Source organism: Oncorhynchus gorbuscha, linkage group LG22 (genome assembly GCF_021184085.1).
Source record: "Oncorhynchus gorbuscha isolate QuinsamMale2020 ecotype Even-year linkage group LG22, OgorEven_v1.0, whole genome shotgun sequence".
Lineage (NCBI taxonomy): Eukaryota > Metazoa > Chordata > Actinopteri > Salmoniformes > Salmonidae > Oncorhynchus > Oncorhynchus gorbuscha.
Window position 1 is genome coordinate 11,692,398 of NC_060194.1, and position 124,358 is coordinate 11,816,755.

Below are 124,358 nucleotides of genomic sequence, written 5' to 3' on the forward strand. Positions count from 1 at the left end.
TCTCAGAGCTAAAACTACAGTTCCTCCGATCTCATGGCTTGGTCTATGCTCTAAATGTTCCGCTACTGAACGCTAGTTGCCGCACCCATTTCCAGTAATTCCTGTCCTAGAGCGGAAATTCTTGTTTTAGGTTCCACTTTGACTGACACTGGCTGCTAATACATATTCGGTGTTTCGGGGTGGGAACGTTGTGGTGATTTCCACGTGCAGCATAGAAATAACAAATAGGGCACTCACTGACAGCTGTCACTGTAATTAGCTAGCATGCTAATCCTAGCCAGCTAATGAAAGTTATGTGAGCACCATTTAGGTACTGTAAGGTGAAAGTAATTACAATTATTATAAAATAATTAAATGATTTTTTTAAAGACTACCACCCTACACACCCTACTTAGACAAATAGTGCTGACATAACATTGACAGGTCAGTGCAGCATTTCTCCACCATTTCTGTACCAGTGACTGGCAAGACATGGTCCTTTTTTAAAAACTAGCTCATGTTTAAAACAATATGTAAAAACCCCACTGGAGATACAACTCACCGATATTACTGTTCCTCTGCTCCAGCCTTGTCATTTGCCTCCCTGTTGTGCCTTCAGGAGGTATTCACACCCCTTGACTTTGTCCACATTGTTGTTACAGCCTGAATTTAAAATGGATTCAATTGAGATTATGTCACTGGCCTACACACAATACCCCATAATGTCAAAGTGGAATTATGTTTTTAGAATTAACAACTTTAAACATTTTAAGCTGAGATGTCTTGAGTCAAGTACTCAAACCCTTTTTTTTGGCAAGCCTAAATAAATTCAGGAGTAAAATGCATGTTTTGGAATATTTTCTTCCCCTACAGGCTTCCTACTTTTCACTCTGTCAATTAGGTTAGTATTGTGGAGTAACTACAAGGTTGTTGATCCTTCCTCAGTTCTCCTGTCACGGCCATTGAACTCTATAACCGTTTCTAAGTCACCATTGGCCTCATAGTGAAATCCTTGAGTGGTTTACACTCCAGCAACTGAGTTAGGAAGGATGCTGTTATGTATACGCCGGAAAGCATGTGCAGGAGGTGAGTTTAATACAGAACAGATACAAACATGGGAAGCAAAGTAAATGTGTGAGATAATTAAAAATATCTATGGACTGATGAACACAGAGGGCTAAATAAAGGGGAAGTAATCAGGGAAGTGATGAAGTCCAGGTGTGCCTAATGATGAGGCGCAGGTGTGCGTAATTATGGGTTGTCAGAACTGGTGGTTAGTAAATCACCACCTTCTGGAGACACCTGAAACCCCACCTCTTTAAGGAATACCTAGGATAGGATAAGTAATCCCTCTCACCCCCTCCCCTTTAAGATTTAGATGCACTATTGTAAAGTGACTGTTCCACTGGATGTCATAAGGTGAATGCACCAATTTGTAAGTCGCTCTGGATAAGAGCGTCTGCTAAATGACTTAAATGTAAATGTAAATGTAAACTGGCGACGTTGAGCACCGACGCTGTAGTAGACGGCTAAACTCAGCAAAAAAAGTAATGTCCCCTTTTCAGGACCCTGTCTTTCAAAGATAATTCGTAAAAATCCAAATAACTTCACAGATCTTCATTATAAAGGGTTTAAACACTGTTTCCTATGCTTGTTCAATGACCTATGAACAATTAATGAACATGCACCTGTGCAACGGTCGTTAAGACACTAAAAGCTTACAGACGGTAGGCAATTAAGGTCACAGTTATGAAAACTTAGGACACTAAAGAGGCCTTTCTACTTACTCTGAAAAACACCAAAAGAAAGATGCCCAGGATCTCTGCTCATCTGCGTGAACGTGCCTTAGGCATGCTGCAAGGAGGCATGAGGACTACAGATGTGGCCAGGGCAATAAATTGCAATGTCCATACTGTGAGACGCCCAAGACAGCACTAAAGGGAGACCGGATGGACAGCTGATCGTTCTCGCAGTGGAAGACCATGTGTAACAACACCTGCGCAAGATCGGTACATCCAAACATCACACCTGCGGAACAGGTACAGGATGGCAACAACAACAACTGCCCGAGTTACACCAGGAACGCAAAATCCCAACATCAGTGCTCAGACTGTCCGCAATAGGCTGAGAGAGGCTGGACTGAGGGCTTGTAGGCTTGTTATTAAAGGCAGGTCCTCACCATACATCACCGGCAACAATGTCGCCTATGGCCACAAACCCACTGTCGCTGGACCAGACAGGACTGGCAAAAAGTGCTCTCCACTGACGAGTCATGGTTTTGTCTCACCAGAAGTGATGGTCCGATTCACGTTTATTGTTGAAGGAATGAGCGTTACACCGACGCCTGTACTCTGGAGCGGGATCAATTTGGAGGTGGAGGGTTCATTATGGTCTGGGGTGGTGTGTCACAGCATTATTTTTTTATTTAAATGTTATTTTTTTATTTCACCTTTATTTAACCAGATAGGCTATTTGAGAACAAGTTCTCATTTGCAACTGCGACCTGGCCAAGATAAAGCGTAGCAATTCGGCACATACAACAACACAGAGTTACACATGGAATAAACAAAACATACAGTCAATAATACAGTAGAACAAAAGAAAACAAAAAGTCTATATACAGTGTGTGCAAATGAGGTAAGTTAAGGAAATAAATAGGCCATGGTGGCGAAGTAATTACAATATAGCAATTAAACACTGGAATGGTAGATTGGCAGAAGATGAATGTGCAGGTAGAGATACTGGGGTGCAAAGGAGCAAAATAAATAAATAAATACCAGTATGGGAATGAGGTAGATGGGCTGTTTACAGATAGGCTAAGTACAGGTGCAGTGATCTGTAAACTGCTCTGACAGCTGGTGCTTAAAGCTAGTGAGGGTGAGAGTCTCCAGCTTCAGAGATTTTTGCAATTCGTTCCAGTCATGGGCAGCAGGGTAACATCGCACAGCAAATCTGGTGCCGTCCATGAGGAGGAGATCCACTGCAGTACTTAAAGCAGCTGGTGGCCAAACCAAATACTGACTGTTACTTTTGATTTGACCCCCCCCCCCCCTTGTTCAGGGAGACATTATTCCATGTCTGTTATTCACATGTCTGTGGAACTTGTTCAGCTTATGTTTATGTCTCAGTTGTTGAATCTTGTAATGTTCATACAAATATTTACACATGTTAAGTTTGCTGAAAATAAACACAGTTGACAGTGAGGACGTTTTTTTGTTGTTGTTGCTGAGTTTATATCTTTGTAGTGACTGGGTGTATTGATACACCATCCAAAGTGTAATTATTAACTTTTCTATTCTCAAAGCGATATTCAATGTCTATTTTTTTATTTTTCGACCAATAGGTGACCTTTGTGAGACATTGGAAAACCTCCCCGTTGAATCTGTTTGAAATGCGCTGCTCGACTGAGGGACCTTACAGATAATTGTATTTTTGGGATACAGAGAGGAGGTCGTTCAAATATCATGCTAAACTATTATTGCACACAAAGTCCATGCAACTTATTATGCAACTTGTTAAGCACATTTTTTACTACTGAACTTATTTAGGCTTGCCATAACAAAGGGGTTGACTACTTATTGACTTAAGTCATTTCCGCTTTTAATTTATTCATTAATTTGCAAAAGTTTTGAAAAACATGATTCCACTTTGACATTACGGGGTATTGTGTGTTGGCAAGTGACACAAAGTCTCAATTTAATCCATTTTAAATTCAGTCTGTAATACAACAAAATGTGGAAAAAGTCAATGGATGTGAATACTTTCTGAAGGAACTATAGAACCTAAAATGGTTCTTTGGAGAACCCTTTGAAGAAAACCCTTTTGGGATTTGAGCTAGAACCCTTTTGGGTTTCAGGTAGAACCCTTTTGGGTATCAGGTAGGACCCTTTCCACAGTGGGTTCTACATGGGACCCAAAAGGGTTCTACCCAAAACACAAAAGCTTTTTTACCTGGAACCAAAAAGGGTTATCCTATGGGGACAGCTGAAGAACCCATTTGGAACATTTCTTTCTAAGAGTGTACTACAGTACTCCAGACTAATGTTTTCCACTGGTGTCACTGGTGCAGGTAACTTTTAAGTTGGTCTGACCCAAATCATGAGGAATCATCTTATAAAGTAATTCATTCTTTATTAAGAAGTATAATAAATAGGCTACCAAGGTATTCAACAATTCAGTTGTTTCATTTAACACGTCCAAGCAGAAATGTGTGATTGAAGATATTTTAATGTGCGACCTAATTCAATGATTGTTGGGATGACAATTAGACTACAGATGCTATATTTTACTGTCCAAATAGGACTCCAGATGTTTTTGTTCAATGGAGATGAATTAAGTTAAACTTTATGTCCACCAACTATATTGGGGAAAGTGGAAACTCAAAACACAAACTAGATCACCAAATCTATAAATATAATATCCACTGCTAGTAGCCATGTATTCATACAATAGTAAATAGAATGTCCTAAGAAAAACATTGCAGTTGTAGCCAACTACATATGGGACCTACACTCTTAGAAAAAAGGTGCTATCTAGAACCTAAAAGGATTTTTCAGCTGTCCCCATAGGAGAACCCTTTGAAGAACCCTTTTTGGTCCCTTTTGAGTTCCATGTAGAAACCTTTGCACAGATGGTTTTACATGGAACTCAAGAGTTCTAAATGGAACCAAAAATGGTTCTACCTGGAACAAGAAAGGGTTCTCTTATGGAGACAGTCAAAGAACCCTTTTGGAACCCTTTATTCAAAGAGTGTATAGGCCTATGCCCTTGCAACATTTCAAGCGCACCCAGGGCTGGCTTAATGCAGGGGCCTACTGGGGCTGAAGCCACTCGACCCAGGCCTGTGGGGGGACCACAAGAAGAAAATGACAAAAAAAATGCGTAATAATAAAGGGAATGTATACTGTATATATTTTTACTGCAACCACCAACCACAGGAGGACTCAGAAGCCCACTCTCAATGAGTTTAGACAGGCTGCTGCTCTGCTCATGCTCAGATCGGGATAGAAGAGAAGGTAGAGGGCCCACGTGGGGGGAAGTGGTGGTGCATGATAAATAAATGTGACTGGTCAATTGTGTGTGTCAGGGGCTGGGCCCAAGGGAGAAAAAAAGGATAAAAAAGTAACTTAATATTTTTATTATACACATTTTTTATCCAACCACAGGAGCACGCTCTCAATGGTCAAAATACACCAGAGAGCATAATTTAACCACAGAAGATTTATACGTTTATTTAAAAAAAATGTATTACGTTTTTATCACAAGCACATACAGGTATCTGCCAAAATAAAGGAAACACCAACACACCCACTCCACTGAATAGCAGGCTAGTGATTGCTTTGCAAAGCTGTGTAATGTAGTTCTCCCCCTCAATGGCCGATGAGCACCGATACGTTTTTTTGCCAGTAGATTGTCGACTTGATTTATGACGACTGCTTGACTAGCTATAGTTTTTAAGAGATGATGTTAACATTCATATAAACAAATGTAAATTTACAAACAGAAAACCACATTTTCGTACCCTACAAAAATAAATTGAACTGTATTTTAAGACGGTTAAATGCTCTACTAACAAAAAAGCTGTTAGAATTGTAAGTATATGCATGTCCCTTAAGGTCCTTGTGTAATTGTAATGTGATATTGTACCCCCTAGCTCGATTGTCTATTGTTTGTAATCGATGTATGCTTGTGTTCCCTCATGTGCTTTATGTATTGATTTTATATAAAAATAATAATAATAATAAAATAAAAAGAGATGATGTTGACATGATCGGTCCAATCAAAACTACGGTAGATATAACGTGTTTGACGTAATTTATGTCATAAGGTGAATGCACCAATTTGTAAGTCGCTCTGGATAAGAGCGTCTGCTAAATGACTTAAATGTAAATGTAAATGTAAATCTCTGGCCAATGATCTTGAGCCTTGGATTGGCACTTCTAATGTAAATCTATGGCAGCACCCAAAAGGGGCTTGAACTTTCTAGCTCTCCCTGGAGATTTTGCAGTGATGTAGTGCCCCATGAGTGACGGAACACTGAGCCAATCATGGCGCAGCTGGAGATTACTTTACGCTCTGTATTTTCTGTCTGCTGCCCTTCCACCTGCATTTTGGAGCTGCCTTACTCAAGAAAGTAAAAAAGAGACAATGTTTGATTGTGGCGTTATTAACTCAATTATACAATTTTGTACATTGTTTCCAAACTGATATGTGACACATATTAATGCCAAAATAACATGCAAAACAGGCAACTACAAATGTTGTTTTATTTTACCTGCTAAACATGTTGGCCTCTGTCCTGAAATGGGTCGCCACTGCGTACAGTGCAATTTCAACAGTGTTTTTGGTCAAGTTAACTAATTATTGTATTTTGTAGAATTTATATAACATTACAAACTTGTTTAGCATTATCTAGTCAAATTATTGCATGATTCCGTTATTTTCCTCCGTTTGCATCAGTTTCAATTGGGGACATTTATTCTGAAGGCGAGCCGCCGATTACACTATTGTTGCTCACAACACACAGGTGGACAAATCGAAGGAGAAATGGCGAAGAGGTGGCTACCCTTTTCGCTCCTGTTTCTAGTTCTCTCCCTGTACTGTGCTGCGTCGGCTGATAACAGCGGCCTTAAGAAAATGAAGATGCAGTTTGCAACAGGGCCACTTCTTAAATTCCAAATCTGGTAAGTTAAGCGAGGACAACAATACACTTTGAGTAGACATCTTGTCTTGTTGTTCAGCAAGCATCAGCTACTTGCCCGTATGACGTTAGCTGTGCACATCCTGTTAGCTAATTCTGCTCAGGAAATTGGGTGGGTGCAGTCAAAGAATCCTTACAGTATCCATGTAACACCGTATTTTGGTTAGCTAGTAACATCCACATGTTTATGTAACTAAATTACAACCGTGTTTTGTCTGTTGTTAATGATTATGTAGTTGCGAGGTTGAAAAGAAACAACATACTATTCTAGCTACTTCCGCTGTCAAATGCTAATTTTGCGATTTGCGTCCCCATGTGGTCACTACCGGTTAGATTAATATCTACCTTGTCAAGAGAATGGGATTAACTCAGACCAAGGGATGTGTTTGGAATGTGAAATGCCCTTTTAAGTATTTTAATAATGCATTTGGACAGTAGATGAACCGTGTGCCATACAGCAATGGAAGGTCACCTCATGTTTTGCAGGCAGCATACAATGCATGGAAGTCACAACAAGGGATCAAAGATAACCATGGACTCGTTGATGTTTAGGGTTGTTTGGCTGTGGCCAAGTGTATATAGCCTTGCCTCTAAAGACTGTTTTTCCCAGCGTGTGTCACTGCCTGTTCTTCTCTGGCCCTGTTTGTCTATCTCTCTCTTCTTCTCTCACCCAGCATCTCCTGAGGGTACAAGCGGGTGTTTGAGGAGTACATGCAGGTCTTGTACCAGCGTTACCCAGACATCCGCATTGAGGGGGAGAACTACCTTCCTCTACCCCTCTACCGGTAAATTACACTGTGTGCCATCATACTGTGTAAACACTTGACACGTGTTGCAATGTATTCTCCCCTGTGGTTGTTACCAACAAGTTGCCCTCCTTTCGACTCAGAGGTTTTTACTTTTTTGGACACTTGTAACTGCCAATGCCTTGCAATCTAAAGCAAAACATGGTCTTGTATGATAACAGATAAAGTAAACAATAAATATGTACGTGTATCAAATAAATGATAGTGGTGCAGCCTGTCCACAAGGTGACGCAGCGCCCCTCATACATTCTTTGGGTAGAACCCTTGACATGCGTATGCTCTACAGTCTCTGGAAGTTGATGTTATTCTCTTGTTTGCTGTCCTCAGCCACGTTGCTTCCTTCCTGTCCATGTTCAAGCTGGCACTGATCGGACTGATCATTATCGGCAAGGACCCCTTCGCCCTCTGCGGTATGCAAGCCCCAGGCATCTGGGTCTGGGGTCAGGAGAATAAGGTGAAACTCTTATGTTTAAAATTTGACATAACACTTGGTGTTAGCGTCACAGCGTCACAATTTAATGGAAATTAAAGGGTAGATGTTGACAAGAATTGTCAGTATCTCAAGAGACACAGACCTTACCCATGGGATTTCATTAATAATGACTCATTTGGGAGAGTGAGGAGATGATGCAGTCTTTGTTTGTGTGTATTGTCAACCTGGATCTCCAAGGTAACATAAGTCCATGGTGCTGAAGTAGAGGGCACACAATATTCAAATTCCCTCCTTGTATATCCTGAACACACTGTGGGCCAATAAAAATTGACCTGTTATGTAAGCATTAATACGGCAGCATTCCTCTCTGTTCCTCTGCTATAACATGTTGGTGTGTTTCCCTGGGCTGGGTACACACACAGAAGGGCTATGGAATTTTGCAACCTTGTCCTTGGCAGAACTGATGTGCATATTGATCAATTAAATATTCTAACTTTAAGTTCAACTTTCACTCGTAATTGATTGATGATGATATTGAATTTCTCTTTCTGTCTCTTTCAGATTTATGCCTGCATGATGGTATTCTTTTTCAGCAACATGATTGAAAACCAGTGTATGTCAACAGGAGCTTTTGAAATCACATTAAACGGTAAGGCTCACTTTGCCTTTGCGTAAGTATGCACAAATCCTTTACGGACCCTGCACAGACGTCATTGTAAAATACCACACAGAGGAGTGTTGAGAGTTGATGTGTTTGTACCTCCCTGGGCAGATGTGCCAGTGTGGTCCAAGCTGGAGTCGGGTCACCTGCCCTCCATGCAGCAGCTGGTCCAGATCCTGGAGAACGAGATGAAGATGAATGTACCCATGGACCACCGCTCCTAACCCTGCCTTTACGCCCCTCTCAGATGGAGCCAAAGACCACTCCACGTACGTAACCCCCCCATCTTCTATCCACCACTTCTATTCACATGACCATAGTTGTCAAATTAGATTACTCAACCTACTCAACTCATTTTTTTGACAAAACTTCAAGGACTTTTTCATTTATTTATGCGCTTGATGCACTCACTTTCTTTTCCTCTGCAGGTTTGAGGTGGGTTTCTCAATGGACTGTGAGGTGATGTTTATGAAGGTCTGAGCTGAAGGCAGGAAGACTGCTAGCTCAGACTGGATGTCCCCATCGCTTCTCACCACGTCCCTATGAGATGCCCCTCCCCTAATGCTGGACTGGGATCTACGGCAACCGTGATGGCCATTTTCTCTACTATTACTACTGCAGATCATTCATCCTGGTGCAATAAACGTTCAGCTTTGGCTCTTGCGCTCACAAGGATCAATTCAAGCTCACCAATGTTGACTTTCATGTGGATGGTCAAATTAATATTGATGTCTTTAGTTAGCCACACATAATCAATGTTTTTTTTTGACCCATTATGTGTAGTTTAACCATTTGTTTGTCTTAATTTAACTTAGTTACATGTAGAACATCTTACATAGTCTGATCATGAGCATTTGAATAACGTTTAACATTGAAATTTCTGAATTCTGTTAATTTTTTTATCTTTGCATAGCTGGAAGTGGAGCTAAGATGATGAATAAATGTCTAATGGTGAAAGAGCTGTGCGAGCGCTGTCTGTTTGCTAGGACAAGATGAGCTGATTTGTTGTTGGTACGAGAACAAGTAAATACTTTTCTAAAGTGACTAGACGAATGAGGGCATAACAACCACACCAGCCACATTTCAAAGGTTAGGTACATGTAGAAATCCAGGACGGTACTATTTTAGTAAGAAACAGGCCTACAGTTTCATCATAAATTTAAAAGGCATGTGGTAGTATAATTTAATTATGCCGATGTGCTTTCATCAATTGAAAGCCCTTCATCTATTTTATGAGAATTTGCAAGATTTCTTGTTTGCATAAAATAGATGCAGACCAGGCTTTAAATAATAGGTAATAGAATTTATTCTCGGAGCGCACTACCACTCAAAACAAATGCATCAGTTTAAATGCAGATCATGACGGCATTTCACTGTCTTAAACGACCCCCCCCCCCTCTCGACAGGACAAAGTAAGGTGAAAAGTTCATTCTATCTTACTAACACACTCCCAGATAACTTTTGACCCTTCAACATTATCAATCACCACTGAACTGACAGGTTTAATTAACAGAAACCCTAGGAATGCACTCACTGCCTAATCTAAAAACCCCAGAGCTAAGTTTCAGGTTGGGTCAACCATAGGCTAACGACCTTATGTGTTTACACAGTCCACAACCCATTTGTTCCTGCCCAGTTGGAATGGTTTTATTACTCCTTTCTCCTGTCACACAATTTCTTCCTATGAACTCATATTGTCTATTAAACATACAGAGTATAAGTCTATCTAGACACAATTCTATTTAAAATGGGGATATTGTTTATTCATTTATCCATAATAAATCCATAATAAATTCAACAGCATGTAAATAAAGTTAAAGAAAACAGGAGACCAACTGCTAAGCAAATGTAAAAATGTATTGATACACTAAGTAGAGACCATCTGGCTACTCATTATCCACCCTGATAAGGTTTACATGGTTTTTGGAATCCGTGGTTAGGGTTAAGTAGATCACCAGGTTAAATCCTTATCTAGTCAAGCTTCTACGAACAGCCTTGTGTAAAGGGCCCTGCAAATTAGGCAGAGACGTCAAGTAAATTCCTAGAAACTCATGGAAAGCAAAACTTAACGGATCTCTTTAATAAGAGACTTCCGTTAGAGATAGCGTTTCACAACTGAAGCTACTGTGTAAATGGTCAAAAACAAATGAGTGACCAAATAACTAGGTGTGTTGCAGGGAATGATGTCCCCTACTGTAATTTTTAGCACCAGAAGCAATCTACCACTATTTCTTGCAATGACACTTAATGAGAGTAAATTGCTGCCCAAAGACCATTGCAATAATAACTGTCTAAAATGCTATCAAGAATTGTATAGAGAAGCAGCCTACAGGAGCATATCTCTCAACTAGGTTCAACGATTAAGGGATTTAGAGTTTAGTTGGACTGGAGCAGTGCAGGTTGAGTCTCTTAAAAATGTGATTTTCCTGTGTTTATATATATATTTCCACACTAAGGTCTGAATAATACTGAAATTGTGAAAATGATGATCATGCCCTTTTAGTGTGTAGGAGTTGTTTGAATAGACTGCCTGAAATGTCTTCCTGTTTTGGTGGGCAGGAGTTTTGGCCTGCCTGGTGATATCACCAGGTGGTAAAATAGTTTAGTCACGTGTGGCTCAGATGGGAGAGCATAGCACTTGCAACGCCAGGGTTGTGGGTTTGATTCCCACGGGGGACCAATAGCAATTAATATGAAAATGTATGTACTCACTACTGTAAGTTGCTCTGGATAAGAGAGTCTCCTGAATGACAAATGTAAATTAGTTAATATTTCATCAGCATCAAATTTTATTGGTCACATACACATGGTTAGCAGATGTTAATGCGAGTGTAGCGAAATGCTTGTGCTTCTAGTTCCGACCATGCAGTAATATTTAACAATCTAACAATTTCACAACAACTACCTTATACACACAAGTGAATATGTACAAATAAATATATGGATGAGCGAAGGCCGAACGGCATAGGCAAGATACAGTAGATGGTATAGAGTACAGTATATGCATATGAGATTAGTATTATAGGGTATGTAAACATTATATAAAGTGGCATTGTTTAAAGTGACTAGTGATACATTTATTACATCCAATTTTGAATTATTAAAGTGGCTAAAGATTTGAGTCAGTATGTTGGCAGCAGCCACTCAATGTTAGTGATGGCTGTTTAACAGCCTGATGGCCTTGAGATAGAAGCTGTTTTTCAGTCTCTCTGTCCCAGCTTTGATGCACCTGTACTGACCTCACCTTCTGGATGATAGTGGGGTGAACAGGCAGTGGCTAGGGTGGTTGTTGTCATTGATGATCTTTTTGGCCTTCCTGTGACATCGGGTGGTGTAGGTGTCCTGGAGGGCAGGTAGTTTGCCCCCGGTGATGCCATGTGCAGACCTCACTAACCTCTGGAGAGCCTTGCGGTTGTGGGCGGAGCAGTTGCCGTAACAGGTGGTGATACAGCCCGACAGGATGCTCTTGATTGTGCATCTGTAAAAGTTTGTGAGTGCTTTTGGTGACAAGCCAAATTTCTTCAGCCTCCTGAGGTTGAAGAGGCGCTGAGTACTTCTCAAGGTTTCCCTAATCTCGTGGGAATGGAACTGTCGGCTGGGCAGTGATACACAGTGGTGAGAACTATGGAGATAAAACTCACCTACTGTTTGTGTGGAAGTACTGTATGTGCTTAGGATCCCTGCTGTTTGTGTGGAAGTATGTGCGCAGCTATAAAATGGAATTCTTTGTATAATCGACTTTAGAACGTTCTCTGAATAAACTGTACTATCTTTTTGCATAAGCTGAGTCTGACTAATTATTATTAAACCCATGGTCTTACAGATCTTGGGGATTGGTCAGAGCTATTCATTGTCAGTTATTATAATTGGGATTGAAAATTCTTGTGCTCGTGCTCCCTCTGCTATGTCCTGAAGTCCACGATCATCTCATTTGTTTTGTTGACTTTGAGTGTGAGGTTATTTTCCTGACACCACACTCCAACAGCCCCCACCTCCTCCCTGTAGGCCGTCTCGTCGTTGTTGGTAATCAAGCCTACCACTGTAGTGTCGTCTGCAAACTTGATGATTGAGTTGGAGGCGTGCATGGCCACGCAGTCATGGGTGAACAGGGAGTACAGGAGAGGGCTGAGAATGCACCCTTGTGGGGCCTCAGTGTTGAGGATCAGTGGGGTGGAGATGTTGTTTCCTATCCTCACCACCTGGGGGCGGCCCGTCAGAAAGTCCAGGACCCAGTTGCACGGGGCAGGATTGAGACCCAGGGTCTTGAGCTTAATGACGAGTTTGGAGGGTACTATGGTGTTAAATGCTGAGCTGTAGTCGATGAACAGCATTCTTACATAGCTATTCCTCTTGTCCAGATGGGTTAGGGCAGTGTGCAGTGTGATTGCACTTACGTCTACTGTGGACCTATTGGGGCGGTAAATAAATTGGAGTGGGTCTAGGGTGTCAGGTAGGGTGAACACAGGTATGAATTAAACCTTGGAAACAGGAGACAAAGGGCTTTTAGACATGGGCTTGATTTTAGACACATGAAAATTGGGATGAATACAGAGGGTACGGAGCAACAGAAGACGAACAGCAGAGGGGCTAATGACCTTGGAGATGGGGAAAGGGCAGATAAACAGGGGGGAACATTTGCCGGACTCCACCCGGAGGGGCAGATCCCGGGTGGACAGCCATACCTTCTGTCAGAGACAATTACTGGGGAGCCGGGGTCTGGTGGCGGTCCGCTTGTTGTCGATACCTAGAGGTGGTCTTGAGAAGAGCCGACTGGGATCTTTTCCAGGTACGACGACAGTGGCGTACAAACATCTGGGCCGAAGGTATGCCGACCTCTTCCTCTTGCTCAGGGAAGAGCGGGGGCTGATAGCCCAGGGAACAATCAAAGGGAGAGAAACCTGTGCTAGAGCAAGAAAGGGTGTTGCGTGCATATTCAACCCACACTAGTTGCTGGCTCCAGGTGGTGAGGTTGGTGGAGACCAGGCAGCGAAGAGAAGTTTCAAAGTTTTGGTTGGCTCGCTCCGACTCGCCGTTGGACTGGGGGTGGAACCCGGAGGACAGGCTGGCCGACTACCTAATGACTGTGCAGAACACCTTCCAGAACCGGGACGAGAACTGAGGACCCTGGTCAGAGACTATGTCTATTGGGAGTCCATGGATCCAGAAGACGTGCTGCACCTTGAGCTGGGCCATCTCTTTGGCGAAGGGTTGCTTTGGGAGAGGAATGAACTGAGCGGCTTTGGAAAACCGATCCACTACTGTCAGGATGGCGGTGTTGCCTTCAGATGGGGGGAGACCCGTGACAAAGTCCAGGGCTATGAGAGACCAGGGACTGTGAGGGACAGGCAGAGTTTGTAGGAGACCAGCCAGAGCTTGCCAAGGAGTCTTGTTCTGCGCACAGACCGTGCATGCGGCGACGAATGCGGAGAAGTCAGGAATCATGGTAGGCCACCAAAAGTGTTGTCGCACAAAGGCCAGGGTCTGACGGGTGCCCGGGTGGCAGGCAAGCCTGGAGGAGTGGGCCTACTCCAGGACCGAGGGGCGGACCATGTCAGGAACAAACATCCGCTTCTCTGATGATAATGGTCCATTCTAAATCCAACAAATTTCACAAATATATATATTTTTTTAAGTTAAGACAAGATGAAATCAAAAATAGTCTTATGGGTGACAATATTATCCTATCACTTATGTATTATCACTTGGGAATGATGCTCAGCTTGTGTGCAGTAAGGAAGGAAAAGCACATGCCTTTTTCAAATTATAGTTGCACACCTCATGTAACCTAGCCCATAGGCCTATATGTTTGTATCACAACTAAAGTGGCCAAATAACCGTTAATATTAAACACATTAATCCACTTTACAACCGGTGTAGAGCCTAACTGGCATACATAGGCGGTACATGAGTTTCAAGTTTGGGGAAGACATTTTCACCATAAAAATGCCCCTTTATAATAAAGCCTTACATGCATAATCTCATTTACGGTCACTTTTGAGAGTGGTGTTTTCCCGCTAATGGATTAATGTCAGTGAGAAAGACCCAATCACATGACGGGAATTTGCTAATAAGAACTGAGATATCTGAGAGAGTCATGTGAGTTAGAGGTGCTTTGAAGCCGAGAGAAGGGAACTATAATTATTATATCCAGTCCAAGGGCACAACGGCATCTGGCCACAAAAAGGCATGGATGTTTTTAGGAGGCATTACGGTCACAATGGGGATGCCACCGTGAAATTCAAAGCATTATCAAGTGCTTGTCAAATTGTGAATGAGAAACTGATGAAGTGTGTATAGCCTGCGCAACAAACAAAGCAGAGTTCATACCTTTCACTTTTTTCATTAGAGTTGCATCATGCAGCCTTAGAATTTATAAAAAGTCTAAACATATAGCCCAACGTTTGTATCACAACTAAAGTTGAACAAATAACTCTAAATTAAACATATAGGAGGACCTGTTTCGTTGTTAACCGCTCAACACAGAATAGCCGCATGTGCGCGTTCCCTCAAATTGTTTAGAGAAAATAACCTTTTTATACTGAATAATAATATAAACGCAACATGCAAAAATGTAAAAGATTTTTACTGAGTTACAGTTCATATAATGAAATCGGTCAATTGATATAAATGAATTAGGCCCTAATCTATGGATTTCACTTGACTGGGAATACAGATATGGATCTGTTAGTCACAGATACTTTACCTTAAAAAAACGTAGGGGCGTGGATCAGAAAACCAGTCAGTATCTGGTATACCACCATTTGCCACATGCAGCGCGACACATCTCTTTCGCATAGAGTTGATCAGGCTGTGGATTGTGGCCTGTGGAATGTTGTCCCGCTCCTCTTCAATGGCTGTGCAAAGTTGCTGGATATTGGTGGAAACTGGAACATGCTGTCGTACACGTCGGTCCATAGAATCCCAAACATGCTCAGTCGGTAACATGTCTAGTGAGTATGCAGGCCATGGAAGAACTGAGACATTTTCAGCTTCCAGGAATTGTGTACAGATCCTTGTGACAATGGTCATGCTGAAACATGAGGTGATGGCAGCGGATGAATGGCATGACAATGGGCCTCAGGATCTCGTCATGGTATCTTTTTGCATTCAAATTGGCATCGATAAAATGCAATTGTGTTCGTAGTCCACAGCTTATGCCTGCCCATTCCATAACCCCACTGTCACTGCGGGGCACTCTGTTCACAACGTTGACATCAGCAAACCGCTCGCCGGTTGGACATACTGCCAAATTCTCTAAAATGATGTTGGAGGCAGTTTATTGTAGAAAAATTAACATTAAATTATCCTCCGACAGCTCTGGTGGACATTGCTGCAGACAGCGTGTCTATTGCACGCTCCCTCAAAACTTGAGATATCTGTGGCATTGTGCTGTGAGAAAAAACTGCACATTTTAGAGTGGCCTTTTATTGTCCCCCAGCACAAGGTGCACCTGTGTAATGATCATGCTGTTTAATCAGCTTCTTGATATGCCACACCTGTCAGGTGGATGGATTCTCTTGGCAAAGGAGACATGCTCACTAACAGAGATGTAAACAAATTTGTGCACACCATTTGAGAGAAATAAGCTTTTTGTGCATATGAAACACTTCTGGGATCTTTTATCTTTACATCCTTTTGTTTATATTTTTTGTTCGTGTATTTTATTAAGCTATGTTCAATTGTATTCTTCATATTATAAAATAATATAAAACAATGCCACGGAATTCTAAGACCATCTTGTCTGCTAAATGAGCAGTGTAGCCCACAGCCATATGGCATAGCCAAGATCAGGGCCTAACTATTCTGTTCTTCTGAAATAAACTACATTTTCTTTTGACCTGTCTAAAATAAATATTGGAATCATTGTGTTTGTGTAGGCTATATTAAACAAATGTATTATGTTTTTTTTAAATGATGATGTTGCAAAGGTCTGCATCAGTGACTTGTAGTCTATGCGTGGAAGCCAGGAGATGCTAAATGTGTTTATCTTAATTAACTTTCAATTATCATAAGACCGGCAATTTTTTGGCTTGACAGTCACCGGCTGACACACACACACACACACACACACACACACACACACACACACACACACACACACACACACACACACACACACACACACACACACACACACACACACACACACACACACACACACACACACACACACACACACACACACACACACACACACACACACACACACACACACACACACACACACACACACGGCTGGAGCGGGATTAGTGGAACGGTATCAAATTTGTTCTTAACTGACTTGCCTAGTTAAATAAAGGTTCAATAAAATGGAGTCAATCATTTTGGACCTCAATGTACTGTACGTGTCACTCTACTGACCTGGGTTAATACCCGGTTGGTCGTTACCCTCGTCCTTCACATAAATTCCAAATTTTTCCCCTCTATATACAAAGCGAGGTCTTCTTTGCTTTCAATGTCTCCTCCAGTTCTAACATTTCCTCCATGGAGGCCCATCCTCCTCCGTTCACCCCATTCTGTCCACCACTATATATTTTCAGATCCTACTCACGACAGAGCGCACGCTCATACACAGAGTTCCACATTGCTGTGTTTTCATCCCTGAAATTGAATCACAAGAACCATGAAACATGGTTCCTTGGGCGATCACTGCTGTACATCTCTCCCTGTCCACTAGTGGTCTTTTCCTCATGGTTGAATGGTTTGACTCTCGGCTCATCACTGTCCCCCGATGTGGGTTGGCATTTTGATCGCTAGTCTCTTGAGAAGCAACAGTGTCTCTGCAGTGACTGTAAGCATCATTTGTTCATGTTTTTGTGGCATGAGTGACAGTGGAGGCTGCTGATTGGAAGACGGCTCATAATAATGGCTGGAACGGAGCAAATGGAAAGGCATTGATGTATTTGATACTGTTCCACTGACTCCGCTCCAGCCATTACCATGAGCCTGTCCTCCCCAATTCAGGTGCCACCAACCTCCTGTGGTGTGTGATTAGATGACATGTCAGAATTACATTATGTGGTTCCATGATACTCACATGATAATTTGATGGTTTACTGACTGTTCTCTTTCAGTAACGCTGCTATAGTAGATCCTACATAGATATAGCTACTCCATATCTGTCCATCACTCTGAAAGGACGTTCACATAATGAGCCAACGAATATCGCTTTTGTTTCACGACATCACATTAGACGTATTCACGTATCAGGGCATATTCGTGAGTGGTGCAACGTAAACCTGTGCCCCTTGTTGCGAATGTGGCCATGCACGTGCACCCTAAAAACACTCCTTTATTCATCTTTATCCTCTTACTCCCCGGGAAAATAGAGGAAAGGATGGAGATAAGAACTGACCTCTTGTCCCCGCCTCTGGGCCCAAGCAATAATTCAGTCCCTCCCCCATCGTTGAACCAGGCTCTTTCCACAGGCCCGGTCATCTAACGCAGGAGGACTTTGACATGGATGTGGATGAGCAGGACGAGGAGGGGAAACGCTAGGAGAAGAAGGCCCAGTGGTGGGTGAGCAAGTGCAACAAAGGCGCATGTGACAAAGAAAAAGAAGGAAGAAGAAGAAATGTCGGAGGCGGGATGGTTAACAGCCTGAGTTGGGCTGAGGAGCTGCAGCACATTCTCATTCCTCTGGCTGACCGTCAACGGAGAGCAAGCAGGTCATTCGACATCACTGTAAGTGCTCTCTCTCTCTCTCTCTCTCTCTCTCTCTCTCTCTCTCTCTCTCTCTCTCTCTCTCTCTCTCTCTCTCTCTCTCTCTCTCTCTCTCTCTCTCTCTCTCTCTCTCTCTCTCTCTCTCTCTCTCTCTCTCTCTCTCTCTCTCTGTTTGTGTGTGTGTAATTGTAGATGTGTCTGCATGTTTGTAGAGATAGTCCACTGGATGGTGCATTTTTTTTACCCTTCTACTCCAACACCAAACATACCAGCCAATGACAGTGTAGAGTAAGCAATTAGCTCGAAACCAATCCACGATTTTACCAATCAGTGGACCATTACAGATAGTTGGGGCATTTCCAGCTACTGTCACTGGTTTTTAATGGTACCCCTGTGGACTAAGGATTTCCTCTCTATTCATTTTATAGTCACAGTATAATACATTAAGGGAAGTGATGGAGGATGACTCAAAAGGTTTTAGTTAGTTTAATCAGCCACAGTGAGCCACTGCTGCATGGTGACACAGTAGCACCCTGAGAGCCGAATGCGTCTGTATGTGTGAGTGCCTTCTCTGTGTCTCATGACTCACCACACTTGGACTGATGGTCAAAAGAGAGGAACAATCCTCCAGGAGGAAAACAAACAAAGTGTACACAAAAAAACCCACACATTTACAAACATGTACACAAACGTGGCATTAGGTGAATGTCAGTGGCGGTCAGTCATGTTCATGTTGAGGGAGGATTATATATATTTTTTTATGAGCATGGCCTTATTTCTATTACAGCATGTTGGATGACTGTCATTCTTATTCCGTTCACACAGTTCAATGTAAGGTTGATCGTTTTAGGTTTAGGCTATGAATTTTCCCTATACCCATCATGGGGTTGCTACAACCTAGCCTATGAATGAAAGTTCACGACGTAGGTGCACACGGGTCATGAGAAGAATTTGAGATGACAGACAGTGACACATGGACAAACAGTGACACATTCAATACCGCCGTGTACACTCTTGCCTGCATCTCGCTTACGTAGGGTGTAATTATTAGTCCAACAGTAGCAAACAAGTTTCTTTTGGACAAATTCAGGTATTTTTATCCCCATTTCATTTGCTTCCGTTTAAGAAATGTTGTTCAACAGAATGCGCTCTCCTCCTCTCACCTTTTCCCTTCGTTTGTGGACTTCAATGCTCAACACATCAGCTGTATGTGACCAGGCGAAAAAACCTTTCCAGGCCAAACCATATCATAACCACAACACACAGCCTACATAGTTGTCACCATATTAGCAGTAACGTCATAGTCAACATAGTTAATAGAACTGTGTAAGTAAACCTGATACATCATGCAGTAACGTTACAGTGTATAGGGGCGGCAGGGTAGCCTAGTGGTTAGTGCGTTGGACTAGTAACCGGAAGGTTGCAAGTTCAAATCCCTGAGCTGACAAGTTACAAATCTGTTGTTCTGCCCCTGAACAGGCAGTTAAACCCACTGTTCCTAGGCTGTCATTGAAAATAAGAATTTGTTCTTAACTGACTTGCCTAGTAAAATAAAGGTTAAAAATAAATAAAAAAAAGTCAGTAAACAGTTACACTGACGGGCCCAGGTGGCAATAAATTAATAAAACCAAAAGCTTAACTTGACTTTGAAGAGTTCCAGTGTTGTGTTGGATAGTCATAGCCAGCTAGCTAACATAGCATCCCTCTGTTTCAGCAGGGTGTTTGAGTAACTAAACTAGCTAGCTAAGTAAGTGAAACTGAAAGTGAATAAAAAAGGATTAATCTCACTCTCTCTCTTACACTCTTTTGCTTTCCTTCATGTTTGAAGAAATGAAGGAGCACTGCAGTGCTATCTAACTTTAGCTTATGCTTTCAGTACCAGATTAATTCTCTGATCCTTTGATTGGGTAGACAATATGTCAGTTCATAACGTAAGAGCTCTGATAGGTTGGAGGACGTCCTCCGGGAAGTTGTGATAATTACTGTGTAAGTCTATGGAAGGGGGTGAGAACCAAGAGCCTCCTATGTTTTGTATCGAAGTCAATGAACCAAGAGGAGGATGGAAGCTAGCTGTCCTCCAGCTACACCATGGTGCTACCCTACAGAGTGCTGTTGAGGCTACTGTAGACCTTCATTGCAAAACAGTGTGTTTTAATCAATTATTTGGTGACATTAATATATTTAGTAAAGTTTTATCTAAAAAGGATACATTTTTCAATGTTTCACTTTTTTTTCACTGAAGAGGATGGTCCTCCCCTTTCTCCTCTGAGGAGTCTCCACTGGTGAATGTTAGACTTGTCAACATCCTGGTCAGCTCTCCTTTCACTGTTTTGCCTCCAGTGGAACAGATGATACTCCACATTATATAATAGTCTTGCTCTTTGCATAATATCCTGAATATCATTTCAATCTGGTAAATGATGCAGGTTACATTCAGTCTCTCCACCTCTCATTCACTCCCATCCTAATTCTCTATCTATCTCAAAATCTTTCCTTGATTTCTTCCTTCACATTTCTTCATCATCCCGTCTCTCCCTGTCACGCTCCATCAATCATGTTGTTCCCACGGTGGAACGGAGAGACAAGAAGATGGAGATATGAAGAAAAATATAAAGAAACAGATATGGAAAAAAATGGAGGATACAGGGAAAGAGAGAGATGGAGGAGCAGATATATCTGGGAAGCTGCAGCCATGCTAACAGTCACCAGGAGGAGAGTAGTTGAGAGCGCCCTTGTCTTTCCATCAGCTGCGCAGACTCTTCCTCCCTCCCTCCCTCCCTCCCTCCCTCCCTCCCTCCCTCCCTCCCTCCCTCCCTCCCTCCATCCATCCATCCATCTATTCATCCATCCATTCATCCATCCCCCTCCCTCCTTCTCTCCTCCCTCCTCCTCTCCTCCCTCCTCCCTCCTTCTGCGTTTAGCTGTGGTATATGAGTGGTTCTCCTGGGTCTGGCTCACTGCAGTGTAGGGAAGGGTAGCGCTGCTGCCTGTACAATGCGCTGAAGGATGGTGCATCAGGAGAAACGTGTCTACCAGGTGTGTGTTTAGTTCTAGTATAATGTATACCATGTATTCAAATACCATATGTGTTAGGTTAATATAGGTATGTTAGGTCAATGTGTGGGTTATGTGTACGTGTGTGAATTTATCATGTGAGGGCGTGTCCGTGTCCGTGTGTATATTTGACCTGATTGTGTGTGTATTTGAGACTACATACTTTAGCCTGTAAGTTTTGCTGTGCCATCCTGTGTGTGTGTACATTTCTAGTCTGTATGTTTTTTGTTGTTGTGTGCATTTATGCATAGGTGCTGTTTCTCCTAGGTAGGTGTGAACACATTGCACATCGCATGAGAGTTTGTTTAAGAGTAGGTTTATGCCATGCTTTTTACAGTTCAGTAATACATAGCATATACCTAAAACATCATACAGGGTGTGCTGTTTGTTTCATATGTGCTATGTGGTCTAACTACCCAGTAGGACAGTACCTGGCTGTGAGTATAGATGGTCTAACTACCCAGTAGGACAGTACCTGGCTGTGAGTATAGATGGTCTAACTACCCAGTAGGACAGTACCTGGCTGTGAGTATAGATGGTCTAACTACCCAGTAGGACAGTACCTGGCTGTGAGTATAGATGGTCTAACTACCCAGTAGGACAGTACCTGGCTGTGAGTATAGATGGTCTAACTACCCAGTAGGACAGTACCTGGCTGGGAGGATAGATGTTCTAACTACCCAGTAGGACAGTACCTGGCTGTGAGTATAGATGGTCTAACTACCCAATAGTGCAGTACCTGGCTGTGAGTATAGATGGTCTAACTACCCAATAGTGCAGTACCTGGCTGTGAGGATAGATGTTCTAACTACCCAGTAGGACAGTACCTGGCTGTGAGTATAGATGGTCTAACTACCCAATAGTGCAGTACCTGGCTGTGAGTATAGATGGTCTAACTACCCAATAGTGCAGTACCTGGCTGTGAGGATAGATGGTCTAGCTACCCAGTAGGACAGTACCTGGCTGTGAGTATAGATGGTCTAACTACCCAATAGGACAGTACCTGGCTGTGAGTATAGATGGTCTAACTACCCAATAGGACAGTACCTGGCTGTGAGTATAGATTGTCTAACTACCCAGTAGGACAGTATCTGGCACGGTCTCCAGTGCGAAGAGACTAGAGTGGGTGGAATGTTGGTTGCTTCCTCTACAATGGGAGTGTCCGTCTGTGATTTATGACGTTACATCATAGCCCATCTGTGTTCTGTTTGTTTCTATGTTGGTGGATGTGCGTGTTCATGTACGTGTTTGTGCGTGTGTTGTTGTATTTCTGTGTTTGTGAGTGCTTATGTGTGGTATGGGCAATGTATAATACATTTGAGAGGAATATGTATTTGTTGTGATGTGTGTTGGTGTTTGTGTGTTGCGGTTATGTGGGAGTGCATGTGTTGGCACAGTCTACGAGTGGGCAGGAGAAAGTGTGGATAGAGTCTAAATTGGTTTGTGTTTAAATGTGTGTGAGTTAGAGAGAGAGAGAGAGAGAGAGAGAGAGAGAGAGAGAGAGAGAGAGAGAGAGAGAGAGAGAGAGAGAGAGAGAGAGAGAGAGAGAGAGAGAGAGAGAGAGAGAGATACAGCACACAAACCAGTAGGCCTGAGGGATGTGGGCCCAGTAATGGACTCTAAATATGACATTTGTGTGGAAAAACTGGAAAGGAAAATCACGTTTACTGTAACACGATGCATTTTCTTTGGTTCTCTTTCCCTATGGTTGCAGGAGCAGGTCTTTGAGAAGATAGGATATGTATGTCAGCCTAAAAGCTATATGACATAAACAACCTGCCAAGGACAAAATGCGCTTTGGATGTAGTGGGTAGACAGGGAAAAATAGAGAGAGGGGTGGATAATAGAATGAATAGTCAGGAAAGGAGAAGAAAGATGAGATGAAATCAATGCGAGGCGACTGGACGTTTACAGGCCCGTCAAAATCGTACGGATTTGTCGTCCTTTGACATGTCCAGTGGGTATGTGTTGATCCCAGAGATCTCAAATTCCTGATTCTCTGGTGTTGACGGCCATTATTGATGACCTCACAATAGGCAGCCTGTCTACTGAAGGCTATTGATGGCGACCTCGATGAGTGTTTCTTTGTCGCTCCGCCACTCACTGTTGACGACTAGGATACAATAGTGAATAGGAGGGACGTGTGTCTATTTATGTGGCGTGTTTATACAAACACATATGAGTGCACATCTCACCATCTAGAAATAGTCTTTGATCTGTGTGGGGTGAACGTTTGGGATGGATGGAGTATTTTTATACGTTTTATACGTTAAAGTGGGATCCTATTGGTTGTGTATGGTATATTGTGCAATATGTGATGTGTATGCGGTATGTGTATGATATGGTATTTGTGTGATAAGTGTATGTGTGATGCATTCACTTGTGTGTGTGTGTTCCTCCTGGCGTGTGTAGCTCTTTCCCTTCTCTTTGCGGCTCATTGAGTCAACAGTGATTCCACCTCGAGCATGAACTCAGATTCCATTGCCACGCTCTATCCATCCCTTCGTCTCCCATTTCTCCGCACATCTCTTCTCCTTGTGTGCCTGTGTGACCATACTCCAATTCCACATCCCCCTATTGCTTTGCTTTAAGTAGGAGCGTGCGTCATATATTTTCTTTTCCTCTCGTTCTATTTCACTTGGTCCGAATATTTGAATGTCGTCCGATCCTCTTAGTTTGCTGTGCCAATTAAAGAAGCCAATACATGGAAAATCCATCTTTATCATCAGGGTTTTTACTTCAGGTTTATTGTTGTACTGTTTGTGGTATTATATTGGAGTATTGATCTGTTCTACATGGCTCTACCTCCACCAGGCCCAGAGGAATGACAGAGAGTCCATCAGGCAGAAGCTGGCTCTTGGCAGTTTCTATGACGACGAGGAGCCAGTCATCTACAACAGCTGCAGCAAGAACGGCCTTCCCACCCGGTGGGTTATAACAGCATCATTATACAAATGTTGAGAGTCAGTAGTACAGCACCCTTTCCACCACTAGAGGATGTGGTGCTGTACAGCGCAATGAGTATTTAACATACTTTCTAATTGAAGAGAGCTAGGCACAGGTTACAGGTCACAGGTCACAGGATTAGCTTACCCTCTGCCAAACGCAGGCCGGCTTAGATCAGCGTTTCTAGGGAGCGACTCATCCTTGAATAGAGAGTACTCAAATATAAACCATGTGGGATTGGTGAATAGTATGTCTGTCCAACAGGCTGGGTGGAATTACTACCAAATTACACTAAGCAAAAATATAAACTAAGCAAAAATTCCTACATTTTACTGAGTTACAGTACATTTAAGAAAATCAGTCACTTCAAATGAATCCATTAGGCCCTAATCTATGGATTTCACATGACTGGGAATACAGATATGCATCTGTTGGTCACATACGCCCCCCCCCCCCCCCCGTGGAATATTGTCCCACCCCTCTTCAATGGCAGGATGAATATGCTGGATATTAGCGGGAACTGAAACACGCTGTCGTACATGTCAATCCAGAGAATCCTAAACATGCTCAATGGGTGACATTTTTGGTGAGTATGCAGGCAATGGAAGAACTGGGACATTTACAGCTTCCAGGAATTGTGTACAGATCCTTGTGACATCCTTGTGAATTATCATGCTGAAACATGAGGTGATGGCAGGGGATGAATGGCACAACACTGGACCTCAGGATCTCGTCCACGGTATCTCTGTGCATTAAAATTGCCATCGATAAAATGCAATTGTGTTCATTGTCCGTAGCTTATGTCTGCCCATATCATGTTCAGTGTATCTATACCTATCTTAACCACTTAACCACTTCAATTTCCACATGAGCCTAGAGGATAGGGGGAATTTTGGGATCGGGTCTGGGAGCAGTAGATGCTCTCACTTTTAGGAGCCCCATGAAATGAGTCATTTAGGTATTGAAGCAGAGGAAATCCCACAGGGGGAGATAAGAAAGTGCTGGGAGAGAAATGTATAGAGAGAGAGAGAAAGAGGGAAAGCTAGCTACATTGTTTTCTCAGTCTTTCAGCCAGTAACACAAGAGCTTCATTCATTCTTCAGTGCAAAACAAGAGTCACTTACTTAAAATGGCTGAATGGGGAAGCATGCCGTGCTTCTACACCTGCATTGCTTGCTGTTTGGGGTTTTAGGCTGGGTTTCTGTACAGCACTTTGAGATATCAGCTGATGTACGAAGGGCTATATAAATACATTTGATTTGATGCAGACGCAAACACATATACATCACGTGCACGGATTATGTACTTGCACACTGACTTGGAAATACTCATCAGCTCATAGCATAGTGAAATCACTAATGCACACACACACACACACACACACACACACACACACACACACACACACACACACACACACACACACACACACACACACACACACACACACACACACACACACACACACACACACACACACACACACACACACACACACACACACACACACACACACACACACACACACACACACACACACACACACACACATAATGAACTGTCACTTCAAATTACACAAATGTCACAGACTATTATACTGAGCATTCACACATAACCACTAAGCCCACGCACCCAAAAACCGTACAAGAACATATTACACCCACACATGGTAAGTTACCGAAATGCACGAGTATAGAGACAAGGTGAACCAAATCCCTCAGAAACGGTAAGTCTCTCTGACGAGTGAACGTGAGAGCCTACACCTCGCTCTTTTCCTATAAAACTGTTCGGATTTCATTCAAATTAAAGGGGACCGCCCCTTGTCAGTCCATTTCAGGGAAGTGCTTGTCTTTCTGTGGTCCAGCCACTGGAAATAAAGAAGTGTTGGCTTTTGACATCCGTTGCTCCTATTGGATGTTCTGTCACGTGACCCTTAGTGAAGGTCAAAGTACATTGTAAGCTGAAAATTCCAATGTGAACAGGCCTTTGAAGAGTTGGGTGTGGTTCCTCACTTCATGTTTTGTTAGAGCTTGAATGAATGAGGTTCAGTATGAGCTGTTAAGATTACACAAAAGTCTGGCTCACTGAAGGTGAAAGAGAGTAGTTAACTCGTGACTCGTTGTCATCACTGTGGCCAAGAGACTGTCATCACTGTGGCCACAGATGGCTGGTGACACCTTAATTGGGGACGACAGGCTCATAATAATGCCTGGAATAGAGTGACGTGTTTGATACCATTCCATTCAATCCATTCCAGCCATTATTATGAGCCCTCGTCCCCTCACCAGCCTCCTGTGCTGTCAATGTCTCCAATTATTATGTTATGTTGTGCGTTTGGTTGTTTCATTGAACCTTTTGTGGTTGCTTGTTTTATCTATTGAGGAGGGAGCCTTATTGAGCCGGGTTTTGTAACCCTTTACCTGATCTGTTACTTACAACAGTGATGGCATGATGTGAGCAATTGAAACAACACAATGCCCAAACACCCCACATGATCCCTTCTGCCCTCTTTCACTCTCCTGTGCGGATTTGAGATGACTGGGCTGATGTAAAAGCAATAGTTCACCTTTCATGATTTTTTGAAAGCAACTCTCTGGAATGAAATGAAGACCCAGTCTGGTGCCCCCAGATCTAAGATCCTCGAAGGACAGTGAAATGAAGGCATTTTTTCCCCCTCCCCCTTGCACATTTGCTCAATTCATTTCCAAATTGACCACTAGCCACTACCCTTAGGGGCTTTGTGTAGATCTAAAAGGATTGGAAAGTTGAAAGCAATATGGTGAACATTCGACCTAATGTATATATCAGTGGTCCACCTTGAGAATATGAATATACCTACTCATTCATTTCCTATCTCCAGGAAAGGCCTAAGGATATAGGGTTATATGGGTCAGTGTGGAATTTAGCCATTCTCTATCCCTTTTCCTCCTTCTCTCTGTCTGTCGCTCCCTCTTCTCTAAGGTTGTAATTTGATCATACTCTCTCTCTCCCCCCTCCCTCCCTCTCGCTCACCGTCAGTCCTCCAAGTGGTGTGAACCTGCAGGTGTGTTTTGTGAATGACAGCAGCAGTGACAAGGACAGCGATGCCGAGGACAGTAAGACAGAGACCAGCCTGGATACGCCGCTGTCACCCGTGGTACACGCTATAGATGTAAATGTGTGTGTGTGTGTGAGTTTGTGTGTGTTCTCCACATTTGTTCACACAAGCGATACATTTGAACCTAACTTTTTGGGTGAAAAATAAGCATATTGACTGTGGAATGTATGTGTGTGAGCATACTCTCACACCGATGAGTTTGTGTGGATGATGACTTCGAAGTATGTATGTATAGGTGACGTGCGTGATCATACATTACCATCTAGGATTCTGTATATTGACTCTGGTGTGCATGTGTGTTTGTCTAGAGTAAGCAGAGTTCGTCGCTGTCGGACCGGGACACGGGCGAGGAGGACTCGGACCCCCTAGAGGACTGTGGCTTCTGGCGGGTGCAGCGGCGGCTCCAGGAGGAGGCCAGGGTGGCGCTGGCGTTGGCTCGCCCCATGGCTCGCATGCAGGTAGAGGTGGAGAGACAGATCCAGCTCCACCGTCGCTCGCCCGTCGCCGACCTGGTCAGTGTGTGTGTGTGTGTGTGTGTGTGTGTGTGTGTGTGTGTGTGTGTGTGTGTGTGTGTGTGTGTGTGTGTGTGTGTTGTAGACCAGTCAGTTCTGCTAAGTTGACTTGGCTGGAGAGCGAGGAGACTTTGAGGCCATGGTGTGATTGAAGTAACACATTTTACACAGAATTATTCTGGGGACATGCATTACAGCTGCAAGATGGGAGCCAAGTTACATCTTAGATGCAAGGGAATTGTACAAAATGAATAGCATTACATTTCCGTTTACAGTTTGATGTCAAAAGCAGTGGCTGAAAAGCCCTAATGGCGAAGAAGAAAATTGTTCTTTTGAGTCTCAAGATTACATAGTCATTCTGAATTACGTATACATGCACCAAAACAAACGTGGGTTAATATGAAACTCCCACGTGAAAATAATCCCACAATTTTCTATAGAATATTATAGTACACTGTAAAACCCAATGTGCTGTCATTACTCACAACTTTTGAGGAAAACTGTTGCACTTAATAATATGAGTACAGTTACTTAAAGTGATTTTGTAGTCATCATTACTCAAACCAATAGTCACTCTGTATGAGGTCCAGATTTGAGTTGTATCGGCTTGAAAGAATGTAGTAACACCCCCACTAAGCCACGCCTCCTAAATCATTTCCCAGTGTGCCTTGCCTTTTCGAGTGAATTGTAAAGTTACCACCTATGGCTGTATTTGTTAGTGACAGAGACATGGTTTTTGGATTTGTTCATTTTCAGTACTGTGGCCTTCACCAAGTGAATTCCTAGGCGAATGTCATCAATTTAAGGAAACGCTTTATGACAACACATTTTGTATCTCATGAGGCCTTATTTTGAGGCTTAGCGTTACAAGATACAGGTGCCTATAACTCATGGTTCACAGGCCACATCAGGCCTGCAAGTAGGGTTACACAATTCCAGTAACTTTCCAAAAATTCCCAGATTTTCAAAAAAATTCTAGTTGAAAGATTTCCAGGAATCATCCAACTGGGATTTCTGGAAAACCTGGGAAATATACTTGAATTTTGCAACTCTATGTGCATGTCACATTATGCTGGCTTGCATATTGAGGGCGGCAGGGTAGCCTAGTGGTTAGAGCGTTGGACTAGTAACCGGAAGGTTGCAAGTTCAAACCCCTGAGCTGACAAGGTACAAATCTGTCGTTCTGCCCCTGAACAGGCAGTTAACCCACTGTTCCTAGGCCGTCATTGAAAATAAGAATTTGTTCTTAACTTAGTTAAATAAAGGTTAAAAAAAATATTCATGATGACTGCCAGGATTAGGAACAGTGTGAGGAGACTACCAGTATACTACAGTCATGACTGCTAAACACTATGGTGAATAATATAGTATAAAAATATATAATAATATTTTTTCATGTGGGCTGATACAACTTTCAGCTGAACAATGAGAACACTGAGACTTCTGCTACTATGTCATGTTTCCTGGTACAGAGAGTAAAATTCAGCCGCTTCTGCTAGTTCAAGGTTGGATTGTCGGAGTTCCTGAGGCCTTTGAGAACTTGATGACCTGTGTGATCTAAGGCCCTTTGTGTAGCATAAGATTAATCAATCACTCAATGTACATGCAAACACACCAATATTAAAAACAATTCCAAAAAATAAACCTGCAGTAGAGCATGCTGGGGGAAAAAGTGAATTTGTTACCATATTTTTCAAAGAGTTGGTGTGACTTATCAGTTGGTGTAACTTATCAAAAATAAGTTGGTGTAACTTATCTATACATAGTCACTTTATCTCTACCTACAAGCACATATTACATCAATTACCTCGACTAACCTGTACCCCCGCACACTTATCAAATTTTTTACTTAACACTTACTTTTCTTAAAACTGCATTGTTGGTTAAGGGCTTGCAAGTAAGCCTTTCACTGTAATGCTTACCTGTTGTATTCAGCACATTAGACAAATAACATTTGATTTGATTTTGATTTGAGTATTTGAGGAAAAAGTGTAAAAAGTGTATTCTGTAGTAAACTGTAGTATACTGTAGAATAATATACTCTGCACTGTAGTATCTCTTGATCATGTGTAGTACTTACTATAGAATTGTATAGTATACTGTAGAATACTATACTACATACTGCAGCTTCCCTCGATTATGTAGTATTGACTATATGATTTTGTAGTATACTGGAGAATACTATACTACACACTGTAGTATCCTTTGATAATTTGTAGTATATAATTTTTTTGTATACTGTAGAATACTACAGTATTAATGCGCAAAAAAATGTCCACAAAAACACTGCAGTGTCCACAAAAACACAACAGTTTAACTATAGTAATAATACAGAAATTTGAAAGTGCATGTACCCCACCCACAAACACGAGAGTAGATATTACAGTATACTCCAGTAATGTCTGCAAAAACACTACAGTAAATACTACAGTATACTACAGTCATGTCCACAAAAATCTTCTGCAAAACACTACAGCAAATACTATAGTATATAAATATAGTAATACTACAGTATTTATACCATAGTATATTACAGTATTTTTTGATGTGGGCTGATACAACATTCAGTTGAACAAGGAGAACACTGAGACTTCTGCTACTATGTCATGTTCCCTGGTACAGAGAGTGACATTCAGCCGCTTCTGCCATTTCAAGGTTGGATTGTCGGAGTTCCTGTGGCATTTGAGGACTTGGTGACCTGTGTAATCTGAGGCCCAGAGTGATGGAAAAAAAACGTGTACTTCAGAACATTTTCACTTACTGTATGTGTAGGCAATTAAGCAGGTTACTCATATTGTGATTGTAAGCAAAGATATGTAGGACATGGCATCCGGCTTGGGTTCTGCTCCATCCGCAATGTGTGCGTGACTGTGTGTATGTGCAAGAGGCCTGACAGGTAGCCAGGTTGGGACAATGCGTCCATTAGACACAGTTATTTACTGGAATTAAACCGTGCTTTTTTGGAACAAGCAAAAGTGCTTTAGTACCGCTGAGAAATTGGGAGCTACCTTTTGTCCATGTATTTTTTTTTAATTTTCCCCGCCCCAGATATTGTAGTGAATGAGTTGTAAATACAACTATATAGTCATTGTGATCAGGCCAAGGAATTACCCCCCTGACTGGAGTACTACTGCACTGTAGATGTGTGTGTCAGTACCTAAACAAACAATGGTGGGGATATGGGTATTTAACTCACCCAGGTCTAAATAAACTGATCTATGATCAGGATAAATGAAAGGATTGAGTAATTTCATACCTGGCACACACAGGTTGAATCGACTTTGTTTCAATGTGATTTGTCAATGTATTGTGACGTGGAATCAACGTGCAAAATATAAAAAGTAATAACCAGTACTGTTTTCATATCATTTCAACCAGCATTGTTAACATTGAAATTAGGGTAAAACTTCAACGTAAATACATTGACTTAACCTAACTAACATTTTGCTATATCAACTAAACAACTAAACCACACAAACTCACAGAACGGGACCGCCGAGTGCTGAAATAAGTCGCACACAAGCCTAAGATCATCATACGCAATGCCAAGCATCGGCTGGAGTGGTGTAAAGCTCGCCGCCATTGGACTCTGGAGCAGTGGAAACGCGTTCTCTGGATTGATGAATCACGCTTCACCATCTGGCAGTCCGACGGACTAATCTGAGTTTGGCGGATGCCAGGAGAACACTACCTGCCTAAAAGCATAGTGCCAACTGTAAAGTTTGGTGGAGGAGGAATAATGGTCTGGGGCCGTTTTTCATGGTTTTGGCTTGGCCCCTTAGTTGCAGTGAAGGGAAATCTTAACACTACAGCATACAATGACATTCTAGACGATTCTGTGCTTCCAACTTTGTGGCAACAGTTTGGGGAAGGCCCTTTCCTGTTTCCTCATGACAATGCCCCCGTGCACAAAGTGAGAAATGGATTGTTGAGATTGGTGTGGAAGAACTTGACTGGCATGCACTGAGCACTGACCTCAACGAACACCTTCGGGATGAATTGGAACGCCGACTGCGAGCCAGACCTAATTGCCCAACCTCAGTGCCCAACCTCACTAATGCTCTTGTGGCTGAATGGAAGCAAGCCCCTGCAGCAATGTTCCAACATCTAGTGGAAAGCCTTCCCAGAAGAGAGGAGGCTGTTATAGCAGCAAAGGGGGACCAACTCCAAATGAATACCCATGATTTTGGAATGAGATGTTTGACGAGTGTCCACATACTTTTGGTCATGTGTTGTATACTGGGTGGTTGAAATTATATCACAGTTTTTATTTATTTTATTTGACCTTATTTCAATGTTGATTGTAAAATGGTGTGTTTGAATCAACGCCATCAACCTAAAAAAAAGAGGTATATTGAACTAAAATGTGAAGCCACAGTCCAATGATTCCAGCCTGAACAGTAACTCCTACTGGTATAAGAGGGGTAATTCACTTCAGTGAGAACAAGTCTGACATCCAGATGGCTGCCTGTACAGTATGTACCCTGTTCTTTTCAGCTGAGCTATCATGTCAACACATTAAAATATTGATCCGCTTCCATACTGTGTGTAGACTTCCTAAATAACGCTTCTACTTTTCTTGCACAGGCTGTATGCGAAAGTAAATTCAGAGTGAGGTTGGGTTTATGTTGGCTACATTGACATCTGGGTTGCCCAACAAAGGACACCATCACTCCAATGTGTAGAGATGTATACTATCATTCTTCCACGGCTGATTGGAACTTTGGACAGTTAGAAGTAGTTACCATTAGCCCTATAAATAGGATTCCAAATTCATGATATTAATAATAAACTTTACCTTTGGATATTGTCTTTAATCTGCAAGTTATTAATCTGTTTATTCTCCAACTCAACCAAAAATGGAAGTCGGAGAATAGGACTCAATCAAACCAAACTTTATTTGAAGTGAATTTAGAGTTAGATTTGGTGTAGTGCTATTTTTTAACTTGAGGGTTGAGATGCAGATGGGAATCCAACATATCAATCATTCATTTGTGGACAAACTGGATATTGAATTGTGAATGCAACCAAATATCAACATTTGAAGGGGAAGTTATCCTCTGCTTGGATAGTATATATACTGTAGGCTATATTATGAATAACATATATACAACACAATATCCAAAGGTAAGGTTTATTATGAATCATTTGGCATCCAAATGATATAGGGATAATGGTAACTACGTCTAAACTTCCAAAGATCCAATCAACCATTGACGAATGACAGCACACATTAAATAATATAATAATAAATGGTGTCCTTTGGGCAAATCAGATGTCAATGTAGCCTACATAAACCCAATCTCACTCCGAATGTATTTTCACATACAGCTTGTGTAAGAAAAGCTATAGGGATTTCTTTTCAACTACTAAATGTTATTAGGTAGTCTACGCAAATTAGTATGTAATCTGATCAATGTCTGGATGTGTTGCAGTGATAACCCAGCTGACCCCAACACAGTTTGTTTCCAAAGCTAAGCAGCGTACATAGAGCTAGGTGTCTGGATGGTGGACTTGTTCTCTTTGGAGTGCATTACCAGTAGGAGTCACTGTTCAGGCGGGAAACATTGAACTGAGGCGTCTCATTTTATTGCACCTCTTTATTTAGGTTGATAGGACAAAGTTGAAACAATTGACGTTGAGTCAAGCATTCTGTTTTACTATCAAGGTAAAATAAAAACATGTCTAATTAAATATGAAATTCAACATAATTTCAACCACCCCAATATACAGTATATAGGGTAAATATTTTTTACATTTACACATGGAATTTTCAACGCAATTTCAGCACATACATAGTTCTGATGATTATTTGGAAATGACATTGATGTAACAACCTCTTAGTCAGGTTAAATCAAGTTGAAGTTTTACCCTAACAACGCTGGTTGAAATGAGAAGAAAACAGTGCTGGTTGATTACTTTTTTTCAATTCCAATGTATTTCCCAGATTGAGTCCACGTCACAATACGTTGACAAATTACGTTGAAACAAAGTTGATTCAACCAGTGTTGGCCCAGTGGGTTGCGTCTAATAACCCTTACCCCAAATACGCAATCTATAGTGTCCTTATTTCTCTCTTCAACATTAGATCAACATGACTCTGCTGACTGCGACCCCGGTTTCTATTTAACATTGTTCTCACGTTATCCCTGGGTCTCTCTGTGTGCAGCTGCCCCACCTGCCCCACATCAGTGAGGGTCTGATGAAGAGGAGTCTGAGGAGGGGCGACATGAGGGACATGAGCCTGGGCCAGCTCCAGGTCATCACCAACGATCTGCACTCACAAATACAGAGTGAGTACACACAAGCACACAAGCACACACACACACACACACACACACACACACACACACACACACACACACACACACACACACACACACACACACACACACACACACACACACACACACACACACACACACACACACACACACACACACACACACACACACACACACACACACACACTAAACACGTACAGACACAATCTGCCTTCATCACCACCGTCATAACTCTGCTGTTCTGGTGCTGTGAGGATGTTGAGATAAAACAACAACAAAAATGGGATGACGTTGCAGGCCTGAATGAGGAGCTGGTGCAGCTGTTGCTGATGAGAGATGAGCTTCATGTGGAGCAGGACGCCATGCTGGTGGACGTAGAGGACATGACCAGGTGGAGAGCCCCTTTCATACCCAGTACTATGACCACAGAAGCACACACACACATACATGTATTAATATATATATACACACACACACACACACACACACCTGAGCACCGACACCACTAACGCAAATAACAATAGGCCTCTGTTTGTTCTGGAGGTCAAATGGGGCGGCAGGGTAGCCTAGTAGTTAGAGGGTTGGACTAGTAACCGAAAGGTTGCAAGTTCAAATCCCCAAGTTGACAGGGTACAAATATGTTGTGTTCTGCCCCTGAACAGGCAGTTAAACTCACTGTTCCTAGGCTGTCATTGAAAAAAAGAATTTGTTCTTAACTGACTTGCCTAGTTAAAAAAAAATGTTTAAATGCCATGGAATGTCTCAGTTTAAAAATACATTCTGAAATGTCTCAGTTTAAAAAGGCATTCTTCTGAAAACAGGTCACCATTGCATCCTTTCTAAAATGTTTTATCTAAGGAGGACTTTTCCCATGCATTCTTTAACATAACTGTTATTTGTTGTTCTTTTTTTTGTCACAGGCATGCTCAGAGCCAGCAGAGACACATGGCAGAGAAAACCCTCTCCAAATAAAACCCCGGCCACCTGTCGCCATCATCAACCACGTCACATGACAACCACAACCACCACAGAGCAGTGGTCAACAACCCTGGTCCTGGAGACCAATAAGGCATGCAGGCTTTTGTTCCAGCCCAGCACTTTCACAGCTGATTCAACTCATCAATATCTTTTGATGCTTAGTTGATTAGGTGATTCAGGTATGTTAGTACTAGGCTGGACCAAGCCTGGACATGCTTTAGCTCGTTAGGGCTACCGTCCACTACTAGAGGACCCCACCCTCCCGGGAGTCACATAGGGCCCTGAGTTTCAATTGGTCAGGCAAAAGTCCAGTCCCCAATCATAAACCACGTCTCGTAATGACAGCTTGATCACAGAAGATGACTAGAGTTCTGTTTGTTGCCCTGGTCAGCTAGTCGTGTGCTTTGTAGAATACTCAACACACTGCATAGCTATATCTATTGACAACATATTGTAGTTGTTTGTGCCGTTGCTAAGGAATGAGCTCCTAGGCTTCCCAGGATATAAACTGTGCGGCAACTGCACAGCTCTTGTATGAATCATTTAGACACACGTGGATGTAGTACAGCTGTTGTTGCTTAATTCCACCTGCTTTAACATGCTGATGTTCTGAAGATTTACTGGTTGACCCTTGATTTTGCCAAATTTAAAGACAGATTGCATTGACCTTATTTTCTGTCTGCACTATAGGTGAAGTGAAAGCTAAGAGTCTTTTTAGTGTTCTTTGTGGCAGGGTTTAAATAACTAATCTTACTTAACATCCGTGTTCCAAATATTAACATTGGTTTAGTCCAATATTTTTAGGACGCCCCAAACGTCAATCATTCCCTGCTTTGTGACCCTAATGCTAGTCCACAGTAAAATATTATTGACAAAGTAATGATCCCAATGATTAAGAACTAAAGATGTCTGAGCTGACTGATCTTGACACTTGTAAAGCGATAGCTGGTCAGTCTCGGCTGACTAAATACAAATTCTGTGCTGGAGGGAGACTTGGATGCCTCATTGCCTGGTTGTAGATGATGGTCATCGGTGTTCACTATGATTAGTCAATCTTCAGCATTTGGAGAATGTCATTTTCTAGCAGGTCTTTTGCATTTTTTTCTCCATCAGATTATACTAAAACTCATTCAAACGTATTCTGCAGCATTCAGAAATCATACAACGTTTTGTGTACAGATATGAAAATGATAAATAAACGTTTAAGTGTTGTTATTGGTTCACTGGTCGTGGTCAGTCTTGGTAGCTATATGAACCAGATCTAACTCAACAGATGAGACAGGAACAGTTTAAATGAATTAATGAATGGTACAGAAGGTTGCTTGAGGGACCAAAGAAGGCTGCATTTTCCTACATGTACCTCTTAATAAATAAAACACATAAAACATGCAAATACAAACCTCAAAATAAGGTCAAACTTAGGGTAGCGGAAGCCTACTAGTTGTTTTCTTCTATGGATGTCAAAAATCACATAATAAAATGAGGCATTAATGCTATGACAAAGCTTCGCTGAATATAGGCCTGAAAATACAGCAGCAAGTTATTTCTGTGCTAAACAGGTTGCTTCTCCCCTCCTTCCACACCTTGCACCACAAGGCTCCAAACGCTTACTGTATGTAATTCAGTTTTGGCCATAGTGAAAGCCCATACTCAATCATGGATGTGAGAAACTACCTACTGTAGTAGGCCACAACCAAAACATCAGATACAATCAACTCAACTCCAGCCAATGTTAATTCAAGTTCCACTATATCAAAACAGACCCTTTTTTTATATCTCTGGCATCTAGGAAAATTACAGATAGTGAGATTATGTTACCTGAATTACTTTATGTATATTGGCAAGCATTGTTATAGTGCCCGGGAAATGCCTGCCCAAGAAGGTATAAAAACACAGAGGTGAAGCAAGACACACAAAATCATTTGGATAAACCAAGGATAAACATTGCTAATACCATGCTGCCAAACACCAAGCTTTATGCATAACCTACAGTCTTTCTTTTTCTTCTAGCGAAATTGTTATAAAATAGCTTATTTATTTGACTTAGAATAGGTTAGGATAACGGATTTCTAAAAAATCCTTCATGGGAATATTGCAAAAGCTTCTGGAAAAAAATATAGTGCGCATATTTTTGACAAATGTATTTGTATAGAAAGTGTTAGTTTTAAGACTGTTCTATCCTCTTCTTGCACCTGTCAGATTTTGCAGATTGGCTGCTCTTGGTCGCGCTCACTTGTTCTATCTGGCACGGAAACATGTCCAGTCCAGTTGTGACACGTAACGCCCCGATAACCGAGAATTGTGCCACTTCTGCAAAGGCACTTCTTTGGAACACCACCGAGGCGCTCACACAGGTGAGACACTTGACTCTTGAAACTAGCAATCCCGGATCCGGGATCGTAATTATAGCCTCAAGCTCATTACTATAACGCAACGTTAACTATTTCATGAAAATCGCAAATGAAATGAAATAAATATGCTGGCTCTCAAGCTTAGCCTTTTGTTAACAACACTGTCATCTCAGATTTTCAAAATATGCTTTTCAACCATAGCAAAACAAGCATTTGTGTAAGAGTATTGATAGCTAGCATAGCATTAAGCCTAGCATTCAGCGGGCAACATTTTCACAAAAACAAGAAAAGCATTCAAATAAAATAATTTACCTTTGAAGAACTTCGGATGTTTTCAATGAGGAGACTCTCAGTTAGGTAGCAAATGTTCAGTTTTTCCAAAAATATGATTTGTGTAGGAGAAATCACTCCGTTTTGTTCATCACGTTTGGCTAACAAAAAAACCTGAAAATTCAGTCATCAAAACGCCAAACTTTTTTCCAAATTAACTCCATTAACATGGCAAACGTTGTTTAGAATCAATCCTCAAGGTGTTTTTCACATATCTATTCGATGATATATCATTCGTGGAAGTTTGGTTTCTCCTCTGTATCACATGGAAGAATACTTGCAGCTGGAGATTACGCACCAATTTCGACGGAGGACACCAGGCGGACACCTGGTAAATGTAGTTTCTTATGGTCAATCTTCCAATGATATGCCTACAAATACGTCACAATGCTGCAGACACCTTGGGGAAACGACAGAAAGTGCAGGCTCATTCCTGGCGCATTCACAGCCATATAAGGAGACATTGGAAAACAGCGCCTCAAAAATCTGGCTCACTTCCTGTTTGAAGTTTCATCTTGGTTTCGCCTGTAACATCAGTTCTGTGGCACTCACAGATAATATCTTTGCAGTTTTGGAAACGTCAGAGTGTTTTCTTTCCAAAGCTGTCAATTATATGCATAGTCGTGCATCTTTTCGTGACAAAATATTTTGTTTAAAACGGGAACGTTTTTTCAGCCAAAAATGAAATACTGCCCCTAGAGTCTCAAGACACATTTTTCCAACACTGTTGGCTACGATATCGTCTCCATATTAAATTCATATCTGCGGCCTACTGTAACTCAGTAAAACCTTTGAAATTGTTGCATGTTGCCTTTATATTTTTGTTCAGTGTATTTTCACTATTTCGATGATATAATCTTAATCAATTAATCATAGCACGTATTTGGGCTCATTCAGTCGTTTTTACCCTATAAAGTAGAATCCTGTAAAATAATTATGTTAAGTACCATTTATAGTATATTACTAAAACATACATTTAAATGTTTACTGTTGGTGCTTCCTGTTTATTTATGGCTGAATGGGAAAACACTGGTTTAAGATGTCCAAATTCATCATGAATATGTTGAAATAGGCCTAAATTGTGATATTTTAAAGACCAATACATAAAAGTGAATCACTACACACACACACACACACACACACACACACACACACACACACACACACACACACACACACACACACACACACACACACACACACACACACACACACACACACACACACACACACACACACACACACACACACACACACACACACACGTGTTCAGATTACTTGTATTTTGCTAAATTAGTACCATCTACACTGCACAATATTGTATATTGTATTGAAATCATTGGACCTGGGACAATAACTGTGGCTACATGTACCGTTTCCGCTCTTCTAACAGACAAATCTCAATTAATTTGGGTATACCTTGGGTATACTATGTGTCTGCCGATAGATGACATAATAGATGACAACCCGGAGTAGCTATTTATCAAAGTATATCTCTGAGGGAGAATTATTTTGTTAGACGGCAAATATGGAAAAGAAAACACTTTTTGACTGGATAATGTCAATGAATCACCATCTCACATAGGTTTCATTTGAATGATAGCTTAACCCTCAAATCCATGAATTCACGTGAGGCCAGAGACTTGTGGTCTTAAAATGACAGCTATGTTCTAGCATGCTGACCTCACCGCTCAAGTCGTGTGTGCGAGCGTTGCGAATGCTGCCATCTATCCACGGTTTCTGGTTAGCGTAGGTTTTAGTAGTCACAGTGGGTACAACATCTCCTATACACTTCCTGATAAACTCAGTCACAGTCTCTTTGTATTCGTAAATATTATTATCGGAAGCTACCCGGAACATATCCCAGTCCGCATGATCAAAACATCTTGAAGTGTGGATTCTGATGGGTGAGACCAGTGTTGAATAGTCCTTGGCACGGGTACTTCCTGTTTGAGTTTCTGCCTATAGGAAGGGAGGAGCAAAATGGAGTCGTGGTCAGATTTTCCGAAACGAGGGCGGAGGAGGACCTTGTATGCGTCCCGGAAGTTGGTCAACAGTGGTCAAGTGTTTTAGCAGCGTGAGTACTACAGTTGATATGCTGATAGAATTTAGGCAGCCTTTTCCTCAAATTTGCTTTGCTAAAATCCCTAATTACAATAAATGCATGATATATGGTTTCCTTTCTGCATAAAGTCCACTGAAGTTCCTTAAGGGCCACTGAGGTATCGGCTTGAGAGGGGATATACATGGCCGTGACTATAACTAAAGAAAATTATCTTGGGAGATAATACAGCTGGCATTTGATTGTGAGCTATTCTAGGTCATGTGAACAAAAGGACTTGATTTCCTGTATGTTATCACAATTACACCATGAGTTGCTAATCATAAAACATACATCCCCGCCCTTCTTCTTCCCGGAGAAAAGTTTATTCCTGTCGGCGCGATGAACTAAGAATCCAGATGGCTGGACTGACGAAACACGAAACAGAGTATGTTTACAATCCCTGATGTCTCTCTGGAAAGAAACCCTTGCCCTGAGTTTGTCAACTTTATTATCCAGTGACTGAACATTAGCGAGTAATATACTCGGAAGCGGTGGGTGTTGTGCGCGCCTCCTAAGTCAGACAAGAAGATTGCTCCGAGTACCTGTCCATCACCAGCTTTGTTTTTGGTCGGCTGTATGTAACACACAACATTTTCTGGGCTAACAATGTAAGAAATAATACATAAAAAAACAAATATACTGTAAAGTTTCCCAAGAACTAGAAGTGAGGCAGCCCTGTCTGTCAGTGCCATCTTACTCACCATATATTAAATGTCAAAGTAATTCAATATTTTAGTTTGATGATAGTAAATGTAGCACACTCACACATTTTTACAGCAATGACATCTATTTCTTCCTACTTTAACCATTGAGAGAGTTAAAAAATGCTCCTAAGCACAATTAAATTAACCAGGCACTCTTGCGGCCTGGTCTCATAGACTAGATGTAACATAGTAAAAGTAAACCTGGGACACTCAAATTAGTATGATATGTTACATTTGGTATGGTTACATAAGACAGATGGTTACTTCAGGAAAAAATGAAAGGAGGGTGGTTTGTTGGGGTGGACGTAGAACGCAAACATCTAGTAGGTTGCATGTTTGAAACTCATCACGGGTAACTTTGCATCTCCTTACTACTTTTTAGCTACTTTGCAACTACTTAGCATGTTAGCTAACCATTCCCCTAACCTTAACCCTTTAGCACCATTCCCCTAACCCTAAACGTAACCCTTTAACCTAACTCCTAAACTTAACCCTAACCATAACCCACGTTAGCACTAGCCACCTAGCTAACATTAGCAACAACAAATTGGAATTCTAAAACTCTAAATCATACATTTAGCAAATTCCTAACATATTGTACATTTTTTCAACTCGTAACATATTGTACGAATTGCAATTCGTAATGTGATGGAACATTTTATGTTGGGGCTTTTCTATTCACCAATTTCTGTGTTCATGCAAGTGACTGACTGAGCAAATCATCACTATCAGTATCTGCAATTTGGCAGTACACCCAGACCCTTGTTTTGAGAATGAAAGATATCTCAGTTTCAAGGTCTCAGCTTAGAGAAAGGAAGCCTCGTGAGGTATTGGTCTGTCACATGCATGACCCAGTATTGGTCGGTCACATGAATGAAGCAGATGTTAATGATGAATTAATGATGAATAAGCTAAATCATGAAAATATGACTTGTCTGCATTATATAAGATGACTAATGGGACTGCCCCGTTAGAGCTCCTGACAGACATTCACTATGATGCATCAAGTTTGTTGGAACCTCTCCAGTGTGCTGACAATAAACAATGATTAATTTAAGGTTGACTTTGAGTGTCCCTGTGTAATAATTTCCACAACAGTAACATATCATACAAATTGTAATTCGTAACACTATCATACAAATGGTAATTTGTAACATATCATACGAAATGGATGATGGACATCCACAAATGAATACATACCATACGAAACATAAATGGTCATGCTAAACGGAGTGTCTTAGATTTACATACAGAATGATATGAAATGCTCTCCAAAGGGTCTGTGCAGAAGGCTCAACGTTTGACATCCCTACTGCTAGGCCTGCTATGCTATATTTTGGGGGTGGTATAGGTTTTGACTGAGCACAGCCAAGTTGCTGCACACACACCTCACACTGGACTTTGTTAAATCTCGAGAAGCGTGCGAATGCTATGCAGCTAACAACGCTGACACCTGTTTGCTGTAAACAATGGTAGATTTTTGCATTCGGCTTGAGTTCACAAATGGCCTAATGTTAGGCCCTAGGCCTATGTTGGTCCCGTTATTGGAATAGCCTACTAGCTACAAGGGGCCACAGAGGACAAGTGATAATGTGGCAATAAGTTATTCTTAGGGTAGCCTAATAAATGTCTTACGTCAATGAATTCAAACAGGTGTGAATTCATAATGATTATGTAGACGAGGAATGACATGTCCATTTAAGGGCATTGTTGGATGTCTTAGAAATAAGGACCTGGGTCCAGGTAGGGCAGATGATGGGTACGAGGACAACGCTGGCACTTTGGACTGCATCATAAGTGAAGGGGTGCGGTTGGTAATCTATTGAGTGGAGTTGAGAGTGTTGGCGAGTACAAAGCAGTGTATAGTTCCTGGAGGTTTTATTACAATTCCTAATGATTGGCCATGTACAGTTCAGAAGCCATCACAGAAACACAAGTCCTCCTCGTCATTCAATGGAATTGTAGGCCTATTACTGACACCTAGTGGCAGGTGCACAGTACTGTAAAAAGAGCAAAACTAGCCCAACAATTCTTTTTTTTGCATCTCCTCTCCAAGCTACTGCATTTCCACTGCTTGATACATCTTTTTACCCCCCTATTATTAATCAGCATAAACATGATACCACCATTTTTAAGTTGTCAGTGTTTATTATGATTTTAGTGGCAAAGCATAATTTTAAAAAGAAAATATGAGGTAAACTCCCAGCAGAGCTCCAAGTCCAATGGATATATCCTCTGGCGTGTTGATGTCCTCTGTAGGCTATATATTCATAGCCAGAAAAATTTAGCAGTGCAATTATTAGAGGTGTAGGGAGGCCTTACCTTAAATTGAGGAGCTCTAGCACATTTTTCAGTTAAGTGCCTGCACCTGCTGTCCTCTCAAATCTACATTTTTCATTGGGCAGTTAAGTTCCTGCAAGAACCCCCAAGAACTAAAGAGGATCCTCTGTAAACCCCACCTCCTATGGTGTTCTTGGAAGAACCTTTTGGGGGCATTTTCCAGTGCCAAGAACCTTAAGGTTCTTCATGAAACTTTAAGGATCTTAGAATAAGCCTTGGTGAACCTCAAATTTGTAGAGTGTAGGCTACAGACAGGAGTTTCTTCTAGTTCTAATTAGCTGATATCCCACCTGTGCTCAACGATTGGTCTATGCATGGATTTTGTATTTTAATTTCATGTTTGTAATTCCGTTTACTTATTTCAGTGGGTCTGCGAAGCCACCAAACTTGAAATTCAGATTGCAAGCTAAGGGCCTGGTTTTTCAAAGTGTTCTGTCTGGATTTCACCTATCGCAAATCATTGACTTGAATGGGAACTACCGTTCTATTCATTCTATTTCTATGCATTTAATTTCTATGCATTTAGTCCTATACGATAGGCTAAATCCAGATAGATAACTTGGATAACTCGGCCCCATTCAAGTCAGAAATGGAGCTTCAGCAAAAACCTCAGTGGTGGGTTATTACCCTGCTGACAATTACTATACTCTATGATTGTAATCAGTCTGTTCCCTGTGGTTATAGTTAGCAAGATGCCAGTCAGGCCAAATCTGTCAAATAGTGCTCACAGCCAACTAGCGCCAAGGTTGCCAAAATGCGCTGGAATTTAGATTTACGTCTTTCTGAAAACTTTTATTTGGTCCTCATTTTTTTTGTTGGTGTGTCCAGAATGGCCTTGATTTCAACATGCACAGACTTAGATTTTTGGTCTGGTACGGACCCGATCTGAACTAATAATATACATCTATGTTTCACACGTTTAGACAGCACAGTACATCACAGTACAGTGGAGCAGAGTACAGTACATTAAAGTACACAGTACAGTACAGAAAAGTAGAGTACAGTAGAGTAATATACAGTGCAATACAGTAGTTCATACTAGAGTACAGCAAAATAAAGAATAGTGTACTGTAATCTACCTTACTTTACTCTAATGTACACTACTGAACTAAACTGTACTGTACTGTACTCTACTGAATTAACCTATACTGCACTTTACTCTACTGTACTGTAATTTACTATACTCTACTGAATAAAACTTGACTGTTCTGTACCATAACATACTGTACCGTATTGTACTGTACTCCTCTGTGTTCTACTGTACTAAACTGTGCTATAAGGTACTGTGATGTTCAAACTTGTGAAACATAGCCTACATATCTATGATTCGTTCAGATTTGGATCTGGTCTGCACTGACCACATTTTTTAATTGTTTGGGGGTGGAGCTATTTAGAATAATACTCTGCATGCTTTGCAAGTGTTTTTATTATTAACATTTTGGCCATTCAGCAGACCCTCTTATCCTGTGTGACTTGCAGTCAGTGCATTCAACTAAGGTAGATAAACAACAACATACAGTGCCTTCAGAAAGTACTCATACCCCTTGACTTATTCCACATACGTATTCACACCTCTGAGTCAGTACATGTTAGAATCACGTTTGGCAGCGATAACAGCTGTGAGTCAAACTGGGTAAGTCTGTAAAAGCTTTGCACACCTGGATGGTACAATACTTGCCCATTATTATTTTCAAAATTCTTTCAAGCTCTGTTAAATTGGTGGTTGATCAGCTGGACAACTATTTTCAAGTCTTGCCATAGATTTTCAAGCAGACTGGAGTCCAAACTGTAACTCGGCCACTCAGGAACATTCACTGTCTACTTGTTAAGTAACTCCAGAGGAAATTTGGCCTTGGTTATTGACTTGCTGAAAGTGGAATTCATATCCCAGTGTCTGGTGGAAAGCAGACTGAACCATGTTTTCCTCTAGGATTTTGCCTATGCTTAGCTCAATTCCATTTATTTTTTATCCTGAAAAACTCCCAAACATACCCATAACATGATGCAGCCACCACTATGCTTTAAGAGTGGTACTCAATAATGTGTTGTATTGGATTTGCCTGAACATAACACTTCATATTCAGGACAAAAATGTAATTGCTTTGCCACATTTTCTTCCAGTATTACTTTAGCGTCTTGTTGCAAACTGAATGCATGTTTTGGAATATTTGTATTCTGTACAGGCTTCTTTCTTTTCACTCTGTCAATGAGGGTAGTATTGTGGAGTAACTACTAGTCCATCCTACATTTACATTTACAGTTTTATCCTATCAAAACCAGTAAACACTGTAACTGTTTTAAAGTGGAAGGATACCAAAACAATTCTGCAGCATTGAAGGTCCCCAAGAACACAGTGGCCTCAATCATTCTTAAATGGTAGCCACTAAGACTCTTCCTAGAGCTGGTCGCCCGGCCAAACGGAGCAATCGGGGGAGAAGGGTCTTCGTCAGGGAAGTGACAAAAACCCTATGTTCACCCTGACAGAGCTCCAGAGTTCCTCTGTGGAGATGGGAGAACCATCCAGAAGGACTACCATCACTGCAGCACTCCCCCAATTAGGCCTTTATGGTAGAGTGGCCAGACAGAAGCCACTCCTCAGTAAAAGACGAACAAGATTCTCTGGTCTGATGAAACCAAGGTTGAAATCTTTGGCCTGAATGCTAAGTGTCACATCTGGAGGAAACCTGACACCATCCCTACGGTAAAGCATGTTGGTGGCAGATGTGGGAATGTTTTTCAGCGACCGGGGCTGGGAGACTGGTCAGGATCGAGGGAAAGATGAACGGAGGAAAGTACAGAGAGATCCTTGAACGCTCAGGACCTCAGAATGGGGCAAAGGTTCACCTTCCAACAGGACAACAACCCTAAGCACACAGCCAAGACAACGCTGGAGTGGCTTTGAGATAAGTTTCTGAATGCCTTTCAGTGGCCCAGCCAGAGCCCGGATTTGAACCCGGTCAAACATCTCTGGAGAGACCTGAAAATAGCTGTGCTGTGACGTTCCCCATCCAACCTGACAGAGCTTGAGAGGATCTGCAGAGAAGAATGGGAGAAAATACAGGAGTGCCAAGTCATACTCAAGAAGACTCGAGGCCGTAGTTTGTGCCAAAGGTGCTTCAACAAAGTACAGAGTAAAGGGTCTGAATACTTATGTAAGTGTGATATTTTTTTTTTTTTAATAAAATCGAGCAAACATCCATGTAATCTCCATAGGCAAACATCGGCAGTAGAATGGCCTTACTGAATAGCTCAGTGATTTTCAACATGGCACCGTCATAGGATGCTACCTTTCCAACAAGTCAGTTTGTAAAATTTCTGCCCTGCTAGAGCTGCCCCGGTCAACTGTAAGTGCTGTTGTTGTGAAGTGGAAACATCTAGGCGCAACAACGGCTCACCCGAGTGCTGATGCGCATAACACGTAAAAATTGGTTGCATCACTCACTACCGAGTTCCAAATTGCCACTTGAAGCAAAGTCGGCACAATAACTGTTCTTCAGGAGCATCATGAAATGGGTTTCCATGGCCAAGCAGCCGCACGAACACAAGCCTAAGATCACCATGCGCAATGCCAAGCATCGGCTGGAGTGGTGTAAAGCTCGCCGTCATTGGACTCTGGAGCAGTGGAAACGCCTTCTCATGAGTGATAAACCACGCTTCACCATCTGGTAGTCCGACGGACGAAACTGGGTTTGGTGGATGCCAAGAGGACGCTACCTTTCCGAATGCATAGTGCCAACTATAGAGTTTGGTGGAGGAGGAATAATGGTCTGGGACTGTTTTTCATGGTTCGGGCTAGGCCTCTTAGTTCCAGTGAAGGGAAATCTTAACTCTATAGCATACAATGACATTCTAGACAATTCTGTGCTTCCAACATTGTGGCCACAGTTTGGGGAAGGCTCTTTCCTGTTTCAGCATGACAATGCCCCCGTGCACAAAGTGAGATCCATACAGAAATGGTTTGTCAAGATCAGTGTGGAAGAACTTGACTGGTTTGCACACAGCCCTGACCTCACTAATGCTCGAATGGAAGCAAGTCCCTGCAGCAATGTTCCAACATCAAGTGGAAAGCCTTCCCAGAAGATGGGAGGCTGTTATAGCAGCTAAGGGGGGACCAACTCCATATTAAATCCCATTATTTTGGAATAAGATGTTCGACAAGCAGGTGTCCAAATACATTTGGACATGTAGTGCATCTTGATTATATGTTTAACAGCGATCTTAAAAAATAAAGTGACGCGGTAGGGAAAACCCATCTGACAACGCACTTAACTGTTCTACGAGTGGTCAGTAGTTGTTTTCAAGTGCAACTTTAGTAACGATGGTTTTGGGAAACAGCTCAGAGATATAACTATGCTCGAAGGTTCTAACAATGATGTGACGACCCTCCCACTCTGTCTGCCGAATTCTTTCTCTTCACTCTTGTTGTTAGGATGTCGGTGGGAGGAGCCGGGAACTTTGTCCGCGAAATGGGACACACCTGGGCCCCTCTTCCCCATTCGTTGAGGAGACTCTCTCCATGTAGCCACACTGTTTGGTTTTGGTTGTGGCCGTTTTGTTTGTTTTGGAACCTTTCAACACCCCGCATTATCACATCTATACACACAACCACTCGCTTACACTACTGACTACATACACCATTGTTTATTGTATATAGGTTACTTCAGTTAAATATATTTTTGTTATTCATTATCTTCATGTTGTCTCCCTTTTTGTTACGGGCTTCGATCCGGTTCGTGACAATGAACTTAGCCTTAAGATGCTTTTGGTAAACCAGAACAGACTTCCTAGATCGAGAACCGTCCTCGCAAAGTGCCACGAAGACTAATTTATTTTCATTTTTATTTCACTTTTATTTAACCAGGTAGGTTAGTTGAGAACAAGTACTCATTTGCAACTACGACCTGGCCAAGATAAAGCGTAGCAATTCAACACATACAACAACACAGAGTTACACATGGAATAAACAAAACATACAGTCAATAATACATTTACATTACATTTAAGTCACTTAGCAGACGCTCTTATCCAGAGCGACTTACAAATTGGTGCATTCACCTTATGACATCCAGTGGGACAGTCACTTAACAATAGTGCATCTAAAACTTAGGGGGGGTGGGGTGAGAGGGATTACTTAACCTATCCTAGGTATTCCTTAAAGAGGTGGGGTTTCAGGTGTCTCCGGAAGGTGGTGATTGACTCCGCTGTCCTGGCGTCGTGAGGGAGTTTGTTCCACCATTGGGGGGCCAGGGCAGCGAACAGTTTTGACTGGGCTGAGCGGGAGCTGTACTTCCTCAGTGGTAGGGAGGCGAGCAGGCCAGAGGTGGATGAACGCAGTGCCCTTGTTTGGGTGTAGGGCCTGATCAGAGCCTGGAGGTACTGAGGTGCCGTTCCCCTCACAGCTCCGTAGGCAAGCACCATGGTCTTGTAGCGGATGCGAGCTTCAACTGGAAGCCAGTGGAGAGAACGGAGGAGCGGGGTGACGTGAGAGAACTTGGGAAGGTTGAACACCAGACGGGCTGCGGCGTTCTGGATGAGTTGAAGGGGTTTAATGGCACAGGCAGGGAGCCCAGCCAACAGCGAGTTGCAGTAATCCAGACGGGAGATGACAAGTGCCTGGATTAGGACCTGCGCCGCTTCCTGTGTGAGGCAGGGTCGTACTCTGCGGATGTTGTAGAGCATGAACCTACAGGAACGGGCCACCGCCTTGATGTTAGTTGAGAACGACAGGGTGTTGTCCAGGATCACGCCAAGGTTCTTGGCGCTCTGGGAGGAGGACACAATGGAGTTGTCGACCGTGATGGCGAGATCATGGAACGGGCAGTCCTTCCCCGGGAGGAAGTGCAGCTCCGTCTTGCCGAGGTTCAGCTTGAAGTGGTGATCCGTCATCCACACTGATATGTCTGCCAGACATGCAGAGATGCGATTCGCCACCTGGTCATCAGAAGGGGGAAAGGAGAAGATTAATTGTGTGTCGTCTGCATAGCAATGATAAGAGAGACCATGTGAGGTTATGACAGAGCCAAGTGACTTGGTGTATAGCGAGAATAGGAGAGGGCCAAGAACAGAGCCCTGGGGGACACCAGTGGTGAGAGCGCGTGGTGAGGAGACAGATTCTCGCCACGCCACCTGGTAGGAGCGACCTGTCAGGTAGGACGCAATCCAAGCGTGGGCCGCGCCGGAGATGCCCAACTCGGAGAGGGTGGAGAGGAGGATCTGATGGTTCACAGTATCGAAGGCAGCCGATAGATCTAGAAGGATGAGAGCAGAGGAGAGAGAGTTAGCTTTAGCAGTGCGGAGCGCCTCCGTGATACAGAGGAGAGCAGTCTCAGTTGAATGACTAGTCTTGAAACCTGACTGATTTGGATCAAGAAGGTCATTCAGAGAGAGATAGCGGGAGAGCTGGCCAAGGACGGCACGTTCAAGAGTTTTGGAGAGAAAAGAAAGAAGGGATACTGGTCTGTAATTGTTGACATCGGAGGGATCGAGTGTAGGTTTTTTCAGAAGGGGTGCAACTCTCGCTCTCTTGAAGACGGAAGGGACGTAGCCAATGGTCAGGGATGAGTTGATGAGCGAGGTGAGGTAAGGGAGAAGGTCTCCGGAAATGGTCTGGAGAAGAGAGGAGGGGATAGGGTCAAGCGGGCAGGTTGTTGGGCGGCCGGCCGTCACAAGACGCGAGATTTCATCTGGAGAGAGAGGGGAGAAAGAGGTCAGAGCACAGGGTAGGGCAGTGTGAGCAGAACCAGCGGTGTCGTTTGACTTAGCAAACGAGGATCGGATGTCGTCGACCTTCTTTTCAAAATGGTTGACGAAGTCATCTGCAGAGAGGGAGGAGGGGGGGGAGGGGGCGGAGGATTCAGGAGGGAGGAGAAGGTGGCAAAGAGCTTCCTAGGGTTAGAGGCAGATGCTTGGAATTTAGCGTGGTAGAAAGTGGCTTTAGCAGCAGAGACAGAGGAGGAAAATGTAGAGAGGAGGGAGTGAAAGGATGCCAGGTCCGCAGGGAGGCGAGTTTTCCTCCATTTCCGCTCGGCTGCCCGGAGCCCTGTTCTGTGAGCTCGCAATGAGTCATCGAGCCACGGAGCGGGAGGGGAGGACCGAGCCGGCCTGGAGGATAGGGGACATAGAGAGTCAAGGGATGCAGAGAGGGAGGAGAGGAGGGTTGAGGAGGCAGAATCAGGAGATAGGTGGGAGAAGGTTTGAGCGGAGGGAAGAGATGATAGGATGGAAGAGGAGAGAGTAGCGGGGGAGAGAGAGCGAAGGTTGGGACGGCGCGATACCATCCGAGTAGGGGCAGTGTGGGAGGTGTTGGATGAGAGCGAGAGGGAAAAGGATACAAGGCAGTGGTCGGAGACTTGGAGGGGAGTTGCAGTGAGGTTAGTGGAAGAACAGCATCTAGTAAAGATGAGGTCGAGCGTATTGCCTGCCTTGTGAGTAGGGGGAAGGTGAGAGGGTGAGGTCAAAAGAGGAGAGGAGTGGAAAGAAGGAGGCAGAGAGGAAAGAGTCAAAGGTAGACGTGGGGAGGTTAAAGTCGCCCAGAACTGTGAGAGGTGAGCCGTCCTCAGGAAAGGAGCTTATCAAGGCATCAAGCTCATTGATGAACTCTCCGAGGGAACCTGGAGGGCGATAAATGATAAGGATGTTAAGCTTGAAAGGGCTAGTAACTGTGACAGCATGGAATTCAAAGGAGGCGATAGACAGATGGGTAAGGGGAGAAAGAGAGAATGACCACTTGGGAGAGATGAGGATCCCGGTGCCACCACCCCGCTGACCAGACGCTCTCGGGGTGTGCGAGAACACGTGGGCGGACGAAGAGAGAGCAGTAGGAGTAGCAGTGTTGTCTGTGGTGATCCATGTTTCCGTCAGTGCCAAGAAGTCGAGGGACTGGAGGGAGGCATAGGCTGAGATGAACTCTGCCTTGTTGACCGCAGATTGGCAGTTCCAGAGGCTACCGGAGACCTGGAACTCCACGTGGGTCGTGGGCGCTGGGACCACCAGAGTAGGGTGGCCGCGGCCACGCGGTGAGGAGCGTTTGTATGGTCTGTGCAGAGAGGAGAGAACAGGGATAAACAGACACATAGTTGACAGGCTACAGAAGAGGCTACGCTAATGCAAAGGAGATTGGAATGACAAGTGGACTACACGTCTCGAATGTTCAGAAAGTTAAGCTACGTAGCAAGAATCTTATTGACTAAAATGATTAAAATGATACAGTACTGCTGAAGTAGGCCAACTGGCAGTGGGTGCGTTGTTGACACTACACTAATCAAGTCGTTCCGTTGAGTGTAATAGTTTCTGCAGTGTTGCTATTCGGGGGCTAGCAGGCTAGCTAGCAGTGTTGTTTACGTTACGTTGCGTTAAAAGAACGACAATAGATGGCTAGCGAACCTAGAAAAACGCTCTAGACTACACAATTATCTTTGATACAAAGACGGCTAAGTAGCTAGCTAAGTAGCTAGCTACGATCAAACAAATCAAACCGTTGTACTGTAATGAAATGAAGTGAAAATGTGATACAACCTGTGAATGCGACCGGGTAGTTGAGTTCTATACAGAAGACGTTGGCTAGCATTGGCTAGCTGTTGGCTAGCTAGCAGAGTTGGCTAGCTAGCAGAGTCACCTACGTTAAGGACGACAAATAGCTGGCTAGCTAACCTCGGTAAATTAAGATAATCACTCTAAGACTACACACTCTAAACCTAAACAACACAATTATCTTGGATACGATGATACGATGATACGAAGACAGCAAAGACAGCTATGTAGGTAGCTAACACTAAACTAATCAAGTCGTTCAGTTGAGTGTAATAGTTTCTCAGTGCAGCTAATCAGTGGACGTTAGCTAGCTGGCTAGTGAAGACTACGTTAGGACGGCGAAATACGATAATTACGCAATTATCTTTGATACAAAGACGGCTATGTAGCTAGCTGAGAAGAAATTGCTAAGATAAGACAAATCAAACCGTTGTGATATAATGAAATATAATGAAAAAGTTATACTACCCGTTGGAGCGACGTGCAGATGCGACCACTCGCTCCAACCGGAACCGGAAAACAGTCGTATTATTGCACGCTTAAAGTGGTGCTGAAAGCTGAGCTCTTTGACATGTGAATTCTCGTGGAAGGCAGCGATCAAATTCAATGGGCAGCAAGGCCGCTGAAGATTCTTGTGGTTTAAACACCCTGGAAGAGGCAGAGCTCACCATCTTGGCCTGTTTGACCGCATTTGGAACCAAACTCTCAGTAAGTTTTTTGATACATTTTCAAAAGCACTTGAGCTTAATTATCTCATCATGACGCAGCTCTAATTAGGTTCAAGCGTTTAACCTTGATGCCAATGTTTAACCTGGATGCCAATGTTTTGTTTTGACTTTGCGTGCACATGTTTCCTCTACTTTCCGTCTTGGCCAGCATGGTGCCCATATTGCAAGGCTGATTAGCTAGACAAACAGGTGTGAAACAGACCGGTGTGCACGCAAAATGAGAACACAACATGTTCAACAACATGTAGCTAGCTAGCCAACGTTAGCCAGTTAGTTTGGGTGCTTGACTGTCGTTGTGAGGTCAGAAAGCTTGGACCAACCCTACTCTTCGGGCCAGAGTGTCTAGTGTGTGCTACAAACTGACAATCTGATCTCTTGGATGGTCAGCCTTACATCCATAGCCATCAATCAATCAACCATTTTTTTTATAAAGCCCTTCTTACATCAGCTGATGTCACAAAGTGCTGTACAGAAACCCAGCCTAAAACCCCAAAGAGCAAGCAATGCAAGTGTAGGAGCACAGTGTCTAGGAAAAACTCCCTAGAAAGGCCAGAACCTAGGAAGAAACCTAGAGAGGAACCAGGCTATGAGGGGTGGCCAGTCCTCTTCTGGCTGTGCCGGGTGGAGATTATAACAGAACATGGCCAAGATGTTCAAATGTTCATAGATGACCAGCAGGGTCAAATAATAATAATCACAGTGGTTGTCAAGGTTGCAACAGTTCAGCACCTCAGGAGTAAATGTCAGTTGGCTTTTCATAGCAGATCATTCAGAGTAACTCTACCGCTCCTGCTGTCTCTAGAGAGTTGAAAACAGCAGGTCTGGGACAGTTAGCACGTCCGTTGAACAGGTCAGGGTTCCATAGCCTCAGGCAGAACAGTTGAAACTGGTGCAGCAGCACAACCAGGTGGGCTGGTCCTAGGACTCAGGTCCTAAGAAAGAAAGAAAGAAAGAAAGAAAGAAAGACAGAAAGACAGAAAGAAAGAATTAGAGAATTAGAGAGAGCATACAGGACACCGGATAAGACAGGAGAAATACTCCAGATATAACAGACTACCCCTAGCCAGCCGACACATACTGCAGCATAAATACTGGAGGCTGAGACAGGAGGGGTCGGGAGACACTGTGGCCCTGTCCGACAATACCCCTGGACAGGGCCAAACAGGCACGATATAACCCCACCCACTTTGCCAAAGCACAGCCCACACACCAACAGATGGATATCTTCAACCACCAACTTACCATCCTGAGACAAGGCCGAGTGTAGTCCACGAAGATCTCCACCACGGCACAACCCAAGGAGGGGCTCCAACCCGGACAGGAAGATCACGTCAGTGACTCAACCCACTCAAGTGACGCACCCCTCCTAGGGACGGAATGGAAGAGCACCAGTAAGCCAGTGACTCACCCCTGTAATAGGGTTAGAGGCAGAGATTCCCAGTGGAGAGAGGGGAACCGGCCAGGCAGAGACAGCAAGGGCAGTTCGTTGATCCAGTGCCTTTCCGTTCAGCTTCACACTCCTAGGCCAGACTACACTCAATCATAGGACCTACTGAAGTGATGAGTCTTCAATAAAGACTTAAAGGTTGAGACAGAGTCTGCGTCTCTCACATGGATAGGCAGCCCATTCCATAAAATAGCCACGTCTATGATTTTGAGAGTGGTTACATTTCTCCAGCCCCATCCCTAAGCTGTTTATCTAAAAATGTGGTAGGGTGTCCGCTTTGTTTGAACTGCAAAATTCCCCCTAACCTGTTAACGGGATGATATGACATCAGCCAGTGAAAGTGCAGGGCGCCAAATTCAAAACAACAGAAATCTCATAATTAAAATTCCTCAAACATGTATTTTATACCGTTTTTATGGTAATCTTGTTTTTAATCCCGCCACAGTGTCCGATTTCAAATAGGCTTTACAGTGAAAGCACCACAAACAATTATGTTAGGTCAAGCCACAGAAAAACACAGCCATTTTTTTCCAGCCAAAGAGAGGAGTTTTAAAAAGCACAAAGAGATAAAATTAATCACTAACCTTTGATGATCTTCAACAGATGACACTCATAGGACTTCATGTTACACAATACATGTATGTTTTTTTTATAAAGTTCATATTTATCAAAATGTGAGTTTACATTGGCGTGTTACATTCACTAGTTCCAAAAACATCCAGTGATTTTGCATAGCCACATCATTCAAAAGAAAAACTCATCATAAATGTAGATGATAATACAAGTTATACATGAGGAATTATAGATATACCTCTCCTTAATGCAACCGCTGTATCTGATTTCAAAAAAACCTTACGGAATAAGCAAACCATGCAATAATCTGGGATGGCGCTCAGAAGAATAAGTCACAATAGCCGAAATGTTGGCGTCAACATAAACAAGAAATTACATGATAAATATTCCCTTACCTTTGATGATCTACATCAGAAAGCACTCCAGGAATCCCAGGTCCACAATAAATCTTTGTTTTGTTAGATTATGTCCGTTATTTATGTCCAAATACCTTCTTTTGTTGGCGCGTTTGGTATACATATCCAAACGCTCATTTTGGTCAGCATTACGTCGGACAAAAACTTCTAAAAGTTATATTACAGGTGGAAGAAACATTTCAAACTCAGTACAGAGTCAATCGTTAGGATGTTTTTTACATATAGCTTCAATAAAGTATTCCTTTGTGTCTTGATGAGCAATGGAACACAAGTGGATACCATGAGGAATGTGCGTGATCAGAAAATGGCTGACTGCCAGTCACCTGATAGATTATGCTCTCATTCAGTCCCACAACACAGTAGAAGTCTCATTCAAATTTCTATAGATGGTCGACATCTAGTGCAAACCCTAGGAAGTGCAACATCATTAATATCTCAATGCGCTAAGAACCTTGGTGTGATCCTGGACAACACCCTGTCGTTCTCAACCAACATCAAGGCGGTGGCCCGTTCCTGTAGGTTCATGCTCTACAACATCCGCAGAGTACGACCCTGCCTCACACAGGAAGCAGCGCAGGTCCTAATCCAGGCACTTGTCATCTCCCGTCTGGATTACTGCAACTCGCTGTTGGCTGGGCTCCCTGCCTGTGCCATTAAACCCCTTCAACTCATCCAGAACGCCGCAGCCCGTCTGGTGTTCAACCTTCCCAAGTTCTCTCACGTCACCCCGCTCCTCCGTTCTCTCCACTGGCTTCCAGTTGAAGCTCGCATCCGCTACAAGACCATGGTGCTTGCCTACGGAGCTGTGAGGGGAACGGCACCTCAGTACCTCCAGGCTCTGATCAGGCCCTACACCCAAACAAGGGCACTGCGTTCATCCACCTCTGGCCTGCTCGCCTCCCTACCACTGAGGAAGTACAGCTCCCGCTCAGCCCAGTCAAAACTGTTCGCTGCTCTGGCCCCCCCAATGGTGGAACAAACTCCCTCACGACGCCAGGACAGCGGAGTCAATCACCACCTTCCGGAGACACCTGAAACCCCACCTCTTTAAGGAATACCTAGGATAGGATAAGTATTCCCTCTCACCCCCCCCCCCCCTTTAAGATTTAGATGCACTATTGTAAAGTGACTGTTCCACTGGATGTCATAAGGTGAATGCACCAATTTGTAAGTCGCTCTGGATAAGAGCGTCTGCTAAATGACTTAAATGTAAAATGTAATGTAAATGTGATTTCATTGGAAACTGTGGTGAATACATACCAAGCTTAGATTTCTCACTTACTGTTTTGATTTCTCCTCAGGATTTTGCCTGCCATATGAGTTCTGTTATACTCACAGACATCATTCAAACAGTTTTGGAAACTTTAGAGTGTTTTCTATCAAATACTAATAATAATAGGCATATATTAGCAACTGAGACTGAGGAGCAGGCCGTTTACTTTGGGCAACTTATTCATCCAAGCTACTCAATAATGCCCCCCCAGCCATAAGAAGTTTTTAAACAATGTATTCCCTTGTCATGCAAATGGAGATGCAGCATTGCTTCCCATTTTGTGTTCTGGTTCTATTCACCATGGAACATTGGATGCCAGTGATTAACCTGGAAATGTTTGTGCTAAACAAGTATAGGTTATTGTCAAGAATGAGAAAGTAAAAACAACACAGCTTTTCTGTGTGACTGGTTCAGGACCATGGAAAGGTCTCCGTACGCCCAAATCGGGTTTCGGGATCATGGAGAGCTCCTCACGCTCCCAGGTCGTACTTGGGATAGGCCGATAGAACCTCGCACCAGAGATATTACTCAAGTTGAAGGTTTCTGCTTTGTTACAAGACCCAGTGCCAACTGTAGCCTATCGATTTCTGGGTTTACTTTAACATGACTGATGTTGAGTTTAGACGACATGTATCAAATGACAACCCTCAAACAATTGGCCATTGTGTGCTCTCTAATGATTTCATAGCAGGCAGATAATTGCTAATTTAATAACAATAACAATAATAATAATAATCCATAGCACTTTAGCACTTTTCAATACAGAAAAAATATCAAAGCGCTTGAAAAAGCTAAACAAACAGGAATAAAAAAAAACTACTATGATAGAGGTCTGGACTGCGATTTTCAGGCAGAGTTGAACGTGTTCGGTTTCCAACAAATGGGGCAACAGTCAAGAGGGAACCACATGGCTTGAGCAAAGGGACGATGTGGTAAACGGAGGGAGATGAGCAGGTTACTTAATTAAAGGCAGGCGGCATAGTTCGCTCTCCGTTGAAGGCGTCTTACTGGCGCCACGCCCTCTCCGCAGTCTGACCGCGACTTCTATATAGCCGTTGACTCTCTGGTTAAGTTTGTTTTTGAGCTCTCCGTTCACTCAGGATAGACTAATAATGACAGCCCGCTCATAACTGCCAACTCGCCATGCTTTTTAGCTACTTTGCAACTACTTAACATGTTAGCTAACCCTTGTCGAAGTATTCCGGCACCGACAGAGATGACCGCCTCGCTTCGCGTTCCTAGGAAACTATGCAGTTTTTTGTTTTTTTACGTGTTATTTCTTACATTAGTACCCCAGGTCATCTTAGGTTTCATTACATACAGTCGAGAAGAACTACTGAATATAAGATCAGCGTCAACTCACCATCAGTACGACCAAGAATATGTTTTCCGCGACGCGGATCCTGTGTTCTGCCTTACAAACAGGACAACGGAATGGATCGCATGCAGCGACCCAAAAAAAACGACTCCGAAAAAGAGGGAAACGTAGCGGTCTTCTGGTCAGACTCCGGACAAGGGCACATCGTGCACCACTCCCCAGCATTCTTCTTGCCAATGTCCAGTCTCTTGACAACAAGGTTGATGAAATCCGAGCAAGGGTAGCATTCCAGAGGGACATCAGAGACTGCAACGTTCTCTGCTTCACGGAAACATGGCTTACTGGGAAGATGCTATCCGATGCGGTGCAGTCAACGGGTTTCTCCACGCATCGCGCCGACAGAAACAAACATCTTTCTGGTAAGAAGAGTGGCGGGGGCGTATGCCTCATGACTAACGAGACATGGTGTGATGAAAGAAACATACAGGAACTCAAATCCTTCTGTTCACCTGATTTAGAATTCCTCACAATCAAATGTAGACCGCATTATCTTCCAAGAGAATTCTCTTCGATTATAATCACAACCGTATATATCCCCCCCCAAGCAGACACATCGATGGCTCTGAACAAACTTTATTTAACTTTTCAAACTGGAAACCATTTATCCGGAGGCTGCATTCATTGTAGCTGGGGATTTTAACAAAGCTAATCTGAAGACAAGACTCCCTAAATTTTATCAGCATATCGATTGCGCAACCAGGGGTGGTAAAACCTTGGATCATTGTTACTCTAACTTCCGCGACGCATATAAGGCCCTGCCCCGCCCCCCTTTCGGAAAAGCTGACCACGACTCCATTTTGTTGATCCCTGCCTACAGGCAGAAACTTAATCAAGAGGCTCCCACGCTGAGGTCCGTCCAACGCTGGTCCGACCAAGCGGACTCCACACTCCAAGACTGCTTCCATCACGTGGACTGGGACATGTTTTGTATTGCGTCAGATAAAAATATTGACAAATACGCTGATTCGGTGTGTGAGTTCATTAGAACGTGCGTTGAAGATGTCGTTCCCATAGCAACGATAAAAACATTCCCTAACCAGAAACCGTGGATTGATGGCAGCATTCGCGTGAAACTGAAAGCGCGAACCACTGCTTTTAATCAGGGCAAGGTGTCTGGCAACATGACCGAATACAAACAGTGCAGCTATTCCCTCCGCAAGGCTATTAAACAAGCTAAGCGTCAGTACAGAGACAAAGTAGAATCTCAATTCAACGGCTCAGACACAAGAGGCATGTGGCAGGGTCTACAGTCAATCACGGACTACAAGAAGAAACCCAGCCCAGTCACGGACCAGGATGTCTTGCTCCCAGGCAGACTAAATAACTTTTTTGCCCGCTTTGAGGACAATACAGTGCCACTGACACGGCCTGCAACGAAAACATGCGGTCTCTCCTTCACTGCAGCCGAGGTGAGTAAGCCATTTAAACGTGTTAACCCTCGCAAGGCTGCAGGCCCAGACGGCATCCCCAGCCGCGCCCTCAGAGCATGCGCAGACCAGCTGGCCGGTGTGTTTACGGACATATTCAATCAATCCCTATACCAGTCTGCTGTTCCCACATGCTTCAAGAGGGCCACCATTGTTCCTGTTCCCAAGAAAGCTAAGGTAACTGAGCTAAACGACTACCGCCCCGTAGCACTCACTTCCGTCATCATGAAGTGCTTTGAGAGACTAGTCAAGGACCATATCACCTCCACCCTACCTGACACCCTAGACCCACTCCAATTCGCTTATCGCCCAAATAGGTCCACAGACGATGCAATCTCAACCACACTGCACACTGCCCTAACCCACCTGGACAAGAGGAATACCTATGTGAGAATGCTGTTCATCGACTACAGCTCGGCATTCAACACCATAGTACCCTCCAAGCTCGTCATCAAGCTCGAGACCCTGGGTCTCGACCCCGCCCTGTGCAACTGGGTACTGGACTTCCTGACGGGCCGCCCCCAGGTGGTGAGGGTAGGCAACAACATCTCCTCCCCGCTGATCCTCAACACCGGGGCCCACAAGGGTGCGTTCTGAGCCCTCTCCTGTACTCCCTGTTCACCCACGACTGCGTGGCCACGCACGCCTCCAACTCAATCATCAAGTTTGCGGACGACACAACAGTGGTAGGCTTGATTACCAACAACGACGAGACGGCCTACAGGGAGGAGGTGAGGGCCCTCGGAGTGTGGTGTCAGGAAAATAACCTCACACTCAACGTCAACAAAACTAAGGAGATGATTGTGGACTTCAGGAAACAGCAGAGGGAACACCCCCCTATCCACATCGATGGAACAGTAGTGGAGAGGGTAGCAAGTTTTAAGTTCCTCGGCATACACATCACAGACAAACTGAATTGGTCCACTCACACTGACAGCGTCGTGAAGAAGGCACAGCAGCGCCTCTTCAACCTCAGGAGGCTGAAGAAATTCGGCTTGTCACCAAAAGCACTCACAAACTTCTACAGATGCACAATCGAGAGCATCCTGGCGGGCTGTATCACCGCCTGGTACGACAACTGCTCCGCCCTCAACCGTAAGGCTCTCCAGAGGGTAGTGAGGTCTGCACAACGCATCACCGGGGGCAAACTACCTGCCCTCCAGGACACCTACACCACCCGATGTTACAGGAAGGCCATAAAGATCATCAAGGACATCAACCACCCGAGCCACTGCCTGTTCACCCCGCTATCATCCAGAAGGCGAGGTCAGTACAGGTGCATCAAAGCTGGGACCGAGAGACTGAAAAACAGCTTCTATCTCAAGGCCATCAGACTGTTAAACAGCCACCACTAACATTGAGTGGCTGCTGCCAACACACTGTCATTGACACTGACCCAACTCCAGCCACTCTAATAACGGGAATTGATGGGAAATGATGTAAATATATCACTAGCCACTTTAAACAATGCTACCTTATATAATGTTACTTACCCTACATTATTCATCTCATATGCATACGTATATACTGTACTCTACATCATCGACTGCATCCTTATGTAATACATGTATCACTAGCCACTTTAATTATGCCACTTTGTTTACTTTGTCTACATACTCATCTCATATGTATATGTAACAGTCCAACTTTACGTCCGTCCCCTCGCCCATACCCGGGCGCGAACCAGGGACCCTCTGCACACATCGACAACAGTCACCCTCGAAGCATCGTTACCCATCGCTCCACAAAAGTCACGGCCCTTGCAGAGCAAGGGGAACTACTACTTCAAGGTCTCAGAGCAAGTGACGTAACCGATTGAAACGCTATTTAGCGCACACCGCTAACTAAGCTAGCCGTTTCACATCCGTTACATATATAATGTACTCGATACCATCTACAGTATGCTGCTCTGTACCATCACTCATTCATATATCCTTATGTACATATTCTTTATCCCCTTACACTGTGTATAAGACAGTAGTTTTGGAATTGTTAGTAAGATTACTTGTTGGTTATCACTGCATTGTCGGAACTAGAAGCACAAGCATTTCGCTACACTCGCATTAAAATCTGCTAACCATGTGTATGTGACAAATCAAATTTGATTTGATTTGTCCTAATCCTAACCTTAACCCTTTTAGCTCCCTTCTCCTAAACTTAACCCTTTAACCTAACTACTAAACTTAACCCTTACCCAAGTTAAAGTTTACCAGCAAGCTTACATTCGCCCCCTAGCTAGAATTCGTAACATATTACGTTTTGCAAATTCACAACATATGGGAAGTTTGCAAATTCGTATCATATCATACGAATTGTCATTTATAACATTTGGTATTTACGTACAGAGTAATATGAATAGGAAATGCTCTGAGACCAGGTTGTGCATTGTAGTCCTCATTGTGTCAGGAGACCATAGAAAAAGACAAAAAAATAGGCTGGTGTTTTCAAATCAAAATAGACTGTTAGCTAGCTATAGCTATATCTATCTATCTTGAAAAACCTGATTTGCCATGAATCAAGGGCAGTAAACAAATAGATATATGCGCGTATATCTGATAATCTCTGCAAAGGGTCTCTGCACAGTTTTGAAGTACCTGTCTAATAGTTACTTTAGTGATGGAGGTCATACATGTTTTATTAGACAGACATGCAATTGGGTGACAGCAGGCTCACCGAGCTGATTTGGCTATGAAATCACGTCCAGAGAGCCAATATGGAGGAAAATACCACACTACAGATTTCTCAACACCGCATAATGTTCAGATGCTATGGCTCACCAAGTGACATCATTCCATGGCTCTGACCTAATTTCACTAATAGTGCCTCAGCCAAACGCGCGTCAAGAGCCCCGGGCTAGCCTACGTCATTACCAACCAACTTGGAATGTTGACAATCAAAATAGCTGACATCCAGCATTTTCTTTAAGGAATGTGTCTTTACTTCAGATGTCAGACGCCGAGCTTGACCTTTTTCTACATCTATGTTGTAACTATTGGACAAGCGCTTCGAAACTGTGGAGAGACCCTTTGCAGAGATGATCAGATATGTTGCGCGCACGGTAACGCCAGTGTAGCCGGCGGCTGTTGCAGGCACACGGTTCACACCACCTACTACAACATCGCCATGGTTACGCGGAATCTCACTGGGGTCCTTATTTTGCTCCTTCTCTTTGTCCTGGGCTACTTCATCCAGCGGACTGTCTGCCCGAGACCCAGGCAACTGCTTGACAGCCAAGTGCCGCACCCGCTCGTCAACGGACTCATAACGGTATCTCAGGACTCTCTCCTGGAGAGCTACACATCGCATAGCCTTGCTACTGACCTAGCTCCCCCTGTCTCTCTGCCCGCCTATGATGAAGTGAAGTATCTGCCAAGATATGAGGACATCGTGCGGGAGGGGGGTAGAGGTCGGTTGGAGATCACGGCTCATGCGAGACAAGAACAGGGACCGGTCACGTTCACCTGCGCATCTCAAACCGTAATTCATCGCTGAGTGAACAAGGTTCACTAAGCTCGTTTGATAACTCTCACAACGATTGTTTATGAAAATCCTATTGTGTTAACACAAATAAACAAAATAGCTGACTTTTGAGTTTTAGTGCCCAAGAAGTGACATCATATAGCCTTAAGCACAAATTAAATAGGCCTGAGTGTGAAAGAGGCCTCACATGTTTAGGGGGATATAGAATGTAACAGTTGAGAAGACATTTTATTAGATCAAATATTTATATTGGGCTAAAAGGCTACATACACGGTGAAAATTGAATTTGAGCATTTGGAGTGCGTTTGTAGGCATTGCTCCCCAAAGTCCACAAGACATGATCAGTTGTTGCAGACTGGTCTCATAGACTCGACTTAACATAGTAAACTCAAATCCAGGACACTCAAATTAGTATGATATGTTTGGTATGATTAAGATAGAAGGTTACTTAAGGTAAAAACGAAAGGAGGGCGGTTTGTTGGGGTGAATGGGTGGGCATATAATGCAAGTGCTTTGCAACCCAAAGAAGGTTGCATGTTCGAATCTCAACATGGACAACTTTAGCATTTTAGCTAATTAGCAACTTTGCAACTACTTACAAATTTTTACCTACTTGGCAACTTAGCATGTTAGCTAACCCATCCCCTAACCTTAAAAAAAAACATTTAACCCAACTCCTAACCTTAACCCTAACCTTAACCCCTAGTGCTAGCTAACATTAGCCACAACATATTGGAATTGGTAACATACTGTATGAATTGCAATTTGTAACATATCATACAAAATGGATGATAGATATCCAAAAATGAATTACATACCATACAAAATGTAACATATGGAGTGTCTCGGATTTACATACAGAGTCATTTAAAATGCTCACATTGGTTATTATAGGCTATTTAACATTATTTATGACCATATTTCTGAGATGAAATAATCTGATACAAAGGTATCAAATTTGGTTAGATAAAATCTCATAGGCTGATGTAGCCAATTCATGTCCAGAACATACATTTTACATTTACTTTGGTACACTTTTTCTCTGAGCGTACTGGTGCACTGTAAAAAATATTTGTAGTTGTTTCAAATAAATATTATACAGTCCTAGGCACAAAATATTGTCACCCTTGTACTTTTTCAAGTAACTCAACATTTTCCCTAAAAATAACTTAAAATTGAACAAAGTATTTGGTCTCCACAATTCTTTATTTCACTGTTAATATTACAGAAGCTTTGTTTTTGATTCAGAACTTAATATATCCATTTAAATCAGAACATAAACAGAAATGTCATTGACAAAATTATTGACACCCTAGACTTAATATTTGGTTACACAACCTTTGGTCAAAATAACTGCAATAAAGTGCTTCCTATTTATTTATTTTTATTTTTTATTTCACCTTTATTTAACCAGGTAGGCTAGTTGAGAACAAGTTCTCATTTACAACTGCGAACTGGCCAACTGGACAACATGCCCTCAGGCGATTTGACACACTGAACTCTGTCTGCAAAGTAGTTGGTGAACCAGGCAAGGCAGTCATTAGAAAAACCACATAGAACGCCCACCCTAGTCCACCCTAGTCACCCTAGTCACACCCTGGCCTAACCCCCCTTCCCCCAAAGGTGCGGACTCCGGCCGCAAAACCTGACTCTAAAGGGGAGGATCCGGGTGGGCCTTCTTACGGCGGCGGCTCGGGTGCAGGACGTGGACCCCGCTCCACCTCATTCTTGGCCCACTTAGGTGGCGCCGGACTGAAGACCCTCGTAGAGGGCGCCACTGGACTGAGGGGCGCCACTGGACTGAGGGGCGCCACTGGACTGAGGGGCCCCTCTGGACTGAGGGGCGCCTCTGGACTGAGGGGCGCCTCTGGACTGAGGGGCGCCTCTGGACTGAGGGGCGGCTCTGGCAGCTCCTGACTGACGGGCGGCTCTGGCAGCTCCTGAATGACGTGCGGCTCTGCCAGCTCCTGACTGACGGGTGGCTCTGGCAGCTCCTGACTTACGGGCGGCTCTTGCAGCTCCTGACTGACGGGCGGCTCTGGCAGCTCCTGACTGACGGGCGGCTCTGGCAGCTCCTGACTGACGGGCGGCTCTGGCAGCTCCTGACTGACGGGCGGCTCTGGCAGCTCCTGACTGACGGGCGGCTCTGGCAGCTCCTGACTGACGGGCGGCTCTGGCAGCTCCTGACTCACGGGCGGCTCTGGCAGCTCCTGACCCACGGGCGGCTCTGGCAGATCCTGAATGACTGGCGGCTCTGGCGGCTCCTGACTGATGGCGGCTCTGGCGGCTCCTGACTGACGGGCGGCTCTGGCGGATCCTGACTGACGGGCAGCTCTGGCGGCTCCGGACAGGAGGGAGACTCTGGCGGCTCCGGACAGGAGGGAGACTCTGGCGGCTCCGGACAGGAGGGAGACTCTGGCGGCTCCGGACAGGAGGGAGACTCTGGCGGCTCCGGACAGGAGGGAGACTCTGGCGGCTCCGGACAGGAGGGAGACTCTGGCGGCTCCGGACAGGAGGGAGACTCTGGCGGCTCCGGACAGGAGGGAGACTCTGGCGGCTCCGGACAGGAGGGAGAGGACAGGAGGGAGACTCTGGCGGCTCCGGACAGGAGGGAGACTCTGGCGGCTCCGGACAGGAGGGAGACTCTGGCGGCTCCGGACAGGAGGGAGACTCTGGCGGCTCCGGACAGGAGGGAGACTCTGGCGGCTCCGGACAGGAGGGAGACTCTGGCGGCTCCGGACAGAAATACAAAAACAGAAAACAACTACCCACAACCCATAGTGGGAAAACAGGCTGCCTAAGTATGGTTCTCAATCAGAGACAACGACAGACAGCTGTCCCTGATTGAGAACCAAACCTGGCCAAAAACAAAGAAATACAAAAACATAGAAAAAAGAACATAGAACGCCCACCCTAGTCACACCCTGGCCTAACCAAAATAGAGAATATAAAGCCTCTCTATGGCCAAGGTGTGACACCAATCATCCTTTCACTCCCTCCTCTCTACCTTCTCTTCCTCTGTATCCACTGCTGAAGCCACTTTCTATCACTTTCTACTACTCTAAAAAAAATTATAATTGAGAGATGAGTTTTCTTTACTGACTGTAATTTTCACTTGTCTGACCGCTTGCATGATGACGTGTTTCTCACACGACTGGCCTATCTGGGTGATGTATTTTCTCGCCTGAATGATCTGAATCTAGGATTACTGTCATGCCCTGACCTTAGATATCTCTGTTTTCTATATATTTTGGTTGGGTCAGGGTGTGACTAGGGTAAGTACTCTAGTGTTGTATGTCTAGGGTTTTGTATGTCTAGGGTTTTGTATGTCTAGAGTTGTTGTAGGTCTAGGAGTTTTGTATTTCTATGTTGGCCTGATATGGTTCCCAATCAGAGACAGCTGTTTATCGTTGTCTCTGATTGGGGATCATATTGAGGCAGCCCTGTTTCCCACTTTCTGTTGTGGGATCTTGTCTATGTGTAGTTAGTTGCCTGTCAGCAATCGTTTGTATAGCTTCACGTTTCGTTTTGTTATTTTGTTAGTTTGTTCAAAATGATTTTTTTATTATATAAGAATGTACGTATACCACGCTCCGCCTTGGTCCGATCCTTATAACGAACGTGACAATTACAGGGACTCCGCAACTATATTCAATGTGAGGGACAAAATTGAGGTTATGATTAAGAAGTTGGAGCTCTTCTCTGTCTGCAGGACAACACACTGACGGTCTTTCCATCATTGTATGATTTTTTTGTGTGCAAATGAAGTCAAGCTTACGGACAATGTCAAATGTGATATAGCGAAGCACCTGAGTGAGCTAGGTGCGCAATTACGCAGGTTTGTCCCAAAACGGATGACACAAACAACTGGATTCGTTATCCTTTTCATGCCCTGCCTCCTGTCCACTTACCGATATCTGAATCATGAGAGCCTCATCGAAATTACAACAAGCGGTTCTGTGAAAATTTAATTTAATCAGAAGCCAATGCCAGATTTCTGGATTGGGCTGCGCTCAGAGTATCCTGCCTTGGCAAATCGTGCTATTAAGACACTGATGCCCTTTGCAGCCACGCGCCTATGTGAGAGTGGATTCTCGGCCCTCACTAGCATGAAATCTAAATACAGGCAGACTGTGTGTGGAAAATGGTGTAAGACTGAGACTCTGTTCAATACAACCCGACATTACGGGGGTATGTGCATCCTTTCAAGCACACCCTTCTCATAAACCTGGGGTGAGTTATTCACAATTTTCGATTAACAAATAAGGTTTTATATGTAAGAAGTTTAAATAAAGAGCAAAATGTTTATTATTATATTATTATTTGTGCCCTATTCCTATAAGAGAGCTCTTTGTCATTTCCCATGAGCCGGGTTGTGACAAAAACTGACACTCATTCTTATGTTTAATAAATGTTTCGTATAGTGTGTGTGTGGCAGGCTTACAATGATGGAAAAAAAAACATTTGAGAGTGTGCTGACCCTGGTGCTAGAGGAGGTACGCAGCTGGAGGTTGAATGTTTGAAGGGGTACGGAACTATAACAATTTTGGGAACCACTGCTCTACAACATCCGTAGAGTACTACCCTATCTCACAAGGGAAGCTGCGCAGGTCCTAATACAGGCACTTGCAGTCTCTCATCTGGACGACTGCAACTCGCTGCTGGCTGGGCTCCCCGCTTGTGCCATCAAACCCCTCCAATTTATCCAGAACGCAGCCTGCTTGGTTTTCAACCTGCCCAAGTTCTCTCATGTCATCCCGCTCCTCTGGCTTTCAGTTGAAGCTCGCATCCACTACAAGACCATGGTGCTTACCTACGGAACAGGAAGAGGAACTGCCCCTCCCTACCTTCAGGCTATACTCAAACCCTACACCCAACGCAAGCACCCCCCCCCCTCTCGCTCTGACTCTACTGACAGCTACGTTGCGGAAAAATGTCATTTCTATGCCTGTGATGTGGTTGTCCCACCCAGCGATCTTAAGATGAATGCACTAACTGTAAGTCGCTCTGGGCAAGAGAGTCTGCTAAATTACCTATGTAAATGTAATGTCATCATAGAGGATCCCCAAATGAAACCGAATCAATTGTTTAGTGTCATGACGGGAGATGTATTCATTCATGTGTGACAATCCAGCACACTGTTGAAGAAACAGGAATACAGAGATGTAATGTAATGAATTTCCTCCTCTTCTTCCGAAGAGGAGAGGCGAAACGGATCAGAGGACCAATACGCGGCGTGGTAAGTGAAAAACAAACATAGACTGCCCACCCAACTCACGCCCTGACCATACTAATTAAATACAAAACACAGGAAATAAAGGTCAGAACGTGACAGTACCCCCCCAAAGGTGCGGACTCCGGCCGCAAAACCTTGACCTATAGGGGAGGGTCTGGGTGGGCGTCTGTCCGCGGTGGCGGTTCTGGCGCGGGACGCGGACCCCACTTCACCATTGTCTTAGTCCGCCTTATTGTCCGCCTCCGTGGCTTTCTCACCATGGCAACCCCTCTCAATGACCCCACTGGACAGAGGGGCAGCTCGGGACAGAGGGGCAGGGGCTCTGGCGCCCCTGGGCTGAGGGGCTCTGGCGCCCCTGGGCTGGGGGCGGCGCCGGACAGGCGGGAGGCGCAGCGCCGGACAGGCGGGAGGCTCCGGCAGCGGCGCCGGACAGGCGGGAGGCTCCGGACAGGTGGGACGCTCCGGCAGCGGCGCCGGACAGGCGGGAGCACCTGCAGGGAGGAGACAGAGAGACAGCCTGGTGCGTGAAGCTGCCACAGGAGGCAGCGGCGCCGGACAGGCGGGACGCTCCGGCAGCGGCGCCGGACAGGAGGGACGCTCAGGCAGCGGCGCCGGACAGGTGGGAGCACCTGCAGGGAGGAGACAGAGAGACAGCCTGGTGCGTGGAGCTGCCACAGGAGGCAGCGGCGCCGGACAGGCGGGACGCTCCGGCAGCGGCGCCGGACAGGCGGGACGCTCCGGCAGCGGCGCCGGACAGGCGGGAGCACCTGCAGGGAGGAGACAGAGAGACAGCCTGGTGCGTGGGGCTGCCACAGGAACCACCAGGTTGGGGAGACCTTCAAGAGGCTTGGTGTTAGGAGGAGCCTGAAAGACCGGGCTGTGGGGGAGCACTGGAGCTCTGGTGCGCAACCTTGGCACCACTTCCCCAGGCTGGACAACTACTCTAGCCCGGACCCTCCAGAGTGCAGGCACAGGTTGAACCGGGCTGTGGGTAAGCACGGGAGATCTAGTGCTTACTACACGCACCTCTCCCTTAGGCTCCACTCCCACAGTTGCCCGGCACGAGCGGAGCGCAGGCAGAGGACGCACTGCACCCTCCCAGCGCACCGGAGACACAGCACGCAGAGCCGGCGCAGGATAACCTGGACCAAAACTGCGTACCGGCGACCAGACCCGCTGAGCAGGCACCATACGCCCTGGCTCAATGCCCACACTCGCATGGCACTTTCGGGGGGCTGCCCTATAGCGCACCGGGCTATGGACACGCACTGGCGACACCATGCGCTTAACCGCATAACACGGTGCCTGACCAGTAATGCACTGCTTATAATAAGCCTGAGGCGTGAGCTCAGGTCTGCTACCTGGCTTAGTACCACACCTCGAGTGCCCCCTTCCCAAAATTTTTTTGGGGCTGCCTCTCGTACCTGTCGCACTGCCGTGCTGGCTCCTCATATTGCCGCCGCTCAGCTCTCGCTGCCTCCAGCTCTGCTTTGGGGCGGCGATTTTCCCCAGCCTGTGCCCAGGGTCCCTCTCTGTTCAGTATCTCTCCCATGTCCAGGAGTCCTGTGATGCTGGCCTCTGTTGTTGATGCTGCTGCTGCTGTCGTCGCTGTCCTTTACCACGCCGCTTGGTCCGATTTGGGTGGGTGATTCTGTAATGAATTTCCTCCTCTTCTTCCGAAGAGGAGAGGCGAAACGGATCAGAGGACCAATACGCGGCGTGGTAAGTGTCCATGGTTCTTTTTAATACGTTAAGGTACACATGAACAACTGACTACAAAAAACAATAAATGTGAAACCTCAAAACAGTCCTATCTGGTGCAATCACAGAGACAGAAACAATCACCCGCCAACACACAGTGAAACCCAGGCTACCTAAGTATGATTCTCAATCAGAGACAACTAATGACACCTGCCTCTGATTGAGAACCATACTAGGCTGAAACATAGAAATACCCAAAACATAGAAAAACAAACATAGACTGCCCACCCAACTCACGCCCTGACCATACTAACTAAATACAAAACACAGGAAATAAAGGTCAGAACGTGACATGTAATTGTTTGGCTCAATATTTGCATACATCATTGTGGTTTCTCTCTGGCCCCAGATTGTACTGCACTATTTCTTGGTGGCCATACTTGGTTATTAGGCTACAGAAAGGTCACATACACAGTGGCGGACTTTACCATTAGGCAGAACAGGCAATTGCCTCAGGCCTCACATCATCATAATTAAAGCGGGGCATAATTAAAACAAATTATACTAGTAATAATAATAAAACAATTTTTAAAAAATTGTGCCAAAAAAGTTGGTGAGTTCACTGTTCGGATGCTGGAAATATTTTGGATGAATGTGTGATGGTAACCAACTTTTTGAAGTGATTTTTTTGGTTGTGTTCATGGTACATAAAAAACCCATTGAAAATGTTGGTGCACTCGCTTGTGGGCCTCAGACTGGACCCTGCCTGGGGCCTCCAAATCACTAAGTCCGACCCTGCACATACACATTGATATGTATGAATAGGCAACAGAGGTCAGCCAAATCTGTGACTCGAGATTTCATTTACTTATTATTTTTGCTCTATTATACAATTAAAATAGGCCTCCATTTTGATTGGACCCAATATACATATTTTATAAGTAATTGACCGTGTTATATCTGAGAAGGCAGTTGCAGCTAACTCTCTGCACGTTCTCTTTCAAATTGGCAAAAGTAAGGACAACAAAAACATTTCACAAGGTAGCATTGAATTTTAATACTGACAGACTGTATTCAGCAAAGTCATACATTTTGTGTTTGGCAGAGTATACGAGTGACTTGTTGGTGAGCTGTCTCCAAGCGACGCTTGTTGTTACATCGTCGACTTATGCGTGTGTAAAGGTCAACAATAAACAGCTGTATATGTTTTGTTTTGGCAATAATATTAAAACGGAATCAACAAATAAGGCAAATAAGGTACATTGTTAAATTATAAAAGGTTTGCCACAATTTCAAGCATAAAATGTACCTATGAAATACAGTAGTAATTTTAGTATTCAATACAGTAGTACAGTAGTAAAACTAACACAAGGGTGGCCAACTGTTCCTGGATAACCCGTGTGTGTAGTCTTTATTACTTAAAACTCTTTGAATCAGGTGTGCTGGGCTGGAATGAAACCCTGCACACACTGCTGCTACTTCCAGAGCAAAGTTGGCCATCCTTGGTCTCTAACATGATCCTGGCCTTATTGACACATCAGTATTCACTCCAATCATATTGCATATTACTGGCAATTAGCCTTGCTGTCTCAGCTGTGTAGCCTTTGAATCAGTCGATTCCGACGGACGCACCAACACCTGTGTGCTAACTTTCACAGATCTTTCCCAAACATGGATAGGCTAAACAAATATCCTATACAGGTCCAGTACCATAATAGAGTAACTATACATCAGCCTGGTTAAGACTGTGTTAACAAAAAAAAGGCAATGGCTGGAGCTAAGTCAGGGTTTGATCCTGTATACGACCAAGGAACTTACAGCATTTTTATGGGCTGATTTAAGGGCTTATCATTCCACAACAATAAAAGTCCCAAAAGTTACATTTTTTTTCTTTTTTTCTTCTCTTCAGGACAGTGTCAGTCCTTTGACAGTAGAACACACTGCTGTTGTTTGTTGGTAGAGAACAGTAGATCACAGTATGCAGTGCTGGTTGAGTCAGAGAGTCATCTTCTCATTGATGCAGAAGGGGTGATCTCCAGTTGTGTGTCAGTAAAGGTTGAATGTATGAGATTAGTGTTCATGCTGAATGCCAACGTGTGAGACGGAGGTGTGTGTGTCAGGACGATCTAGCACTCCAGCTTCAGAGTAAAATCCATATATCAAACAAAAATGTGTATCTTTCCAAAAGTTATGGTCAGAAATGAAAACAAATAGTTTTGGGTGTAGGGGTACGTGCGTGTCAAAGAGAATGCCAGGTATCCGGGTTGCGACAGTTCCCAATCCTCCCCAGGTTGATAACTTGCTACACTATCAACAAGGGAGAAGAGACAATCTAACAATAATGATGACCCTATCATGACATTGTGACCTCATCACCACCTCTACTCCCCAGCCCTGCTCCCCACAGGACCACTCTTGAACTTGACCACCATGACAGTGATGTTGTCTGGGCAGCCGCGGTAAAAGGACTGCAGCACAATGCTCTTGGCACCGTAGTGTGGCTCGTCCAGGCGCTCGCGCACAAAGCGCACCGCCTCCTCGTTGCTGAAGGCGTCCCACAGGCCGTCCGACGCTAGGATCATGAACTCGGGCTGCAGCTTGTCCAGGTCAAAGGTCAACACGTCAGGATCGGGGATGACCACGTTGAGGTTCTTCAGGGGGTAGTCGCCCAGCGATCGAGACATGGCCAGGATGCCCTGGACTCGCCATGAACCGTTGAAGCTTATGAAGCCCCCTGGTGGTGAAGGAATGGAAGGGCGAATGCAATTGAATTAAACTACCTGTAACTTTATTATTCCACACTGGGACATTGGTCATTCATTGTGTACACAGAAAACAACACAGAAAAAAGTGCAGACTGAGCAGAGAAATGTCTGTATCCTAGTCAAAGTACACAATATCTATATATCTATAAATATTATATTTACCATATCCAGTGGCGTAAAGTACTTAAGTAAAAATACTTGAAAGTACTACTTAAGTAGTTTTTCTGGGTATCTGTACTTTACTTTACAGATTTGTAAAAACTTTTACTTCACTACATTCCTAAAATGATGTATTTTTTACTCCATACATTTTCACCGGCAAACCAAAGTACACGTTACATTTTGAATGCTGAGCAGAAAAGGAAAATTGTGAAATTCCCACACTTATCAAGAGAACACATGGTCATCCCTACTGCCTATGTTCTGGCGGAATCACTAAAAACAAATGCATAGTTTGTAAATGATGTCTGAGTGTTGGAGTGTGCCCCTGGCTATCCATACATTTTAAAAACAAGAAAATGCTACTGCCTGCTTTGGTTAATATAAGGAATTTGAAATGATTTATAATTTTACTTTGATACTTAGGTATATTTTAGGAATTCAATCCACTTGTGAAACTTACGTATATTTAAAACCAAATACTTTTAGACTTTTACTCAAGTAGTATTTTACTGAGTAACTTTCACTTTTACTTGAGTAATTTTCTATTACACTTTTACTCAAGTATGACAATTGGGTACTTTTTCCACCACTGACAAAATCCAGCACAGGATATATTAGTGCTTCCTATCATTTGTCAGAGCTAATAACCCTCGCAAGGCTGCCGGCCCAGACGGCATCTCTAGCCATGTCCTCATGCGCAGAACAGCTGGCTGGTGTGTTTACGGACATATTCAATCTATCCCTATCCCAGTCTGCTGTCCCCACTTGCTTCAAGATGTCCACCATTGTTCCTGTACCAAAGAAGGCAAAGATAACTGAACTAAATCACTATCTCCCTGTAGCACTCACTTCTGTCATCATGAAGTGCTTTGAGAGGCTAGTCAAGGATCAGATCACCTCCACCTTACCTGACACCCTAGACCCACTTCGATTTGCTTACCGCCCAAATAGATCCACCGACGATGCAATCACCATCGCACTGCACAATGCCCTATCCCATCTGGACAAGAGGAATACCTATGTAAGAATGCTGTTCATTGACTATAGCTCAGCATTCAACACCATAGTACCCTCCAAGCTCATCATTAAGCTGGGCTTCCTGACGGGCCGCCCCCAGGTGTTGAAGGTAGAAACAACACCTCCACTTTGCCGATCCTCAACACAGGGGCCCCACAAGGGTGCGTGCTCAGCCCCCTCCTGTACTCCCTGTTCACCCATGACTGCATGGCCACATATGCCTCCAACTCAATCATCAAGTTTGCAGAAGACACAACAGTAGTAGACCTGATTAGCAACAATGACGAGACAGCGTACAGGGAGGAGGTGAGAGCCCTGGGAGAGTGGTGCCAGGAAAATAACCTCTCACTCAACGTCAACAAAACGAAGGAGCTGATCGTGGACTTCAGAAAACAGCTGAGGGAGCACCCCCCCATCCAGATTGACGGGACCGCAGTGATGGTGGAAAGCTTCAAGCTCCTTGGCGTACAAATCACTGACGATCTGAAATGGTCCACCCACACAGACAGTGTGGTGAAGAAGGTGCAACAGCGCCTCATCAACCTCAGGAGGCTGAATAAATTTTAGGGGCTTGGCCTCTAAAACCCCCGCAAACTTTTACGGATGCAAAATTGAGAGCATCCTGTTCGGGCTGTATCACCACTTGGTACAGCAACTGCACTGCCTGCAACCACAGGGCTCTCCAGAGGTTGGTGCGGTCTGCCCAACGCATCACAGAGGGTAAACTATCTACTCTCCAGGACACCTACAGCACCCGATGTCACGGGGAGGCCAAAAAGATCATCAAGGACATCAACAACCCGAGCCACGGCCTGTTCACCCCACTATCATCCAAAATGTGAGGTCTGTACCTGTGCATCAAAGCTGGGACCGAGAGACTGAAAAACTGCTTCTATCTCAAGGCCATCAGACAGTTAAATAACCATCACTTGCCGGCTTCTACCTGGTTACGTAACACTGCACCTTAGAGGCTGCTGCCCTATGTACATAGAAATGGTCACTTTAATAATGTTTACATACTGCTTTAGTTTTCTCATATGTATATACTGTTTTCTATTCTACTGCATTTTAGTCAATGCCACTGCGACATTGCTCGATCTAATATTTGTATTTCTTAATTCCATTATTTTACTTTTAAATTTGTGTGTATTGTTGTGAATTGTTAGATACTGCTGCACTGTTGGAGCTAGGAACACAAGCATTTTGCTACACCCACAATAACATCTAAATATGTGTATGTGACCAACAAAATTTGAATGGATTTGATAAGACATCACTGTTTGCATTTCCAAAGAGGGCCAACAGGTGGCGACTCAAGGCTGCAATTCTTAGTCTCTCCATTTGACACTGATTCATTCTAGTGATTCATCCTAGCGTGCCATTGTGATCTGCTGAAATGTGGGAAACATTTTATGAGGATAATTATACACTGCCTGCCACAGCCAAGGAAATGTATGTGTGTTTTGTTTCTGTGACAGTTTGTTTCCTGGACAGTTTGAAGGCCCAATGCAGCAGATTTTTATTGTCAATATTCTTGGTAAAAATTAAGTACATTCCATTGAAATGGTCAAAAAGAAAGAAAAATAGCTTTTTAGCAAAACACTATTTCTGAAACAAGAATTTTGCTAGGACTGTCTGGGAGTGGTCTGATTTGGGAGGGGAAAAGTAGATGTTATTGGCAGAGAGGTTTGGAAACACAGAACAAAACATAATTTTGACAGCACGGGACCTTGAAGCCTGGTGCTGGACTGAGAAGCATTTTCAATTGAGATTTTTTTCATTCAAAATGCTTTTTTAGTTCCGTTCTAAAACAGCCCTGTGAAATTTAGCGTGACTTAACTCTGTAGTATTTACAGTTTAGCTTGGTTTGACACAAACGTCTCCACAACGTCCCCATAACGTTGTGGTCCTTTTGATCCATGCATCACTCACCTGCCCTCTTGATCCTCTTGCGCTCTTTGAGCTGGTAGGGCTTGTGGTCATGTGACAGGGCCACTGCATTCCCATCCTTGTCACACAGCACGCCCCGCGAGTCCCCAACGTTGGCCACTGTTAGCTCCCGGTCTGATAGCAGGGCCACCAGACATGTAGTGCCTAAGAGAGAGAGAGAAATTGTTTTTTTTATTTTTTAAAGGGACAAAACCATAGCTAGATCTACACAACCGATGGCCTGGGACGTGGATCTATTTTGATATTAGACTACTGTGAAGTAATGAAAACATTTGACGAACTTTGATTTTTAAAAATGTGATGTCCCTTTAAGTTTACTAGAAAACATTTTTCACCTGTGTTTCTCATTCTCAGAATACAATATGTGTATCCTAGTCTACTAATCAAGCGCAATACTAAACGCCAGAGTGTATTTACACTGAGTGTACAAAACATTAAGAACACCTGCTCTTTCCATGACACAGACTGACCAGGTGAAAGCTCTGATCCCTTATTGATGTCACTTGTTAAATCCACTTCAAATCAGTGTAGATGAAGGGGAGTAGACAGGTTAAAAAGGGATTTTTAAGCTTTGAGACAATTAAGACATGGATTGTGTCTGTGCGCCATTCAGAGGGTGAATGGGCAAGACAGTAGGTGCCAGGCGCACCGCTTTGAGTGTGTCAAGAACTGCAACGCTGCTGGGTTTTTCAGTTTCCCGTGTGTATCAAGAATGGGCCACCACCCAAAAGGACATCCAGCCAACTTGACAAGACTGTGGGAAGCATTGGAGTCAACATGGGCCAGCATCCCTGTGGAATGCTTTCGATACCTTTTAGAGTCCATGCCCTGATGAATTGAGGCTGTTCTGAGGGCAAAGGAGGGGTGCAACTCAATATTAGGAAAGTGTTCCCAATGTTTTATACACTCAGTGTATATCATAACAATGAAAGCATCAGAGTAACAGGAGTGAATGCTATTCCTGGCCCTAATAACTTATCTGACAAAGGTTTATCTTTTCATTCTGCCCATGTCCTCCACTTCCATTGGAATTGATTTATAAGGTACTGTTTCCAGTACAGGCATCTAATCCATTTCTCAGGGCTGACAATAAATCTCCCTGGGCAACAAAGGGATGCGACACTGACTTTATGTCTTGACCTTCAAAAGGTCTTCTACGTGGAGACATTTCACCGTCGCCATAACAAATAATACTACATTTGAGGTATACGGCTTTTCTTCTTCATAGACAAAATCTGTAAAACATCTAAAAAAGTGCTTTACATTTATAAAAAGTGTTCCGTGTCTTTCTGTTTTCTCTACGCAGAACGTCATTAGGATGTTTTACAGAGAGGGTCAACTCTGACCAGTCTTAACCTGGGTTACGTTCAATAGGTGGAAAACAGAGTGAAACAGGGAGGCACTACCTTAACTTGTCCAATAAGAACACATATTTTCGTTTCCTACTGAAGACCTACTGTCTTAACCCCTCCCCCATTGTTGCCACCTTTTTAATGTGTAACACCTGGGCTCGTATTCACAAAACGTCTCAGAGTAGGAGTGCTGATCTAGGATCAGGTTCCCCCTGTACATGCAATCTTATTAATTATTGGCAAAACGGTCCCTCACCTGCTTCGTCATGATTGGCGGAGAGCTTGTCCACCATGTCTCGGTCCACAGCCAGGATGCGCTGCTCCAGGATGCTGTGGTAGGTGAGAACGCCCTCCCTCTTCTCCCTGTCATAGGACAGCAGCTGCTGCCTCAGAGACTCTGGCAAGTGGGCCTTCACAAAGTCAGCTGCAGCCTGAGACAGAGAAGGGAGGATAGAAAAATAATTTCCCTTATTTGGTTGAATTTCAGTTATTTGACTGGTCGACATTCCAACGATTTGTTGATACAACACCGTGCCGTTACATGTACAGAATGTTAGCTTTTTTTCTTATAGCCAAATTCATCCAAACTCAACTCTATGTTTGAAAGACGTACATGATTATTATCTATACTCAGCAGTGTTCTGAGTAAATTAATGGTAGCCTTGAGATAGTGTCTATGTGCCCATCTTTTACAAGAGCACAGACAGGAGATTTTATTTTATACTTAACCTTTATTTAACTAGGCAAGTCAACGGCGGCCAAACCCTAATCCGTACATCGCTGGGACAATTGTGCGCCTCCCTATGGGACTCTCAATCACGGCCGGTTGTGATACAGCCTGGAATCGAACCAGGGTCTGTAGTGACACATCTAGCACCAAGATGCAGACCGCTGCACCACTCGGGAGGTAGCTGCCAAGGTAAACAAAGTATCAGATGTTTAGTTTCAAAATGTCCATTTATATCATGGTTCAATTTAAATTGATAGTCAAAACAAGTTCTTCAAATTGAAATACATTAAAATGGACTTTACCCCAAAATATAAGTTGAAAATACTTTTTATACACACCAAAGGCACGACATGACACTTAAAGATACCCATGCTTTCTAGGAGCTACCAGAAATATTCATAAAGACTAGAGGGAGCCTATTCATTATTTACAGTAAGACCCAGTAAGAGCATATCTAAACAAAAAGCTATACATAGCACAGGACCATATAAGTTATATTTGACCAAGCACATGTTATATATACAGTGTAAAAATGTATGTATATGGCAGTATGTCTACACATAATTAATGTGTTTACATAAAGCACTGAGTGAATGGAGGCTATTTGTAAGATATTTTAATATGCACGCCCAAACGCACACTTGGTTGAGTTGCTAATTTCAATGAATCATGCCTGGCTGTTCAGGAATTAATTGTGTAAGGGATAATCAACGAGAGGCTATGCGTTCTATGGAAAATAATGAACGACGTGGAAGGTCTGTTCCACGACGTGCTAGCAGAGTGGAACTGACTTTCCACGGAGTTGCATTGTTTTCCAGAGAACGCATAGAGCGCGGAGTTCATTATCATTTTCCAGAGAACGCATGGGACCTTGGCTATAATGTAACACATTTGCCGGTAGAAATGTGTTCAACATCCACTGAGGTAGCTATCAAGTTTACTAGTTAGCTACAGTAGTTGCCGTGGTAGCCAAACAACCAGACTTGCTAGTTTAGCTAACCAAAACATCAGTCCTTGCTTGTCATTATGAAAATCGAATTCAACAATGGCAATAATGTTTTAAATTCGACTTTTCAAAAGCAGCTCAAGGGCCTCCCGGGTGGCGCAGTGGTTAAGGGCGCTGTGGCGGGCTGCAGTGCGGCTGGTTGAGTATCGGAGGACACATGACTTTCGACCTTCGTCTCTCCCGAGCCCGTAGCGATGAGACAAGATAGTAGCTACTAACAATTGGATACCATGAAATTGGGGAGGAAAATGTGGTAAAAAACCCCCAGCTCAAACATTTACATTACATTTACATTTAAGTCATTTAGCAGACGCTCTTATCCAGAGCGACTTACAAATTGGTGCATTCACCTTATGACATCCAGTGGAACAGCCACTTTACAATAGTGCATCTACATATTTTAAGGGGAGGGGGGTGAGAAGGATTACTTTATCCTATCCTAGGTATTCCTTAAAGAGGTGGGGTTTCAGGTGTCTCCGGAAGGTGGTGATTGACTCCGCTGTCCTGGCGTCGTGAGGGAGTTTGTTCCACCATTGGGGAGCCAGAGCAGCGAACAGTTTTGACTGGGCTGAGCGGGAACTGTACTTCCTCAGTGGTAGGGAGGCGAGCAGGCCAGAGGTGGATGAACGCAGTGCCCTTATTTGGGTGTAGGGCCTGATCAGAGCCTGGAGGTACTGAGGTGCCGTTCCCCTCACAGCTCCGTAGGCAAGCACCATGGTCTTGTAGCGGATGCGAGCTTCAACTGGAAGCCAGTGGAGAGAGCGGAGGAGCGGGGTGACGTGAGAGAACTTGGGAAGGTTGAACACTAGACGGGCTGCGGCGTTCTGGATGAGTTGAAGGGGTTTAATGGCACAGGCAGGGAGCCCAGCCAACAGCGAGTTGCAGTAATCCAGACGGGAGATGACAAGTGCCTGGATTAGGACCTGCGCCGCTTCCTGTGTGAGGCAGGGTCGTACTCTGCGGATGTTGTAGAGCATGAACCTACAGGAACGGGCCACCGCCTTGATGTTAGTTGAGAACGACAGGGTGTTGTCCAGGATCACGCCAAGGTTCTTAGCGCTCTGGGAGGAGGACACAATGGAGTTGTCAACCGTGATGGCGAGATCATGGAACGGGCAGTCCTTCCCCGGGAGGAAGAGCAGCTCCGTCTTGCCGAAGTTCAGCTTGAGATGGTGATCCGTCAAACATAGAAGGTTTAAGAAGGAACTATAGCCATTGAATTCTACCATGCAAATATACTGTGCATTATAGGTAAATAATGCATGCTCTAGAATGCTTGTCAACCCAATTGGAAACAAGTAATCAACAATGCCATGGTATTTGTTAAGCAATAAGGCCCGAGGAGGTGTGGTATATGGCCAATATACCACAGCTAAGGGCTGTTTTTATGCACAACGCATCGCTGAGTGCCTTGACACAGCCCTTAGCTGTGGTATATTGCCGATATATCACCCCCCAAAAATGTATAATAATATGTAAATATCACAAACCCCTGAGGGTTTGAACTGCACTGTTGGTTAATGGCTTGTAAGTAAGCATTTCAATGTAAGGTCTACACTTGTATTCGGAGCATGTGACAAATAAAGTTTGATTTGCCTTATTGAACGGGTTATAAACTGGTTACCAACGTATTTAAAGCAGTAAAAAGAAATGTTTTGTCATACCCCTGGTATACGGTCTGATATACAATGGCTGTCAGCCAATCAGCATTCAGGGTTCGAACCTCCCAGTTTATAATAGTTAATAATGACTAATCAAGTACCATGGGAAGAGCTCTACAGTGTGCATGAAGGTTAACATTGGTTTCCAGTGATGATGTTAAAAAGACTCTGTATATTGCGATGAATGTGTATTAGGTAAGAAATGAAGGACGGTTCAACAGGTGTTCTGTGCTTAATTATTCAACAACCTCTCTTCATCGCCATTCCTCCCTCCTTCCTGCTCTCTTTTTCAAGCCCTTTCCTTATTTCCCCTGCCCCCTACTTTCTCCACAGATCACGTTCACTGAACACTAATTCAGCAGCTAGACGTTAAAAATATTTCAGTAGAGAACCGTTCAAAACTCTCTCAAACTTGAGGCTCCAACGCTCATGTCGTTTGCATATTCGTTACACTTTGCAATCAACAGTTGTTGTGTTTTCATCAGTCCTGTAATCAAGGCATCCAATTAACTGAGGCAGATGAGATATTAACGAACAAACTCATTTCACCCATAGTGATAATTGTAGGAGCAGATTCAATTGAGAGAGAAAGGGAGAGGGGGGGTGATGATGAAGTGAAATGGTATAAATAGATGATCAAAACAACCAACTCTTCATTAGTCTCGCTCTAAGTGTACACAGGGAGCATTGAATAGTGAACAGTGAATGTAGTTACCCATCCAAGAGCCCAAATGACTGAGCCATGTAAAAGTCAATGCAGTCTTCATGGCTGTAGACTCAATTTAATTTGGTAGAAAACCTTTCAGAGAGAAGTTCCCACAAAAACTCAACTGTCAGTTTGAATCAAAATAGAATATTAACTTGTAATGGCCTTGTTGGTTAAGAGTGTCCGGCCTGAGATTGGAAGGTTGAGAGTTCGAGCTCCGGCTGTGTCATTCTAAAGACAAAAAATGGGAGTCAAATGAGTCTCTGCTTGGCACTCAGCATTGAGGAGAGAGATTGGAGGTAAGGTCCTGTGATAGACTAGCATCCTGTCCAGGGGGGTGAACATGTACATCAAGTTGTCTCACATTAGAGAAACCGGAGATAGGCTCCTGGTACTTTACTGACCTTTTACCTTTTTGGTCATAATAAGGACTGCTAAAAGATTGAAAAAAGAAAGAGTTGAAAATATGCAACATATTTGCAGTTTAAGGACACACTGCTCAGTTAGGAACAGGCTATGTTCTATACACAGATATTTGTTTTGGAGACATTTCTCTCCATTTGATATTGGGGGACAAGCAAACATTTATATTTACCAACTTGCAGAAAATTATTTGGAGAAAAGCCCTTGAACACAAACACCTCCTGCAACTGGAAGGCGGAGGAGTGGAAGATTTTTCTTCATTCCGGAGACTTGGGTAACTTATGGTTCGTACTGAAAAGGTGAACATTTAGCCTTCTGAGTCTGTTGGGTTTGGTGCATGCAAACATACATATGCTTTCTCAAACTAACACACCTCCTCTGTTACTCTCACCATATGCTTGCCAAAAGAGCTCAGCTCCGGATAACTTAATTCAACACACGGCCCCTTCTGACAAAAAAGTTCCACAACACATTCCTATATGCATGTTCTTATAACTCATTCCCTCAGTGGTCTATAGTCTACTGCGTGTGCTTCTCTTGGACGTGTCTCTGGCACTAGTCAGGATGTTGTGCAACCTTCTCTTAATTGAAGATGGTGCCCGGAAGAAATGGCAGCCATGTTACGGGTGACTAACCAATTGTACTATTATGTGGGTTTTTTTTGCGTTATTTGTAACTTATTTTGTACATAATGTTTCTGCCACCATATCTTATGGCAAAACAAACTTCTGGATATCAGGACAATGATCATTCACCTCGGATTAGACAAATCTTTTTTCGTCACCAAGCAGGATGTACTTCAGACACCTGACAAGGCCAAAATCCCTGCCATTGGCAGGAGAAAGAGACGCCTGTATAGAGGACACGGCACTGGGTGCCTCGTAAGGATCCGCCGACGGCGAGTGGGAAATCTGCCCTTACCATCAATATTACTTGCCAACGTACAATCATTGGACAATACATTAGACGAGGTACGATCACGAATATCCTACCAACGGGACATCAAAAACTGTAACATCTTATGTTTCACCGAATCGTGGCTGAATTACGACATGGAAAACATTCCGCTAGCGGGATATAAGCTGCACCGGCTAGCAAGAACAGCACACTCCGGTAAGATGGGGGGGTGGTCTGTGTATATTTCTAAACAACAGCCTCCTGTCACAAATTCTAAGGAAGTCTCTAGATTTTTCTCGCCTGAAGTAGAGTAGCTGATAATAAGCTGTAGACCACACTATTTCCCAAGAGAGTTTTCATCAATTTTTTTCCGAGGCTGTTTATTTACCAGCACAGACGGACGCTGGCACTAAGACCACACTGAGTCAGCTGTATAAGGAAATATGCAAACAGGAACCACTCACCCAGAGGTGACGCTCCTAGTGGCCGGGGACGTTAATGCAGGGAAACTTAAATCAGTTTTACCTCATTTCTATCAGCATGTTAAATGCACAACCAGAGGGAGAAGAAAATAGAGATCACCTTCACTCCACACACAGAGATGCATAGAAAGCTCTCCCTTGCCCTCCATTTGGCAAATCTGACCATAATTATATCCCCTTGATTTCTGCTTTCAAGCAAAAATGAAAGCAGGAAGCACCAGTGACTCGGTCTATAAAAAAGTGGTCAGATGAAGCAGATGCTAAACTACAGGACTGTTTTGCTAGCACAGACTGGAATATGTTCCAGGATTCTTTCGATGGCATTGAGGAGTACAGTGAGGGGGAAAAGTATTTGATCCCCTGCTGATTTTGTACATTTGCCCACTGACAAAGAAATGATCAGTCTATAATTTTAATGGCAGGTTTATTTCAACAGTAAATGACAGAATAACAAAACAAAAATCCAGAAAAGCGCATGTCAAACATGTTCTAAATTGATTTGCATTTTAATGAGGGAAATAAGTATTTGACCCCCTCTCAATCAGAAAGATTTCTGGCTCTCAGGTGTCATTTATACAGGTAATGAGCTGAGATTAGGAGCACACTCTTAAAGGGAACTCTCAGCTTGTTACCTGTATAAAAGACACCTGTCCACAGAAGCAATCAATCAATCAGATTCCAAACTCTTCACCATGGCCAAGACCAAAGATATACCACATCAGTCACTGGCTTTATCAATAAGTGCATCAAGGACGTCGTCCCCACGCGCGTCGGATGTGGCAGGGCCTGCAAACTATTACAGACTACAACGGGAAGCACAGCTGCAAGCTGCCCAGTGACACAAGCCTACCAGACGAGCTAAATCACTTCTATGCTCGCTTCGAGGCAAGCAACACTGAGGCATGCATGAGAGCATCAGCTGTTCCGGATGACTGTGTGATCACGCTCCCCATAGCCGACGTGAGTAAGATCTTTAAACAGGTCTGTAATACCAACATTTGAGTCTGTAATACCAACATGTTTCAAGCAGACCACCATAGTCCCTGTTCCCAATAGCACTAAGGTAACCTGCCTAAATGACTACAGACCCGTAGTACTCACGTCCATATCCATGAAGTCCTCTGAAAGGCTTGTAATGGCTCAGATTAACACCATTATCCCAGAAACCCTAGACCCACTCCAATTTGCATACCGCCTAAACAGGTCCACAGATGATGCAATCTCTATTGCACTTCACACTGCCCTTTCCCACCTGGACAAAAGGAACACCTACGTGGGAATGCTATTCATTGATTACAGCTCAGCGTTCAACACCATAGTGCTCTCAAAGCTCATCACTAAGCTAAGGATCCTGGGACTAAACAACTCCCTCTGCAACTGAATCCTGGACTTCCTGACGGACCTCCCCCAGGTGGTGAGGGTAGGTAGCAACACATTTTCCACGCTTATCCTCAACACTGGAGCCCCTCAGGGGTGCGTGCTCAGTCCCCTCCTGTACTCCCTGTTCACCGACAACTGCATGGCCAGGCACGACTCCAACACCATCATTAAGTTTGCAGACGACACAATAGTGGTATGCCTGATCACTGACAGCGACGAGACAGCCTATAGGGAGGTCGTCAGAGACCTGGCTGGGTGGTGCCAGAATAACAGCCTATCCCTCAACGTAATCAAGACAAAGGAGATGATTGTGGTCTACAGGAAAAGGAGGCCCGAGCACGCCCCCATTCTCATTTACGTGGCTGTCGTGGAGCTGGTTGAGAGCTTCAAGTTCCTTGGTGTCCCCATCACCAACAAACTAGAATGGTCCAAACACACCAAGACAGTCGTCAAGAGGTTCTCAAGTCCTCAAAAGGTTCTACAGCTGCAACAATGAGAGCATCCTGGCTGGTTACATCACTGCCTGGTACGGCAACTGCTCAACCTCCGACCACAAGGCACCACAGAGGGTAGTGCATACGGCCCAGTACATCACTGGGGCTAAACTGCCTGCCATCCAGGACCTCTACACCAGGTGGTGTCAGAGGACAGCCCTAAAAATGGTCAAAGACCCCAACCACCCCAGTCATAGACTGTTCTCTCTGCTACCGCATGGCAAGCGGTACCGGAGCACCAAGTCTAGGGCCAAAAGGCTTCTCAACAGCTTTTACCCCCAAGCCATAAGACTCCTGAGCAGGTAATCAAATGGCTACCCGGACAATTTGCAACTCCTTGGTCCTGCTGTTGACAGCCAGGTTTATTGCCTACGTGGCCAGCCTGTGAACAGTGTACCTACTGTAAAGGGGACCTGCCTCATGTAGACATTGACAACTCTCTCCTGTGGTAATCTGGGCTCAACTCCTTGGTCCTGCTGCAGGACCACTCTGCCCAGCTGCTGACAGCCAGGTTTATTGCCTATGTGGCCAGCCTGGGCACAGTGTACCTAAGCATTGGGTCAACAGAGCCACCTTCCACTCTCAGATGCTGGTGCACCAAGCTCCAACCTCTAAAATGGTGAAAGAGCTACGGTTTGGTTTGTTCGCTTCATGTCACAAGAGTATCTGAAGAAAGAGGCAGGTGAATGTTTGGTACGGGAGTTGGCCAGGTCCTTTTTGTGACAGAGAGACAGGCGAGACACAGAGTTCCATTCCAAATGAAAAAGATGGATGGGAGCTACCAAGAGACTTCTGCCAACAGATTGTGGTGGAAATTCAACACAAGGGACACTTGAAGCCGATCTTAAAATGAATCACTTTTTATTATCAGCAAGCTGGAGAGGTTACAACAAACTCTGCACACCCTGCAGGTCTATCAGAAGCTCTGTTGGGGCGGTCCCAGCTGCTGTCTTATATACAGCTATACACAGACAAGTTATATTTGCATGATTTAGCATAACTAATTCATCACTACCGGTGGCTCGCACATGTGACTGGCCAATACCTAACGAGGCTCTCTCTCCCTCCAAGTTGAGACCTTGAAACTGTGACACCTCGGTTGTTCCCATAGCAATATTCTTGTCGACTGCCAAGCTGAGAATCAGTGATAGTGAGGATTCCTCCATAAGCGATCAGTCAGTCACCTGCACGAACCCATCTAATGAGTGATTATGAAGTAGCATTGATTTGATACATAAAACAGAACATTTCCCTCACATGATCAAGGAGGCCTAAATCACGTTCACCAACGACCAGCAGGTCACAGGCATGGAGGGTCATTTCACAGCCATCCAGGGGAACCTGGCGCCTTTAAGGTTAAAGCGTGGTGTCTTTCCATGTTTCCACCTAACTGTCTCTAGTAAGCCAAACCAGGCAGGGAAGTTGGAGTCGGTACATTGACACACTGATGCAAATAAATGAACATGGTGCGTATACAATGAACCACGTCTGCTTTTGAAAGCATCAGAGGTGCATTGCGATCTTCGGTTCATTATTTATTTATTTTATATTGGGACGGATTTAACATTTGCAGTTCTGGAATTTGTTATGATTTAAGTTTGTGCGCGCGCGTGTGTGTGTGTGTGTGTGTGTGTGTGGACTCTGATTTGTGTGTTTCTGGCAAAAATCCCACTGAGAACAAGGTTAAAGTAACCCAGCCTGCAGAGTAATAGCTAATGCATGTCACTCTGTCACCATGACCACAGAAAACACACAAACACAGCAGGAGTGGTAATTGGCCCACAGAGGGATGGGGGACCAGACAGGAATAGGCAGAAAGGTCCAGATAGATATGTAAACAGCCCGCCCAATCAGACTCCCTCCAGCCTTCACTACACAACATCAACAACAACAACAACAACTCTATTCAAAGCCTTAAGGCCAAGGAGGTCCCTTATATTAACAGGATCTTGCCAACCTATTTAGATAAGGAATAGCATGACTGACATAGTACTACTAATGGTTGAAAGTTGATGTAGGTTGAACTGGCTTTCGTTTTCAGTGTACATATAAGACTGGTAATACAACACACACACAAAAAAAACCTTTTTAATCCGTACATTTTTTTAATCATTAGAAAGAGCTAATAACATAGAGAACACAGTAAAATCTGCCTGAATGTGATGCCAACAGTTTGTGGACTAAATGATTAGGCTATAGGAGATGAGCATTACCATAAGATAAAAAGTAGAGAGGATTAACTACATGAATCTCAAAATGGCAGAGTTGAATACCTATCTTAGTTAGTGTAGTCAGCTTAGCTAGTGTAGTCAGCTTAGCTATCACCATTGAGACCGTCTCTGTGCCTCGACCTGGGTTGGGCAAAACTAAACATGGCGGTGTTCGCCTTAGCAATCTCACTAGGATAAAGACCTCCTCCATTCCTGTCATTACTGAAAGAGATCATGATACCTCACATCTCAAAATAGGGCTACTTAATGTTAGATCCCTTACTTCAAAGGCAATTATAGTCAATGAACTAATCACTGATCATAATCTTGATGTGATTGGCCTGACTGAAACATGGCTTAAGCCTGATGAATTTACTGTGTTAAATGAGGCCTCACCTCCTGGCTACACTAGTGACCATATCCCCCGTGCATCCCGCAAAGGCGGAGGTGTTGCTAACATTTACGATAGCAAATTTCAATTTACAAAAAAAAAATGACGTTTTCGTCTTTTGAGCTTCTAGTCATGAAATCTATGCAGCCTACTCAATCACTTTTTATAGCTACTGTTTACAGGCCTCCTGGGCCATATACAGCGTTCCTCACTGAGTTCCCTGAATTCCTATCAGACCTTGTAGTCATTGCAGATAATATTCTAATCTTTGGTGACTTTAATATTCACATGGAAAAGTCCACAGACCCACTCCAAAAGGCTTTTGGAGCCATCATCGACTCAGTGGGTTTTGTCCAACATGTCTCTGGACCCACTCACTCTCACAGTCATACGCTGGACCTAGTTTTGTCCCATGGAATAAATGTTGTGGATCTTAATGTTTTTCCTCATAATCCTGGACTATCAGACCACCATTTTATTACGTTTGCAATTGCAACAAATAATCTGCTCAGACCCCAACCAAGGAACATCAAAAGTCGTGCTATAAATTCACAGACAACACAAAGATTCCTTGATGCCCTTCCAGACTCCCTCTGCCTACCCAAGGACGCCAGAGGACAAAAATCCGTTAACCACCTAACTGAGGATCTCAATTTAACCTTGCGCAATACCCTAGATGCAGTTGCACCCCTAAAAACTAAAAAAATTCTCATAAGAAACTAGCTCCATGGTACACAGAAAATACCCGAGCTCTGAAGCAAGCTTCCAGAAAATTGGAACGGAAATGGCGCCACACCAAACTGGAAGTCTTCCGACTAGCTTGGAAGGATGGTACCGTGCAGTACCGAAGAGCCCTTACTGCTGCTCGATCGTCCTATTTTTCTAACTTAATTGAGGAAAATAAGAACAATCCGAAATTCCTTTTTGATACTGTGGCAAAGCTAACTAAAAAGCAGCATTCCCCAAGAGAGGATGACTTGCACTTTAGCAGTGATAAATTCATGAACTTCTTTGAGGAAAAGATTATGATTATTAGAAAGCAAATTACGGACTCCTCTTTAAACCTGCGTATTCCTCCAAACCTCAGTTGTCCTGAGTCTGCACAACTCTGCCAGGACCTAGGATCAAGAGAGACGCTCAAGTGTTTTAGTACTATATCTCTTGACACAATGATGAAAATAATCATGGCCTCTAAACCTTCAAGCTGTATACTGGACCCTATTCCAACTAATCTACTGAAAGAGCTGCTTCCTGTGCTTGGCCCTCCTATGTTGAACATAATAAACGGCTCTCTATCCACTGGATGTGTACCAAACTCACTAAAAGTGGCAGTAATAAAGCCTCTCTTGAAAAAGCCAAACCTTGACCCAGAAAATATAAAAAACTATCGGCCTATATCGAATCTTCCATTCCTCTCAAAGATTTTAGAGAAGGCTGTTGCGCAGCAACTCACTGCCTTCCTGAAGACAAACAATGTATACGAAATGCTTCAGTCTGGTTTTAGACCCCATCATAGCACTGAGACGGCACTTGTGAAGGTGGTAAATGACATTTTGATGGCATCGGACCGAGGCTCTGCATCTGTCCTCGTGCTCCTAGACCTTAGTGCTGCTTTTGATACCATCGATCACCACATTCTTTTGGAGAGATTGGAAACCCAAATTGGTCTACACGGACATGTTCTGGCCTGGTTTAGGTCTTATCTGTCGGAAAGATATCAGTTTGTCTCTGTGAATGGTTTGTCCTCTGACAAATCAACTGTACATTTCGGTGTTCCTCAAGGTTCTGTTTTAGGACCACTATTGTTTTCACTATATATTTTACCTCTTGGGGATGTTATTCGAAAACATAATGTAAACTTTCACTGCTATGCGGATGACACACAGCTGTACATTTCAATGAAACATGGTGAAGCACCAAAATTGCCCTCGCTAGAAGCATGTGTTTCAGACATAAGGAAGTGGATGGCTGCAAACTTTCTACTATTAAACTCGGACAAAACAGAGATGCTTGTTCTAGGTCCCAAGAAACAAAGAGATCTTCTGTTGAATCTGACAATTAATCTTAATGGTTGTACAGTCGTCTCAAATAAAACTGTGAAGGACCTCGGCGTTACTCTGGACCCTGATCTCTCTTTTGAAGAACATATCAAGACCATTTCGAGGACAGCTTTTTTCCATCTACGTAACATTGCAAAAATCAGAAACTTTCTGTCCAAAAATGATGCAGAAAAATGAATCCATGCTTTTGTCACTTCTAGGTTAGACTACTGCAATGCTCTATTTTCCGGCTACCCGGATAAAGCACTAAATAAACTTCAGTTAGTGCTAAATACGGCTGCTAGAATCCTGACTAGAACCAAAAAATTTGATCATATTACTCCAGTGCTAGCCTCTCTACACTGGCTTCCTGTCAAAGCAAGGGCTGATTTCAAGGTTTTACTGCTAACCTACAAAGCATTACATGGGCTTGCTCCTACCTACCTCTCTGATTTGGTCCTGCCGTACATACCTATACGTACGCTACGGTCACAAGACGCAGGCCTCCTAATTGTCCCTAGAATTTCTAAGCAAACAGCTGGAGGCAGAGCTTTCTCCTATAGAGCTCCATTTTTATGGAACGGTCTGCCTACCCATGTCAGAGACGCAAACTCGGTCTCAACCTTTAAGTCTTTACTGAAGACTCATCTCTTCAGTGGGTCATATGATTGAGTGTAGTCTGGCCCAGGAGTGGGAAGGTGAACGGAAAGGCTCTGGAGCAACGAACCGCCCTTGCTGTCTCTGCCTGGCCGGTTCCCCTTTTTCCACTGGGATTCTCTGCCTCTAACCCTGTTACGGGGGCTGAGTCACTGGCTTGCTGGGGCTCTCTCGTGCCGTCCCTGGGTGGGTTGATTCACTGTTGTGGTCGGCCTGTCTGGGTTCCCCCCCCCTTGGGTTGTACCGTGTCGGAGATCTTTGTGGGCTATACTCGGCCTTGTCTCAGGATGGTAAGTTGGTGGTTGAAGATTTCCCTCTAGTGGTGTGGGGGCTGTGCTTTGGCAAAGTGGGTGGGGTTATATCCTTCCTGTTTGGCCCTGTCCGGGGGTGTCCTCGGATGGGGCCACAGTGTCTCCTGACCCCTCCTGTCTCAGCCTCCAGTATTTATGCTGCAGTAGTTTATGTGTCGGGGGGCTAGGGTCAGTTTGTTTATCTGGAGTACTTCTCCTGTCCTATTCGGTGTCCTGTGTAAATCTAAGTGTGCGTTCTCTAATTCTCTCCTTCTCTCTTTCTTTCTCTCTCTCGGAGGACCTGAGCCCTAGAACCATGCCCCAGGACTACCTGACATGATGACTCCTTGCTGTCCCCAGTCCACCTGGCCATGCTGCTGCTCCAGTTTCAACTGGCCTGGGCCCTAGGACCATGTCCCAGGACTACTTGACATGAGGACTCCTTGCTGTCCCCAGTCCACCTGGCCATGCTCCTGCTCCAGTTTCAACTGTTCTGCCTTACTATTATTCAACCATGCTGGTCATTTATGAACATTTGAACATCTTGGCCACGTTCTGTTATAATCTCCACCCGGCACAGCCGGAAGAGGACTGGCCACCCCACATATGCTCTCTCTAATTCTCTCTTTCTTTCTCTCTCTCGGAGGACCTGAGCCCTAGGACCGTGCCCCAGGACTACCTGACATGATGGCTCCTTGCTGTCCCCAGTCCACCTGACTGTGCTGCTGCTCCAGTTTCAACTGTTCTGCCTTATTATTATTTGACCATGCTGGTCATTTATGAACATTTGAACATCTTGGTCATGTTCTGTTATAATCTCTACCCGGCACAGCCAGAAGAGGACTGGCCACCCCACATAGCCCGGTTCCTCTCTAGGTTTCTTCCTAGGTTTTGGCCTTTCTAGGGAGTTTTTCCTAGCCACCGTGCTTTTACACCTGCATTGTTTGCTGTTTGGGGTTTTAGGCTGGGTTTCTGTACAGCACTTTGAGATATCAGCTGACGTACGAAGGGCTATATAAATAAATTTGATTTGATTTGATCTTCTGTAGTCAATATAAGGTCTAATGTGGGTCTCATCTTACAATACATGCATGGTGAACAAACTCCTAAGAAGTAAATGGCCTAGATAGAACATACTTTTTTCCCATCAACATAAATCCTTTAGTATTTCCATTTGTGAAGATAGACACAGTCACCATACTTAATGAGTAAACTAAAGTGGCATTTGTGACTTCTAAAATTCATGTGTAATAGTGTGTAAAAGTGTTTGTGTAATAACTATGTAATAGTCGCTCCCTATCCCAGTCTGCTGTCCCCACATGGTTCAAGATGGCCACGATTCTTCCTGTACCCAAGAAGGAAAAGATAACTGAACTAAATCCCTATCTCCCTGTAGCACTCACTTCTGTCATCATGAAGTGCTTTGAGAGACTAGTCAAGGACCATATCACCTCCACCTTACCTGCCACCCTAGACCCACTTCAGTTTGCATACCGCCCTAACGGGTCCACAGACGACGCAATCGCCATCACACTGCCCCATCTGGACAAGAGGAATACCTATGCAAGAATTCTGTTCATTGACTATAGTTCAGCATTCAACACCATAGCACCCTCCAAGCTCATCATTAAGCTTGAGGCCCTGGGTCTGAACCCCGCCGTGTGCAATTGGGTCCTGGACTTCCAGACGGGCCGCCCCCCAGGTGGTGAAGGAAGGAAACTACATCTCCAATTCGCCGATCCTCAACACTGAGGCCCCACAAGGGTGTGTGCTCAGCCCCCTACTGTACTCCCTGTTCACCCATGACTGCGCGGCCATGCATGCCTCCAACTCATTCATCAAGTTTGCAGACAACACAACAGTAGTGGGCTTGATTACCAACAATGATGAGACAGCCTACAGGGAGGAGGTGAGGGCACTCGGAGTGTGGTGTCAGGAAAACAACCTCTCACTCAACGTCAATAAAACAAAGGAGATGATCGTGGACTTCAGGAAACAGCAAGAGGGAGCACCCCCCTATCCACATCGATGGGACAGTAGTGGAGAAGGTAGAAAGTTTTAAGTTCCTCGGCGTACACATCACGGACAAACTGAAACGGTCCACCCACAAAGACAGTGTGGTGAAGTAGGCACAACAGCGCCTCTTCTACCTCAGGAGGCTGAATAAATTTGGCTTGTCACCTAAAACCCTCACAAACTTTTACAGATGCACAATTGAGAGCATCCTGTCATGCTGTATCACCGTCTGGTACGGCAACTGCACCGTCCACAACCGCAAAGCTCTCCAGAGGGTGGTGCGGTCTGCACAACGCATCACTGGGGGCAAACTACCTGCCCTCAAGGACACCTACAGCCCCCGATGTCACAGGAAGGCCAAAAAGATCATCAAGGACAACAACCAACCGAGCAGCTGCCTGTTCACCCCGCTACCATCCAGAAGGCGAGGTCAGTACAGGTGCATCAAAGCTGGGACTGAGAGACTGAAAAACAGCTTCTATCTCAAGGCCATCAGACTGTTAAACAGCCATCACTAACATAGCTGCTGCCTACATACAGACTCAAATCATTGGCCACTTTAATAAATGGATCACAAATCACTTTAAATAATGCCACTTTGATAATGTTTACATATCTTACGTACACTACCTTTCAAAAGTTTGTGGTCACTTTGAAATGTTCTTGTTTTTGAAAGAAAAGCATTTTTGGGTGCTTTAAAATAACATCTAATTCATCAGAAATACCATGTAGACATTGTTAATGTTGTAAATGGCAAACTTCCTCTAACTAGAATAGAAAGAAGAGTGGGAAGCCCCGGTGCTCAGGGGCGGAGCCAGAGGGGTGTCCGGGGTGGCATTGGACACCACTGACATCTGATTTGCCAACCCAACATGTAATTCGCTACTGGCAGTTTGATGCTGATTGACATCTCATTTCACCTCTTGTTGAAAGAAGCATTTCTTTTGACAGTCGGCGGCGCATTTTCAAATCGAGAATGAGGAAGAGAGAATATTAACGTTGGTTGCGAGATACAGAAGAATAAGAAGAACATACAGAAGAAGAGAGAATATTTCCACAGCTCCACAAGCTCTTTTCGCACTTGGCGAAAGCATCATATTTGAAGTAAGTTCATGTTTAGCATTGGGTTTAGGTTTCCTGAACAACTTTTACGAAAGTTGGGTCGCTGTGTAAGTTAATGTTAGACCTTTGGCTCCATTAACAGACAGTTAATCAGATAAGAGAGATCGGTTAACAATTTAGCCTAACATTATGTTTACATCTGTGCTAGTAATACATGCATACACAGTGCAGTGTCGTAAGTTACAGTATATGAATGTTTAGCTAATGTGGGGTAACTAGTAGGCTACAGCTGTCAGTGTTCAGCAAGTTAATGTTCAGCAACTTGAAATCTATTACCTCAGTTAGATTTTCGTACTTGAAATCAAAACGAACAAGTGTTACTATCAATCTGTTAACGTTACTCAAAAGACTACCACAATTTGCAGATAGCCTGTTTGCTATCGTAAAGGTGCAAGAAATTATAGCTAGCTAAGTTACTTACTGCAGAGCTGGGCTAGCCATGATCTAACTAGTAACTTAAGGTACAGTTATGATAATGGGGAGTTGTAATTAAGATTGAGATTGGACTAGAATGTGGGTAATTGGATGCTTAGATGTAACCATATTTTTTTGCATAGGGTCAAATAAACATGAAAAAAAGGGAGATATATCAGACTTCTTGTAACGGCTCTCTTCTATCTCCTCCTCTGACGAAGAGGTAGAACAAGGATCGGACCAAAATGCAGCGTGATGATGATTCATTATATTTTAATGAAGGAAAACCTATACATACAGAAACTACAAAAGTAATGAAATTAAATAATGAAAACCGAAACAGCCCTATCTGGTGCAAACACAAAGACAGGAACAATCACCCACGAAACACTCACAGAATATGGCTGCCTAAATATGGGTCCCAATCAGAGACAACGATAATCACCTGACTCTGATTGAGAACCGCCACAGGCAGCCATAGACTACGTAGCCACCCCACAAAACCCCAAGACAAAAAACACACCACAATAACCCATGTCACACCCTGGCCTGACCAAATAAATAAAGAAAACACAAAATACTAAGACCAAGGCGTGACACTTCTGTTCCTAAAGGACCCAATGGTAGGCCAGGCCTATACTTTAAACTACACATTTTTAGTTAGCAGCTATTAGTATCTAATCTTGTGAATCCCTTAATTACACATTTCCATAGAGATATGACACGTTATTTAACGTGTATTTCAGACATTTCAAGATCCAGAGAAGAGGGTCCTGTATCAGCCGTGTTTGAAAACATTTCCCAGAACTCAGCATGGTACTAGGAAAAGGGCTTTCAACAGCTCCTGGTATAAGGACAATTCATAGTTTGAATATTCTCTAAGTCAAGATTCAACTTACTGTTTCACCTGTAGGCATTTTTCTCTGCCCAAATACACCTGAATCTGCCTTCACACACAGTCAGGGTTTTGTAACTATGAAAAAGTCTCTGTTTAAAGATTCTGGGTTTAAGCTGGGTATGCTTGGAATCAGCCGAGAAAAGGGCTATTGACAGCAACTCGTCAATGTTAGATGTCATAAATGAGGACCGGAAAAAATAAAGATGAGGAAAACTGTACTTACATTAAAACAATTGCAGATATGCTCCTATTAACTGCCACTCAAAATATAGTGCAGAGAGGTCATCCAGAGTCTGATGACTCTCACGACAAGGGTCATTTTTTTTGGACAATCTTAGAAGAAATGGCAAAGCATAACCCATCTCATAGAGAAGAAGATGAATGCATGTGGCACTGCTAAGTCCACAAGTCACCAAATCTAGAAGGAAGTTGTTGAGGGCTGAGCTGAGACGGTACAAAGTGAAGTAATAAGAGAAGTCTTTTTTTAAGTGACGTTTTCAGTGTAATTGCAGATGAATCCAAAGATTTAAATAAAAAATGTCTTTAGTTGTCAGGTACTATTACAACGGGGCCATCCACAAAAGCTTTTTTACACTTTCAGTCAGCTGAAAGCTTAGATGCAGCAGGTCTCACAAAAATGATAATTGATTGCCTTGAAAAACATGGTCTGGACTGCAGAAATGATCTTGTGGGGCAAGACTATGACGGTGCATCCATCACGAGTTAAAAGCATTCTGATGTGTCTGCACGGATTAAAAACAGTGCGCGATTTGCATTTTATGTGCACTGTAATGCACATTGTTTGAATTTGGTTCTTGTCGATGCTGTAAAATCAGTGCCTGAGGCAGTTCACTTTTTTTGCTCTCCTGCAGAAGCTTTAGAAGTTTGTATCTGGCTCGTACGTTCATCTCAAGTGGCTTGCAGTTCAGAAAGAGACAGTCTCACAGCTGAGCTGCAGAGGCGTTTTTCAAAGAAGAATTGCGAGATAATGCAAAGGGTCCAGTCTCCCAACCCAAAGACTACAACATCCTTGAATGAGGAGCTTCTGTTTGCTTTTGCTCAGACCTTTGAGTCAGATTTAGAGGATCACAAACATGAGGTTCATCAAACCAAGCGGCTTCTTGATAGGAGAGAAAAGTGGAAGCGAAAGACCATCTACTCTCCTTGACTCTGTGTCTCTAGAACCTTATAAAGAGGTCTTCCATGAGCTATCTTGACTTTGTAAGATTTCTGTTGTTACACCAGTCAGCAGTGCTTCCTGCGAGAGAAGTGCAACACGGTGTACTACTCCCTTCACAGAACAGCGCAAACTGGCTCTAACCTGAATAGAAAGAGGAGTGGGAGGCCCCGGTGCACAACTGAGCAAGAGGACAAGTACATTCGAGTGTCTAGTTTGAGAAACAGACGCCTCACAAGTCCTCAACTGGCAGCATCATTAAATAGTACCCGAAAAACTCCAGTCTCAACGTCAACAGTGAAGAGGCGACTCCGGGATGCTGGCCTTCTAGGCAGAGTTTCAAAGAAAATATCATATCTCAGACTGGCCAATAAAAAGAAAAGATTAAGATGTGCAAAAGAACACAGACACTGGACAGAGATATGGCTTTTCTGTAATGTCTTTGAAATAGTGTGTAATAGTTTTGTAATAGCTTTGTAATAGTATATAATATCTTTGTAATAGCGTGTAATAGTGTCGGTGAGAAAGAGAATCCCGCCTCCAGGCTCACTGAGGACACCGGAGTGGCAGATGGTTCACCAGACATGTGGTCTGGAGGCTCCTTTGGGAATTCACTGACCCTTGACAGAAAAAGGGGGAAAAGGTTCACACCCATGTGTGTGACACACAAAGCCTCAAAGGCAGCCTCTCTGTGCGCATACGCAATTCAACTCCCATGTATTTGTGCTGATGACATCACAAGAAAAACAAAAAGGAGCACAAAGGGGGTGATCCTAGTTCCACCAAAAAGGTACCGGTAGGCTGCACACACAGGGCCTACTAAACAGTGAATAGGCCAGTGGAAACTGTATGACCGATTGCATTGCAGAGGATTCAGATGCCGCCTACTCAACTTCACTCTTATTCTGGTCATGGTTAGCATGTCCCCAGACTATTCTCTGTTTGAAGTGATTTTAGTTTGATGTATCCTGAAAGCTGGCGTGGGAACATGTTTTGTTTGGACCCCTCTCACTCCAAATCCAAATGAGAACGCTGTAATGACCATAGATATCTATGTTATTTAGTCACTTTATTTTATCAGAGAGTCCTACTGAGACCAAGGTCTCTTTTACAGATGAGCCCTGAATGACTTAAAATGACAGAGAGTACACACGTCAAAATGTGAATACAAAATGCAAGCAGAAAGAGAGGAAAAGACAGTCATAAAAAACAACAACACATTCATCAGTAATAAGGTCCCGAATTGCTCGAGAGGCACCAGAACATCAAATTTAAGAACATTTTGAAGGTCTTTTCACAAATAAGATGCAAGAAAGGTAAATCCAGCTTTCAGTTAACGCAGTAGAGACCAAAGGAGTTTCCAGAGTTAACCATCCCTGAGACCAGGTGTGGTAACTCGAATGTCTAAAGTTTAGTAAAGATGATCGGCACAGTGGGACTTTTAATAAAAGGGCTTTATAAATGAAAACGTAGCAATATATCAACCTGTGCGTGACATAAAAGATGGAAAACCAACTTTCTGGTAGAGAATGCAGTGATGAGTAACTAAAACTGTTGCCTGTAATTAAGCGCAGTGCGCTACGACAAACTGCATCTAATGGCTTTAATGAAGTGGCTGCTGTGTTCATATAGATGACGTCGCCATAGTCTGGGACCAATAGGAACGTCGACTGAATGATCTGCTTTCTACTATTTTGTGAAAGGCAGGACCTATTAATTTAGAAAAGTACCATTTTTATTCTCAGCTTTTTAACTACAATATACAGTATATACAAAAGTATGTGGACACCAAATACGTGGATTTGGCTATTTCAGCCACATCCGTTGCTGACAGGTGTATAAAATCGAGCGCACCACCATGCAATCTCCATAGACAAACATTTGCAGTAGAATGGCCTTACTGAAGAGCTCAGTGACTTTCAACATGGCACCGTCATAGGATGCCACCTTTCCAACAAGTCAGTTCATCACATTTCTGTCCTGCTAGAGCTGCCCCGGTCAACTGTAAGTGCTGTTGTTGTGAAGTGGAAACATCTAGGAGAAACAACGGCTCACTGTGTGGTTGGCCACACAACCTCACAGAACGGGACCGCCGAGTGATGAGGCGCGTACAAATTGTCTGTCAGCACAAGAACTGTTAGTCAGGAGCTTCATGAAATGGGTTTCCATGCCTGAGCAGCCGCACACAATCCTAAGATCACCATGTGCAATGCCAAGTGTCAGCTGGAGTGGTGTAAAGCTCGCTACCATTGGACTGGAGCAGTGGAAACGCGTTCTCTGGAGTGATGAATCGCTCACCATCTGGCAGTCCGACGGACTAATCTGGGTTTGGTGAATGCCAGTAGAACACTACCTGTCCCAATACATAATGCCAACTGTAAAGGTTGGTGGAGGAGGAATAATGGTCTGGTGCTGTTTTCAATGGTTCGGGCTAGGCCCCTTAGTTCCAGTGAAGGGAAATCTTAACGCTACAGCATACAATGACATTCTAGAGGATTCTGTGCTTCCAACTTTGTGGTAACAGTTTGGGGAAGACCCTTTTTTGCATCAATCTTAAGCAAGGCATCTAGCCCATCACAGATAGTAAATTGTTGAAATGAATACAAAGATTCACTAGAGAAGCTGACTGGTTAACCGTCGAGTCAGCAAGAGGCTGGCAGAGGGAAGAGCAGTCGAATGACTGACCAGGGTCAATTAAACCGCCGTTTCACTCAAATAAAAAGCCTGCCGAGATAAAATGACGATTAAAAGCATCACTTATCCCATTCTTGCTGAGGCAGGGAAGAAGAGGAATGTGTAGGCTTCAGTGCGTTTACTGTTTTCCAAAATTTTTCAAGGATCAGCAGCAGAGTCAAAGATAGAGCGTAATTCGAACACACATTGGTCCGGCGCCGACTGAGATGGCCGCCTCGCTTCGCGTTCCTAGGAAACTATGCAGTTTTTTGTTTTTTTTACGTGTTATTTCTTACATTAGTACCCCAGGTCATCTTAGGTTTCATTACATACAGTCGAGAAGAACTACTGAATATAAGATCAGCGTCAACTCACCATCAGTACGACCAAGAATATGTTTTCCGCGACGCGGATCCTGTGTTCTGCCTTACAAACAGGACAACGGAATGGATCGCATGCAGCGACCCAAGGAAACGACTCCGAAAAAGAGGGAAACGCGGCGGTGTTCTGGTCAGACTCCGAAAAAGGGCACATCGCGCACCACTTCCCAGTATTCTTCTTGCCAATGTCCAGTCTCTCGACAACAAGGTTGATGAAATCCGAGCAAGGGTGGCATTCCAGAGGGATATCAGAGACTGCAACGTTCTCTGCTTTACGGAGACATGGCTTACTGGGAAAACGCTATCCAGGGCGGTACAGCCAACGGGTTTCTCCACGCATCGCGCCGACAGAAACAAACATCTCTCTGGTAAGAAGAGTGGAGGGGGCGTATGCCTCATGACTAACGGGACATGGTGTGATGAAGGAAACATACAGGAACTCAAATCCTTCTGTTCACCTGATTTAGAATTCCTCACAATCAAATGTAGACCGCATTATCTTCCAAGAGAATTCTCTTCGATTATAATCACAGCCGTATATATCCCCCCCAAGCAGACACATCGATGGCTCTGAACGAACTTTATTTAACTCTTTGCAAACTGGAAAACATTTATCCGGAGGCTGCATTCATTGTAGCTGGGGATTTTAACAAAGCCAATCTGAAAACAAGACTCCCTAAATTTTATCAGCATATCGATTGCGCAACCAGGGGTGGTAAAACCTTGGATCACTGTTACTCTAACTTCCGCGACGCATATAAGGCCCTGCCCCGCCCCCTTTCGGAAAAGCTGACCACGACTCCATTTTGCTGATCCCTGCCTACAGGCAGAAATTAAAACAAGAGGCTCCCACGCTGAGGTCTGTCCAACGCTGGTCAGACCAAGCTGACTCTACACTCCAAGACTGCTTCCATCACGTGGACTGGGACATGTTTCGTATTGCGTCAGATGGGAATATTGACGAATACGCTGATTCGGTGTGCGAGTTCATTAGAACGTGCGTCGAAGATGTCGTTCCCATAGCAACGATAAAAACATTCCCTAACCAGAAACCGTGGATTGATGGCAGCATTCGCGTGAAACTGAAAGGGCGAACCACTGCTTTTAATCAGGGCAAGGTGTCTGGCAACATGACTGAATACAAACAGTGCAGCTATTCCCTCCGTAAGGCTATCAAACAAGCTAAGCGTCAGTACAGAGACAAAGTGGAATCTCAATTCAATGGCTCAGACACAAGAGGCATGTGGCAGGGTCTACAGTCAATCACGGACTACAAGATGAAATCCAGCCCAGTCACGGACCAGGATGTCTTGCTCCCAGGCAGACTAAATAACTTTTTTTCCCGCTTTGAGGACAATACAGTGCCACTGACACGGCCTGCAACGGAAACATGCAGTCTCTCCTTCACTGCAGCCGAGGTGATTAAGACATTTAAACGTGTTAACCCTCGCAAGGCTGCAGGCCCAGACGGCATCCCCAGCCGCGCCCTCCGAGCATGCGCAGACCAGCTGGCCGGTGTGTTTACGGACATATTCAATCAATCCCTATACCAGTCTGCTGTTCCCACATGCTTCAAGAGGGCCACCATTGTTCCTGTTCCCAAGAAAGCTAAGGTAACTGAGCTAAACGACTACCGCCCGTAGCACTCACTTCCGTCATCATGAAGTGCTTTGAGAGACTAGTCAAGGACCATATCACCTCCACCCTACCTGACACCCTAGACCCACTCCAATTTGCTTACCGCCCAAATAGGTCCACAGACGATGCAATCTCAACCACACTGCACACTGCCCTAACCCACCTGGACAAGAGGAATACCTATGTGAGAATGCTGTTCATCGACTACAGCTCGGCATTCAACACCATAGTACCCTCCAAGCTCGTCATCAAGCTCGAGACCCTGGGTCTCGACCCCGCCCTGTGCAACTGGGTACTGGACTTCCTGACGGGCCGCCCCCAGGTGGTGAGGGTAGGCAACAACATCTCCTCCCCGCTGATCCTCAACACGGGGGCCCCACAAGGGTGCGTTCTGAGCCCTCTCCTGTACTCCCTGTTCACCCACGACTGCGTGGCCACGCACGCCTCCAACTCAATCATCAAGTTTGCGGACGACACAACAGTGGTAGGCTTGATTACCAACAACGACGAGACAGCCTACAGGGAGGAGGTGAGGGCCCTTGGAGTGTGGTGTCAGGAAAATAACCCCACACTCAACGTCAACAAAACTAAGGAGATGATTGTGGACTTCAGGAAACAGCAGAGGGAACACCCCCCTATCCACATCGATGGAACAGTAGTGGAGAGGGTAGCTAGTTTTAAGTTCCTCGGCATACACATCACAGACAAACTGAATTGGTCCACTCACACTGACAGCGTCGTGAAGAAGGCGCAGCAGCGCCTATTCAACCTCAGGAGGCTGAAGAAATTCGGCTTGTCACCAAAAGCACTCACAAACTTCTACAGATGCACAATCGAGAGCATCCTGGCGGGCTGTATCACCGCCTGGTACGGCAACTGCTCCGCCCTCAACCGTAAGGCTCTCCAGAGGGTAGTGAGGACTGCACAACGCATCACCGGGGGCAAACTACACCACCCGTTGTTACAGGAAGGCCATAAAGATCATCAAGGACATCAACCACCCGAACCACTGCCTGTTCACCCCGCTATCATCCAGAAGGCGAGGTCAGTACAGGTGCATCAAAGCTGGGACCGAGAGACTGAAAAACAGCTTCTATCTCAAGGCCATCAGACTGTTAAATAGCCACCACTAACATTGAGTGGCTGCTGCCAACACACTGTCATTGACACTGACCCAACTCCAGCCATTTTAATAATGGGAATTGATGGGAAATGATGTAAATATATCACTAGCCACTTTAAACAATGCTACCTTATATAATGTTACTTACCCTACATTATTCATCTCATATACATATGTATATACTGTACTCTACAACATCGACTGCATCCTTATGTAACACATGTATCACTAGCCACTTTAACTATGCCACTTTGTTTACTTTGTCTACACACTCATCTCATATGTATATACTGTACTCGATACCATCTACTGTATGCTGCTCTGTACCATCACTCATTCATATATCCTTATGTACATGTTCCTTATCCCATTACACTGTGTATAAAACAGTAGTTTTGGAATTGTTAGTTAGATTACTTGTTGGTTATCACTGCATTGTCGGAACTAGAAGCACAAGCATTTTGCTACACTCGCATTAACATCTGCTAACCATGTGTATGTGACAAATAAAATTTGATTTGATTTGATTTTGATTTAAAAAGTAGCTTGATTTAGCTTTATTAATTGAGTACATCTGTTTCTCAATTGTCTGAAAGACTGCCAGTTAACTTGATTTGGCCCAGGACTGATTTCTCATTTGAATACGCTCAGATAGCTCAGAAGAAGGTTAGATCTATATTTCACTCTGAATTGTTTCAAATGGGCATGTTTATCTGCCAGAGGAATAAATATGGGGGATACATTTTGTAGAACTAATCCATGGTCAGGAATACAGGAGAAAGTGCCTAAATCAGAGTAGTGCATGTCATGTCTCCCTCACCGAGGGGATTTTTTAAATATGTTTTTATGTGTCTTCTTAATTAAATGACTATGAGTATTTTGCGGTTAATTAAACTATGAGTATTTTGAGGTTTCTTATCTCTAATACATACTATGGCACAATGACCACTGAGATCATATGCAAATACTCCACTGGACAAATATGTATGGTAGTTGTTAGTATGAATTCAATAAATCAATGAGGAATTAACAGGGTTTTTCACGTTTAGCCATGTTGGTTTTGAGATCAATTGAGATCGAATAAAATCAATGCATATACTCTTAAATTGATTTGAGGCCGCGGATTGCCAATCTATATTAAAATTCCAATTCCCTAAAATGGCCAACTCCGAGGAAAATGATGATAATGATGTTGACCGTTCAGGCCTATTTTAGGCTGTGTTTTTGAAAGACACCCACACCTTTGATACATACCTCACCACCGTGACCGTCAAATATCCCGAATATAGACGGATGACTCTTGTTGGTGATGTCCGTAAGCACCTCGAAGCGGTCCTCCATGTGGTCACGCCGCCCCTGAATGGAGTACACAGCTACATTGTTATTTTTGAACTCCCAGGTTTTGGAGAACTCCGCGTCTAGGACGCTCAGGCCCCCCAACCTGTCGTTCTGCATTATCTCCGCCACTTTCCCCTTCACCATCTTCACCGCATCCCGGCTAGACTTGACGATGGTCTTCACCTCGTCCGTGTGGAAGAAGTAACTCCATAAGGCCAAGCTAATGCATAGCAGAAACAATGTCTCTGGCCTCAGGAGGAAATAACGCATGATCCGACCCAAAAGAGACAACAGCGTCATTGTGTCTCCTATCATCACACGCAAGAAAACTACTGACTCTCGCTCCCCTCGTGCAATTCACTCCATTATATCCGTTCAATGGGACAATAAAAAACGTCCACCATATAAATGTCTGATGTCAGAACTGTTATAAATATATCTAATTGGATTTAAATGGTCAATCTATTCCCAGGATTTACTCAGCCGAATATAGCCACAATAAAGTGAAGAGCGAAGGAGAAACTAGGCCCGCTGTCTTGAAATATACACGCGAGACTGTCCTCCTGGCTCTCGGAAGGACAGCTGCTGCAAGAGGATCTGCCGACAACAAAAAAAAACGTTATGAATCCGCTTTCGTCTGTAGCCCATTGCAGGCTTCGCGAATAACGGGCGAAGACCCAGCGGAATGTGAGGACTTGTCACCGGGGGCGACGTCGGGGTTTGGTGGCCTCTTTTTGGCTTTACCCCGTTTCTCGTTTGGGAAATGCTCCTATTCAGCTTCTACTCATCCGCATCAACAACACCCCCCTTCCCCCCCTCCCTCAGTTTTCAACTCTAGTCTGGGATGACAGCGTGCGCAGCTGCGGCAGAACGTCCTGATGGATCATCACAACACTTGCAGCAAGTGAGGGAATATCCTTATTATTCATTATTTCTTAAATATAGCTTTCATTTTGTTCCAGTAGGCTTATTTAGTTTTCTTGAGGAATATGACACATTTCAGTCCGGTCTGCTTACTAAAATGTAATTAACTGTAGAGTTGTATTATCATTAAATGTTTTTATTGAAATGTTAGGGCTATTCAACTTATGACACTTGGGTATCAGGTGTGTTGGTGTTGGGATGCACATTGGTGGCTGTCGGGGAAAGGCTTAGTGACCACTGAACACTAACCTTAAACAGTACCACAAGTAATGTTGTCTTGTAGCCCTCTGGTGGCTGAAACAAATTTCCCTTTGTCTCTTATTGAGGTGAAATACAAATTGTCCCTCTAAACTGCTTTTCGACTGTAACGCCGGTGTTTCACTAGTGTATACATCCATATAGTACTAGGGAAATTGTGTTTCCATATCTAGGACTGACAGTGAGGGCTTGTGAATCAACGACCTCTGCATAATCAAAACAGTTGATATTGAAATATATATATATATATATATATATATATATATATATATATATATATATATATATATATATATATATATATATATATATATATATATATATATGATATATAAATACAAATATATTTATTTTTTCTATATGATTACGTTGACAATGTAAGTAATAATGAACTTGCCATGTCAATAAAGTAAATTGAATTGAATTGATTTGTGAGAAGGTGTGAAAGTTCACAGTTAGCCATTGTTATATAATGCCCAGTGAGACACAAGTACTGGCCCGCATAGATGGAAACAGAAACGTCTAAGCCTTTTGGATATTTCATTTTGTTTTTAGAACCTTTATTTGTTACCTTGTCAGCTCGGGGATTCGAACTAGCAACCTTTAGGTTACCGGCCCAACGCTCTAACCACTGTAGTAAATCCTGTATGGAAATGGAATTCAAAGTTACATATGTATTTACATCGTAATTACATAGGCACGCACATTGTGTATACGTTGTTACAGGCCTCTTACACATTGTGGGGTTGCCCATTTTCAAAGATTTGCAAATAAACTCACAATGGAAATAATTATCATGTAAGGGAAGGTCTAACCACAATTAAGTTAATGAATTACAATACACAGAAAATGTTTATTCTGTAATTCCACAAACTGCAAATAAATTGTCACAGGCTAGTAGTCCAGAGGCCTGGCTGGGAGTCTTCTTCCTTCACACTGAAACCAAGACACTGACATTGTTGCTTTGAATCAAGATGTTACTCTGCTCTATCTTGACTTGTTTATTGAAATCTGCATCAATGCTACAATGCAACAATGTGAACCTATGCTGTAATACTGGCCTACACTGAGTGCACAAAACATGCTCTTTCCATGACATTGACTGACCAGGTGAATCTCGGTGACATTAATGTCACCTGTTAAATCCACTTCAATCAGTGAAGTCAAAGGGGAGGAAACAGGTTAAAGAAGGATTTTCAAGCCTTGAGACAATTGCGACATGGATTGTGTATGTGTGCCATTCAGAGGGTGAATGGGGCAAGACAAAATATTTAAGTGCCTTTGAACGGGGTATGGTAGTAGGTGCCAAGCGAACCGGATTGAGTGTGTCATGAACTACAACGCTGCTGGGTTTTTCACAAATACTAATTTCACGGTACTCATTTCACGGTACTCATTTTGTGTGCCGGTGCTGTTTATATTTAGGTGCAGGAGCTCCACTAAACTTTTGAGCTAGTATTCTATAAGAGGAACCAGAGCTCCAGCAGTAGAACATTTGAGGTGCCGGTACTCTGCTCCAGTGAGCTCCTGCCCAAGTCAACCACTGGTTTTTCACACTCAACAGCTTCCCATGTGTATCAACAATGGTCCACCACCCAAAGGACATCCAGCCAACATGACACAACTGTGGGAAGCAGTGGAAGCAACATGGGCTCCTCTTTTCAGTTCGCTGCAGCTAGCGACTAGAACGAGCTGCAACAAACACTCAAACTGGACAGTTTTATCTCAATCTCTTCATTCAAAGACTCAATCATGGACACTCTTACTGACAAGTGTGGCTGCTTTATGTGATGTATTGTTGTATCTACCTTCTTGCCCTTTGTGCTGTTGTCTGTGGCCAATCATGTTTGTACTTTGTTTTGTGCTGCTACCATGTTGTGTTGCTACCATGTTGTTGTCATGTTGTGTTGCTACCATGCTGTGTGGGTCATGTGTTGCTGCCATGCTATGTTGTTGTCTTAGGTCTCTCTTTATGTAGTGTTGTGTTGTCTCTCTTGTTGTGATGTTTGTTTTGTCCTATATTTATATTGTATTTTAAAAATTTTAATCCCAAGCCCCCGTCCTTTCAGGAGGCATTTTGCCTTTTGTTAGGCCGTCATTGTAAATAATAATTTGTTCTTAACTGACTTGCCTTTTAAATAAAGGTTAAATAAATAAATGGGCCAGCATCCCTGTTGCACGCTTTCAAGGTCTCGTAGAGTCCATGCCCCGACAAAGTGAGGCTGTTCTGAGGGCAAAAGGGGGTGCAGCTCAAAATTAGGAAAGTATTCCTAATGGCTGGTACACTCATTGTATATACCATGTCAATACACACTTTTTTAGCACTATGTAATGTAGCATGGGTAGCCTGGCTGACACAACTGACACAGTGAGAGAGAACTGTGACACACTGGTCTGGAAAGGAGCCCATTGTTAGTGCAGTATTCGTACAGAAGTTGTCTGTTCACCCTGTTATCATCCAGAATGTGAGGTCAGTACAGGTGCATCAAAGCTGGGACAGAGAGACTGAAAAACAGCTTCTATCCCAAAGCCATCAGACTGTTAAATAGCCATCAATGTCCGGCTTCCACCTGGTTACGCAACCCTGCACCTTAGAGGCTGCTGCCCCATAAACATAGACTTGAAATCACTGGCCACTTTAATAATGGAACACTAGTCACTTTAATAATGTTTAAATACTCTTTACATACTGCTTTACTAATTTCAACTCTATATACTGTATTCTATTATACTGTATTTTAGTTTATGCCACTCTGACATTGCTCATCCTAATATTTATATATTCTTTAATTCCATTCTTTTAGGATGTGTGTATTGTGTGTATTGTTGTTAGATCTTACTGCACTGTTGGAGCTAGAAACACAAGCATTTCGTTACACCCGCAATACCATCTGCTAAACTTTTGTATGTGACAAATACAATCTGATTTGATTTGAGCTTTGATTGGTTCTCTCAAAGTGTTTTGTCCATGGGGTGGGAGGGGGGGGATCCATCAATTGTATTGAAAGGGGGCAGTGCTCGGGGGCTGTATGTTTCTGTCTATGTTGGTGTTTCAGTGACAAAGAGACAGAGGAGAACCAATCAGTAAGGATCAACTAATCTTGCTCACAACATCCTGGAGCCTTTCCAGACTCTGAAGTCGGGAAGATTTTGAGTTAAGGGTCAGCCAGGCTATAAATGGACCAAATTATTACCAAGCTCTCATTGGGATATATTTTGGGGGATTTGGGGTGTCAAACTCATTTCCTGGAGGGCCTTTGGGTCTGCAGGTTTCACTCCACAAGACAGAATTGGTCGAACCCAGAGAATTCACTGCAATTTTGCGCCACACAATGGTCACACATGCATATTCATCAGATGTTCTCACTTTCAAGAATAAGATCTTAAGGCAACAGCCGCTGGATATCAAATGTGAGCCTAGATTTGTTGAACAAAGGTCTCTCTATCTTAACTTCCTTTGGTTGATTCTCTCCCTCTCTGTTGAATGAAGAACATAGTTGCGGCCTACCCCAACCCTGTAGCTCACGGCTTGTGGACATTCAGAAAAAAGCACATTGAGAATGTGATTACAGATCTAAAGCCATTTAAGGCTACATGTACCCAACCTCCCAAAAAATCCTTACCTCAGAACACCTCTCCAGGTGACTATCCCATTAAAAATGAATAAAAAGTTGCACTCTGTGTCTGCATTGATCATGACTTCATTCACGGGACAATCAAGCAGGGTCATGTTTCGGCGTAGGAGACCTTCATCAGAGCCTTGAGTAGGAACCTGTCATGAGGCACCTAAAGCTTCAGAGGAGCACATGCAAATAGTGACTGCTGGTGTTGGTTTCACAGACGAGGCCACAGTACAGCATCGGAGGGGGTTCAAACTTCAAACCTCAAACCACACCTCATCCGGTGTCAAGGTAGAGGGTTGACATCCTACCCATAAAGCCCTCTGAGAGGAGTTGTAAATGTCAGCAGTACTGGGTTTCCTAAAGGTTGGTGGGATGTTAGATCAAGGTGGTTATGGAGGCTCGTTTGAGAAATGTATCCCTCCCTCTGCGGTTGTGTTTTGGTCCATTCCGCTTTGAGGCGGTGCCAATGTGGTGTGGTCGCCCTGATGCCTGACCGTACGGTCCTGCCACCATCTCATATGGGGTATGATCCATTACTAACAGGTGTGTGTGTGTGTGTGTGTCTGCGTGTGTGTTCGTGCGCATGCACGTCTGTTTGTGGCAGCCATATAGAACATCATATCACACATCACAAAGACCCAAGGTGAAAGGAAAGAAAGTCCTGTGTTGTAGTATGTTATTCTAGCACTTCATGACCATATCCCTCAGGTTCTCACCTTGTGTCCATGCCAACCCACCCTTCCTCCAAATCCCAGTGTATCCCTTGGTCTCCTCTCATTGGTCAAGCTACGGAGGCAAGAGGCTAGCAGACACAATAAAAGGGAAGAGTTTTGTTGTTGAAATCACCAAATGCAGGGAATGGAGTGAACAGCAAACCATTTAATTTAAAGGTAAGCACAGAGTGCTTCATTTGAGGTCACTTTGTATGTGAGGTAACTTTTTTGTTTAGGCCAGTCCTCAGAATTGTTCATGAACTTATAGCTACTTGTTACTAAATGTGATTTACTACCTTCATCTATGTTTATTCTCTCTCTCTCCACTTCTCAGATCAATGCACACCAAAAGCCGCTGACATGCCCTCTCTTCGTTTGCTCGCCATTCTCACAACCCTGCTTGCAGTAGTCTTGATGGCGACCCAGTCGTCCGCAACCAGAACAACCCGCAGACCAAAGCCTCAGAATACCAAGAAGCCCCCTCGCGGAGGTGGTACCGGAGGAGGGGGAGGAGGTGGCGACCAGCCGGCCCGTCTGGGCTTCAGGCAGACCACCACTACCATGGCCCCCTCCAGTAGCCTGGGCACCGACGAGACCACAGAGGATACCATGACGGACGCCTACTCCTTGTCCCCCACTGACAGCACCACCTACGCAGGCGACGCCTACCCCACAGAGTTCCACACAGACTCCATGGCGCTCCCTGGAGCCGGCATGGGAAACTACACCCTGGACTACAGCCACTGCTACTTAAACGTCTGCGAGTGCTGCCCGCCTGAAAAGGGCCCCGTGGGGCCCCCAGGGGAGAGGGGGCCCCCAGGGCCTGGAGCGGAGAGGGGTCTTCCAGGTAGACTAAAGAATATAAATTGGCGGCCTCCCGGGTGGCGCAGTGGTTAAGGGAGCTATACTGAAGCGCCAGATGTGCCATCAGAGACTCTGGGTTCGCGCCCAGGCTCTGTTGTAACCGGCCGCGACCGGGAGGTCCGTGGGGTGATGCACAATTGGCCTTGCGTCATCCGGGTTAGGGAGGGCTTGGCCGGTAGGGATGTCCTTGTCTCATCGCGCACCAGCGACTCCTGTGGCGGGCCGGGCGCAGTGCGTGCTATCCAAGGTTGCCAGGTGCACAGTGTTTCCTCCGGCGTCCTTCCTTCCTTCCTCCGGCTGGCTTCCGCGTTAGATGCGCACTGTGTTAAGAAGCTTGGTTGGGTTGTGTATCGGAGAACGCATGACTTTCAACCTTCGTCTCTCCTGAGCCCGTACGGGAGTTGTAGCGATGAGACAAGATAGTAGCTACTAAAACAATTGGATACCATGAAATTAGGGAGAAAAAAAGGGTAAAAAAAGAAAAAAAAGAATATAAATTGTGTCGATTTTAGTACAGAGTGACTGGATATTGACCATAACTCGTAGTCTGTGTTTGGTGTGCTTTCATACAGTATGTTGTGTGTGTGTATGGAGGCTCTTTAGAGAAATGTATCCCTCCCTCTGCGGTTGTGTTTTGGTCCCTTCCGCTTTGAGGCGGCTCCTCATATCCTTAATAGCTCCTCATATCCCCAACCCCCCTACCTCTGCTCTTCCCTCCTTCCCCCTGTCTTCTTTCAGGTGTACCTGGAGAGAAAGGTGATGTGGGACTCATGGGACCTCCTGGACTGGATGGTATGCCTGGAGCTACTGGACTTGAAGGAGATAAAGGTTAGCTTGCCAACTCTCAAATACAACTTTTAAAGGACCCCCACAGAGGCCACTGTTTCGGCGTCATTTCCAGACCTAGAGAGGAAATGCCCATTTTGGTTTCACCTCCGAAAAATGAGGAAGGCTATTTATACATATTCATGAGTTAGGTGTAGGAATTTCCACGTGGAGATGATAAAAATCAAAGATGGCAATGACAGCTGTCAGTGTAGCTAGCTAGCATGCTTACCTTATCTAGCTAGTCATTTGTCTAACCTTATTTAGCTAGCTAGCCATCTTGCTAACCTTATCTCGTTAGCTAATGTTATCTCCATAGTTTTGGCATCTTCCAAAGAGATGCCTCACAAGTCCTCAACTGGCAGCTTCATTAAATAGTACCTGCAAAACACCAATCTCAACATCAACAGTGAAGAGGCGATTCCGGAATGCTGGCCTTCTAGGCAGAGTTCAACTGTCCAGTGTCTGTGTTCTTTCGCCCATCTTAATATTTTATTTTATTGGCAAGTCTGAGATATGGCGTTTTCTATGCAACTCTGCCTAGAAGGCCAGCATCCTGGAGACGCCTCTTCACTGTTGACGTTGAGACTGGTGTTTTGAGGGTACTATTTAATGAAGCTGCCAGATGAGGACTTGTGAGGCGTCTGTTTCTCAAACTAGACACTCTAATGTACTTGTCCTCTTGCTCAGTTGTGCACCGGGGCCTCCCACTCCTCTTTCTATTCTGGTTGGAGCCAGTTTGCGCTGTTCTGTGAAAGGAGTAGTACACAGCGTTATAAGAGATCTTCCATTTCTTGGCAAATTCTCACATAGAATAGCCTTCAATTCTCAGAACAAGAATAGACTGACGAGTTTTAGAAGAAAGTTCTTTGTTTCTGGCCATTTTGAGCCTGTAATCGAACCCAATTGCTGATGCTCCAGATACTCCACTAGCCTAAAGAAAGACAGTTTTATTGCTTCTTTAATCAGTACAACAGTTTTCAGCAGTGCTAACATAATTACAAAATGGTTTTCTAATGATCAATTTGTCTTTTAAAATTATAAATGTGCCATTGGAACATCGGAGTGATGGTTGCTGACAATGGGCCTCTGTATGCCTATATATTCCGTAAGAAATCAGCCGTTTCCAGCTACATTAGTCATTTACAACATTAACGGTGTCTACACTGTATTTCTGATCAATTTTATGTTATTTTTATGGACCAAAAATGTGATTTTCCTTCAAAAACAAGGACGTTTCGAAGTGACCCCAAACTTTTGAACAGTAGTGTGTATATATGTGTTTTTTTTAAATACAGACTACCTTAAAAATAAGTGACACATTTTCTGGTAAAGAATGTGGAGGTGCAGAAACACACAATCATCTCAGTCATAAAGAGGAATAACTTTGAAGCTGTTTCTGATTCATAAACAATTCCATGCTGGTGGGTGGTAACATTAAAGCAAAGCCCAGCCCTGAATTGAAACCTAAGACAGAAAATGATTTGTATTTCATATCATAGGAAAAGACACCACATTTACATGGATTTTCACAAAGTGGGCAGTTCAGATTTGTCACTTCAAGCCCAAATATATCATACTCTGACTAAAAGAAAGGATGAGTTATTGACTTACATCGTTGTTCAACATCATGGGTAAGCTCTGGTCATCGTCTTTCAAGCTAAAGAAAAGTGGTGTAGGTGTTTAAAGAATGTAATCTTAGTTTCTACATTTATTGCCCAAAGCGTTAGCTACTATGCTATCTGTTATCTCGTTATTGAACACGTCGCTTTCTGGTGCTGATTTCAACAAATCTGTAACTTTGATCTAAAATGGAGCATTAATTCTGGGGACTGATATCTATACCCACACGTTTAAGATACCAATCCTTTTCTCTTTCTATTTGATAGGTGACAAAGGCGATCAAGGAGACACGGGGATGCCTGGTGCTCCAGGGATACTTGGGAAAGAGGGACCGAAAGGTATACAATGTTCGCTAGGTGTTATCAGAGTAATGTGTGGAGGCAGAGTAGCTCTAGTATAATGCTATTGCTAGAAGACCACACTCTATTAGGGGAGAACAGTCATCTTATTAGACTGAATGTCAACTGTTGTTTCACTATCAAATACTTTCTTGCTACAGTAAGTGACTAATTTCATTCTCACAGGTGACTTGGGCCCCAAAGGAGAAAAAGGAGAAACAGGCCTCCCTGGCTTGAAAGGAGACCTGGGAGAAAGGGGAAAGCCTGGGTGGAATGGGACCCAGGGCGAGAAGGGTGACCTGGGTAAAATAGGCCCTGCAGGTCCCTCCGGGCTGACTGGCCCAATGGGACAGAATGGCCAAAAGGGAGAGATGGGGGAGTGTCCAACTGGCGAGAAGGGAGAAAGGGGAGGCAGGCTTGCCTGGCCCCCCTGGGCCGAGGGGGTTGGTGGGACCCCCGGGAGTAAATGGAACCAATGGTCTACCAGGGCCTGTAGGTCTGAGGGGTCAGCTAGGCTCCCCAGGAGGGAAAGGGGAGGCAGGGGGGCGGGGGCCCCCAGGCTTGAGGGGCATGCCTGGGCCGAAAGGAGAGAAAGGCCCCAAGGGCCCACGAGGTGTGCGGGGTCCCAAGGGCCCGCAGGGGGAGACCGCAGAGCAGATACGATCTGCCTTCAGCGTGGGCCTCTTCCCCAGCAAGTCCTTCCCCCCCTCCAGGCCTTCCCGTCAAGTTCGACAAGGTCCTCTACAACGAAGAGGAACACTGGGACCCAATGCTCAGCAAGTTCAATTGCACCCACCCCGGGGTCTACGTGTTCTCCTACCACATCACCGTGCGCAACCGGCCCCTGCGCGCCGCACTGGTGATTAACGGCGTGAAGAAGCTGCGGACGCGTGACTCCTTGTACGGTCAGGACATCGACCAGGCGTCCAACCTGGCTCTGCTGCGTCTGGCATCGGGGGACCAGGTATGGCTAGAGACGCTGAGGGACTGGAACGGAGTCTACTCCAGCAGCGAAGACGACAGCACCTTCACCGGCTTTCTGCTCTATGCCGACCCCAAGGCCTGACCTACGACCTCGCCTGTGAGCCCGGCTTCACCTCTTCATGACCTGTATCTGACAACTCCGCATCCCCTCCAAACGCTTTGCACCACTCGGCTAAATCATCTCTGTCAATGTTGCTATTGCTACTGCTGCTAACTATGCTTCTGCCTATTGCTATCACAACAACCTGACCAAATGCTTGCTGTAATTTGGATGGGAAAGGCTGTAACACTTTATGCAACGCTTACGCGCTCTGACAATGCAATAAAACACTGCTAATGCTTGAAATGAATATTGTGTGTGTTTATAGATTTGAACATATCTAGACTTTACTGATCTTAGCCTTCGATTCAATCAGATCAAGCGTTACCGGCGATAGCCAACACAGTGAGCAGCTGCTCTTACTAATTGTCACAAAGCCACACCTGTCCAACTCGCATTAGAAGTTCAGAGTGAGAAAGTGTAGTCTATACATAAATAATGTCGCAAAATCATAAAACAAAAATAACGAGGATTTCTATTAGCCTAATCGAGGTGTAGAGTACATCTCACATTCCAGTGTTTGAAATTGTAAACAAGGCTGCATGGAATTTCTACTAATGCGTCTCCATGCAGCCAATGGCAATGTCCGCTTTAGGTTTAACATCAGGAGCTACTTGTGGATATGGCAGCTCTAACGCAGTTCCAACTTCGACACTGCAAAAAACAACCGTTATGCGGATGTCGGCCAAAGCAGACCTGGTTGAATAGAGCCCTTAGTTTTGTCAACTGCCCAATCCCAGCTCTGATTAGGGACAGTTTCACCCATTAACTACTTGAATGTGCTCCTCACTGTAATGAGCCTTCGTCATTGTTGTGTCATAGACATACAGCTCCAAGGTCTGGGAGTGATGGTGGTTGATGTGTGAATGCATTATGTATTACAGCCTACTAATGTACTGGTAGTATATGGTCACCACCAAAATATGTCTGACTGAAACGGACATTTTCTTTCTACCACTAGAGGGCACTGGGATATCACAGTTTGAAGAGGAGGGCTGAATGAGGATCGTATTGATTGTACAGTATCATGTAAAAAAAATCATGTTTAAATACATGAAAATAATGTTGATATTCCCGAAAAGGAATATCAACAGCACAAACACACACACAAGCAAAACCTATTTGTGTTACACTATCCAAGCACCAATAGCCAAATAGAATTAGAAATCTAAATAAAGCAGGTTTATACTCTGTTTTTACTTAAGCAATAATGCACGAGGGGATGTGGTATATGGCCAATATATCACGGCTAAGGGCTGTTCTTGGGCACGATGCAACACAGAATCCATGACCAGTCTATGACCTCCCTATAATGACATGAAGTCATCTTCTTGGAGTTGGATGGAGGGAAAGCAGACTATTGAGATTATTTATTTAAAAAGGCATTTAAAAAAAAAGCTAAACAGAAATGCATGGAATAAAATATATTCTCTTTCAAGTTTTTTTGTTTTGAATATTTAAACTGGTGCATGATATAATTAAAAATAATAATAATACATTTAATTTGTAAAGCGCTTTTAATTACAGTGTTATCTCAAAGCTCTACATAGGCAAAAAATAATGAACACATAAATTACAGCAAAAACTATTAAATCATCATACATTTAGTACCAAGGCAGGAAAAAGCAATAGTACGCTAGGTGCTAAAATGACTTTCCAGATTAGGACTATAAGAAAGGCAGTTTGTAGAAATGTGTTTTAAGGCTCATTTTAAAAGTTCTGATGGATGGAGTGGTCTCCGATGGTCAGGGAGAGCATTCCATAGGCCGAGGAGGAAGGCAGTAGAATGCCCAGTCCCCAATAGTATAGAGATGTGTCTTCGGGACTTGAAGCAGTGGTGAATTCCTGGAGCGGATAGTGCAAGGTGGCTCTTTGATAAAAAATTAGGTTGCTGTTGTAGGTGGGAATCAATCAATTCAAGGCTTTAAACAAGAGGAGGAGGATTTTAAAGTCAATCCTATAGTTGGCCAGTTGCTAGTGGAGTTCAGCAAAGAAGGGAGTGATGTGGGATGACTTTTTGGTCCTGGTTAGGACTCTAGCAGCACTATTCTGGAGAAGTTGTAGCCTCTGAAGTGATTTGGCTGGAAGGCCCCCAAACAGAGCGTTGCTGTAGTTGATCCGAGAGAAGATGAAGACGTGGACGAGTTTCTCTGCATCTGGCTGGGAGAGCGATGGTTTGAGCTGGGCGATGTTTTTTAGATGGAAAAAATATGTTTTGCAGTTATGTTTTATGTGGGCATCAAATGACAAAGCAGGATCAAACTTGACTCACAGGTTGGAGATGACAGAAGACATATGGATGGCTTGACAGTCAATTGTAGGGCAGATGTTTCTAGCACTGGTGACCAGCTTGGGTGTCCCAATAAGCATAACCTCAGTCGTGTTGCTGTTGGAGCACGTTCTCTTTCATCCATGCCCTGATGTCATCTCGGCAGCTGCCAACTTTTGATAGGGCTGAGATGATGTCCAGTTTGGTGTTAATATATACTTGGGTATCGTCATCGTAGCGGTGGAAGTTCTAGTTCTAGTTTCTGAGGATTTGGCCGAGAGGGAGCATCTAGAATAGGTCACAGCTCTGACCCCTGTGGTACACCGCATGTGACTGTAGACTCCTCCGACCTGGACTCTCCAATGGGGATGTATCGCTTCCTGTTGGAGAGGTAGGAGGAGCACTGCAGTGTGCTCTCTGAGACACGGCAGGAGGATGCTGTAGTCAATGGTGTCAAAGGCAGCACTGAGATTTAAGAGGAGGAGGCAAGGTGATCTCAAATCCAAAGCTATCAGTAGGTCGCTGGTAACGTTCACCAGAACTGTTTCAGTGCTGTGCAAGGGCCGGAGACCAGACTGGAAAACTTTGTACAGCTGTTTGAAGGTGGTTTGCAACTACTTTCTCCGGTACTTTTGATAGGAAGGGGAGGTTGGAGATGGGCCTGTAGTTGGATAGGATGTCATGGCCAAAGTTGAGTTTCCTCAGTAAGGTACCTCCCCGGGCAGCAGGGACTTGTTGTTGAGGGTGGTGACAAACTGAAGCAGGTTAGATGAGCAGGTTTTGAGTAAGGATGTAGGGATAGGGTCAAGGGAGCAAGTGGTGGCCTTCATTTGAAAGATTATTGACTGCACAGCAAGCGATTACACTGCTCAGATGAATGAGGCTGCAAGAGGGCATGAGTTTGCAGAGTTGAGAAGGCGGTTGATGGTTGAGAACAAGGTTCTAGGGTTATCTTAGATCTTGTCAATTGTGGTGGAGTAGAAGGCTGGTTGTGCTTAAGGAGGCATAGTAGCTTGCTTGGTGGTCTTTGTGGGCCAGTAGATGGGCAGTGAGGCCATCCTTCCTCCAACGCATCTCAAGCTTACGGCCAAGAGTCTTCTTTTAGCGCAGTTTATCAGTGAACCAGGGTGAAGAGTGTTGTGAGGTTACTTTCATGTTTTTTTCGGGAGCAGTGATATTTAGGGTAGTAGTCAGAATGCTGTTATACAGGATCACCATGTCGTCGTGGGAAAGCTTACTGCAGTCAGACTCAAAGTGGGCTAGATGTGTTCCAGGAAGAGGGATGGGTTCATTTAATGGTCTCTTTGGGCTCTGGAGAGGAGTTGGAGCACTCAGACAGTATAATAAACCGGGATTTGCCGGACCAGGCAATGTTTTTCATCTCCTCAATTGTCCAGTGTTGGTGATCCTACTAGAGCTGCTTCTTATTGTTTTTAGCTGATAGGAGTGGAAACCGGTGTGGTTGTTTGCTGCAGTAGCCCATCCGTGACAAGAACCAACGAGTTGTGCGTTCCGAGATGCCGCTCTGCACACCACTGTTGTACTGTGCTGTTATTTGCCTGTTTGTGGCCCGCCTATTAGCTTGCACGACTCTTGCCATTTTCCTTCGAAATCTCATCAATGTGATTTTATCGCCCACAGGACTGACTGGATGTGTTTTGTTTGTCGCAACATTCTCTGCAAACCCTAGACCCTGTTGTGTGTGAAAAGCCCAGGAGGTCGGGCGTTTCTGAGACACTGGAACCGGCGGGCCCGGAACCGACGATCATACCACTCTCAAAGTCACTTAGGTCACTCGTTTTGCCCATTCTAACTTTCAATCGAACAGTAACTGAATGCCTCGATGCCTGTCTGCCTGGTATAAATAGCAAGCCATGACCATGTGACTCACTTTCTGTAGGAGCTAGTGTAACGGATGTGAAACGGCTAGCTTAGTTAGCGGGGTATGGTAGTAGGAGCTAGGCGCACCGGTTTGTGTCAAGAACTGCAACACTGCAGAGTTTTTCATGCTCAACAGTTTCAAGTCAAATCTAATCCAATTGTATTTGTAAAAACAAAAGGGGGAGGGAGGGGGTCAATGCAAATAGTTCAGGTGGCCAATTGAATAAATGTTCTTCAGTCTTATGGCTTGGGGGTAGAAGCTGTTCAGGAACCTTTTGGACCTAGACTTGGCGCTCCGGTACCGTTTGCCGTACGGTAGCAGAGAGAACAGTCTATTACTTGGGTGACTGGAGTCTTTGACAATTTTTTGGGCCTTCCTCTGACACCGCCTAGTAAATAGGTCCTGGATGGCAGGAAGCTTGGCCCCAGTGATGCGCTGGGCTCTACCCACTACCCTCTGTAGTGCCTTACGGTCGGATGCTGAGCAGTTGCCTATACCAGGCGGTGATGCAACCTGTGTGTGTTTGGACCACCATGATAGTTTGTTGGTGATGGGGACACCAAGGAACTTGAAACTCTCGACCCGCTCCACTAAAGCCCCATCAATGTGAATGGGGGTGTATTCGGTCCTCCTTTTCTTGTAGTCCACAACAATCTCCTTTATTTTGATCACGTTTAGAGAGAGGTTGATTTTCCTGGCACAACACTGCCAGGTCTCTGACCTTCTCCCTATAGGCTGTCTCATCGTTGTCAGTGATCAGGCCTACCACCGTTATGTCGTCAGCAAACTTAATGATGGTGTTGGACTCGTGCTTGGCCACGCAGTCGTGGGTGAACTGGCTGTACAGGAGGGGACTAAGCACGCACCCATGAGGGGCCAACATGTTGAGGATCAGCATGGCAGATGTGTTGTTGCCTACCCTCACCACATGGGGGCGGCCCGTCAGGAAATCAAGGATTCAGTTGCAGAGGGAGGTGTTTAGTCCTAGGATCTTTAGCTTAGTGATGAGAGCATCGACTTTCAGCCCAACGGGCTCCAAGACAGCTTCTACCCCCAAGCCATAATACTGCTAAATAGTTGTGTAAATGGTTACATGGACTACTAGGTGAATGTTTTTTAACTATTGTGTGCTATACTAAATAAATGTTCATTGGACCTGACAACTCTGATCATTGAACAACTTAAAAAGGATATTATCGAGATAGCAACCTCAGTTGAAAATTCACAGAAAGCTCTACGAGACGAGCTTAATGACCCTATTAAACTGGATGATCTCATTAAGAGTAACGCTCACCTTCAGACTAAGATTACGAGCGAACTGAAGGAGAGTAAAATCAAGAAGTATAAACGCAATTTGGAAGATAAGAACAACGGACTAATATATCTCTGGCAAGACTCTGAGCACAAGAAACCAAAAAAACAGAAGAGACAAGCCAATTTACCTGTCCTACCGTGAGTCAAGGAGGAGATGGAGCCATTAACCCAGTCGAGGTACCTGAGAACCACATTTAGAGCAAAAGGTTTGTTTGTACCCCCCCCCAAACGTAATGCATCCATAGAAACCTTCTGTAGGTTTGTTGAAAATGATGTAGGTTACTTACTGAAAGACAAACAGAAACACAAATCCTACTATAATCTGAGTAGAGACGAGAGAATGGCTCTTAAGGACTTAAAGTCAGATCCTTCGATTATCATAAAAAAATATGACAATGCAGGAGGAATTTGTGTACAAAACAAATGTGACTATTTGAATGAATGTCGCTGACAACTATCTGAAAGTGACTTCTATCGCAAACTGAATGGTGACCCAGCCCTGGAATTCCAGCAAAATATCTCATCCACAGTGGAATGCTGTGTGGAATCAGGACAAATCACTAAAACAGAAGTTGAATTTCTATGTGTGAAATTTCCCAAGATACCAACTTTCTATACCGTCCCTAAATTACACAAACAAGTGTCTCCTTCTCCAGGAAGACCCATTGTAGCAGCCATCGACTCTGTCACATCCAATATTTGTACATTTGTGGATTACCACATTAAACGGATGGTTGAGAATCTCCCATCTTATGTCAAAGACACTAGTCACATGATCTCATTGATAGAGGGCTTAGGAAGGATCCCAGAGGGCACCCTGCTGGCCACTTTTGATGTGGAAAGCTTGTACACTAACATCACACACACTGGAGGCTTGCAGGCGCTGCAACACTTCCTTCAGCAGAGAGACTCTACCCTTGCTCCATCCAATGATCGCATCTTACAACTCACTGAACTGGTATTATCCCATAACTACTTTGTCTTTGAGTCAGACTCCCCCCCCCCCCAACTATGCAAACCTGAATGTGGGACAATTTGAAGAAGAATTCCTTTTTAAAACAGAGACACACCCCTTACTTTCTATAATACTTATATGGAAGAGATACATAGATGATGTCTTTGTGCTCCGGGAAGGAAGTCAGCAGGAACTAAATTCATTCCAAACTCTACTAAACGAGAGCTCTGAATACCTCAAATTTACCATGCAGACCGACGAGAGATAAATAAACTACCTGGATTTATGGATTATCAAAGAGAATGATGCATTACATACAGACTTATAGACAAAGCCCACAGATCACAATACCTTGCTATGTGCAGATAGTATGCATCCCCTTCCCCCTCGAGAATGGTCTACCGTATAGCCAGTTATGCAGGGTTAAACGAATCTGTGACAGATCAATTCTAAATGAGAGGCTACAAAGACAAAACTCTTGATGCTGCAATGATGAAAATATCTCAAAAACCAAGAGCGGAATTACTAAAAACTCAACTAAAGAAGAAAAACAACGCAACCATCTTTTGCACTAAATACACCAATGAAAGCAATCCTGAAAAAGCACGGGCATATTCTGCAATCAGACAAAGACAATCGCACACCTCTTCCAGGAACCCTCACTGGTGGTCTATAAGCTTGGTTGCAATATTGGAGACAGTTTGGTGAGATCTGACCTGCCCCCTGAGCCTACTCTACTACAAATGTGGCTCATGCGCACAGTGCAATATCACTATAAAAACATCTTTCTTCAGACACCCACATACAGGTCGAAAGATCCCTGTTAGGGGCATCATCTCATGCTAGACCAAGGGAGTAATCTATCTCATCACCTGTTCATGTGGAAAAGCCTATGTAGGACAAACAAAAAGACAATTAAAACAACATAGCTGTAAGAACATTGACTATCCAGTAGCAGCTCACTTTGTTGAAGCTAACCATCCCTTCTCCTCCCTCAAATCCACAGGCATTGAGCATGTTGCTCTACCAAGGAGAGGAGGTAACATCGAGATCCCACTACTACAAAGGGAGTGCTCTGAATATTGACTTTAATCTCAGGCCCTTCTTATGAACACCATTTTCCTTTATGAACAAGTCTTATAAACTGAAATATATATATATATATTTTTACAGCTTATTAGCGTACACCTAATATGTTCCCCCTGTTGATGTTCATTATATATTAAGGTTGAACCAAAAGACTACATGTAACAAAAATTAAATATGAAATGATTATGTGAAATTGAACGAAACAGTGTATGTTGATGCTAATATGATGTACAATATTCCATGATGTTTCTATATGTTAACAATAGTGTAATATATTTAATATGCCATATACTATTTTTTAACAGTTTCACTAATTAATTTGAATGAACCTAATCATTATTACACACCCCTCACTACTGGCATCGGTTGCACTAATTGCACTGTGTGTCTACATAACCTGGTTCAAGTATTCATGACATTACCCTGAGGAAGGCACAGTGATGCCGAAACGTTGGTAAATACCCATTAAATTGCTGGGAGATTATACATGGAGTGTGCGACTTTCTTCATTTTGATAGTTTACAGGTTGGGAATTTAGCCATGACACCGGGGTTAACACCCCAAGTCTTACAATAAGCACCATGGGATTTTGGATAACCACAGAGAGTCAGGACACCCGTTTTAACATCCCATCTGAAATATGGCACCCTACACAGGACAATGTTCCCAAATGTAATCAAGGTTTAGTCAAATATTTTGTCTGTGTCGGTTTGCATTCAATGTTTTTTTATTTTTTTATAATCATGTTACGGCCCCTGACCAACAACAACAAAAAATAACGTTTACAGACACTTAGGTTGGAGTCATTTAAACTTGTTTTTCAACCACTCCACAAATTTCTTGTTAACAAACTATAGTTTTGGCAAGTCGGTTAGAACATCTACTTTGTGCATGACAGAATACATTTTTCCAACAATTGTTTACAGAAAGATTATTTCACTTATAATTCACTGTATCACAATTCCAGTGTGTCAGATGTTTACATACACTAAGTTGACTGTGCCTTTAAACAGCTTGGAAAATGCCAGAAAATGATGTCATGGCTTTAGAAGCTTCTGATAGGCTAATTGACATCATTTGAGGCAATTGGAGGTGTACCTGCGGATGTATTTCAAGGCCTACCTTCAAACTCAGTGCCTCTTTGCTTGACATCATGGGAAAATCAAAAGAAGTCATCCAAGACCTCAGAAAAATATTGTAGACCTCCACAAGACTGGTTCATCCTTGGGAGCAATTTTCAAACGCCTGAAGGTACCACGTTCATCTGTACAAGCAATAGTACGCAAGTATAAACACCATATGGGACCACGCAGCCGTCATACCGCTCAGGAAGAAGACACGTTCTGTCTCCTAGAGATGAACGCATTTTGGTGCGAAAAGTGCAAATCAATCTCAGAACAACAGCAAAGGCCCCTGTGAAGATGCTGGAGGAAACAGGTACAAAAGTATCTATATCCACAGTAAAGCGAGTCCTGTATCAACATAACCCGAAAGGCCGCTCAGCAAGGAAGAAGCCACTGCTCCAAAACCCCCATAAAAAAGCCAGACGACAGTTTGCAACTGCACATGGGGACAAAGATTGTACTTTTTGGAGAAATGTCCTCTGGTCTGATGAAACAAAAATAGAACCGTTTCACCATAATGACCATCATTACGTTTGGAGGAAAAAGGGGGAGGCTTGCAAGCTGAAGAACACTATTCCAACTGTGAAGCACGGGGGTGGCAGCATCATGTTTTGGGGGTGCTTTGCTGCAGGAGGGACTGGTACACTTCACAAAATAGATGGCATCATGAGGAGGAAAGTTATGTGGATATATTGAAGCAACATCTCAAGACATCAGTCAGGAAGTTAAAGCTTGGTCACAAATGGGTCTTCCAAATGGACAATGACCCCAAGCATACTTCCAAAGTTGTGGCAAAATGGCTTAAGGACCAGAAAGTCAAGGTATTGGAGCGGCCATCACATAGCCCTGGGCAGAACTGAAAAAAGTGTTTGCGAGCAAGGCGGCCTACAAACCTGACTCAGTTACACCAGCTCCGTCAGGAGGAATGGGCCAAAATTCACCCAACTTATTGTGGGACGCTTGTGGAAGGCTACACGAAACGTGTAGGCAATGCTACCAAATACTAATTGAGTGTATGTAAAATTCTGACCCACTGGGAATGTGATGAAAGAAATAAAAGCCTAAATAAATAATTCTCTCTACTATTATTCTGACATTTCACATTCTTAAAATAAAGTGGTGATCCTAACTAATTTTTACTAGGATTAAATATCAGGAATTGTGAAAAACAGAGTTTAAATGTATTTGGCTAAGGTGTATGTAAACTTCCAACTTCAACTGTATATACATACTTACACACACACTACACTGACACGCTCACTGACACGCTCACACAAAACCCACACACATTCACATACTGTACTTACACTACATACACACACACACATGTTTAACTCATCATATGCTGTGGCTACCCTGTTATTTATTCTTACTATTATAATCTATTGTGGTTCCTAGTCACTTTATCATGCATTTATGTACATATCTATCTCAAACACCTTGTAACCCTGCACATGAATCTGGTCATCCCTGAATACAATTTAATTGTTATGTATTTTATTCCTCTTATGTTACACATTATTTATTTTTTATTTTTTACTCTGCATCATTGGTAAGGGCTCATAAGCAAGCATTTCACGGTGTAGTCTACACCATTTGTATTCGGTGCTTGTGACAAATATAATACCATATTATTTTATTTTAAATAAATTTGACACTTAGTAACAATGTTTACTGGGATTAACACCTAAACCGCGAAGTGGGTGACTGACTGGAAAACAACTGTCACTGCAGGATTAGATGAAAAAAAATCCGGTCATTGTTTACAATCTGTGTCAAATACTTTCTATTTTAAAACCTCCAGGAACTATGCAAACAGTCCCGTTAAACAGGCGTGCTAATCAGAGGAAAAGAGGACCCATATCATTACCAGCAAACAAAATAGAAAACAGTAACTTCTATCAATGCAATCAATGAACACTTGACGATCCATTATTTTCCCTGCATATTTTTTTTGTAGTAGGTTTAAGGCTATTCCTAAAATTATTTTTAAATGCTTCGTTCAGGGGGTTTCCATGTTGCATTGGACGTTCAGCACTGTCCACACTCAACGCCAATATAGAAGTGACTTTGAATTTCACACAATGATATATTAAAAAGAAAACAGTGTTATTGTTTGAAACATTTTTGTCTCCTGCACACCTGTTTTGTTGCACCTACTGACCTGGGCAATTAAAATAAAGAATGTGATCCTCCATGTATTTAAAAAAAAAAAATCTGCGTTTGTGAAAATAGAAACCGATACGATGCCAAATAAATGGTAACTTGGACCGTAAAAAAAAAACTTCACTCTGCTTGTTGCGACAAAGACTTTCACATGATACATAGCCTATTTTTTTCCACTGAGGTAATACTTTGACGCAGGTAGACTTTGCTCATCGTGTTATTGATATACGTTGCATGCAGAATGACAGCACACATTTACCCAAACGGGTGTAAAACAAACTACAATCTCGCTTTCCTGACCATTTTTATTTGTTGTAAATGATCTCTTCAAGTGGTTGTCTTCATCTACAATTATCTGTTCCTCGCAAGGTTTCTTCTCTTGCCAGTATTGCTCTGTGAATGAGAAGCGCCTAAACTTAATTTGTAAAATTATTTTTTTTTAATAAAAGAATACAACTCCAGCATAAAAACAAAAATGGTGCAAGAAAAGGTAGATGGGACTTTGTGACAAGTCTAACAATCCAGTTATACTAGCCATCACATCTTATCAATCATCTCATGCCAGGTTGAGACCCAATTGTTTCTGTCTGCTGACCCACCATGCTTCTACACCTGCATTGCTTGCTGTTTGGGGTTTTAGGCTGTGTTTCTGCACAGCACTTTGTGACATTGGCTGATGTAAAAAGGGCTTTATAAATACATTTGATTGATTGATTGATTGATTGATATTTGTGCACCAGCACTGCCTGTGCTGTTCACCCTATCTCTGTACATAGGATATTATAA

General features: G+C 43.8%; 3 protein-coding genes and 1 pseudogene across 6 annotated transcripts; 3 read left to right on the forward strand and 1 right to left on the reverse strand.

The window, feature by feature from the left end:
* Positions 1-6,096: 6,096 nt before the first annotated feature.
* On the forward strand, positions 6,097-9,538 carry LOC124009591 (annotated as a pseudogene). The gene is made up of 7 exons (XR_006834308.1): positions 6,097-6,112; positions 6,506-6,662; positions 7,354-7,464; positions 7,813-7,939; positions 8,480-8,567; positions 8,691-8,848; positions 9,008-9,538. The product of XR_006834308.1 is annotated as a thioredoxin reductase-like selenoprotein T1a (transcript).
* Positions 9,539-21,199: 11,661 nt separating this feature from the next.
* On the forward strand, positions 21,200-36,324 carry LOC124009756 (schwannomin-interacting protein 1-like). Of its 2 annotated transcripts, none has more exons than XM_046321899.1 (7): positions 21,200-21,278; positions 24,111-24,223; positions 27,261-27,393; positions 27,648-27,851; positions 34,021-34,144; positions 34,433-34,526; positions 35,056-36,324. In XM_046321899.1, exons 1-7 carry the CDS (start codon positions 21,249-21,251, stop codon positions 35,105-35,107), a joined length of 750 nt encoding a protein of 249 aa, XP_046177855.1. In that variant the 5' UTR covers positions 21,200-21,248; the 3' UTR covers positions 35,108-36,324. The 2 variants fall into 2 exon arrangements, with proteins under 2 accessions (XP_046177855.1, XP_046177856.1); XM_046321900.1 differs by having other exon boundaries at positions 27,261-27,378.
* Positions 36,325-70,162: 33,838 nt separating this feature from the next.
* On the reverse strand, positions 70,163-103,330 carry LOC124010079 (protein phosphatase 1L). 2 transcript variants are annotated; one of them, XM_046322419.1, is made up of 4 exons: positions 102,438-103,330; positions 76,633-76,807; positions 75,007-75,168; positions 70,163-71,864 (listed from the first exon to the last, which is right to left on the reverse strand). In XM_046322419.1, exons 1-4 carry the CDS (start codon positions 102,834-102,836, stop codon positions 71,512-71,514), a joined length of 1,089 nt encoding a protein of 362 aa, XP_046178375.1. In that variant the 5' UTR covers positions 102,837-103,330; the 3' UTR covers positions 70,163-71,511. The 2 variants fall into 2 exon arrangements, with proteins under 2 accessions (XP_046178375.1, XP_046178376.1); XM_046322420.1 differs by lacking the exon at positions 102,438-103,330 and adding an exon at positions 77,106-77,268.
* LOC124010078 (otolin-1-like) lies at positions 102,841-113,015 on the forward strand. Its single transcript, XM_046322418.1, is given in 7 exon segments — positions 102,841-103,425; positions 108,374-108,886; positions 109,642-109,731; positions 111,618-111,689; positions 111,876-112,089; positions 112,091-112,400; positions 112,402-113,015. Coding segments are annotated over 6 exon segments (1,527 nt in total). The 5' UTR covers positions 102,841-103,425; positions 108,374-108,399; the 3' UTR covers positions 112,756-113,015.
* Positions 113,016-124,358: the final 11,343 nt, after the last annotated feature.

Bases quoted from the DNA above. Each gene is read 5' to 3' on its own strand.
- LOC124010079 (XM_046322419.1), bottom strand. From the start codon at position 102,836: ATGATAGGAGACACAATGACGCTGTTGTCTCTTTTGGGTCGGATCATG. The intron at 76,808-102,437 runs GTATGTATCAAA...TCTCTGTCTCAG, and splicing joins TTGACGGTCACGGTGGTGAG to GCTGCAGCTGACTTTGTGAA. The intron at 71,865-75,006 runs GTGAGTGATGCA...CTTCACCACCAG, and splicing joins CAAGAGGATCAAGAGGGCAG to GGGGCTTCATAAGCTTCAAC.
- LOC124009756 (XM_046321899.1), top strand. From the start codon at position 21,249: ATGGTGCATCAGGAGAAACGTGTCTACCAG. The intron at 21,279-24,110 runs GTGTGTGTTTAG...TACCTCCACCAG, and splicing joins AGGAGAAACGTGTCTACCAG to GCCCAGAGGAATGACAGAGA. The intron at 34,145-34,432 runs GTGAGTACACAC...ATGACGTTGCAG, and splicing joins TCTGCACTCACAAATACAGA to GCCTGAATGAGGAGCTGGTG.